Genomic DNA, 129,002 nt, shown 5'->3' on the forward strand with positions numbered 1-129,002 from the left:
CGCTTTCTTCGTCCAGAGGAAAAGAGGCCCCGCTAATTGCATCTGTCCTTAATTAAAGCTGGAAAAGGCAGGGAGAGAGTTGTGGTGGGAGAGGGAAATCGTGGCCTCACTTACCTCATCCCCTTCCAACGCGCAGAGCCCAGTTTCGCCGTCCATGCCAGGGAAACCCTCAGGCCGTAGTGCGCGCTCCGCTGGCGTGGTGCAGGGGTCCGGCTGTCCAGGACCTTGTGAAAATACAGGCGCTCAGGGACAGGACTGCTGCAGACGGGAGGGGGGCACGCGTGGGCTCTCAGGTTTCCCGTAGCTCTGCTCGTTCAGCAACCGGCAGCGGACACGCAGAGAAGTGCTCTGGGCGCTGGAGTTGGACGGAGTGCGTAAGCAACACACGGCCACATGCAGCTCCCGCCGTGTGCTGTCCAGAGGGGCGGCTTGGAGGATGACCCTCCGGAAGGCTGGGCGTTCTCACTCGGTCACTGGCCTCTCCCCACGCCTCCTCCGCCAGGTGTCTTGACAGGGACAGTGAAGACGCCCCCCGAGTCAGCAGGACGGCAGGAAGCCAGGGCCCACACCTCCCCGAAGCTGATGCCCGGTCTCCACGGCAGGATTGTGGATGTGACAGCACTGCACCCCCAGCTCAAACATCAGCCAGTCCTGGGCGCCGGGCCCTCCCACACCCCTGTCAGTCCCTTCACATAAAACAGAGCTGGGCAGGCGAGGGGACCTGCCTGGAATAGGGCGTTTCAAGCAGTGGGTCATGGCCAGCGACGGGCAGGTAAGAGCTCGACAGCTGCCGGGGAGCGGGGAGAGGGGTGCGGGCAGGGCTTGTCCATTTCCACGGCATCAACCCTCTGGCCGGGAAGAGACGAAAAGGGCCCATCATATGCGGTGTTTCTACCGTGTAACAGCCAGTGAGGACTTCAAGAGCAGGGGTTTGTACAGTTTTATAAACTTATAAAGCTTATATAACTTAATTTAAAATAATGGTCCTGTTTAACAACAAGCTGGCAGAACTCCCGAAAATGTAGCGGTTGATCTCGCGAGCTGCTCTCTCCAGGCCACCAGTGGCTCACTGGCTCATTGAGGTCCTGAAAGCAATTTCAAACTTATGTAAACCAGACGAGGTTAAGTGAAGCTGGAATAGAATATGAAATTTTAGAGCAGATTATATCTAGTCAGGATGTCAAGTACTTGTGTGAGTGTGTCAGGTTGTGACCTAAAGTGTATTTACTTTTGTGGGTCTTTTAACAAGAAGTGTGAGCAGTTCTGGAATCGGGACTCCAGCTGCCTTTCCGTCCAGCTTCAGAGTGACCGTCGGGAGGGCCGCGCCCATGACCTGCTGCCTGAGGGAGATGCCCCGAGAGCTTGAGGAGACAGACTCTGCGAAAGGAGACCCTGAGGGAAAAGAAGATGCAGAGCCGGGTTGGTCCTCGGGCGCCTGAGCCGCGGGCGCCAGTCGCCGTCCTAGGTGTGGACAGGGACCCACACGTCACCGTCTCGTGACACCAAGGGCAAGGTGAGCGGTCGTGAGGGGACCCCTCCCGGGGCGCCGGGTCTCAGGCTCCCCGCAGGAGGGGCCTGGGTCCTGCGGGGCTGCAGCAGGAGCACAGGAGGGACGGTGAGTGCTCACCTACCACCGTCTTGTCCTTTGCAGAAAAATTATTTGGGGCTTCCCTGGTGGCGCAGTGGTTGAGAGTCCGCCTGCCGATGCAGGGGATGCAGGTTCGTGCCCCGGTACGGGAGGATCCTGCGTGCCGCGGAGCGGCTGGGCCCGTGAGCCATGGCCGCTGAGCCTGCGCGTCCGGAGCCTATGCTCCGCAACGGGAGAGGCCGCGGCAGTGAGAGGCCCACGTACCGCAAAGAAAAAAATTTTTGTTATTTTGAGGTCATCGTAGGTTCTCGTGCGATTATAAGGCGTAGGACAGAGACCCCGCGTCGCCGTCCCCAAGGCCTCGTGTGGCGACGTCCTGCGTGACCATGGTGATTGCACAGATCTCAGCAGGAGCTGGGCGAGATACAGCCCGCTGCCCGCTCGGGGTGCACTGGGGCACATGTGTGTGTGTAGATCTGTGTCATTCTGTCACACGTGCACACGCATGTGGCCACCACCACTGTCAGCGCACAGAACGCATCCACCCCACGGGGTCCCTCCTGCTGCCTTGTTATGTCCGCAGCCGTCGCCTCCCCCTTCCCTGGGCCCTGACCCCCACTGTCCCTTCCCCGTCTCTGCAGTTTGTCATTCTAAGAAATTTGTGTAGGAAGTTCCTGGTGGCCTAGTGGTTAGGATTCCAGACTCTCACTGCCAGGGCCCAGGTTCAATCCCCGGTCGGGGAACTGAGATCCCTCAAGCCTCACGGCCAAAAAAAAGAAGAAAGAAAAGAAGTTGTGTAAGTGGCATCACGCATGAGCGCGGCAGGCTCTCCTCGGCCTCAAGGTCGCCGGGGTTACTGCGTCAGTCGTCCGTTCCTTTCTGTTGCAGAGCAGAGTCGGCTTCCGCTCCTACCTGCGGAAGGGTGGGTGGAGGTCGCCTCTGGTCTGCGGCGTCAGTGAGCAGCGTGGTTTTGTGAGTGTCCTGTCTTTCGAAGGAGACTTTCTTCCTCCAGGCGGAGGGTCTGGGGAGAGCGTAAGGCCTCCCTCTGCACTGGCTACAGGCTCACCGGGGGCGGGCGGGGGGGACTGACTCCTGGGAGGAGGTGGAGGTCTGGAGGGACCTGCGGGGACCGCATCCCAAGGTCCCAGGGCAGAGTCGCCGTCGCCCACCCCCCAGCGTCTCCCAGGCCCAGCACAGGTGCTGCAGGACAGCCAGTGTCTCCTGGGCACTGGCGGGGGGAAGCAGCCCGCCCTCACCCTGGGGCTGATGAAACCGCCAAGCCGGCCCGGGTGCTGAGCGCCGCACAGCAGCACACGGGCCCCACGGCAGCCGGGTGGGTGGGCACTGCTGCTGGCCCATTTCACAGGCCAAGACACTTAGAGACAATCGGGGGGAAGAGTTCTGTTCACCTCAAACCATGTGAAGGAAGAGAGGTAGTTTAAGTGGGGTGTCGTGGGCTACGTCTGTAGTAAAAGCAGTGTCAGCCCGTCACTTTCACACTCAAAGTTGATTGCCACGTGTTCACACCCCCAGGTGCTGTGCTTGTATAGTCTGCCAGCTGCCACCGCCCACTCCCTCCTGTGCCGCCCACGGCCCTGAAGCTGGGAGTGATGGCCACACAGCTCCCGTGAAGGGGTGAGGGGAAGTCCCGGCCAGGCCGTCCCGAGGCAGCTCCCCCATCCCCAGAGTCAGCACAACCTCAGAAATGGGCTTTCCCACCATTGCAAAGCAATTATACTCCAATAAAGACGTAACAACAAAAAAGAAAGAAATGGTCTTTCCATTCTTCCTCAGTGCTGCCACTGTGTTCATAGCTTCGAGACCACGTCGGCTTCTGGGGTTGTCTCCTCTGTTTGTTTCCCTGCACCATTCCAGGTGGAACTAACTGCAGGCCGCGGGGTAGACAGTGATTTCCTGCTCTTCCCACGGGGTCTCGCGGCTTCTGGACATGTGCCCCGTGCTCAGTAAACGAATTGCTAAACAAGAGTACACACTCATTCAAACACCTTGTCCGGCCACTGTGCAAGATTGTCTATAGATATTAATAAAACCCTGAAGGAAATACAATGTAATGGTGGGCGCACAGGTATCATTTTGCCCTTTTCCAGTTTCTTTACTATTACATTGCATCTCAACCTAATGTTTCACAAAAGCAGCAGCTCCTACTGGCCACTGATAGAATCTGCTGCGCGGTTGTAACAGCCTGCTGAGCAGTTTGCCACCATGGCTGCCTTTGTCGCTGGGTCTCTGGAGCCTGACTCCCTAGACAGGAAGTGTCTGCGGTCAGAGCTCCTGGGTTTTCTCCTTTGCAGCCTGTGCTGTGATTCTGTTGTGAGGACTGACTGACAGCAAATCCCCATCTCCCGTGGTGGGGATCAGTTACCTCCTCCGCTCCTTTTAGCTTCTGGGATCCTTCAATGGAGATTTTAGAAGAAAAAACACACACCATCCGTCCATAGCTAAGAAGGCAAGACTTGGAGGCTAGTTAATTGCTGATTTCAGGGGTGTCTCCAAGGAGCTACTTGATATTTGGCGAATTATGGTCAAAAATAACAAGTTAAACTTTACTATGATGAAAACGTAGATATTTTGAGCAAATGTTCTTGATAATAAGCGATCAAGGCATTATGCGAGTGTATTCAACAGGTGACGCCATTAGGTACCTGGGGTTATATTTCACTATTAACGCAACCTGACAGGTATACTGATATGGATCAATGGCGTCGCACATCAACGGTTAGGGCTCCTGTTAGTGAGGCCGGGCCAGGCGTGGGCTGGGCCCAGGATCCCTACATCTCGTTGGCTTTACACAACAGGGGCCATTTCTCACGTTTGTTCATCAAGACGGTTCCAGGGCAGCTGTCTCTCCACAGGGACTCAGGGGTCCACTTAGCTCTGAACTTTGAAGCGAGGCCTCCCAGTCGCCGTCGATGGAGAAGAGAGAGACGAAGCTACACGGTGGCTTTTCCTAGCTTCCAACCAGATGCACTCACTTCCTAGGCACCCGGTCCCTCGGCGAGCTGCCAGGAGGGAGGCGGCGTGGTCCCTGCTCCCCCCCGCCCCCCAGCCCATCCCAGGAGGAGCTCCTGGTGCTGGCAGTGGCTCTGGCGCTGTCTCCTTGTAGGTGGGCCGAGCCGGGCCTCCTTTCCACCAGCAGCACAGAACATCTGGGCTTCGAGCATCCAACGGGAACTTCAGTGCAGGCGTCTCCCCTCTATGGCTTTTCTCCCCAGTGTGGCCCAAACGACAAATATTGGAGAAAGATTATTTGAGGGTGTTATTACTCATCTCTCTGGATTCTCCAAATGCTTTCTCTCCTAGACTATCAGGTCACCAGAGCCACATTCCTTGACTCCTACGGGCCTGAGTAAACTATCAGAGAATTAGGACTGAACGTTACGTTCCCAACTTTTCCATGTGACAATAGGAGAAACCACTATGTTCATTCAGAGAATATTAGTTGGACTTTTACCATGTGCCAGGCAGTGTTGTGAGCAGAGCAGCACAGGTCAGTCATTTGAGACGGAAAAATCCTTCCCTGACTTGTTGAATATCCATATGAAAAATTTGTCTAAAAAATTCCTCCTGTTGCTTAGTTGGCCAAAATATTCTTTTCTGAAAAAGTGGATACACTTCCTTTTATGAAGTAATATATAACATATATGGAAATATGTTTCCATATTTCCCTTTTCACCTTGACTATCAGGAAACTCAGAGCTGAGCTCTACATCATTGCAGTAGCTGTTTTCACTGCAGATGTTTGATACAATAATTTCTTCCTTCAAAAATTTTTTGAGTTCATTGTATACTGGTCATTTATTTTATGTCACTTCAGATCCTTTGAAAGTAGACTGAACAGATATGAATAATAAACTATCTAATTATGCTGTTTTAGCCAATACATAAATATCCACTGGTTGATAGATTGACGCTTCTCAATAAATATTCTTTGGGGGGGTTGCAGAAGAGGATTCTATCAGAGAGAAAAAGACAACAGCGAGTTACAAACAAAGAGAGTATAGATCACCTTTTCCTTTAATCCCTCAGTATCTTCCTGTCTCTTATAATCACAACTCTAAGGGAACAGATTCTAATTTAGAAAAGAAGGATCAGTCCCTTTGGGCAGAACACAGATTTAAGAAGGCATGGTGCCCGCACAGGGCTACGGAGGTGAGTCTTCTTAGGGAAGGAACAGAGGAAGGACGCTGTGTGGGTCTCCGTGTTGCATGGGGGGAAAGCGAGGTGCTCACCCGCATCTGGCCCCACTGATGTGTGGCCCCGCATCCTCATAAACTTATTTCCTACCCTCTGAGGACACGCGTCTTATCAAACCCTGTGATGAGCTGCCAACCTCGTGCTCATTTGGTCCGATTAAAATGATGTCATCGATACGGCAAACCAGACTGCTGCTCTGCAGACTGTCCAGACTGTCCAGGTCTCTTTGGGCTGTATTATAACAGAGGGCAGGAAAGCCTAAGGGTGCAGTGAGATTCCAGGTGTGTGCTAGAGTCTATGCCATGTGGTGTAAACGGCTTCTGATTCTCCTCCTTATTCGGGACGGAGCAGAGGGCATTTCCCAGTTCCATGGCCGTATACCATGGATCAGAGGCCATGCTGATGTGGCCTGGAAGTGGCACCACCTCTGGCGTGGCAGCTGCAATGGGGGCTACCGTGTGGTTGAGTTTTTGGTGGTTCAGTGTCATCCCCCAGAACCTATCTGGCATCAGACATGGGACTGGCGAATTATATGAGGGAGGTCTTGATCTCCATGGTTCCTCCAGGATGTGTCATTGCTTGTGAGCCTTCCCTGCTGGTATGGCTGTTAACCCACATACCAAGGAACCAAGGTGGGTGTTTTGACAACTGTCACATGCATCCCTACCGGTCCCTCACCTGTGGTGCAAGGAGAAATGATCACTTGGGGGTTCCCTGTGAGCCGCTCCTAGCAGAGTTCCATGTGTTTCTTGGGCCTCACAAGTTTTGCTTTAACAGGGGCGTGACGAGCCCTCGACTCAGACCTCAGCCCAGCAGCCCTTCTAACATCTAGGTGTTTCCCTTTCCATGTGGAATTACATGAGTAAATGGCCACAGGCCCCTCTGGGGACATCCCAGGGGCATCCTCACTGTCAACACGTGCTGCCGGGTCCTCTCCTCCAGTCAGCAGGCTCCAGGGCTGAGAACTGGCTCCCGCCTGGAAACTGGGTAAAGGGTCGTGACGTTTTATTGAAGCAACTTTCTTCAGCACCCCCGACCCCATCTACGATTTCCTTTGGCAGCATAAACTGACTTATACAGCTGCCGGCCGGCTCTCTGTCCTGCCCTGACACTGTGCTCGACTGACCATCACTACAGCCTCTGCAGGTCAGGGCGCCGGGGCTGCCGCTGCAGCCTTGCTGCACAGTAACTGCCCCTGCCTGGCTTCTGATGTTAAGTGTCACCTCTGGCCTCTATCATGTCACCAGCCCATCATCCTCACGCTCTTAGGAGGCCCAGCGCTCCCTGTGACAGCGTCTCCGCCCTCGGCCCAGTCCTGCATGTCCAGCCGCGGTCGAGCTCTCTCCGGCACATTCCTCATCCCAGGCACTGACGAGGTCTCCTGGTCTCGTGGAGCGTATTTGCTCTCCGTGCCACCTCTAAGCACTGGGATGCCTTCCTCGCTGTCTGCCGTGACCACAGGGCATTCCCACTTCACTTAGTGTGGGATGATGCTTTTTACAAGCTTTCAAAGGCCATACTAGGGGCCTGGGGTCCTGGCCAGTGTGCCAAATCCTGCATCGTGGTTGAATGATGCCGTACCAGTGAACTCTAACCTGGTCCCCCTTGCGTGCTGCCTCTCCTGGGTCCAGCATTCTCTGGCTCTGCTTCTGCCTTTGCTCACCCACCCCCACTGGCATGCTTCCCGGGTCTGTTTGCAGAGTGGAGCTGGACACAGCGCTGGTACCGTCCCGCAATCATCTCCAAGCACAGGGTAAGGGGGACACCTCTTCCGGTCCAGAAGGTTTACGGAAAGCTGGGAGTCAAGGTTTTGAGTGCATTAATTCAGATGATGCACCCCCAAGCTGCAGGGTTACAGCAACCTTCCTTGGGTTGAGCCTGCAGGCAGCCCTGGAGCACCACTACCTTCATGATTAAGTTCTCGCTCTGATCTGCACCTGTTTTGGTTCTCTGGGGTAGGAGATGAGGCTGTCTTTATATGGTAGCAAGAAAACCTTTTTGTCACACTTTTCTTTAAATGGGTGATCTTTTCACTGCCTTGCCCTCAGCAAGAACCACCTGATTCCAAAGTCGAGGTGATTCCTGCTTCCCAGCCTCCCCATGCCTGAGACGCTGCACCCCACTGTGTGCCCCCACGCTCAGCACTGCTGCGTCCACCAGCAGGTGTCCTGCTGTCAAACAGAGGCTGCTCCTAGAACACTCCCGGCCCCAACCATCTTATGCCGGGTTCCTCTGGAGACAGACTCCGAAGAGACGTCCGTGTGCGGGCCTTTACTGGCAGTGTTCTCAGAAGGGAAGCCCTGTGAGGGTGTGAGGGAAGGTGGGCTGGACAGAGAAGCAGCTTGACAACAAGGCTGCTGCTACCGGGGCTCCGGCCGATCCTCTGAGAAGCTCGGGAGCTGGGGGTGCTTTTCAGTTACGTTGACGGAGGCAAAGCCTTGGTCATGCAGAGGGATGACGGCACTCGCTACAGAAGCCGCCTGAGGTCCAGGCTTGGAGATTGGAGACGGCAGCTCTAACTGGCTGCTTTCCTACCCTCCGTGTTAAACCTGAGTAAACACCTCCTATGAAGGTCTCGAGAAGATAGACTCAAGCAGAGGACTGAGGACCTGGAAGGAGGCGCGGGTAGTCTGGGTGAAGAAGGGTCATTACTCTTTTTTAACATGTACCTAAGCATTTTTTTTAGGAAGTGAGGTAAAGCAATGAGAAGAACAGGCCTTTCTCTTTATTAAGCTTGTAGTCTGGTCTACACATGGTGTGTGTGTGTGTGTGTGTGTGTGTGTGTGTGAGAGAGAGAGAGAGAGAGAGAGAGAGAGAGGGAGTGTGGTGTTGGGCGCTATGAAGCCAGAGGAGTAGGAAGTGGACAGGAAATCAGGAGACACAGAAAATGAGCTGAGGTTGGTGGCCTGCGGGTCAGCAAGGGCAGACAAGAGTGCCCTTGGCCTGTGTGAGAAGCTAGGAGCCAGGGTGGCCCGAGGGAGGCCCGGAGACAGCAGAGGGGCAGGAGGGACTGGACAGCTTTGGAGCCTGGTCAGGATCTCACCCGGACTGCGCACTCCCCCTGACCCCAGGTGGCCGGCAGCCCCTACTCTGAGGGGCCTGAGCTGGGCCAGGGAATTCTTTTCCTTTGATACCTGTAGGTCTGAGTTTCTTAAAACCCTGTGCATGTGCCCCCCTCCCAAGTCTCCCGGCCAGGTTCCACCGCCCCCGCCTGGTCCCCACCACCACCAACCCTAGCCCGGTCGCCCCCCCCAGCAAATCTCGCCCGGTCGCCCCCGCCGCCCGACTAGGTACACCGGCACTCCCGGCCGGATCCTCCCCGTGGGGCGAGACGCCCCCTCCGGGCCCCTTCGATGCCTCCTCGGAGGCCAACCCCGCCCCGCTGCGGGCCTTGGGATGTGGGCGGAGCCGTCTTGCTCCCGCCTCCTAGCCCTCAGCCAATGGGCAGTTGGGGACGCGCTGTTGGCGGAACCGTAACGCTCCCGCCCCTCTGCGGGCCTTGGACAATCGGGAACTGGGCAGGGCCGTGGGCGGAGCGTCCCCGCCCCCACCCGCGTCCTCGGCCAATGAGCGGGCGTGTGGGCGGAGCCGGAGGTGGAGGTGCAGCGGACGCGCGGGCACGGGGTAGGGCACAGAGCTCAGGGACTGCGCCGCCGCTCGGGCTCTGCTGCTCCGCGGGGCTCGGCGCGCGAATTCCGGGCAGACCCAGCATGGCGGTGGAGGAAGAGGGGCTCCGGGTTTTCCAGAGCGTGAAGATCAAGATCGGTGAGCTCCCGGGAGCTGGCGGGGGCGCTGGGGTCTTCGAGGGGGCTCGCGGCGGGCGCCCCCAGGCCCCCGACCCCTTTCCTGGGGACCAAGGCCCTGACGCCTCCTGGCCCTGTGTGCTCCCCGGTTGCGGCCCCTCCCCATCCCTTGGAGATCCCCAGCCGCGGCCCCTCCCCACCACCCCGGAGGCCGCGGGCCTCGGCCCCCTCCCCATCACAGGGAGATGATGGGCCGCGGCTCCCTCCCCATCTCCAGGAGATGCCCGGCCGCTGCCCTCTCCCCACCTACCCCAAGAACGGACTGGGCCGAGCCAGGGTGGCGGCTCCGGGGGACGCAGCTCCCTGCGCTGCCTCCACGCCACTAGCGGCCCCAGGTCCCCGGAGGTGGGGTCGCCTGCAGCAGAGGGAGGTGCGGTGCCGGTCTTGGGTCGGGTCCCCGCTGGGAGTGTGTATCTGCGTGTGCATGAGCGCGCGCGCGGGTGCTCTCCGGATGAGTGCACTTCAGGTGCCAAAAAGACCAACCCCGGGGTTCCGAGCCTCGCTGAGTGCGGTACCCAGACGCTTCCTTCGCTGGGGACGTGGAAGCTCTTTCACATTCCCCCAGGGGCGAGGGGCCGAGCGGGCGGCTGAATAGAGCCTGGGTGTGCACGCGACTGTGTAGGTGGATGTGTGGGCATGTGTGTGTTCCTGCGTGTTTGTGTGTGTGTGTGTCTGCCTGTGACTCTGTGGAACAATCTGGCCCAGGGCTCCCTCCGGGCAGGTCGCCACAAGAGCCACCCCTCCCCCTTCCATTGAGAACTGGCTGCGGGAGCTTTTGGCCACCAGGGCCTGCCATTCAGGTCGTGTCCCCAGAGCAGTCCGCCTTTCTCACTGGACCCAGGAGCTGGGGGAGGGAAGTGCAGACTCTGGAGTGGCTGGAAGGCTGTATCAGGACTTCCTGGGTTCGGTTTTAACTTGGGAGGGTGATGTGCAAGTTTCTTCCCCCCAAAACAAGATCGGTTCCTGGAGTGACTGTTGCACGTTAATGCCGTAAATGCGCCAGCTGAGGGGACAGCTCCCCTTGGAGAGGGCTGCTGAGACCCTGGTGTGTTGCCCGTCCTCGGGGCCCTTCTTGCCCACTGAATGCCTGGGTCCTCCACACTCCCATGTGAAAAAGGGGCTCCGGGAACCAAGCCAGGCGCCCAGTGACTGCTGGAGCGTCAGTTGCTGGTGACATTCGATGCTGCTTAGGAATTCCAGCTACCCCAAGTCAGCGTGTTGTTTCCCGTCTGCTTTATTTTGGTTTATGGATCATCGCTGAGACGCTGTTGATATCTGGCTCAGAAGCGCTGCAGATAGGATGTGGTCGCGCTTCACCTCGAGGAGCCTGCCCGGAGAGGGTCTCTCTTGTTCACTTGGTTGAAATCTGCTGCCACTTCTGCTGAGAGGTTCAACATGGCACTCCACCTGAAGGCACAGGGAAAGTGCCTCTCAGCGCCAGGCTCCAGTGAGCATGAGGGGGATGCCAACCCAGAGGCCTTGAGGTGCTTCCTTAATCGGGGTACAGGAAGGGGTGGGGCACGGCTGTGAGGCCTGGGCCAGGCTTCTGGGTGCAGCAGGCAGGAAGGGGTCTGGGGACTTCGGGGCTCAGGCCCCGCACGGCCAGCCTGGACTCGACTCAGGAGGGCTCTGGAACGGGGGTCTGTTAAGCAGAGCGGATTGACTTCTTTCGAGAATGGCACCGAGATCTGCTGGCCTGGCAGGGCGCCCTCACGGGAGGTTCTGGACCTCACACACAGGGGCCACGTGTGGAAGGAAGGGCTTTGAAGATGCTGCTCGGTTAGACTTTCCCTCTTTTGTGCTTCAGTTTAAACAAGTGAGAGAAATGCCCAGCTCAGCTGAGGATTAGTGCAGCGACTGAACATCTGCTGGTCTAACTCCATGTGGGCACGGGGTATTATTAGAACCTTTGGAGCCCCGCCCCCACGTCTGGGGGCTGTGGCAGAGCGGATGAGCAGAAACGTCTGTGCGCAGTGGTCCACCTCCCTGGACGCGGCTCCAGCTCTCAGAAGCCCCTGTCTTCTCCCCTCTCCAAGGGTCTTCACCTGCAGCTCGGGGCTGCAGGAGGGAGACATCTGTGTCCCACCCTGGCTGCTGGGGCTTGCAGGGAGCAAGGGCCTGCGCACAGCACAGGCATTGGAGCAAAGAGGTGTCCTGGGCTGTGCTGCCGACTTAGAGCCGGGGCCGGCCCCAGAGGTGAGCTGTGGGGACTGGCCTGGGGCTTCATCTTGTTCCGCTGTGAGTAGACAGGGCCTGGTGGGTGGTGCCCCGAGCTCTTCGTTTCTCTCCTTAGTCCTCTGCTGTGGCCAGTCTTGACTCTGACTTGCCTGAGTGCCCCAGCCGTGAAGGTACAATGACGAGGGAGGACACCAGAGATGACCTGGAGGAGGGGCGGCTGTGCAGGAATCACAGGCATGCTCGCCTCCTTGTTCCGGGAGACCCTGGCTGGCTGGCCATTCACGCTGAGCCCTGTCTCTGGGCGGCTGGCAGCGTGCCCGTGTCTGCTGGTGGCCTGCGGGCCTGCCGGCTGGAAGACCCAGGGCAGGCGCCCCCGCCCCCCGCCCCCCTTTCATGGCCTCGTTTTTCCATTTACGAAATGCCAGCAGTCATTGTCTGCAGCATCCGGTGGGAGCCCCTCATCCCAGAAAGAGACAGAGAGAAATTCTCCCTCCAGTTATACCCTCAGCAGCGTCACCATTCCTGTTGCTGAGGGGAAAGGCGGAACATTTTGGGGGGCTGAAGAGTTTTTAGTGGGGGGCCTTGGCCGTTAAGTCCTTAGAAAGTCTGGAACGTGTGGTGGCAGTACGTGGCCACTGAGAGGCTAACGCTGGGGAAAATGAGAAGAATCTCTTCCTTTTTTCCCTCTTCTCCTTCTTCCTTCCACCTTAAGTGCCAAATAAAAGGGGGGTATTTTTATTGTAACCATTTCAAGTCCTCGTCCTGAAGAGCTTGTGTCTTTCCCCACTTAAATCTCGCAGTTATTTTGGGCCGTTCTGCTGCACACTTGAAAATCTTACCCGCGGTCTATCTTTGGTAACAGCAGTATCTCATGTCACGTAAGACTGAACACACATCCTGTGAGGCTGCTTGAGGAAGTGTGCTCCTCTGGCTTTCCATGAGTCAGGGCTTCAGCCCTGGAAGGGAAGCAACGTGAAGATTTGTAGGCGGCGACGGGTGAAGACGCCCGGCGAGAGCACCTCTGCCCAGCAGGGTCGTTTTGGACTCAGCACTCCTGTAGGCCTTGCAACGTAGCTTTACTTTCTGGTGATATTTCCCTTTTCCATGATAGTTACTCCTTGTTTTTAAAAGTGTCATCTTGATAAATATGTCCAATTAAGAGCAATGTACAAAGGTATTTCTCTCAGGCTAAAAAAAGAGAAAATCCTGGCCTTGCCCTTGAGGGTGAGAAAAGCCCTCTTGGGCTGTGAGTGGGTCTCGTCGTTGTCAGGTTCGAGGGCAGCTTGGGGATGCGTGGCGAGGCCACAGGGCAGACCTTCCTTCTTGGACCCAGAGCAGCGGCCCCCCTGCTCTCCCCGGGCTCAGAGCACCCACTCCTGTCCCTTCTCATTCAGATTAGAACCCGTCACCAAGAAGGGCCAGGGCGGTCTGGGTGCAGCACGAGCACAGGGGAAGCGGCGCGCCCCCATTCAGCCAGACGTGGCCACGCAGCAGCTGGCTGTCGGCCCGTCTGCCCCCCAAACGTCCCCCCACGGAAGCAGGAGGCCCCTCAGGTTGGGGGAGCGGGGAGCAGGGAGGGCCCCTGGGCGGCCTGGAGAAGAAGCCCCAGACCACAGGGGCTGGGAGCTCAGGGTTCTAGGGCCACGCTGCCGAGAGTGTGATTTTTTTAACCCAATGTCCAATGTGGGAGGCAGTGGCGCACCAGTCCCGGGGTCTGTAAGGCTCAGGCGGGGCGGTCCAGCGTATAAGTGGCAGTGGTTGTCAGCAGCCGGGCGTCACAGGCTCCGTTAGAGGACACGCTCTGTGCACACGATGGCCGACGTCTGCGCAAGGCTGCGCGTGAGTCGGGGAGTGGGGAGCTGCGCCGGCCACGCACGGTTCTTGGTATCAGGGGCTGCGTGTTCTCCGGAGCTCTCTGATGCTAAAATTAGCCTGGATACTCTATTAACCTGGGAGCGCAGCTCGTGAGCTATTTTTGGCCCCTGAGGACCGGTGTGCAGACTGGCGCTGCCCACGGGGCCGCGAGGTCGGCCACCTGGCCGCAGCCCGCGGATCTGGGCTCCTCTGGGCAGCAGCGTGTGCTGACGTGTGAGGTGGGGAGGGTGCAGACTTAAGGGTCTGGCGTGCGCCTTCTCTCATTGCACCTAAGCTCTCACAAGCCCGCGTGGAGTCACCTGCCCAGGGTCTTGGCCTGCAGGGGGCGGGAGCTCGCCTCGCCTGCTGCCTCCTGCCCGGTAACGCGCATGGACAGGAGGGGCCACCGGTGCCCCTGAGGGGAGGGCCCGGGCCACTGGCGCCTGTGGGAGGACCGGGGCGTGCGCACACGGCCCGTAGTGCAGGTGCTGGCCGGAAGCTGGAGGGGACAGAACTCGTGAAGGTGCGATTGAACAGGGCACGAGATCCAGAGGCGACCCCTCGAGCGGGGCCACCTGCAGTCCACGGAGCCCCGGGCACGCAGGGAAAAGGGTCTGCAGGTGGTGGGGCCCCGTGGACGGGTCATGGGGCTGCAAAACACCATTTGGCAGAAAACGTCTGGGTTTGTTTCTCTGAAGCTAACGAGGCACTTGTGTGTGTCAACACTCACACCTTCTGGAGAGTATTTGGGAAATCAGGACATCGGAGCATCACGCTTTAGAAACAACCACAGTGGGAGCAGCTAAGCCCGAGAAGTGAGGTTTGCAAGTCACACTGGAAGGTGGAGGCTGCAGGTGCCCCAGCTGCTTCCGAGCGAGGAGGGTCCATGCTGGGCCCAGGCGGCTCAGGAGGGGAGGCTGGGACCTGAGACTGAGTCCCGGCCACCTTTCTCGCTAACTCTGCAACTTCAGGTTCATCTGAGCCCACTCTGCTTCAGTTTCTTCCTCTGCAATAGGGGAGAGTAAGGCCCTTTCTGTGCAGCTCAGCGAGCTTGTGTGGACACAGGCACTTGCATTGCTCCGGTCCTGATGGCAAGGTGTGACTGCTGGTACAGTTTGAAGCTTCTTGTTCTCTTAATCTTGTAACGGGTTAGAGATCAGCTCAGCAAGTCAGGAGGAGTTGGTGAGGCAGCAGTGGGGAGGGCTCGCCGGTTGTCTGTCCCCGGCACCCAGTGTCAGCATGGGGGTCTGTGTTCCAGCTGTGCCCAGTCGGTGGGACGTTCAGATAGCAAAATGGGGAGACAGAGTATTGATAAACGCCAGTGAAGGGGCAGTTACATTATGGAGCTTCCACAGCCTGGAATACTATGCAGCTTTCAGAGAAATAGGTTGGAGCCCGGCCCGGCCATGTGACAGGCAGGAAGTCCGTGGGGTGTGACTGGAAAGAAAGCAGCATGCGGAGCGTGTCTCCAAAGGTCCCGGAGAAGCGCAAGGCAACAGCTACGGGTGTGCAGGTGTGGGGACGAGACCCACACACGTCTGTCACTTGGACCCCGGGGCTGGGGAGAGTGGAAATGGTTTAGCAGGAAGAGGGAATAAAAGGTCTGTTTGAAAAAGGAAGAATATTACTAGGATGTATAAGATAGGTCAGTAAAGAGTTTAGAAACCACAACCACTTAAAAAATGGAATGAACACGTTCTGTAGGGGACACTGAGGCCCAGAAAGATAAAATAATCTCCTAGACACACACAAGGCTCACTCGGTGCAGGAGAAGTGCGGGGCTGCCGTCAGGTCAGGAGCGAGTGAGTAGCGGGCTGAGGGCTGGCCCGGGAGGGGACCTCGAACGGACCCAGACACGCGGGCGGCGCGGGCTGCAGCCCTGTGTTCAGGAAACGCTGACCCGGATGAGAGGGGATTTGAAGTCCCACCATCCACACAAATGACCCTGTGCTTCTCTTTAAGTGTGAGGCAACTTCCAAAATTAACAGTGAACACATTCGAGTTGCGGTGTAAATGCACGTTTCGTGACCCTCCTTAGAGAAAAGCGGACGAGTGTCCCCGACCGCGCGTCCCAGTTCTCGCCGTGGCCCGGGACCCACGTGTCGTTTCCACACGACGGCTCTTGGGTCAGACTCAGAGCTGCTCGTTATCGGAAGCTTCTTTGCCGGAAGTGAGGGATCAACGAGTGGACCGTGGGACCACAGGTCGTGACCCTAGTCCTCCGAGTGTCTGCAAACACGGGTTGTGTTTCTGCACGCAGGGCAGATCCCGGGCCAGCCCGGCCCGTCCTGAGGTTTGGCCTCGCTCGTTTGCATTTTCAAACAAGCCTGCAGCCCGTGGCAGGGCCAGTCAGCATCTGGGCAAGGGCCCTGCTGGTGAGGCCACGTGTCTACGCCTGAGACCTGCCGTGGAGGCCTGGGGGAGGCTGGACCGCCCCCGCTCAGGGTTTGAGGGAACGCTGTGCCCTTCACTCCTAAGTCACACCAGTGCCTGTTTCCCTCTTCGCATAGTTTCTCTTCCCGTTGTCTGAATCATTTCCCAAGTGTGACGGAGTGCTCTGTCTCGGCCCCCATTGCCAACGGGATGAAATCCAGAGGCCGGCAAAGTCGCCGCGTCTCTCTCGGACTCAGGGTGACTCAGAGCCTGGAGCCTCGGTCGGCGGCCGCTTCCCCAGCCAGGCCGCCCCGCGGGTGCTCTGGACACAGCCTCGCTCTGGGCTTGGCGGCCACCGGTGCCGTTGGGACCTGCGGCAGCGCCAGGACCAGGGCCTGGTCGCCGGCCTCTCCTGGGACCGGCTCCCCCTTCGCGCCCCCCAGGGCGTCGGGAGCCCAGGAGTGGGCCTGGGCTTCTGGGTTTTCGGGATGTTTAGCCGACTAGGGGGCTGGTAACTAGCCCGCCTTTCTCTGCAGCTTTGATTTGGACTCGACAGTGGGTCCCGTCGGGTGTGACCCGTGTGTGGAGTCAGGCCTGTCTCTCCTTCCTGTGACGCCCCTTGGCCCTCCCAGGAGCCCCCGTCGCCAGGCCCCCGTGGTTGAGGGCAGCTACGCATGCCCTGGATCTTCTCTGGGGCTTTGTCTTGTGTGGTTTTTCCTCTGAGGAAAAAGTTGTCGTTTTCCTTTTTTGCTCTGTGGGACTGGTCTGATTTTGTGCACTCTGTCCGTTTCCACGACACCGGATCCGTCGTTGCCCGCGGAGCCCTGGACACACCGGGGAGCAGCAGGTGCCCCTGCAGAACGTGGTCCTGTCAGAGTCTGGCAACGACTCTGTGCCTTGTGCAGGCACGTGTCTTAACTACCCCCCACCCCCCGAGGCCCAGAGAAGCCAGGTCACTTTCCCGAAGTCACACAGCAGGAGAGGTTGTGACTGTCTCAGTTGTCCTGTAATGAACTCGAAATTACCAAGGCCAGGCACTCCTCCTGTGGTCAGTGAGGAACGGCCTTCTTGGGTGTGTTATCAAGTCACTTCCTCAGTAGACAGCTCACTTCCCACCAAGGCCTCTCCTTCCCTGAGAATCTCTGAACGAGCATTTCTGGGAGATTCTCAGGAGAGTGACACCTGTGCCTGAACCTGTGGTCCTGAGAGGCCAGGACACCCGGGGCTCAGGGCCTGCTGACCACCTCCCAGCTGAGTGTCTTGAGCTGCTGGACACCTGAGCAATTTCACCTGAGACCATGCTTTACACGGGGGGCCAGCCTCCGAGTGGACAGACTGCAGGCTGCCCTGGGGGCGGGAGCAGCCCTGTTTCTTCCTGACGCTGCCGTCTGGCTTCTGACCATCTCTTCCTCCTGCTGGGGTGGGACCCAGGCCCAGAGGCTGCCTTACGCAGGAAAAGCCCCCGGGCCAGGCAGGCAACATCGGGGAGGGGTGAAGTGGGGCAGTTAAACTCCAGCCGGAGGTGGTTCAGCCCCAGGCCCGGAGCCTCTGGGCCTTTGCTTGTTTGGACCCAGCCGACTGGGGACTTCCCAGAGCCGGGCTCAGATGGTGGTACAGAGCTGCTTGCAGAGATCCTGGAACCCGAGCTGGTTCCAGAAATCCCATCGGTGTGCAGATCCCAGGGGGCCTGGCCGAGTGCCTTGTTGCAGAGTTCTGCAGTGGGCTGCTGTGCCGGGGCTGCTTTTCCCATGGCCTTTGGGGTGAGGGCGGGCTGGGGAATTCCAGATTGTTCTGGGCTGCGGCTTGGCGAGCTCACCCTTCTCAGGGGGCCCTGCTGGCCCGTCCTGGGGCTGACGGCCACAAGCAGTTTTTAGCTTAGGATCTGACGACTGGGTGTTTTATCTACTTTTTTTATCTACTAGGAGTGAGTTTCAAGGGCAGAAGACACTGTGTATGCGATGTTCCCATGGAGGGCACACCCCACCCGTGTGTGGTGTGTCCAGGACCTTCTGGAGGAGCGAGGTGTCCCCAGGCTCCCCTGAGAAAGGCCTGCACCCCACGAGGCAGAGCGTTCAGTTGAGGGAGGGGTGGTTCGCCCTGACCTTCTCACGGGGGCGCCTCACGTCCTAGTACGGGTGTGCGCACACACGCACACACACGCCCCCGGCCTGTCTCGGGGCAGAGGTGCGTGGTGTCGTGTCACCGCGCGGTGATGGCGGGGGAGGCCGGGAGGCCCACGGCGGCTCCTGCTGGCTCTTTCCCATTGCCGGGACCCGTGGTGCCAGGGAACCGGCCTCGTCTGCGCAGCAAGGTGCGCGGAGTTTAGAAGAGCTTCCTGTGTCTCAGGCATTCTTGCTGTCCTTTCTTCTGCCCGTCGTGGCAGAGGCTGCAGAGTCACGTGGCCCGCGTGGGCCCGACCCCGGGGGTCTGGGGGGTCTGGGGGTGTGCGTTGGGCGGCACCTGCTGTCTGAGAGCCCTGAGGGCGGCTTGGCCGGATCCCCGCCCCGCCCTGGGGCCTCGCTGCTGGGACGCCTGCCTTTGCGCTTTCTGTGACTCCAGCGTCTTTTCTGCACTTTTTGATTCTTTAATATTTTGTATGTGCGTCAGACACCTTTCACATTTTAGGCCCACAGCCGGGTTTTTCCTGTAGCTTCTTTTCCTGTGCGTTTCTGGCCCGTTCTCTCTCCTGGCTGCGCTCAGGTGGGAGCCCCCAGACTTTGAGAAGCTCCGAGGACCCCGGGCAGGGCGGGGCTGCCTGGGAGAGTATGCTGGGATCGAGCGAGAGGACGTGAAGGTGAACAGGGAAGTACTGCAAACGGGGGTGCATGAGCCATAGTGGGTGGGGGCTGCCGGGGGGCCTCCTCGCCCCCCGAGGTGTGAGGCTCTTGTTTCCTGCCCGGCTCTACGGGTGAGAGAGCCCAGCTCCCTGGAAGTGGGTGCCCTGCCTGGTGGGACCCGAGCCGCCCGAGCCAGGTGGGCTGCAGATGCCCCATGGCCCCCTGGCTCTCCTGGCCGTGCTCCCGGAGACCTTGTAGCTCCTGGGCGATGCTTCCTGGGGCGTTGGGAGGGGAAGGGCAGAGGACCCTGTGCTTCCTGAGCCCCAGCTGGCCCCGTCCATCTGGAGTCCGTGGCGTTCCTTTCTCTGTTCATCATTTCCTGCTCCACTCAGCTCCGCCTCCGTATTTGGAGAAAGGATTTCTCAGCGTTGGACCCGAGGATGTGTTTGTGCACATCCTGACCGGAAGGAAGGGTCTCGGGGACAGAAAACCCCTGGTCGCTACAGTGTTGCTCAGTCTCCTGACTTTCTGTTTATTGGTTTTGCGGAGGGTGCTCTGGCCTTCTCTTCGAGGGCCCTTCCCTCGCTGCCGGTGTCCTTCCCGGACAGGCAGGCTGTCCAGTCAGGAGGGCAGAGCCTGGGTCCTGAACAAGATGCTTCCACCTCTTTTTCGCCCACACAGGATTCACTATAGTTAGTAGCAATGTAGTTCTAATTGTTACTAGACCTCCTCCTGCCTCTCCCCAGCCCAGCCCGCTTCCCTATCAGTATCTGTGTGAGGACCCACCAGTTTGGTGAATAATATAAGAGTGTTGGGTTTTCTTTTTCTTTTTTTTTGCGGTACGCAGGCCTCTCCCCGCTGTGGCCTCTCCCGTTGTGGAACACAGGCTCCGGACGCACAGGCTCAGCGGCCATGGCTCATGGGCCCAGCCGCTCCACGGCATGTGGGATCCTCCCGGACCGGGGCACGAACCCGTGTCACCTGCATCGGCAGGCGGACTCTCAACCACTGCGCCACCAGGGAAGCCCCGAGTGTTGGGTTTTCTTAAGCAGGAATTTCTGTGGCCGGAAGGAGCTGGCTGGGGGGCAGTGGGTGTTGGCCCCCAGCACACAGATCTCTTCAGCCCTTCACGTGCAGGAGGCCAGTCCAGGTTTCCTGTCACCGGGGCCTGAAAGCGGTGGAGGCACCCTTTTCGGACAGAATATTTCCGAAGAGTGTGGGAGGGCTCTGTGCATCTGACCTGGGACGTGTTGGGGGCGTGTACACACGTGTTGATTTTCTGTATCAGGGCCCGTGGAGGCCAGTGTAAGGGCCACCCTGAGGCAGCGGCAGGAACTCTGAGCCTGACCTAACGTGTGAATCACAAAGACCGTTTGGGAAAAGCTAGTTTCCAAAAGCTCTCCTCCTTGCAAAAAGTGCTCCGGCGTCGTCTGGGGGGCGATTCTGCATCGCATGGGCTGACCTTTAGGTGAAGTCGGCCCGGGGGTGGGGTGGGGGGTGACCTTTGCCTCCCTGGTTGTCCCACGGCAGTTGGACGCCACCTGCAGATGCTGCACGTGGGCCCGTGGGGCCATAAATTGGGCATTTCACAGGATGCATGGGAAACGTTGGCCTTGCCTTCCAAGACTACAGATCAAAGGATAAATAAGACAAACCATCAGCATAGTCACGCTTTTATGGGAATAATAATGACTGAGATTTTCAGGTCTTGGGGAGGCGCTAAGGAAGACTGGAAGGGGTCCCCTGCTCTCTTCCTGTTCTCCCAGGAACGGGAACCTATGTGTGCACACGTGTGCACAAACATACATGCACACGCGTGCAGACGTGCGCACGCACACACTCTGCACACAATGTATTTTCCAAACCTGGAGAATTCTTAGAAGTAATAGAAACTGTATGTGCAGAATTAATTTCTGAATATGTAAAGTGACCCCCATTGAACAAGGGCAGCACTTACTCTTATCATTAAAACTAAACTAAACATTAACTTACCATTTTCTACTCAAAGGCTTAGTCTGTCCCAAGGTGTACCTGCACCCTGGTTAACAGCTCTGGGGAGGGGACGCCTCTACAGCGGCCCCTTGATGGTCACTGCTTCCCGCTCTTAGTAGCAGACGACAATAGTCTGTCTTGTTATGAAGGCGTCTTGGGGTCCTTGAAACGTGCCGTCTTCCTTGGAAAGCAGAGGCCGGGAGGGTGGCGGACAGGACACTGTACGTCTGTTTTAGTGTGTCTGAATTTCTGGGTCGCAAACCACCTTAGGTAAAGTAGGGCCCTGGGCAGGGCGGGCCTGCTCCGGGGACCTGGCCACCCCCTTGGGCCAGGCTCTTGGGCTGTGCCCCAGCTCGCGGTTTGGTCCTCTGTCTCTTCCTTTTCAGGGTTTTTGTAACCTGTGGGGTCCCTGTAGAGAAGGTGCAGAGCAGGGCACAGAGGAGAAGCACCATTGAGAACATGAGTTGCAGGTGAAGTGAGGGCACAGCAGGCCCCCTTCTGCAAGGTCCCCCTGGCCCTGGGGTCTCCTGGCTCCGAGGAGCTTGCTGGGCTCTGCCCCCGAGGAGCAGAGCGGAAAACAGCAGGACGGCCCGTGGGTTCTCTAAGATGCGCTTGTTCCTGGGTGACCAGTGAGCGTAGTTCCTGCCTTGAGAGCAGACGTCCTGCGGGGGGGACAGTCTCCCCATCGGGCTCCGAAAGACCCGTCCTGAGCTCCCTGCCGCGGCGGAAGGCGTCTCCACTTTCCTCCAGTGCCCCGGTTCTAGCCAGGGAACCGCCCCCCGGGGACAGGTGGCCCTGCTCTGGGACTTGTTGTTTGTCACGCTGGGGGTGGGGAGTGCGGACCTAGTGGGCGGACCCCCCCCCCCCCCCCCCCCGCCGCAGCTCAGTGCCTGACTGTGCACGGGGCGTGCCCGGGAGAGGGGGCTGTGGGGGCGGCATCGGACCCCGGTGAGACCCGCGCGTGTGTCCTCTGCTCTCTGCCTCTCCTCAGGAGCGTGCGGGCAGGGAGCAGCTAGATCCCATGCTCGCCTGGGGGAGAGACGCCTGCGGTGTGGACCCACCACACTGCCTGACGGTTTAGGGCGTGGACGGGCCGGCAGGACCCTGGGGCAGCGGCACGGTGGCCAGTCCGCTGGCGACCTCCCGCTCTGCAGCTAGCTTGTGGCAAGTCACTTAACCTCTCTGTGCCTTAGTTTTAGTGTCTGTAAAGTGAGGGTACCGATAGCTGCTTCGCAGGGCTGTTAGAGGGCTGAGTGCAACTGTCGCCGTCCTGCCAGCTCTCACTTCACGCTGGAGGCGAGTGAGCCTCAGAGGGTCTGGACCTGCTCGGGTCGCCAGGTTGGGTCCGTGAGCCGAAGCTGCTTTCACGAGCCGTGGGAAGCAGGACCGCGCCGCGGACTCCCGGGGAGGATGTGTCTGTGCGGAAGGGCTGGGCTGGGAGGGCGTGGGCTTGTGTGGCCGCCCCTGGGGTCTGGCGGCACCCTCCCTGGCCGTGCGGTCTGAGCTGCGCTACCCGACCCCACGAGGGGACCCCGGGATGGTACCAGCTCCGCCGCGGGCTGCTTCCGAGCCCGAGTTCTCTTCGGAGTGTCGGTGCTCCTCTGGGCAGCCGCCGATGACTTAAAGGTGAAGTGTTAACCAAGAAGCATAATCTCGCATTTGAGTGTGGCTTTGCGGGAGCAGGGACCTGTAGCAGCGTAATTAGGGGCTGTGTTCCCCGAGAGAGGCAGGGATGGGGGAGCGGCAGGTGCTTCTGGCTTCCGGGCTGGCACAGAGCACTTAGCCCGGCTAAAAAGCTCACACAGGGCGGCATGGGTCTGGGAAGAAATGGGAAGAGCAGTCCCCCTTTAGATACTGTGGACGTCAGGTGACAGTTGCTTATTTACCATGTTTTGAATTCTGTAACTTTTTTCTGGATCATTCTGTGGTTTTATCTCTATGGCACAATGCTTTTATGACAGGTGGTGCGTATTAATGAATCAGTTAACTATTTTGTAAATCGAGGGTGCTGTCTTATGATGTCTTTGTAGCCCCCAAACACAGGCGCCACGGGCAGGACTTGCACAGGTGGGTAGGGACAGCTGCCCTGACCCCCCTGTGCTAACCTCGCCCGGGAGATGCTTGGGGAAACTGCTCAGCCTGTCACAGTGGGACAAGGGTGTAAATATTTACCCACCTCTGTGGGCTGGGAATACTGCACTGTCGCCGTGCCCCCCTGCAGCGGTGACCTCTCCATGGCCGGGGGTGCTCTCAGCACGCAGACATTAGCCAGGGGGGTGGTGGGGGGAGAATCTAGCTCCCGTGTCCCCTGCTCGGGTGACGTGGATCATTTCACCAGTGATTTAGAGAGTCTGCTTCTCCCCACACATGGAAATGAGGCCGCTGAGAAACCAACACCAAACAAGTTTGGAGGATGTGTTTAACCCACTCTCAGGCTCGTCCAAAAAACTTGTCCCAATTTTATTAATGGATAAGAGTGAACAAAGGTTCGGGACTTCCCTGGTGGTCCAGTGGTAAAGAATCCGCCTTCCAATGCAGGGGACGCGGGTTCGATCTCTGGTCAGGGAACTAAGATCCCACATGTCGAGGGCAACTAAGCCCGCGAGCCACAACTACTGAGCTCCCGCGCCCGACTAGAGAGCCTTCGTGCCGCAAACTACAGAGCCCATGCGCTCCGGAGCCCGCGCCACAGCTGCAGGCCCACACGCTGCGGTGAAGAGCCCGTATGCCACAACGAAAGATCCCGCATGCCTCAACAAAGATCCTGCGTGCTGCAACTAAGACCCAACACAGCCAAAAAAAAAAAAAAAGGGTAAACAAGGTTCGTGAAGAAAAACACGTTGCTTTTATAAGTAAAATCATACACATAATAATGTTCCACTCATTTTGGCCCATGCACCGTAAAGACCAGCCGAGAATAAGGCATTTTTAAAGGCAGGATGAGGTGCTGGCCCTTTGGCAGCGTGAGCAGTGTTGTGGCTGGTCCCTGAGGGCCCCAGAGCAGGGATGCGCCCACTTCCACGCCCCTCCGCAGGTTAACTGTCCTCCTCACCCCCTTACAAGTGTGAGGCCGACATGACCCAGAGTCCTTTCTGAGATAGACTTGGACTCCAGTCTAATAAAGGAAACCCCAGGAAGTCCAGAATACACAGTAGCACGTGACAAGGGAAGTTCACTTTTAAGCTCTGCAGATAAATGCGGTTTGGCCTCCTCACATCACGGCAAAGGGCAGGGGCGCCGGGGCCCTCGGCATAAACTGGGGTAAATTAAGGAAGCGTGTGCGAGCTAACAGGTCTCAGCCCTGAGTTCGGGTAACGAAGGCTACCGGACTGGTTTCCTTACTCGCACGTTTCTCTCCTTCTTAGAAGTTTGCTGAAAGCAATGGTGGTTATTCCCCGTGGGGTGACGGGGATCCGCACAGCCTTTTCAGATGTTTCTTTGATGTTCCTTTTGTTTGTTCGGAGGTTGCAGGAACGCCCCGAGCCACAGCTGCTGGTTAGGGTGTGGTGTGCAGGGGGCGGGGCCTGTCCTGGGGGAGACTCTCGGGACCAGAGGCCTGACGATGAATAAGCTCGATGAAGAGGCTGCCAGGCCCACCTGGACGTGGGAGAGGACAGGACCCTCCCCCTCCTGAGTTTCTCCCCCTCGACCCGCTGAGGGCTCTCCCTGGGGGGTCCTCTGGGGCGGGGCCGGGTGGTCTTGCTTAAGTGTCCCACGCGAAGGGGGTCCGAGGGCCCAGGTCCAAGGTCTGCTCCCTTACAGCTGAGCTGGGCACCCGCGTGCTTCCTGCATTGTCATCCTGCACTGTCATCGGCAAGGCTGCGCTTGGCCCTGGGCCCGGCTTTCCCGGCGGGCGGGGAAATCCTCCCTGCCCTGCGGCCAGGTTCCGGCTCCCACGGGGGCCAGCGGCTTTGGCAGCTCCGGACGGACGCCCCCCACCCCCCCACCCCGCGTCTGCAGGAGAGGGTGGGACCCCACGGTCTGATCTGCTTTTGGCTTCTGCTGCTTCCACTAAAATCCACCCCCTCCCCTGTTCTTTGGAATTAGACGGAGGGTGGAACCTGTCAGCGGGGCAGGTTCAGGATGGTTGCGTTCTGTGCATGGTGACCCCGGCCACAGCTCGGGGGCGCACAGCCCCCAGAAGCGCCGGTTTCGCTCAGGTTGCACCAGGGAGGCCCCGATCGCCGGCCGTGCACGGAGACTCCACACGCTCTGCTCTTACTTCTGAGCTGCTCTGAGCAGCTCGTGTGGCTAGAGACTGTTCTGGAAGGCGATTGTCACGAATGTACTTGGAGCACCGAGGCTTTTCATGGTGCTGTTGAGAGGCTGGCCCTGCGTGCGAGCATGGGGTGTGGGACCTGGTGCTTCTTCCCTGGAGCCGCCAGCCCCCTGGAACTTTCTCTCTGCTCGTTGGTGGCATCAGCAGTGTTCCGTTCTGTAGTTCTACCTGGTTCACCTGGAGCAGCCCTGAGTGGCGGCGGTGCTGGTCCCACGTCCTCTGGGCTGCCACACCGGCAGCTTGCAGGCCCAGGTCAGGGTCTCAGCGCCGTCCCGCGTGCCGACCGGTCTCCACGGGCCCCAGACAGGCGTGAACCAGGGCTCAGCTTCTCAGTTTCCAGAGCAGCGTGTCCCTGTGCAGTGAGGTGCATGCGGGCTGATGACCGAGTAGGTGGAGGCATCCTCCAACCCATAGGAGACGCCCACGGGGCCGGGGCCTACCTCTGTGTCCCCCTGACGCCCACGGGCAGTCAGGCAGCTGTGCCCAGGCGGCCCTAGAGAGCTCTAGGACAACAGCAGTGCCGGGTCCCCCCCAGGACCTGCTTCCGGGGGCTGGGCCACGCGCCGTCCACTTCCAGAGCCCAGGGTTGGAGACAGAGAACAAGGGGAGTGCAGCGAGAGGCGGGGGCGAGGGGCGGGGGGGCTCCTGTGCTTCCGTCTGGGGGTCTCGGCTGCCCGCTCCCCAGGCTCGTCCCCTGAGGACTGAAGCAAGTGCCTTCTGGATGCCGTGTGTGTGTGTGTGTGTGTGTGTGTGTGTGTGTGTGTGTGTGTGTTCAGAAGTAAACATCTTCCCTGAAGAAGGTGTGGGGAACATAGAAACGCAAAGTGAGAACGTGAACAGCTGTAATTGCACGTCGGGTGCCTCGGGCCTGGGTCACCCCAGCCCGGCAGCCGGCAGCCGCGAAGCGGGGCACGTTTGTGCTCCACGTGCACACGTCCGTGTGGGTTCCGACCTGTCGGCCCGTTTCAAAGCTGGGAGGCCCCCGAATCAAAGGGCGGTCCCGCACCCGGGGCCGACTACAGCCTCTGCTCTGGGAGCCGGAGCGGAGAGGGGCCTGCGGGTGGCGGTCAGAGGCCGAGGGCCTTTGTCTCACCCGCGTGGGTGCGTGACCCTGGTGCCCGGTGAGTGGCGCAGGCTTAGAGGCGGCCTCGGCTTGGGAGAACGTGGCTCGGCCTCTCAGCCTGTGCCGCGCAGGGGCCGGCCCCGCGTCTGGAGCTGTCGGTGGTTGGGAGTCGTGACGAGACCCGGCTGTACCTGGGCCGAGCTCTGGAGGGACGTCGAGAGAGAGGCAGCCGGCAACGGGCCCCGAGGACCTGGCTGGGCTTCTGGGTTGGTGGGAAGAGCTCTGTGACAAAGCAGAGCCGTGAAGGGGACCAAGAGCACGGTGCCCAGCGCTGCAGAGTGCCTGCTGCCTGCCTAAAGCTTTTCTCTAGACGAGAGCTTTGGACTGAAATAGGCAGCCGAACGTCCTGCGGCCGTGGGGAGGCTCTCAGAGCCCAGGAGTCTGGCCGGCCCGCGTGGCCTGTGGTCAGACCCGAGGGCCTGACGGCTCCTCGGAAGAGTCTCCCTGGGAAACGCCTGGGATGCTGACCCCGTTGAAGGCTGTGGGCACCGCGTCCCTGCGTCTGGGTCTGGATCTGCGCTGACCGTCCACGCAGCCCGAGCCTCCTTCCTGCAGCTCTGAAGGGAGTGGCACCCGTCTGCTCGCTGCTGCCTCTGTCATTCTGGACGCCTCTCTGTGACGAACTGGACCTTCACGGTGATAACTGTGGAACCAGAGCTCCGTGGAAGAACTCTGACTTACACGGGACGTCTGGCTCGGCTCAGAAACACGCGAGCGGAAGCGCTGTCGGTGTGATTGGGGGCGTGACACCCTGCCGTGGACCCGGCCTCCAGTGTGAGGCTGTGGACCCGGTGGGTCCGGACACGCAGCAGGAGCCTCTCCCCGCTGGTCTGGCACCAAGAGAGCCAAGCAAGGTGGTGACAGCGACGGCCCCTGTGTTGTGGCGGGAGCGGGAAGACGAGGGCTCCGATGGTCCCGGGGGAGCGCCTGCCCTGGGAGAGTGCCAGGAGCCGGGCCTCTCGCAGGCGGTGTGTCCCCTTTTTACCGACGGGGACACAGGCAGCTGCTGATCTCAGGTGACAGCGGGGAGGCGGCTGGTTCGGAGCGTCGTGCTGGCTCTGTCCTGGAGAGCACAGCCGCGCCGTGAGCCCTGACCCCGGAGGCTTGGGGCGCCCTGGGAGGATGGGGGGACGCCCGCGTTGGGAGCGGGGCGTGAGGGGCAGGACCTCAGACCTTCGAAGGGCGGGTAATGGGGGTGGGAAGTGGCACCGCTGGGCCGCGCTTGAGGGAGGTGGGGACAAAACGTTACATCTGCCATCACCAGCCAGTGGAACAGAAAACGCGGGAAAGACACCCAGGGCGCTCGGGATGTGCGAGGGCCGTAGGCTTCTGCGTCTCCTCCCTCCTTTCTTCTGGGTTTCAGATGTCCTGGGCCGCTGTTCCACTGTTGTAACACACACACAGTGGTAGCTGCTTCCTGTGTTGCTAATTCAGGGAGCGTTCCCTCTGCCCTTGGGCCTCCACCTTCCCTGACGCCCCGCCCTGCCCTTTGGCCTTCGTCCCCAGCTCCCTGCCTGACCTCGGCCCTCTCCGGTCCTCTCGCCTCCGGTCCCCTGACCCGGCCATCGGGGCTGCTCCTCCGTCACTGCCCTGGGGAGGGGCCGCCAGACGGCCGCTGCAGCTGGAAGCACTTTTCATTTCTTAGACGTGGTGGTGGCGTTAGGACTGGGCTCTTCTATGAGGGCGGTTTATTTTAATTCATGGAAAATGGCTAATTGGCCCTTGGTTGATTAACAAACGGGCAGGCTAGGCCAGGCCAGGCCAGCCAAGGGCTCAGATTGTGGGAGCTGAAATAGAGGTGCTCTGGGGAGGGCGAGTGTCCCCAGGTGAGGTGCTGGGGCCCAGATGGCACACGGCCGGCAGGGCACGCGGCCGGAGGAGTTTCTGTAGTTTTGTGTTTTGCTCAGGCACTGTAGACTGTTAAGCGGGAAGAGGATGCTTAGATTCAGATTAGAATAAATTAAAGAGGAAGTGTGGAGCGTTCAGTGTTGGCTTATTAGCTGGTGTATAAGTTAGTGTGTGGAAATGTGATTATCACTTGGAGGGTGACAAGTGATGGGGTTGTCAGCTTGCATATATGTCAGTCACCTTTTAGTAGGCAGACACGGTCGACTCAAAAACGTTAGGTAGATATTCTTAGATTCCTAATAGACAGAAAATATCACAGAGGATACGGAAGCAGATCAAAACATATATGGGCACCTGATCCACAATGAAGATGCGTTTTAGTCCCTGGAGAATGTGGGAGCTGCCTTCTTTGGCATCCGGCTTGAAAAAAGTTACATCCTAACTCACACCATGTAAAACAAATGCCGAATGGATTAAAGGTTACAAAGTGAAAAACTAAAGCCAGATATCAGAAACATTTTGGAGAATATTGTGAATAACCTCTGGAATGTGGGAGAACTTCTAAGCAGTCAGTAAACTAAAAAGATAGACCGATCTGATTATATAAGAATAAACATTTCTGTCTAAGTGATGACCTCACAGTGGCCGAGCGCTCATGCCCGGGACAGGCTGGCTGGGAGGTGGGGGACAGGCGGGCGGGGCCCAGGCCACGTGCTCGCAGACACTTTCCCTGGTGGCTCGGCCTCGCCCTCAGCCCTGCCTGCACAAGGTAGTGGGGTGGACACTCCGTGTTGGTGCCACGTCCTGAGGGTGGCCGGGTCGTCCCTGGATCCATGGGTGGAAGCAGACATGTCTCGTGGTAAAGAGAAAATCGCTCTCGCCAAGCCGTGATCAGTGATCCTGTTTCAGTGACCAAGTTAAGGCTCTCCCCCCACCCCCGACATTTCCTCCCTGTGGGGCTGTGAGGGTGCAGCGCAGGGTCTGGAAGTGAACCAGCAGGGCTGCTGTAGCTCAGGGCTGTGGGGCGGGCAGAGGGAGGCTGGTGACGAACCTTATCTGTAGGTGCTTACGCAGCATTACCGGTTACAATGAATATGTATTTCTTTTGTAATAAAAAGTGTTCAAAAAGAGGACGAAAAAAGAGTTTCTCTATAAAACTCAGTTTCAAACATAGAGCTTCTAAAAGAGCCTGTGCCTGTCCTTCAGTGGCCATGGACTGTGTGCCCCCCATGTGCCCTGAGATGGGACAGGTGACTTCCTGGCATGTGTCACAGTTTGGACCCAGCTGGTTCGGGACTTAAGCAGAAAACACTTAATAAGATTAAGTGATTAATTTACCACCTGCCAGGGACTCAGCCTCTGGAGCTGGAAGCTCTCGGCCTCAGTGGGGTTTGAGAGTGAATTTCTAGTTTAGAGTTAATAAAGGGGGCATTTGTTCGCAAAGCCCTGAATTACACTCTGTCATTTTACATTTAAACTTACTTATCAGAAATGGCTGTTATCATGACACATAATAAATTGACTGTCAGTGTTTAATGTAGAAGGAAGGAATAGCTGGTGAGAGAGAGATTAGACCTAAAATTTATATTTAAGATAAATCTCAGATGCGGTTGAATTTCGAAGCATTTCTGTTCAAACATAGTGGAGGCTCTGTAGAAATCTTAGAAAACCTAGTTCTTAAGTTTTCAGGGTTGAGAGAAAGGTGACTCATTTCCCCGCTGAAAGCTGTGCCACTGTTAGCATGTTGGTTCTTCTGTTCAGTTATTTCCTCTCCATTTTTGTTTTTCATATGGAGATATATTGTGTGTGCACATATACTTACTAGATATTAAATACACACATATATACGTGTGTATTACGTATGCCCCTTAAATTTCCCCTTCAAACATTTCTGTGTGTTACTGGAAGTTCTTCGTAACCTCCACTCTGGTTGCTGTGTCGCAGCCCGCTTCCCTCCTGCAGCCCCCGGCCCTCGCTTCTCCTGCGCTCTGGACACCGGGGGTCCTGCCGTCGGCTCTGGAGGCCGGGCCCAGGCCATTGGAATCTCCTGTTTTTGGACATTTAACTGTTCCCTTTCTTTTGGCCAACATAAATATTGTTATAATAAACATCGATCCTTCATAAGTCTTTGTTTTATGGATTATTTTATTAGGACAGCAGTCCCCAACCTTTTTGGCACCAGGGACCGGTTCCTTGGAAGACAGGGGGTGAGGGTGGTGGTTCAGGCGGTAACGCGAGTGATGGGGGGTGGCAGATGCTCGCCCGCCGCTCACCTCCTGCTGTGCGGCCCGGTTCCTAACAGGCCACGGACCGGTACCGGTCTGTGGCCCGGGAGTTGGGGACCCCTGCCTCAGGAGACCTAGATGTAGATGTATTCATGGCCTTTAAAACATGGTTTTGAAAGTTTGAGAAGAAACGGCAGCTGTGGGCATGGTAGCCAGGCGTCAGGGGAGGCCGTGGGGCTGCGGGCACGTGTGCCCTGCTTCCTGGACACGGGGCCTCTGCAGTGAGGCGTCCCCACCTCAGGCCGGTGAAGAGGCGGAGGTGGATTTCTGCTTTGTCAGCCGTGGCCCTTGATGTGACAGTGGCTTTGGGGGAGGTGGGTGGCCAGTGGGGGGCAGGTCCCACGCAGGGGCCGCGGTGGCGGGGCTGCTCTGCCCTCGGCCGGGTGGCCCCAGAGTCCCCTTCCCCGCAGGCCCTCGCCCTGGGCGCCCTCCGCGGAGCCCGTGCTGCTGGCCAGACCCAGGGGTAAGGAGCTTCGGCGCAGGTGTCGTAGGGCCGGCACCTGCTCCCTGCGCCCCGAGCTTCTGCTGCTCTTGTGAACGGACCTGCCCCTCGTGGTTCACACAGCTTGGGGCGCAGGCCTGTCAGGCAGCGGGGGTCCCTCTGCCCCGCCCAGGACCACCCACTGCCTCCTCTCTGCGCACTGTGGGCGGGGCCTCCTGCCCCGGGGCGGCGGCAAGCCTTGGGTTGGGAGAAGGTGGGCCACCCGCGTGCACCCGGGTGGGCCGCAGGTTTGCCGCGGCTGTGATTCAGGAGCGAAGGGACAAACAGCACCGTGTCTCTGCCGTGGAACCTGATCTCGCTCCTGGCTGCTCTTTCCAGTAATGAATGAGGAAGGAAAAACCAAAGTCTTAATTTTGCCGTTTCCTTCCGTCCTAAAGTTGCCACGAAGACTCAGATCCAGAGGCCAGCGCGGCCTTTAGGCTGCGGTTCTCTGCAGGGACAGCGGGTTAGAGGCCGTCCTGGCAGCGGGTTCACGGAAGCGGGCTGATGCTCTCCGCGGTCACCCACGCCCGACGACCAGGCCTGAGGCGGCGCTCCTGGGGGGCTCACGGCCTATGCTCGCGGACCCCAGGGGCCGCGCTGTGGCTGGCTTGTGCGGGCCCTGGGCCCAGCTTCCAGTGTGGCTGCACCTGGCAGTTGGTCACCTCGTGGCAGGAGCCCCCCAGGCCCGGGTCCGTGTGCCGTGAGACGGGGCTCCCTTTGGGGCGCCGAAGTCTGGGGTGCTGGGCACAGACCCAGCGTGCCTGGGATCCTGAGATTCTGTGTTTGCTGGCGTCTCCGAGCCTCTCAGACCCTCGTGCTTTGATGGGGCCAGGATTGCCCTGAGGGGGTCCCGAGTGGCGGACCGCAGTACAGTCGGCGCCAGGCGACGGTGCGCGTGCCAAGATCTGAGACCTGGGGTCTTGCGCGTCTGAGCTGGTCAGCCTGCCTCTCCTCCTGCCGGACCCCACAGAGTGTGGGCACCGCCGAGCTGGCGAGCTCAGAGGGGCCCTGCCTCGGCTGCTCGCTGCTCTGGGCCGGGCCGTCTACCCTTCGAGACCCTGGAGCTGCGCACACCTTCTGGGGAAGCCAGTCCGCAGACTGACCCTCTGCTGTTTGCTTGTTCTACGTGACCTCTGGTCACTCACCGAGACTCTGCCCCCAGACCCGGAAGGGATGACGGCGGGGCTCCCTCGGGGGTGGGTCCCTGTCTCCGGCCTCCAGGGTGCGGCCTGTGCGCTGCATGGAGCCCTGCGGGTGAGGGGTGAGGCCGCGACCAGCGTGGGCATCTCTGGCACGCTTTGGTCCCCACTCAGGCCGGTGCCCGTCTGCTCCCTGCGACCTGACGAGTCTGCAGCGGGAATGGCTGGGCAGGAGCCCGACCCTGGAGGCCCACGTCCTGGCGTGGAGGTCCCCCCGCTGGCCGGTCGGGGTGGTGGCCGCGGGGAGAAGGGCCGCAGCGATGCCGCGCCCAGGCGGCCGCCGGGATCAGGGCCATTGTGGATCGCGCTTTCGCAGCATCTCGTGCCCGGGCGGGTCCTGGGCTCTTCCTCGGCGCGGTCCTCCAGCAGCCGGAGAGCAGGCCGTTGCCACGGATGGTGGAGTCGAGTCGCGAAGCCTGGGGCGCGGCAGCTGTTTCTGGGCGGACGCTGTGCACACAGCCCTCGGGCTCGGGCAGAGGCAGACTCGGCCTGTGTCCTCTGACCGAGCCGCGCCCGCAGTGTGGGAGCAGCCCAGGCGCCCCCTGGTTCGCATCTGCCGGGTGCCTCCGGGCCTCAGTTCCCCGTGGAGTGGGTGCTGGGGGCTGTGCCTGGCGAGGCCCAGCTGTCGAGCCCGTCGCTGCTGCAGGTCCTGGGGGCCCCTCCCTCCTCCTCCACACAACAGGAGGTGTGTCTAGCGGCCGAGGTGGTAAACTTGGTGGTGTTTCGTGGTGTTGAAAATGACTTTGGAGTTTTAAACAACTCTTGAGATGCAGAGCCCCGGGGGCTGCCGTGGGGCTGAGTCTGCAGCCGTATTCAGGCCCCGAGGGTGGGGAGTGCAGGCGGCCGAGGCCTGAGTCAGCCGGGGACACATGGTCCTGGCCTGCAGGGTGGGCCTGAGATCCTTCCCACCCAGAGACACTCGTGCATATGAATCACAGCTGAGCACAGCCCACAGCCCTTTAGAAATCGTTCTGAAGCTTTTATTACTTCACTCGCGGAACCCCTGGCAGGGTCCCGCCTCCCCCCACCCCACCCGCGTGCCTTCCAGCTGCCTCTCTCCTGGGCCCCAGGCTCAAGGAAGCCTGTGTTCCGGAATGTTCCTGGGGCGTCACGCCTTCTCTGACTCAAGCCAGCCTCCACTGTGCCTGCCCTTCCCGCATCCCCTTGTCACCCCCAGGGGCGGTCACCCCCAGCCTCCACCTTCCAGACTCCTGCCCACCTTTCTGCCTCCACGGGGCCTGCCCTTCCCGCGTCCCCTTGTCACCCCCTTCGCTCTTGTGGGCGCCCTCGCCTGGCCCTGGCTTCCTCTGCGTGGTGGTGCGTGTGGTCAGCCGCATGGCTGCTGCTCCGCTGAGAGAAGGCGGGTGACGAGCCAAGGTCATCCTCCCCTCTGGGCAGGTCCCCGTTAGCGCCAAGCGCGCTCCTTGTTCCCGCGTTTGCCGAGAACCGCCCAGCGACTTGAACGGGGAGGCCTGGCCCCTGCAGGTGCGACCCTCCTGTGGGACCGCGTGGGACGGAAAGGAAGCACCATGGCCTCCGCGGAAATGGCAGAGCGCTGGGGGCAGGGGGTGGGCCTCGGGGTGGGGAGGTGGGCGACGCAGGGGTCTGGACGCAGGGACACACTGGCAGCGGGAACCGTGGGGGCCTCAGGGGCCCAGCTGAGGGCTGTGCCTCGTTCAGGGGGAGTAGGCGGCTTTGGAGGGGTGGGGCGGGACGGTCGTCGGGGAGGTGACAGGCATGCCCACGTGAGCCACCAGGGAGGCCCCTGAGCATCCGTGACCGGGAGAAGCGTGCTTCCTGGGACAGCTAGAACGCTGTGGACTGTCCTGGAATGCAGCGCGAGGCATGGGCAGGGAGGCGCCGGCTTTGGGACCTTAAGCGGTTCTCAAACGTGGGCCGGCTCCTGAGGCTGCGGGACCGGTGGGCCTGGGAGTCTGCTTTTCCAACCAGGCGCCCAGTGATGCCACTGCTGCCGGTCTGGCCCCCGGCTCAGAGCTGCCGGGTGGACGGACACGGGGAGCCGCTCGTCCTGACAACCAGCCGACACACTGGCGGGTGTCCCAGTGAAGCCGTGCCCACACCCTAGAGATGCCGCCTGACACGGGCCACACGCGGGGGAGCCTGGAACACGAGGCCAGGGCCATGCTGCCGTCGCGCGAGACGTCCAGGGAAGGCAGGCCTGGTGGGCGTGTGGACGTGGGGCTGGGGCAGGAGTGCTCACGGGACTGTGCTTCTGCTTCAGGTGATGAAGGTCCTGGGCATTAGTGCTGATGGCCGTGCAACTCTGTACTAAAAAGCACTGAATCGTACGTTTCCAAAGGTTGCATTTTATGCTGTATAAATTGCATCTCAATAAAAAACAAAGGTTGCAAAAAAATTACAAAAAACCCAAATTATCCACCTTCTGAGGGCAACAGGGAGCTAATTCATTCTTTGAAAACTTGGTAAATAAAAGGCAGTTACCGAGTGTTTGCCCTTGGTGTGTGGACCTCAGCAGTGGGTCAGCAAACGGCAGAAGAGGGGCGCTCTCTCATAAAATTACTTCAGCTTATAAACCAGAATCAAAGACTATTACCATGTGCAACCCCGAGTGGGTTAGTGGATTTGGCTCCATTTTTATGAGGTACAGAGTGGGCAAAACCGATGATTCTGTGGAATTCCGAGAGGGCCAGGCTCTGGGTGGGGAGGGGCCTGAGGACGTGCTGAGCGCCGGAAACGTTCCCCATCGTACCCGGCCGTGCACGTAGGGAAACTCGTGGAGCTCTGTTTACCGACTGTGCGTTGTACCCCAACAAAAAAGTACAAGTGAAAAACAACCGAATCAAATGCATACTCCAAAAGAGGTATTTATTTATTCCCACCCTTTCTCTCTCCAGAAAAGGGTCTGGGGAGGTGCGTGGCCGTGAACGACACATGGTCACACTGAACAACCAGCGCTCTGTCCACGCCCGTAACCAGCTTTTCTTCGTTTCGCGTAAAATGCACATAACGTAGAATTCAGCAGCGCAGCCGCTCCTAAGCGCACAGTTCAGGGCATTTGGCACGTTTACATGGTGTGCCCCTACGTGGTCTAGTTCTAGAGCTTCTGAGTCGCCTATAAGGACGTGTCTCATCCCACCCCCCTGGCAACACGGAGGATACACCATGTGTTATCAGCATGAATAAATAAATTTATTTATTGATTTTTGGCTGCGTTGGGTCTTCGTTGCTGCGCACAGGCTTTCTCTAGTTGCGGCGAGCGGGGGCTACTCCTCGTTGCGGTGCGTGGGCTTCTCATTGCGGTGGCTTCTCTTGTTGCGGAGCACGGGCTCTAGGCACGCGGGCTTCAGTAGTTGTGGCTCGCGGGCTCAGTAGTTGTGGCTCACGGGCTCTAGAGCGCAGGCTCAGTAGCTGTGGCGCACGGGCTTAGTTGCTCCGCGGCATGTGGGATCTTCCCGGACCAGGGCTCGAACCCGTGTCCCCTGCGTTGGCAGGCGTATTCTTAACCACTGCGCCACGAGGGAAGTCCCCAAGTATTTGTCTGAGCACCTGTTTTCACTTCTTTCCAGCGGAATTGCTGGGCTGGTTGGTGACTCTGTGCTTAAGTTTTTCTTCCCACCCTGGCTGCACCGCTTTGTGTTTTCTTCCTCAAGTTCAAGACAGGACTCTTTCAGAGAAAGGTGTGGGAGAAAGAAAAGCAAAAATAGTCCCAAAATATACAGGGTGGGGTCACGTGTGGATTGCTTCTGGAAAATGAACCTGGGTCTTTCTGCCAGTGGAGTGGGGGTCTTTGGAGACCAGCGTCTTCCTTTGCGCATCGAGACCAGCGGGGCTCGTGGCTGCGCCGCACTTGGCGACTTTCCCCAGATTCATGTTTCCCAGATTGTCTTTCCTCCTTGAATTCAAAATAACACTAATGCAAGCTGTGAAGAATGTCTTGCTGTCAGAATCCAGAAACCCGGGCTGCAGCGGAGCCAGGCAGCCCTTAGCCCGAGGTGAGGGTCCTTGGCCTTCACCGGGGGACCTGCTGGAGGGCGGGCAGACGCCCTGCCGCGTCAGCCGTGCGGGGGTCCCAGCCCCTCCAGTTAGTGCACCACAGGATACTGTAGGGCTAGTCGGGAGGGTGGATCTAGACACAGCTGGAAAATCAGAATGTGACAGCAAAGGAGGTCTCGGCTCCCTAACCCTTGCTTTCACAGCCTCCGTCAGAGCTGGGTGTGCTAACCCTTGTCAGGACTGGTTTTGGGGCCCTTGTCCTCGGAGGACAGAGAAGAGGGACAGGAGAGGCTGGGAGCGGCTTCAACTCCCAGATAAATGGAATGGAATCAGGTCCTTCAAAAAGAGCCCTTCCTAGCAAACGGAGGGCAAAGCACACACAGCATTTTTACCTCTCAGACGCAGAGATGCATGATTTCGACGACTCAGTTGTAGCAAGGATCTGGGAAAGAGCGTGTTCAGACGCGGTGGTGGGCCTGCGAATCGGTGCTCCAGACGAGAGCTGTTTGCCAGCGCGGTACAGGTGTATGAAAGTTACAAGCTGCCCTTCTGCCAGAAAGTCTGAGTCCGGGCACTCGTTGTTGCTGCCTTCTCGGTCCCAGGAAGGGACCTGTCACTCAGTGGGAGGCAGAGCAGCCCCCCACCCCGGCAGAGGGGGTTCTGCCCGGTCCTCACGCGCGGCGCTCACGCGGCCTGGTGGTCGCTGCTGCCTGGGTGCTGCGCTAGCTCCTGTTCACCCTGGATCTCCAGCGGGAGCAGGACCCGGCACGTTGCAGCCCGTGAAGGAGGCCGAGGATGGGACTGAAATGTGGACCATTCAATGCGTGCGAGCTGCTCCCGCGGCTGGGATGGGGCCCTGCAGGCGTGAGGGGAAGCAGCTTGAACCCTGAATTGACACGCGGTCAAACCACGAGGCCCCTCGGGCGGAACGAAGTTGCCAGGGCCTGGGAGTGGGTGTGGGGTGTGAGGGGTGAGTTGCACAACGCTGTGAATGTGCTAAAAGCACTGAGTTGTGCACTTGAAATGGGTGAACTTCATGGTCCCCCGATCCTACTGCGATAAATCTGTTAAAAAACAGAGATCAAAACATGCACGTAGGGCTTCCCTGGGGGCGCAGCGGTTGAGAGTCCGCCTGCCGATGCAGGGGACATGGGTTCGTGCCCCGGTCCGGGAGGATCCCACATGCCGCGGAGCAGCTGGGCCCGTGAGCCATGGCCGCTGAGCCTGCGCGTCCGGAGCCTGTGCTCCGCAACGGGAGAGGCCACGACAGTGAGAGGCCCGCGTACCGCAAAAAAAAAAAAAAACCATGCACGTACACACCTGTCCATGCCAGGCACGTGCAGCATGGCTGTCTGGCCATATGCCCACTGCCAGGTGTCGGCCCGGGTGTCCCCACCTCTCCTGGCTCTCTTCTGGGTCCCTCCCTCACCCCTCACATCTGGGTCTCGTAGCGCGGAAACGTCCCAAGGGTTGTGTTCTGTTCTGTGTCGTCTGTGCTCACGGGCACCTCCGGATCGCTGCCCACATGTTCAGGGATGCTAGGGGTGGCCTCCCTGCCCTTGCGGAGCTCGTATCCAGGGGTCCTCACTCTTCCCGAAGTTTCCACAATATCCTCACCTTAGTTTGTTTCATTAAAAAGAAAAAATCTAGTCATATCCCTGCCACCTCTGTTTCCTTTTTCTCCTTCACCCTCTCAGCTACCTTGAAATTCTCACCCCACCCTTTTACTGATAACCTCCTAGAGATTCCTGTGCAGTTAGTAAAAGCAAAGCACAGAGGAGCAGAGGACGGGGTCGTGCAGCCGAGCGGGGAGTGGGGGGCCTTGCCGACAGTCTTCAGCTGCTGCTTTAGTCGTCACGATGCCGCACGTAATGATATTCTTGGTCCCTGTTTATTTCTTAGGTGTTTTCCCTACTTTGTTTTCCAGAAGCTTCTTCATTGATCTTAGTAACCAGCTAACCAACATCTTCTCATGTGAAAGTTAATCGGGAGATTTGCAGTTTACACATGTATTCGAATGTGTCAAACGGCGGTTCTCGGGAGGGCCCCGGCTTCCTCAGACTCTGCTCCTGTTCTCGAGGGGCTCGCAGTCAGGAGAGACGGGCGGGAACTTCCACCCAGACGAGGCGCGGGTGCCCAGAGCTTGGGTGGGGAGGGTCCCAAGGCTGGTCGCAGGCCGGGGGCGAGAGCAGAGGCACAGCTGCTCGGGGTACCCGGCGCACGGGGCAGTGGCGACCGGCACGTTGGTCAGATGCTGTGTCTCAGTCGTGGGGCCTTTGACCGTGCTGTTGATGGAGTGAGCGTGTATGTCACGTAGCACTCCTCCCTCCTGTCCTGCCCCAGAGGGAGCCCTGGAGGGGGGGCCGTGTGCCCCCGAGTGCCCGCTGGGGCGCCCGCTGCCCCGTTTCCAGTGTCCCCGAGGCCCCTCAGGTGTGTCCCCAGGGTTAGGGGGGCAGAGTAAGTGCCGCTTGTTCTTTTCTGGCCTTAGCAGCCCTTAGGAATGCAGCATTAGGGGAAGAAGGACGTCCTAAACAGAGGCACAAAGTTTCAGATTCCAAGGAATCGGAAGTACCCCTTCACCACAGCATTCGGAAACTAAAGGAAACAAGTTTCTTTTTCCCTGGGCTTAACTGTACAGCTTTTATTTCAGGATTGGGTTGTTGTCCAAGAGCACTATTTTCATTTCTAGCTTAATTGGAAAAGCACAAGAGAATAGCACTTGCTTTTTTTTCCCGATGGGAAGAGACCAGCCTCTAAGTAAAAGCAAAGTTAGCTAATATTTTGTGCGTTTTTAGGTGCTGAATAGGTTGAGTTCAGTTCAGATGGAAGATCTAAACGATCCTGGGGCTGCGCCGTCGTCCACAAAATCCGCCGGAACGTGGGGAAATGGACGACTTTCCACCTGCTGTTCTTCGTGCCATAGGCGTTCTTTCTTGCCCAGGAGCCTAAACTGCACTTTTCTTTAGATTCTAAGGCCTTCTCAGTTCAAGCAGAGAAGTGTGTAGGGTTCTCCACGCCCCCTTGCCTTAGGGGGTCTGCCGGGCTCTGCATGAAGGAGCTCTGAGGGCGGGGGGGACAGCCCAGGGTGGAGGAGGCGCCCACGCGCCCCCTGCAGCCCCGACATTTTCCACCAGCTCGGAAGCTGGGGGGTTCCCACGGGTGTCGGGGCACCGGGCCGAGCAGCCCGGCAGGTGTTGCCAGCCCTGCATTTTATGGTTGCAGGAGTGCCACAGATCTGTGCCCCAGAGGACCCCCGCAAGCCGTGCAGGGCCGTCCAGCCAGCCAGAAATTCCCGTCCCTCCAGGTGACCGGTGCTCGGGCCACGGGGAGAGACGGAAGCTTCCAGGGGCGGGTGGAGGCCTCAGGCGGGAGGAGGAGACCCTCATGTAGCTGGGGGTCCCGTCAGTACTTCTTTCCACAAGTCTTCTGGGCGGCGACAAGATAGAATCTGACAGTCACAGCACATGAGGAGGGCGGACAGGTGCCCCTGGGAGGGGCTGCCCCGACCCGGCCAGGGACTGTTAAGACGGGGCCGTGGCCCAGCTCCGCTGGATCTTCTGAGTTTTCTCAAGGAGCGGCAGTCCTGGCTTAGGAAAACGTTAAATCACCAGTTTTAAATGGCGTCAACTTATTCAGAATTGAAAAATCCCCGTGTAGGGAGAGCATTGCCTTCACCGCCAGCCCCCAGCTGAGACCTGAGGGGCAGCTCCCAGCCCGGAAGGCCCTCGGTCATCGCCGCACTCGCCCAGCTGTCGACGGTGCTGCTGGAGCCCGGGTGTCCCCCGGCTGCACGGCTGCCGCCCTTCATCATTATTCTCACTAGAGTTGGAGGTACTTTGAGTCAGAGTCAGAAGGCAGCAGGGGTGCAGGGCAGGGTCTCCTCACCTGGAGGGACTCTGGGTGTCTCCTGGGCTCTCCACTGCTGGGTTAGTCACACCTTTAAGTCCTCACCGTGTGCAGGGAGGGGACCGGTGAAGAGCTGCTTCGCCTAGAGCCCCGTGAGCGTCTGACAGCTGTGCTATCACATCTCACAACGTTGGGGCCAAGGGATTCGGGCTGGACGTGAGGCCTGGTTGGAGCCATGGGGGGCAGCTGGTGGGCGGGCTGCCCCGCAGGCACGAGACGCGTCCGTCACCAGTGTGGAGCGCTGGGAAGCTAGGCTGGCCCGGGTTGTCCAGGCAGCTGCACTGCCCCCCCAGCGGTGGCCTCCGGGGCCTGGCCTGTGGCTCAGGGACAGAGGGTGTCCAGTGGCCAGGGTGGAAGCACATGGCTCTGACATCTCCCAGGGAGCCGGCAGTCACTGCTGGTCAGTCAGGGCCCTGAGGCCAGCCCAGACCAAAGGGAGGGACACGGGAGTCCCCCTCGGAGGAGCAGAGTAGGAGCTGTGACTGCCCCCACGTCGTGTCTCTGGCGACTGTCTTCAGAAGCTGCCGTGCGTGGTCATTTCATCACAGACTTTCTCCTTTAATCCCTGGAACCAACATTTCAGGGACGCTCGTCATCTGCCCGGCGCTGCTGGGGTGCTGGACGCAGAGAGGAAACGAGACCAGGCGCGGCCGTGGGGTCCACAGAGAGGAGGGGGTGACCAGAGGCTCCTCCAGGGTCCCTCCGCCCCGCGGTCCCCGGGCCTGAGGGGCGACCCTGTCGTGTCTGCGTGCGGAATGGGGCCTCACCGGGCTCTTCCTGGGACTCCTGGCCGCCCAGCGTCCTCGGCCCCCGTCGGCGTGCCCCCCTGTGCCAAGCGATTCTCACAGGTTGTCACTCGAGTCCCCACCTGCTGAGGACAGAAAAGAGCCTTGAGCATGTTTCTGCATCTTTTGTCAGATTTTCTCGGAAGCCATGCCAGCCCCTCTTTTCATGGTGTTTCCTCCTGGAGAGCTGGTGTGTTTCATTTTTAGGTAAATCGTGAGAAGTGTGTGTTCCGCCACATTTCCATTTGTTCCTTAGCTACCGGGAAACTCGGGACCACTCATGGTGGGGTTGGATAGGTGTAACTTTCCTCCCTCTCACCATATGTTAAACGTTTAATTTCCATTTTAACAGCCTTATTTTAAACTTGTCTTTCATGGTGTCACCTATTCCTTCTGGAAATTGGAGGAAACCTGCGATGCATGTTAGTAAATCTTCCCGTGTCCTGGTCATGCCCCTCCCCGGGCGCAGACATCAGCCGAGCCCTGCGGGGTCTGGCAGCTCAGCCTGGAGGTCTCCTGACTTGTAACTCAGCGTGCAGTAGAGGAGGCTGTTGGTAACTTGACTATAAAGTCCAATCTCATCAGGTTTTACGGACTTTTGTTCTATTTAATATCTAGTGCTAGAGTCACCTAGCAAGGCCGTCAACAACATATTCTTGGAAATAGGATGTTTTAGTCATGAAAGTGATCTTCTGAGACCAATAGGCTTCTACGTAGGTATCATGAGCTGTGCTGGCTGCCAGAATTTGTAGACCCGTTAGGTGTTTAGAATGACCAGAAAGACGGGAGCACCGGGGGCTCTAATTCCTCCACGTGTCCTGCCTCTGTGCACAGAGGCCCTGGGCCAGGGAGGTTCGCTTTTACAGGACTAGTGCACTGGGCTCGAGTACCTGTTTAGGTGTTATTTGCAGAGGTTGGCCTGTAGTTGAGGTGAAAACCAACACACTGAGTAGGAAAGAGCAAAGTTCCGACACTCCGTGGATGTGGCAGACTCGAGGCCCCAGCTCACGGCTGGGAGTCTCTCTTGGGGTGGCTGAGGACACTCTTCTCGAGGGCAGCAGACAAGACAGAGCCCCTGGGAGGTGAGCTGGCTGACGTGCGGTGCCCAGGCCGGTTAGACCTCCAACACCCCTCTTGGGGTGCAGACAGCGTTGTTGCCCCACAAGGGCAATGGGCTTCCTCGTCAGGGCAGAGCCTAGCGGTGCCGCGAAGACCGCCCACAGCCCTGCGGGAGGCGTGGACAGCCACACGTGGCCCTTCCCTCCGCCGGGTCAGGTGCCTGTGGGTCTGGGGCTCTCTGGCCGTGATCACCCCGAGTGTGGCGCCTGTGATCAGGAATAGGTTTGCTGTTTCAGTGCTGTTTCATCACCGATTTTTAAGTGCTGCCTTTTGCTTCCGTGTAAATTCAGGGTTCAGAGGCGGCACCGGGCGCCAATGTACCGTCTTTATCAAATCCACCAGCAGACAGTTCTGGTGGGTGAACAGTGTACGTTTTGGAGACGTGGATAACGGGAGGGAGGCGTATGAAATGTGACTTGGCTCGTAGACTGAAACCAGAGTTTACTTTCCTTTTTCCTTGCAGGCGTTTATCCATCCAGTCATTCAACAAAGGTATACGAGGCATGGCTTTACCTTCTTAGGCAAATGCCTCCCACACTGGAGAAAGGGTCATGGAAAGGCCCCTAATCTGCCTCCAGGGAGGGGAGCGGCCTCCGGCCTTTGGCGAAAGTAACACGCTTGGAGGAGACGTCATCTGCTCTGAGTGTGGCTGGGACACGCCCCGCCCAGCCCCCTGGGCCACGGTGGGGTCCCCAGCTGGAGGACCCTGGGCAGACGACACGGCCAGGACCGGGTGCCGGCCCACTCCCAACCCTCCTGGCCTGAACCGCTCCTTAATGTTGGCTCCGCTCTGCCTGCCGGTGCTCTGGTGTCGCCACTGTCATAGCAACCGGGATGTTTCTGTAACCGGTGGGGTTGGGCAGGGCCAGGGCTGGGAGGCGGGGAGCCAGGCCACGTTCACAGCCACACAAGGTAGTTCGGTATCTCGCAGCTGTTAACCCGATTGTTCAGGGGAGGCGCGTCCGTCTCTTCTGTCCTTGAAGAGAAGTGTCAGCTGCCGCTGCTTGTGTTCTGAGGTTCTTCCGAGAATAAACAGAAAAAAAATCCCAGTTCTGTGTTTTCCACCAATGGCCATCTCCAATAAGACTTTCCAAAAAAAAGGATTTTTTTTCTACTTTTAAGAAACACAGGAATTTGCAGCTAAATATCTCATTTGTTGCCCAAAAAGTTCCAGCAGGAAATAGGGTCACATCCTAGAGGTGTCAGCTGGAAAGTCAGCAGAGCCGGGCTGTGTTAGGGGGAAGATTTGTGAACGTAAATCAGTTTGGAAAGTGGACGGGAAGCTGCTGGGCCCCTTCGGATGTGGGTCGTCACGCCCCTCGCACGCACCTGTGTGTGCCCACGTGACTGCTCACATCTGCCAGGAGCCGTCGGAAAGTCTGTCTTTGGACACTTAACAGCGGGCTCGAAGCCGGGCGGGATCACGCGCCTCTTCTCAGATGGTCCGTGGTTCTGTGCCTGACGCTTGTGGACGCGCTTCCCGGAGCCTTGCGGCGTGAGGTACCGTGAGGATAGCCGCACCCCTAGGAAAACATTCATTGGTTATTTCTTTTTCTTCACCATCTGAGAGTCACCGACGATTCCCAAAAGAAAACATCCTAGAACGTTTTGAGTTAGAGGAGGCTGGGAGATGTGTGCTGTCTTGCTTTTACGGTCGGGGAAGCTGAGGCCCGGAGGAGAGGCCTGGTGTCCCGGCCGCGTGTGCGGCAGACCCGCCTGTGCAGAGTACAGCTGGGGCTGCTAGGAAGCCTCAGAACACTCGATTTATTGGCCCAGTTACTGAGCCACTTCTGTTCATTGCTGCTCTCCTCCGTCCCGAGCAATAAGGCCAATCGGAAGTTTGAGAGAAAGACTTCGGCCCGTCAAGCTCACCTCCACCCTGGGCAGCAGGAAGTTGCCACCTGCGTGTTTCCCCGAGAGCGGCGTCAAGTGTGTTTGTGGGGTGCGGGCGCGGCTCCTCTGGGGGCTGAGCTCTGAGGTTTTGGTTTGCTTTCTGTTGTTGCTGCTTTTCCTTCGGTTTTAACCAGAAGCGGTAGCGCGGCCCTGGGTGGTACTAACAGGTGTCGGCCGCGAGGTAGCGCGGCCCTGGGTGGTACTAACAGGTGTCGGCCGGGACTGGGCTGCGTTGGTGGGTGCTGGGTGCTCAGCCCCGGCCCCCTTCCTGGCCCTGGGTCTGGTGCCTGAAAACGCCCAGCTGGGGGACAGGAGGCCCCTGGGAGGCGGGAGCTCGTCAGTGGGGGTTCCTTCCAGGGAGGGGGCTTCTCCTCCCTGGTTGCAAGCCCCTCTGCTCCCTATCAGTCCACAAGCAAAGGGGCTGCTCACATTTGCAGCCCAGGTGCACTCCCAGCTTCTGGCAGAGGGTCCAGCGGCTGCGGCTTCACTAATGGTCTTCGGTCAGACCCAAGATCAAAGGCGACATGGCGTCCAAGATTCCACGGGGCCGTTGGCAGCTCCTCCCTTTTCTCCAGCGTGTGTCGGGGAGGCATGGCCCGTGGCTGGTCTCCCCACCCCAGACTTCTCCTCACCGACTTCTAAACAGCTGGAGTTCGTAGCTTACTCATCAGTAAAAAAAGAGTCCTTCTCCTTAATATTGCCCCAACTTTGACCTAATACTATCAAATTAAATTCAAAATGAAAAGGGACCCGGGGGATGAATAGACAAGCAAAACATTAGCCTTGGAAAAGAAGCGAATCCTGTCTCGGGCCATGACGTGGATGAGCCTTGAGGACATTGTGCTCAGTGACATCAACCAGGCCCAGAAGGACAGGCAGTGTGTGGTTCCACTTCTGAGAGGTGCCTGGGCAGCAGGTGGGCGGCAGGGGCTGGGCGGTGGCGGGGACACGGGGCTTGTTGTTTAGTGGGGGCAGTTTCAGCTTCACGAGGTGAAGGAGTTCTGTAGGTTGATTGTGCAGCAGTGTGAATAGAGTTAACTGCAGTGCCGCTGAGCTGTATGTGTGAAGGTGGGTGAGAGGATACATTTTAATTTCTGTGTATCTTACCATAATTTAAACATTAAAAATATTAAAGGGACCAATGTGGGTAAAAGGAAACAATCCTTAATTCCTAGGCCAATGGATTACTACTGTTATAGGAATCCATTGCTTTAGAGGTTAATGTATATGTTACCTTACACTGTAACAGTACAGATGGTTTTGTCATCAACACTTTGGTGGCAAGAAAACCGAGACCTCGTGAAGAGCTAATGAACGTACAGAAGTGAGCGGGTGCCTTGCTGTGAGAGAAATCCATCATTGGGAAGGTGTCTGTGGTTATCAAGGAGACTGAATAATTCCATGCTAAACTGATGATAGATTTACGTTTGCTTTTTAGGTGAAGCCAAAAATCTTCCCACTTACCCGGGGCCAAACAAGATGCGAGACTGTTATTGCACCGTGAACCTAGACCAGGAGGAGGTTTTCAGGACCCAGATCGTGGAGAAATCACTCTGGTAACGTCTGCTGCCGCTTTATTTGCTGCTGACAGTTGCTTCTGTGCGGAGGGTGTCCTCACTCCATCCTTATCCTCTCTCTCTGCCTGAGAGAGGAACGGGCTCCCGGGGCGGTGACGGGCTCATGGCCCCTAAATGCCCGAATGGCCGGGGCAGAGCGGGAAGGACAGAGCGCGTAGACTTATTAGTCGGCTGAGAGGTGGGTGAGGACTTTCTGAGTCGAGATGAGCTGGGCAGTATATATAGTGCAACGAAAGAGTACAAAGCAAGGATTTCAGAGCATAAATACTTGGGGAGCTTTTTTTAACCATCTTCCTTTTTCTGAAGAGGCTCAAGACGGGGGTGGAGGTAACTGTTCACAGAGATCAGAGACCTAGAAAGCATTGTTGCTAGACTTGAGGAACAGAGGGGTCAGGTGAGCGAGGCTAGCATTGAAGCCTTAAGGCTGAGAGGTTTTCAACCTAAGAAACACGTCCGTGCCCCTCACCCCCGGCTTGTGTAGGAACCGTTCGGAGAGCCTGTTAAGGCCCGGGTGCCGCCCCAGGCGGGTAGGGTAGGGCGATGATTTGCCTTTCCCGCCAGCTCCAGGCCTGCTGGCCCCGGACCCCGCCCTGGGGTAGGAAGTGGTGGCACCTGTGGTCACAGTATGTCTCCGGGAGAGGGAGTGGGTAGGTGAGGGGGGCCTCTGCCGCCCTGGCAGGCGGGCGGGGACGGTGGTGTGAGCCTGGGGGAAGCACAGCAAAGCCGGTGGAGTCCCAACCAGAGTAAGTGGTTCTGGAGCCCGTGCTGACAGTGGGCCACCCTCGGGCTTAGAACGGTGGGCTGTATGGGTCCATCCAAAGAGCTGTCTTGGGCTTGAGAACATTGTTAGCAGATGAATTATATCCTTGCACATTGCTGCTTCTAAGTGGGAACAAACAGCACGTTCTGGTGACTTAATGAATTTAACTTTTAGAAACTGTTAAGATCTCCTGCCCCCGAAACATGCAGACACTTCCCTTCTCCGTCTGCCCCGTTGTCGCCCAGACCGGCAGGGCTGCTCCTGAGGCCCTGTGTTATTTGAATGCGCCCTCCGGATTCTCTGAAGTAATTTGTTGAAGGAGAACGAGAAGACTGAGGAGTTTGTCAGGAGTCGCGTGTGGCTTTGGCGCTGATGTTGAAGGTGCTACCGTCGCCCTCAGGGCCATTTCCGTGAGCTCCCCAGGAGAAGAGTCCACGTTAGAGGGTCTCTGCAGAGCTGGGCTCCCCGCAGACCTGCCGGGTGAGGGTCTCTGGGAAGGGAATTTGGGAACCTGTGCTTTAGTTGAGGCCGAGAAATAGGGACCATTCCTGAAAATATTTCTTACACGTTTAGAGGTAGAAATCATAGTTTCTGGTTTTGATGGCATAAGAAAATGAGCTTTTGGAGCAGAAAAGGGAGGCTGAGAGCGAAATAAAAAGAGTGGTGTAGTAATATTGTCTCTTCTGGGAAGTCGGCTACCTGTGATACAGCCAGAATCGGGCAGCCCCCAAACACTGTCACCAGGAGCCAGTTAACTCTAGTGAGTATGCCGAGGTGATTCTCCCAACTCGTCAGAGCGTCTAACCCTTCACAGACCATTCCTGCTTTCCTCAGACAGTTTTAATAAGCTTAGTTTTTGAAAGGTTAATTTATTCATTAGCTCAATTAATATTTATTGAGTGCTTATCTAATATGCCAGATAAGTCAGGGAGCGCTGTAAGCAGAAAGTTAAAGCTGACAGCAAATAAAGAGACAAACCTACATGAAATAATTCCAAGAGGTTAAAAAAATATGAGACAAGAAACAAATGGGACCTAATTAAACCTAAAAGCTTTGCACAGCAAAGGAAACCGTAAACAAAGTGAAAAGACAACCTACGGAATGGGGGAAAGTATTTATAAATGATACTACTGATAAGGGATTAATTTCCAAAATATACAAACAGCTCATACAGCTTAATAACAAAAACTCAAACAACCCAATAAAAAAATGGGCAGAAAACCTAAATAGACATTTCTCCAAAGAAGACGTACAAATGGCCAACAAACACATGAAAAGATGTTCAACATCGCTAATTATTAGAGAAATGCAAATCCAAACCTCACTGTAATGAGGTACCACCTCACACAGGTCAGAATGGCCATCATTAAAAAGTCTACAAATAATAAATGCTGGAGCGGGTGTGGAGAAAATGGAACCCTCCTCCGTGGTTGGTGGGAATGTAAACTGGTGCAGCCACTATGGAGAACAGTATGGAGCTTCCTTAAAAAACTAAAAACAGAGCTACCATATGATCCACTAGTCCCATTCCTGGGTGTATATCCAGAGAAAACCATAATTTGTAAAGATGCATGCACGCCAGTGCTCACAGCAGCACTATTGACAATAGCCAAGACATGGAAGCAACCTAGATGTCCATCACCAGGTGAATGGATAAAGAAGATGTGGTACATATAAATATAATGGAATATTACTCAGCCATAAAAAAGATGAAATAGTGCCATTTGCAGCAACACAGATGGACCTAGAGATTATCATACTAAATGAAGTAAGTCAGACAGAGAAGGACAAATATACGATATCGCTTATATGTGGAATCTAAAAAAATGATATGAATGAACTTATTTACAAAACAGAAACAGACTCAGACATAGAAAACAAACACAGTTACCAAAGGGCATAGCAGGGGAGGGGAGAGGGATAAATTAGGAGTTTGGGATTAACCATACACAATACTATATATAAAATAGATAAACAGCAAAGCCCTACTGTATAGCACAGGGAACTATATTCAATATCTTGCAAGAACCTATAATGGAAAAAAAGAACATATATATATATTCTGAATATATATTCCTGGATCACTTTGCTGTACACCTGAAACTAATACACATTGTAAATTAACTATACTTTAATTTTAAAAATGATTTAAAAATATGGGTGTATGTGACCATTTAGTATTGAGGCAAAACCCCTATTTATACTGGTGAGGGGCCAGCTGGTCACCCCAGACCTTGACTCTGCAGTGTAAGGGCAAAAGCAAATAACCTGCTGCATAAAAGAAGTGAGCGAGGAAATTGTGCGTCCACTTGGTGCTGAGTACTTGAAATCACAGGCGGGCTCTTGGAGTGTGTAGCCTGAGTCCGCACCACATCCGTGGTGCAGAAACCACAATCCATACACACACGTTAATGCAGTCTTGGGTTGGTAGTTTGTACCTCCTGCTGAGGCAGTGACAGGGCAGTCGAAAGCAAATCCACTCCTCTCCTTCAATCTACGTCTCAGGATTCTCCAGTATAACGTTTCAGGGAGCTTGAGCTCAGAGGAGAAAATGCACAGAGAACACAGAAGTAAAGCGTCGTGTGCATTTTCCAAGAGAAACAACAGACAGCAGAATCAGGCCTGCAGTGTTTGCAGAATGTCAGCTAACAAAGTTTAGTGAACTTAAAAGTAGTGAGACAAGATTGGAAACGTGAGCAGGATAAGGAACGATGAAGAATGCCTGCACCAATTTGAAAAAGAATCTAACAGAATTCTAAAAGTGCAGATCACAAGAATTTAGATGAAAAACTCAGTGAATGAACTAAACAGTTGATTAGACATAGCTGAAAGGAAAATTGGTAAAGTGGAAGGCACCTTTGAAATATACCCCAGAGGGACTTCCCTGGTGGTCCAGTGGTTAAGACTTCGCCTTCCAATGCAGGAGGTGCAGGTTCAATCCCTGGTCAGGGAGTTAAGATCCCACATGCCTCGCGGCCAAGAAACCAAAACATAAAACAGAAGCAATATTGTAACAAATTCAATAAAGATTTTAAAAACGGTCCACATCAAAAAAAATCTTAAAAAAACCCGAAATCTACCCCAGAGACACAAAGGAATGGAAAGTGTGAGAGAGGTTTAGAGACACAGAAGGTAGAGGGATGTCTGAACACGTCCTGTGGGAATTCCTAAGGCCAGAGACCACGGGTGGAGGTCACAGGAGGTGGTGTCTTAAATGCAGCTCAGTTCTTGAGGGGCCGAACCTGGGGGGCAGAGCCCAGTGGCACAAGACCCAGACCCAGATGGCAGCTGCGAGGGTGGAGGGAAGGGGGCATGCCTGGGTGACAAGGAGGGCACTGCGCCCTGGACAGGCCACCGGCACCGGCAGCCGTCAGGGTTCAGTGTTGCCCGCACAGAGCAGCTGCACGCCTTGCTGTGTTATGGCCCTAACTCCCGCATCGTCCTCCAGGCTCAGCATCGCCTGTGAGGGTTGACCATCTGTTTGGCAACGTTGCTGTAGGAAACAAAGAGCCTACGTCTGATCTCTGGACCTGAGGGAGCCGGCAGGACCTGGTGCCCTGTCTGGGGCTCGTAGCCAGAGGGGCCTCGGTGGCCACAGAGGGTCAGTGCCACCCAGCGTGGTCTGTCCTCCCTCAGGCTGGAGTGCAGATGGAGCATGAGGGTGAGAGGGAGGACACACACCCCCTTCCCTCCTTTCTCCAGGGGAAGGGGGTCCAGGAATCGGGCTGCGGCCTGGCTCTGTGGGTGTCCCCACGCCCTGGGTCTGCAGAACGCCGCTCACCCGTGAGCAGGTGTCACCGTCCCTGCCTTCCTTTCCTGCATGTCTGGTGTGGGACAGTGGGCACTGAGAGGGGACTGCTGTTGCAAATTTACTGGGGGAACCCCCCTGGTCAGACCCTTCGGGGAGAAGGAGGCTTTTCCGGGCCGTCTCTCCTCCAGGACGGTGATTCGGGGAAAGTTCTGTCCTCCTGAGAACGGTATCTTCCTGATGGTGCAAGTGGACGGTGTTCACATTTAACTTTTTACAGCTATAATTTTTAATCATTTAAATGGCAAGTCATCATTTCTTTACCATTTATTTAAACAGAAAGGCTCTATGAAACTGTGTTGTCTGGGTCCGGGCGGGTTAGCTGCCTGCCTGGGGCCACAGTGCATCTGCGGAGGGCATCCTGGGGTCCCCGGGAGGGCAAAGCGGAGCTGAAGGCTGCCTGTGGAGAAAACCACCGTCCTATCCAGTAAAGGGAGCACGTTCGTGCTACAGTTAAAAAAAGGAACTCTTAGGAGCTGGGTTGGCCCAATCGTTTGCAGGCGTATCCCATGAAGTGCTAGTTTTTCATTTCCTTTTGTCCATGTAAGTGATTATTTTGAGGATGACATTGCCCGCCTCTCCCCTCGACAGACAGGAAGCGGCTCCTACTCTGACCCTCACTTTCCCCCAGGGCAGCTCTGTTGAGGCTGTGCTGAGCCTCCTGCCTGGACGCCCGCCCCCCTATATCCAGCCCAGAAGCCCCTCCCTCCCGCCCCCGTGGGCCTCTGGACCAGACGGCCCTGACCCCGCGACTGTGCCTCCTTGCCTCCCGCAGAGTTTGGTTGTGTCTGTCAAGCGATAAAGGCAAGTTAGAAAGTTGTGTTCACAGTAAGATTCCTTTTTGTTTAAAAAACTGGCATAGCTCTAAAAATGGTCTGGCACGTGAGGACTTAAACGCCAATGTGGTTATTTTTTCTGGGTAGTGGGATTATGGGCAGTATTTTTGTTCTTTTGTTGGTAGGTTTTTTGTTTGTTTGTTTTTGTATTTTACGTAACATTACAAGTTAGTAAAATAACCGCTTTCTAGAGCACAGTGAGGAAGGAGCTAGCTCATCACCACGCTTATCGATTTGGGTGTCATTACAGAGTCTCTAATCCCGTCATTCTCGCCAAGAATTCTCCCGAATGAAAGGCTGTTCCCCTGCGGGTGGGCGCGAGCTTCCGGTTTGGAATCAGAAGGAGCCTGTGGGTCAGTGACTTGAGAGGGTCTCTCTGTTCCTCCGAGAGATGCAAATTGCTCAGAAAATAGAGCTTTGTGTGGTGGCCTCCGCGGTCTTCGTCTCCGGGAGGGAGAAGTTGTTTGGGGTTAGGGTGTGACAGCACAAGAGGGAGTCTGTGGTTTGGGAAGAAAGACGTCATTTTCTCAGATGTTCTTAATGAAAACCAAGTTGTTGACTAGAAAACACCAACTTTGAGATTATAAGACAGTACAGATAGCATCATCTCTCCTTATGTTTCTTTTCTCTCTAATTTCTCAAGTTAAAGCTTAAAAAGGAAGTCTTTTTGACATAAATGCAGGTCTCAGGCCCAGACGTTCCACACCACCCTTCGCCCCAACGGTCCTGGGGAGCTCCAGGTGGGGACCCTTCCACCCCCCTGGTCCTGGGGAGCTCCAGGCGGGGACCCTTCCCCCCCGGTCCTGGGGAGCTCCAGGCGGGGACCCTTCCCCCCAGTTCTGGGGAGCTCCAGGCGGGACCCTTCCACCCCCCCAGTCCTGGGGAGCTCCAGGTGGGGACCCTTCCCCCACCCCGGTCCTGGGGAGCTCCAGGCGGGGACCCTTCCCCTCGGTCCTGGGGAAGTCCAGGCGTGGACCCTTCCCCCCCGGTCCTGGGGAGCTCCAGGCGGGGACCCTTCCCCCCGGTTCTGGGGAGCTCCAGGCAGGGACCCTTCCCCTCGGTTCTGGGGAGCTCCAGGTGGGGACCCTTCCCCCCCCCCCGGTCCTGGGGAGCTCCAGGCGGGGACCCTTCCCCCCGGTCCTGGGGAGCTCCAGGCGGGGACCCTTCCCCCCGGTCCTGGGGAGCTCCAGGTGGGGACCCTTCCCCTCGGTCCTGGGGAGCTCCAGGTGGGGACCCTTCCCCTCGGTCCTGGGGAGCTCCAGGCGGGGACCCTTCCCCCCGGTCCTGGGGAGCTCTCTGGTCCAGGGTGGGCCTTCAGCTCAGAGCATCCCCCCGACGTCGGGCTCCAGTCCTCACTGAGCCCCTGAATCTCAGGATGTGGGGCTTCTCACAGGGCTTCCCAGATGCCCAACTGACCGCCGTGCCCAGGCCCAGGTAAGGCTGGGACCCTGCAGGGAGAGACCACCCTGCAGGGAGAGACCCTGGGCCCACCCTGTCCACTCTCCCTGAGTAGACAGTCAGTCCCCGTGGAGCTGTGGGCTGGGCAGTTTGGGTGTCAGAATGCTGTGGTTAATGGGTTCCTCTGGGGTCCCCAAAAGCTCCCCAGGCTGCCGGCCCCCTCACGCCTCCAGGCTTCTCCCTGACACCCTCCTTCCCTTGGGGCCTTTCTGAAGGTTCTGGAGTCCGGGGGCTTCAGTTACCTTAAGAAGCGTGGCCAGGCCTTAAAAGGACAGTCTGGGTGTGAGTTTTTGGTGAGGACACGTGATTTCTCTGGGGAGGGTGCAGGGAGGGGAGGGGCTGCATGTGGGAGTCCCGTGTGGGGTGCACCCCATGTGAGCAGATGGGGAAACTGAGTCTGGAAGAAGTGAGGAACCCGCCAAGGCCACGTGGCCGTCCGCCTTGGGCTGCTTAGGCCAGGACAACGGGCTGCAGGTCACCCATGAGGCCGGGCTCCGGCACAGACACCCGGCTGTGCTTCTGGAAGAGCGTGTGGCTGGCCCTGTAGGCGGGCGCCCTGGGTGCCCTCGTGTCCTGTGATCCAGCCTTGTCCTGCGGGCCAAGACTGGCCCAGGTGGGGTCCAGGTGGGGTGCTTCTTCCCCAGCAGTTGGAGGAAACTGTGATCTGACCTCCAAGGCTCCTTCCCCGGGAGGGTCAGCTGCATCCCTCTGTCCACATTTGCATGAAGCTGGGGGCAGGCCCTCGTTTCTCCATCCGTCCTTCACGTGGACGGAACGCCTTTCTCTCCTGGGAGCCGCCCCTCCCCGTGTTCAGGCCGTGACCCACGACTTGGGGGGAGGCTTCAGCTGAGCACCTGGCCTCCCAGTGAGCTGCAGTAGCTTATCGGAGCCTCAGAGACAGGCTCTCGGGTGCCGAGGGCCGCGCTGCTTTAAAATCGTCATTTAGAGGAAGTGAGGGAGACACCAGACAGGGTTCCTCCTGCTTCTGGGCGCCATGGGCGGTTCGCGCCTGGGGTGCGGGCCCTCCCGGTGCCGGGGTCCCGCGAGCACCAGCCCGTGCGGGGTGCAGGCTGCACAAGTCCCCTCCCTTCCCGACTCTTCTGTGGACGTCTGAATACAGTATTTGGTCTCATGAATTTTAATCCAGGTTTTAGTGAATGGTTTAACCACCTGCACGTTTATTAGCCGAACGCAGAGCTGTTCAGAGCCGGCCGGCACCCTTTTCGGAGAACGGGCCCTGCCTGCCTGGCTTCCAGCTCTCTCTGGGCCTCGGCGTGAGCCCCGGGTCCCTGCTTCTGGGCACCTGGGCTCCGCCAGGGCTGCCCTGTGGCGCATCCGGGGCTTGCGGGGAGGCTCCCCTCTGTCCCCGTGGCTCCCGCGCTCCCCTCCCCCAGATGCTGGGAAACGGATGCTGGTGTTTGCAACATAGGACACAGCACACAGCGCGAAACCGGGGAGAACCTCGCGTCTGGCCGCGGCGGGGGCAGGGCAGTGCCAGCCGGGCTCTGGGGGGCCGGGGAAGGACTCTGCGGTCCTGCGGGGGGCGCCCTGCCGGGACCTCTCCGCTGCACATCTGGGCTCGCGGAGCCAGAGGCCAACAGCTTCCTGTCGGAGGCTTTTTCTCTTTTCCCAATTCTGTGAAACTGCATTTAAACTTCTCCCTGTAATTAGCGAGGAAAGCGCTCTGGCCGGCCTCAGACGCCAGAGGCCGCGTTATAATTCCCTTGTCAGATAGTGGTAGTTAAGGCCGTCCAGTCCTTTGGGTGGCATTTTCCCTTTCCCTGGACAAGCCTGCAACCGTGCAGGGCATGAGTCCTGCCTCTGCTGCTGCTGAGCTGTGTGCAGAGATGCCCAGGCAGAGGCGCCAGCTGGGGGAGCTGGGGTTGTGCAGCCCCTCTCAGTGCCCCAGAAAGGAGAGTCTGTGTTGCAGGCACGTGGGGGGACCTCACCCCACTCCCCACCACCCACAGCTTCCTTTTCTTTTGGAAATATGCTTCCAACTCTGCCCCCTTGAAGAAACACTGCAGGCTTTCCCATCGACCAAGAAGGGGGTGGCCTGGCCGCATGCGGGCACCAGGGGGCACGCCTGTCCCACCCCCAGGATGTCTGCCCTGCTCCCTCACGCCCCTGTGGGCCCTGCTGATGCCAGCCCCGACCTGAGAGATGCCACGATTGGGCTGAGGAGGCCTTTGTGCAGGGACCCCCTGGGCTTCTGGTGGGGACAGCCGGGTCGCCTGCCTGTCCCTGTTCGTGGACGACAAACATATTCCTTGTATGTTGGGCGTCAGGTACTTGTCTTTTACTTTGCGACATAAATTTAGAAGTTCTCAGTGGATTAGTATCCTGAACTTGAAAAGCGTGTGAAAAGATGGTCATTTGACAGAAAATGAGCCAGATTTTCAGCACAAAACGAAACAAAAAGTGCGCACACACACGACAGACATGCAGCCTCACCAATGACGCGGACTGTTCAAATGAAAGCAGTAGTGTTGGTCACCAGCTTAGCAGAGTTTGTAAACATTGATGGAGACCTTCCTGGGAGGTCCGTGGTCCCAGAGCCCAGGATGGAGGACGCCCTCCCACCAAGCAGGCCACCTCGGGGACTGTCCTGAGGACACCAGGGCTAGGGACGCTCCCGGTGGTGGACGTGGGGGAGGACTTGCTGTCCGCGTGTTGGAAGGTGTGAGGCCTGCGGTTGTGGTCACTCAGACCTCAGGTGCCGTTTGGCCTTTACTTACTTGGGAAGTGGTCCATGGCCTCATGTTAAAGGAAGAAGCCGACTGTGTACCAGGTTGAAGAATGTAGCCCCACTTTTATTTAAAAACATGTGTCTTTATTTTTATTCTTTAGAGAAAAAAACCTTAAGCATGATATACCCTAGGATGTTAATTCTGTTACTCACGTGCTGACATCTTTATGTATTTTTAAAATTTTTGGTTTTTGAAAAATAGCTTCGCTGAGATATAATTCACATAGCATATAATTTACCCATTTAAGATGTGCAGTTCTGTGGTTTTTATTATATTCAGAGTTGTGTGGCCATCACCACAGTCAATGTGAGAACATTTTCATCTCCCTAAAGAGAAAGCCATTCCCTTCCCCTGCTCCCCAGCCCCTGGCCGCCAGGAATCCACTTTGTCTCCACAGATGAGCCAGTTCTGGTCATTTCACGTACAGGGAACGGCACCCTGTGTGGCCACTTGCGATGGCTTCTCTCGTTGAGCCTCAGCGTCAGAGCTGAAGGCGCCAGTGGGTCAGGGGCTCCGTTCGGTGTGTCCGCCCTCTGTTGATGGACGCTTGGGTTGTTTCTGCTGTAACCTTGCACGTACCGGTTTTTGTGTGGATGTGTTTTCATTGCTCCCGGACATACCCCTGGGGGTGGGCTGTTGGGCTATAATGGTTACTCCGGGTTTACCGTTTTGGAAGAGAGATGGCCCCGTTTTACATTCCTACGAGCAGCTCAGTTTCTGCACGTCCTCACCTGGGAAAGTGCATTCTGGGTGCACTTGTCCCGGGCCCTGTCCCGGGGCTCCTGTGCCTCCAGGGGCCGGGGGTGAGATTTGTGTCCCCCATGTGTAACCGGCTGGTGTCACGGCTCTGTGTCAGGAGGTGGCAGGTGTGGGACTGAAGGTGCTACCCTGTGAGCCACCCATGAAGAGGGTCCTCTGAGTGGGGCCTGGGCAGTGTGTTTTCTAGAAACCTCTCCAGGTGATCCTGATTTGCAGCCGAGAGTGGGGACAGTCCCCCGAGATAAAGCCGGGATGGGGGCCAGGCCGTGGGCAGGGACACTGGAGTCAGGACTCGCGTGTGTGGCCGTCTCGGGGGCAGCCCTGGAAACACCTGCCGTACACGTGCGCCTTCTCGCGAGGCCTCGGCCGCAGCTCTGACTCCTGGGGGACGTGCCTTCTGGGCTCTGGCCCCCAGGACATGGCGGGGGGAGAGCAGCTGCCTTCTCTGCACGCCTGGACCTCAGGCCAGCGCGGTCCCTCTTCCTGCTCTGGATCTGAGCTGGTCAGTAAAACAAGCGATACCTGTTGGGTGCTTCTGACGGCAGCACCACAGGTGGGCTCGTCCCCCTCCCGAGGGGAGGCTCTGCCATCGCCTCCCTCCGCCCCCCCCCCCCCGCCTCCCTCGGCCCGCCGGGACCACCAGCTCCCAATTTCGTGTCCCCCACGTGAGGTCACAGGTGCATGCCTGAGGCAGGCGCTTGGAAGCCGGCCCCCCCCAGGACTGACCTCCCCTCAGGACTGATGACCCCCCAGGACTGACCCCCCAGGACTGACCCCCCCTAAAGAATGATCCCCACAGGACTGATTCCCCACAGGACGGATCGCCCCCAGGACTGACCCCCCCTCAGGACTGATGACCCCCCAGGACTGACCCCCCCTCAGGACTGATCACCCCCCCAGGACTGACCCCCCCCTCAGGACTGATAACCCCCCAGGACTGATCCCCCCCCAGGACTGACCACCCCACAGGACTGATCCCCACCCCAGGACTGAGTCCCCCCTCAGGACTGATTCCCCCCAGGACTGACCCCCCAGGACTGAACCACCCTCAGGACTGATCACCCCCCAGGACTGACCCCCGCCTCAGGTCTGATTCCCCACAGGACTGATCCCCGCCCCAGGACGGATCCCCCCAGGACCGATCCCCCCAGGACCGATCCCCCCAGGACCGATCCCCCCAGGACGGATCCCCCTAGGACGGATCCCCCCAGGACTGATTGCCCCCAGGGCAGGGGACGCCGCCTCGTAGAATCTAACGGTGCCCCTTCTGTCTGTGTCCAGCCCCTTCTACGGAGAGGACTTCTACTGCGAGATTCCGCGGAGTTTCCGTCACCTGTCCTTTTACATTTTCGATAGAGACGTTTTCCGGAGGGATTCAATCATAGGTAGGTACCGACCGACCAGGGTTTTCTTCATTTTCTCCGCCGCTTCTGAGCGGGGCTCATTCTGGCAGAACTCCCGGGCACGCCGTCTGAGCCGGTGAGCCACACCAGCATCTCGCCTGCCCTTGCTGGCCGTCCCGGAGCTGCCCTGTCACTGTGTTCTGGGGCGACACACCACGAGCTCACACGGGGACACGGGGACACGTGGCAAAGGCAAACCATCCTTCAAGGCGAGAGTGGCGTCCCCCCAAACGACTCCCGAAGCCTTCTCCAACCATCCCACCACCCCAGACCTTGCCCATCCCTGAACCCAGCACCCATGTATGGGGGACTGGGATGGTATTGGGGTGCACTCATAAGTATTAGGGGCTCTCAGAGGCACTGGGATGCTGTCAGAGGTACTGGGGGTCTCAGGTATTGAGGGTCCCAGAGGCACCAGCGTCCTGGAGAGAGTGAAACCCACCTTGAACGTGGAGCCCAGAGCCGCCCGTTTGGTGGGCGCCTCTGTCCCGGGAAACCTGTCAGCTCCCCGTGGCACCAGAATTAGACCCGAGCTGCCCAACGTGGGCTCAGCTGTGGCCATGGGACCCCAGCTGATCGTCGCTGGCCCGGCTGCTCCTGGCAGGAGGCGGCTCGGTGCTTCGCTCCTGGACAGAGCAGTTGAACCTGGCAGGCCCGTGACACTGCAGTCTCCCGCCCGCTCCTGGGGCGTCTGACCAGCTCCACGCACTGCCCATACGTGACTGGTCAGGGGTGTTTGCGCCCAGGCCAGCAGCCCTCAAAAAAAAACAAAGTCTGGGGCTTCCCTGGTGGCGCAATGGTTGAGAGTCCGCCTGCCGATGCAGGGGACGCAAGTTCGTGCCCCGGTCCAGGAGGATCCCACATGCCGCGGAGCGGCTGGGCCCGTGAGCCACGGCCGCTGAGCCTGCGCGTCCGGAGCCTATGCTCCACAATGGGAGAGGCCACAGCAGAGAGGCCCGCGTACCGCCAGAAAAAAAAGAAAGAAAAAAAAAGTCTGAAGGCAGCTCTGGAGCTGAGGTCCTTTGAAGAAGCATCTGGCAGTGTTTCCAGCACATGGATCAGAGCTTCCCACACTGTCAAAATGCAGATGCTGGGTATTGGGTCTGGGGCAGGGCCCAGGGTCTGCATTTCCAACAAATAGCGTTCTTGGAGACTGCTGTGTTTTACGTAGAAATCACCAGTTTGTTCAGGAAGTACACGGCCTAGATGACACAGCAACTCAGATAATTCACACTTGATTTCATTTAAGATGGAGCCGTGATGGGGCCCCTCAGCAGCCCTTTACCTCTGAAGCGAGGATGTTCACGTTTGCGGGGCCACTTCTGTGCTGGGCCTGCGGGCCTGCCCGCTTTGCCCTCAGGATGGCGCCCGAACCTTAGCTTGGCGTCACGCTCCGGGGATTCCTCCTCCAGCCCAGACATAGGCTCTGGCCCCCCCGGCCCCTCTCCCGGTGCCTCGCAGCCTGACGCCCACCTCAGGCCCTTCTCCGATGCCCGCGTGGCTGCCGCTGTCGGCCCGAGACCCCGGTCAGCTGGAGGCTGCCCCTCGGTGTGTGTTATTCTCACCGTGGCCTGTGGGAGCATTTCTTTTGTGTCCACTGGCCCGTACTTCCTGTGGCCTGGGGCTGTCGGAGCAGGGCCCGGGGGTGTCTCCGTCTAGCGCCTGCTGGGTGCACCAAGGTTTGTTCGAGGAGGAAAGGAGAGGGGCAGAGTGGTGGGTCGGAAGTTTACACGTTACTTGATGGAGCTCACCTGGGCGACAGGTGCGACCCACAGGGAGATGCAGTACCACCAGGGCAGTTGGCTCAGATTATACCAGAATGAAGAGGAGTTTGACTAATCCCTGGAGCTACACGGGAGCTTCTTTGAGTGGTAATCCTAAGGAAAAAGAAATTTTAAAATATCTGCCCATTTGAATCAGAGAACCTGATCTAGCTGGTTTGGGGTTATTTCCGCTCATAAAGACCAAATAAGATGTTTATCAATCATTCTGTTTAAGGCGCCTGCTGTTTTTAAAGAGAACCAGCGGAACCAGCAGAACCATGGTTTAGCAATTCCTGGTGGCTTTAAAATGGGGATGTGGCAGGGTGCAGCCAGATTTAGATGTTTCCAACATTGTTCTCACAGCCGTAAAAATAAGAGGCTGTCTGGATCTCCAAGGATAATTTGAAGTTATGACTAGCAATTATGTTGTTACCAGGATGAGAAACCAAGTTCTAGGGTATAAATTTATGTCGCGGAAACGAGCGTAGTGTCACCGGCTTCTCACGTCTGCCGTGTGATCTGACGGCGCCGCACCAGGTTCTCTGGGTGCAGCAGCGCGTGGGCCCCCCCGCGGGCCGAGTCCAGGGGTGGCGTTTGTCCCAGGGAGGGTGTGGCGGTGCAGTGCGGGTGTGGTCGAGGCAGTGCTGGCTCAGGGCCACCGGCTCCACTTCCAGTGCGGGGTGTGGGCTGCTGGGGCTCTGGGGGCCCAGCCAGGCCTCCCCCTCTGCCCCACTCCGGCTGTGGGCCTGTCATCCCAGCATCTCCCCGCTTGGTCCGTCCAGCCCTGCTGGCAGGGGCTTCCTGCAGGTTCTCTATTGAAGGGTGGGGGTGTGAAGTGAGACCGTGGTCCTTTTGTTGATAAGCCAGGGTCATCGAGGTGTAATTTGCACGGTGCGCCCACTGCCCACTGCGGGCGCGCTCGTCATTCGACGGAGGCGGGGTTGTGTCCTGCTTTTAGTGATCGTGAGCAAAGCTGCCGTAAGCATTCTTGCCTAGGTCTCTGTGTTGGCAGATGTGTTTATTTCTCTTAGAAAATACCTAAGAATGAGATTGCTGGGGTGTACTGTAGGTTTTAAAGGACGGCAGAATTTGCCATCCCAAATAGGCCACCGTGGCATAACGATTTGTTTGAGCTGCAGGCAGCTGGGAAGAAGCAGACACAAGGAAATCTCTCTACCCTAGAAGCAGAACATAAATTCGTCCAAATCCGAGATGACCCTAGACCCTTGGCGGCCCAGAGGCTACACCGAGGAAGCCACACAACGAGCCTTCCGGGCCATTGGTTCCCACCTACATTTACCTTCCTTGAAACTCAGAGTCCTTTCCTTGGTCTTGTCACTTCTCTGAAAATTGGTGGTGGTGGTTTTAGGTTAAGATGCTACGAGGTCCAGCCACCGCCTTGCGATACTCATCACCGAGTTTCCCCCACGTATATCTGAGATACACATGTTGATAAACTTCTGTTTGTTTTTCTCTTGTTAATCTTTCTTTTGTTACAGTTCTCTTTGTCCAGAGAACCTAAAAGAGTAGAAGGAAAAAGTTTTCCTCCCCTGCAGTGTGTTTACCTTTATTAGAAACTGACAAGCTGCTTTCCTGAGTGCAGCATTTTGAATTCTCTCCGGCACTTGTATCATCAACTTTTATTTTTGATTCATTTTTGCCCTTCTAATATGTGTGCAGTGTTTTATTGTAGCTTTACTGCTTTTTCATGATGAAGAACGATGTTGGGCACCTTTTCATGTGTTTGTTTACCATCTGTATCTCTTCTTTGGTAAATCATTCAAATCTTCTGCCCTTTTAATTGGATTTTCTTATTGAGTTTTTGAAGTTTTTAAAATATATTCTGGATACAAGTCCTTTATCAGATGTATGTTTTGCAAATATTTTCTTCTAGCTTGTGGCTCGTCTTTTCATTTTCTTATGAGTGTCTTTTGAAGAGCAGAAGTTTTTAATTTTGATGAAGTCCAATTCATCAAACTTTTTTTTTTTTTTTTTTTTTTTTGCGGTACGCAGGCCTCTCACTGCTGTGGCCTCTCCCGTTGCGGAGCACAGGCTCCGGACGCGCAGGCTCAGCGGCCATGGCTCACAGGCCCAGCCGCTCCACGGCATGTGGGATCTTCCCAGACCGGGGCACGAACCCGTGTCCCCTGCATCGGCAGGCAGACTCTCAACCACTGTGCCACTAGGGAAGCCCCCCATTTTTTCCTTTTATAGTTTGTATTTTTGATGTCATGTCTAAGAAATCTTTGCCTACCACAGGGTTGCGAAGATTTTCTTCTATCTTTTCTTCTAGAAAGCTTTTGGTTTTAGCTCTCATGTTGCCATCCATTTCAAGTGAATTTTACATATGACAGGCTTCGTTTTTCTCCTTACAGGTGTCCAGTTGAATTACCTTAGCACCTTTTGAAAGTCAACTGACTTCATATGCATGGGTCTATCTATGGCTTCTGTGTTCTGTTCCACTGACCTGTATTCCTCTCCTCACACCGACACCAAACTGTCTTAATTCCTGTATCTTCACAGCAAGTCTTAAGTCAGTCGTGTGAGCTCACCAACTTTATTCTTTTCCAAACTTGTTTTGCCATTCTAGGTCCTTTGAATTGTCATTTACATCTTCAGTCATCTTCTCAGTTTCCAAAATGACTGAGATTACACTGATCTATAGATTAGTTTGGGGAGAATTAGCATCTTAACGAAACTGAGTCTTCAGACCCTCCAGCGTGGCTTGTCTCTCCACGTACTTGGGTCTTTAATTTCTCTCATCAGGGTTTTGTGACGTGTTTTCAGCACACACACACGTGTGTGTGTGTGTGTGTGTGTGTGTGTGTGTGTACATACAATTTGTCCCTGTATTTTATGATTTTGGTAGAGTAGACAAAGACTTCTGGGCTAGTACACCACAAGCTGAAGGCGTAAAAGCATGATTTTGTGGATGTGCTGTTGGTATCTTTTCAGTTTCAGCTTCCATCGTCATTGCTCGTGTGTACAAATACAATTGATTTTATGTATTGACCTTTATTCTAGACACACCTACTCTGCCAGCTTTTCTTGTAGCTTTTCCTATAGATTCTGTGAATAAAGACTTATTTCTTCACTTAAAGTCTACAGGCCCTTGTTTCTCTCTCTTGCCTCTGTGCACTTGCTGGGCACCAGGGTGAACAGGCGCGATGAGGAAGACATCTCTGCCCCCTGCCAGGCCCGGGCAGCGGAGGGCATCCGGCTGTCCCTCCTTAGTCGCCACCCTGCAGGGGTCACCCCTGGCTGCCCACCTTCCCGCACCCTCTGACCTACCGTACCTGGCTCCCCACGTCACATGCTGCCTCTTGAACTACCTGACGTGCTTCTCTCTTCTGAACAGACCCTGGCAGGTACAGCACCCACCAGAGGAAGTAATACCTGGGGCTTTTAGTGGCGGAGAGGCTGCCACACCACCTCTGTCCTCATCAGAGGGTGAGGCCCAGGGGCATAGTGACCTGATGTCACTCAGATCGATGGGGACAGCTGTGGATTATGACACATCAGGCACGTTTCAGTGGGAATTGTGGTCTGCAGGTCAGGTGCTCCCCAGGACAGCCTGTGCAAACACCTACCTCTCACGTGTGAAGAGTGCATGTTCATGTGTTCTTGATGTGGTCGGTCTCTAGGAGGACAGACTGGCAGCTGGTGACAGAGGTGACCCTGAGGTGGGACCCTTGTAGCAGGGGAGAGAGAAGGTTATTCTTGGCTGTATTTTATATCCTTTCTAATGTTTCAGACTTTGTTCTATGTTCTGGTATTACCCGTTTAAAATTAAGTACTTCCAAAAATAAAGAATAATGATGATGTGTAAGTTGTAGGGGTCACATGAGCATTAAACACGTGTCTCCTCCTATTCCAATCAAAGCTCATAAAAACATTGTAGTTACTTAAAATTTCCAACTTCAAATGTAACCCTCCTATCCAGCTGAACTAATCGTGGAGTCTGCAAGTTTCTTTATCCCTTTTTAGTGGAATATTATTGCCCAATTTAGTTCCAAGAAATGTTTTTTTCTTGTGGCTTTATTCCTGCAAGACTCAAAATTATATTCCCATCAGGGAAGGGGGTGGAGTTTTGCAGGAGCCAAGCAGAGAGAAAGCCAGGGGCTCTGCCTGGTGACAGGTGGTTGGAGGTGGCGGCACCCACGTGGGGATGTCAGCGGGATGCCCCCAAGGCCAGGAGCGGTGGGAGGGGCTGGGCCGGGCCGGGCCGGGGTTAGTCCTTGTGACTTGATGCTGGCTGGAGAGAGGCCTGTGTGGCCGGTAGCTCCAGTTCTCTGAATCGCTGTGGAGCCCCTTTTTCTGCAGCCTGTGCGCTCTGTCTTCTGTCCTCTGCCCCTGCCCAGCACCTACGGGCTCTGCGTGCCGTGGCCTCGGTGCCTCGTGAGGCCTGTGGCTGGGCAGGACTTGGCTGCAGACGGGTCTGCGTGGCCAGAGCTGAGCCAGCGAGGTCGATGTGGGCAGCGTGTTGACCCTTGCAGCCAGCTGTGCTGCGCCCACCTTGCAAGTGGACAGGAGGGCTGGCCTTTCCCGAGGCTGTGTGACGGTGGGAGGTGAGCGTGCTGAGGTGCTGCGGGGACAGTGGGCAGGGAGACGGGGCTGCCGCGGGTGATGGTGGGGAGTAAACAGACCCGACTCCGCCGCGCTCAGCCCATGGCACTCGGGCCGGCGTGTCCCTGCTTCATTTCCAGCTTCCCGTCTGTGCCCGGCGGGTGTGCCTGTTGGGTCTGGAGGCCAGGCGTGAAGACTGCAGGGCGAGACCCTTCGCTCGCCCACCTGGGTTCCCCGGCTGGACCCCTACGAAACTAGATGGGAGATGGGCTAACGAGAGAAGCAGGCATTTCTAACGCCTTTCAAACGCACGTCTCGGGAGGAGCCTCAGCGTCGAGTAGCTGGGCGCTGGCGACACGTGGGCCCGCAGTGCATCTTAGCAAAGGGCCAGCACATTCAGAGGAGGCGAGGGGTGCAGGCTCCTGGGGCACCGCGCGCTGGAAGGGACCGTGGAGGCTGCCTGGCGGGGTGCGTGCACGGGTCTCTGGGCCGACGCCCCCTCCTCACGTCTGAGCCGCCCTCACCTCTCGCTCACCTCGAGACGCGCCGCGTGTATGTTGGGTGATGGTCTGAGCTCCCCCAGGAGCCAACTGCAGAGTGTCCTTTCCCTTAAGCCTACCAACCAGCAGGTGGCTGGGCCCCAGCGAGGCCTCGTGTGGGCCCCTGGGAGCAGAGTGGAGGCTGCCCTGCGGGCCCCAGGGGAGGCCGGAGAGGAGGTGACGTCACAGGAGGGCCTCGTGGGACTGGGGCGTTTGGGGAGAAGAAGTGGTAGGAGAAGCACAGAGGGCAGAGCTGCAGCGACGAGGCCCGAAGCCCATGGGCGGGACGCCTGCCACGTCTGTGACCAGCACCCGCCGCCTCGTGCCGGGGTTGCTACAGGGTGACGTGAGGGGAGGGTGCAAGGGGCTGGCGGGCAGCATGTGTGGGCAACCCCAGGATCCCGCTGTGAGGCCGCCGGGTGCTTCTCCTCAGAAGCACAAGTCTTTGAAGAAACAGGCAACGGAAAGCAGTCCCTTTGCGGAGAGGACTCTGCGTCCTGGGTGAGGGCAGGGTGGGCCAGCCAGCTCGGGGCTCTGCAGGGTGGCCGCAGGGGGCTGGGGAGCGTCCCAAGCAGCAGATGACGCAGGGTGAGACGGTGCCAGGGGCCCAAAACGTCTCCTTTGGTAACTGGACTGCGATCCCGAGTTAGGCAGTGTGTCCTGGGCTGTACGCCAGGAACACCTGAACTTCAAAAATGTTTCCTTTTATGTTGTCCTTTATCGTTCCTATTTCCGTGTGTGATGTACAGTGTACGTAAGACATTATGTGTGTGTACGCGTGTATTGCACGCATATACACGTGTGCGCAGGGATGCTCACGTGGGCAAGCACCCGACCTCCCTATCCTGGTGGACAGCGTGGTCCCCGTGCCCGAGGCCACGGGGTGTGGGGACAGGAGGACAGCCAGTGCCCGGCGCCCTCTGCCCTCCTGAGCGGTGGGGTGGGTGCTTGCTGGCCGCCACGTACGTCTTTGGAATAAACAAGGTGAATGAACGATGCATGACGGTGGTAGATGGATATTCAAATACTATAAATCTATGTCAGTGATGTACATCACACACGTATGTTTACATGTGTATTTTCGTTGAAATTCTAGCTCCTAAGTACCAAGCCCATGTCAGGAATGTAAAACTATTGAGAGCAGACGTCCTTAAACTTTGGGACCCACAGAAGTTCCCTGGGGACCTCGTGAAAACGAAGATTCCAGGGCGCCACCCCAGAGATTGTTTTCTCACGCAGGATGGGGCCGGGGAACTTGCATTCAGGAAACTCTCCAGCTGTTTTGATGCAGGTGGCCTGTGATTACACTTTGAGAGACACTGATTCATAGACCCAAGCAGGCGATAACCCGGCTCATTCCACGGGCCCGACAGGAACACGTGTGCACGCATGCTACATAAGCTAGATGTGCACGCACATGCATGTGCACACTCTGTGTGAGCCGGCTGTGCGCGTTGCCTGTGAGCTAGACATGCGCACACGTGAATTCTAAGCCACAGCTCATACGGGCACACGCGCACTTCCAGGGACTCTGCAGCAAAGCCCTCCTGGCAGACGCCGCCCTGCCTCGCTCTGCAGCTCGGGCATCGGGGCAGGGGATGGCCGGGACGTGGCTGCCCGGGGTGCCTGCTGCCTCAGCCCATCCCACACGCCGCCCTCCGGGCCCTGAGCAGTGCACCTGGCGTAGCCGCTCCCTGATCTGTAGGGTCTGCGCCAGGTGCCCTCATCTCCCGCAGCCTGGGTAGCGGGGAGAGGCTCCCATCCACGCCCAGGCTGTGGACACTGTGGCAGTGACCTCGGGACGGGCTCTGCTCAGGGTGGACGTGGCACCTCCGAGATGCAAAGTGGCATCTGTTGCTCTTACTGCGTCGTCTCTTTCCCGATGATCTGTTCTGGATTTCCCATCTGGAGTGACTGGCAGAGGTAGTGGAGACTGCTCCCAGCCCTGCTGGGTGGGTGGGTTGGTGCCCTCGTGACTGGTCTCCTCTGCATTGATCTTCCAGGGAAGGTGGCCATCCGGAAGGAAGACCTGCAGAAGTACCACAACCGGGACACGTGGTTCCAGCTGCAGCACGTGGACGCCGACTCCGAGGTGCAGGTGAGGCCTCGCGGAGCCCGTGGGACATGGGGGCCTTGGCGGAGGAGGCCTGATTGTGGCTAGAGACATAGACGCTGGACTCTGGTCTTCAGAGGGAGTGAGGCGTAGCAAGCTGTCCCCTGCGTGTGTCCTCCTGGGCTCATGCATTAGGTTGGTTCAATCGGTTACTGTCGGACTTAGTCGTGCAGCTTAAAAAATGTAACACGCGAAAGAATGCAACGCGTAACTGAAGGTAAAGAGAGAATAGGTGAGAAGACGTAAGGCTGTGGGCCTTGCCCACTGGAGGTGCCCATGTGTGTTCCGGGCTCCCTGCCCTCAGCAAGGCAGGGCTGGAGCTGAAGGGAGTGACCGGAGTGATGACGTCCCCTGGCCTGAGCGTCCCTGGGGCTCACCCAGTGCCCTGGCGATGTGTTAACTGGAAGTGACCCCTTGACCGGTGCAAGGTGCCCCCACCCCGGGACTGGGGGTTTCTCCCCCAGCTGGGCCGCTCCCCATGCCCAGGGTCCAGGAGACGCCCGTCGGGGGGGCCGCCTGCATCTTCTCTTCTCTGGTGACCCTGGCATGAGTTTCCGGTCAAGCCCGTCCCCGAGCCCGGGCCATGCCTGGAATTCCGGGGCCTGCGCCGAGCCAGGCCTGCTCTGAGCTCAGCAGAGTGTGTGGTTCTGGTGCTCTCTGAGCCTCGGTTTCCTCCCCTGTAAAGCGGGGTTTTGTGAACAGCAGGGTCAAACAGCAGGTGTCGCAGACAAAATCCCCAAGTGGGCACCTCGCGAGGCCTTCCCCGGGCTCCCGGCCCAGCGTCAGCACGCCTCCTCATGGACCTGGGGCCTTGGCCGGGCTTGGAACTGCACACCGGCGGCTCAGGGTGTCCACTGCCGAGGCCCCTGGTGGCCGCCGGGGCCGATGCTCAAACTGCGACAAAGAGGCAGCCAGAGGGACGCCTTGAGAGGCCCAGGCTGAGGGGCATCGTAAGGGTGCTTCACGCTCAGTTAATTCCGACCGAGGGGCCCACACGTGCTGTGGAAATTGGGGGGCTGCTCAGAACTAGTCACGGAGCCCCAGATCCAGGAGGACAGCGGCCACTGCTGCTCAGGTGACCAGGAAATCGCCTCCTTAGGAAGAAGTTTCCGGACCCCTGTGCCGTGTGTGCTTTACGCCTGGGTCCCGCCTGCCTCCATCGCCGTCGTTCTTGAGAGATTCTGCCTGTGGCCGCGATGGGCCCAGATTTAAGTTCTGTTTTGTTGGCAAGTGTAGCTTTTCCTTTTTCTTGCCTTTAAAAAAAAAAAACCAACTTTTAATTTTGAAATGGTTACAGGGTCATAGGAAGCCACAGGAAACACTGCACAGGGAGTGATGGTTAGCAAGCCGTGTGTTCTGTTTACACTCAAAGACTAAACATAGGAGCAGGGCCATGTCCCTTCCCGGGTCCCGCACAGTGACATCCGCGTAACTGGTACCGGGTCCCCGACTCCATTCAGGTCGCACCAGCCCTGCGTGTGCCTGCATGTCCCCGTGGGTGCGTTTCACACGTGTGGTTGTGTAACCACCACTGTCCAGATCCAGAGCCGCTGGGTCACCGCAGCCTTGGGAACGTGACACGTGTGTCCACCTGCAGCCTGAGGACGTCCGGGCCATTCCCTGATGGTCCCCGTGACATGGGTCCCGACCCATTGGTGATTCCACGGAAGCGGGACTGGGCGGTGGCGGCCGCTGAGTTCCAGGCACCGAGCAAGTGCTCTCCAGAGGGGACCTGTCAGGTGCCAGGGCAGCAGCCTTTAAAGGGGCAGTTACACACCTGCAGCCACGAAGGTCAGGGGACACATACGGTTTCTCCAGCTATCTGCTCAGCGATTCACAAAGACAGCAGAAAGGGAATGTCACAAAGCCGGGGCCCACGAGAGGCCAGCAAGTCATGGCACTGGGGGAAGAGAGGAGTGAAGGGACGTCTGGCTTCCCTCTGGAGCCGATGCTTGTTAAGGCCTCTGCTCAATCACTTCATTAAAAAGGACCCGTCGCTCTGCTCCTTCCCTGTCCCCGGCCGGGCACCTTCTGGATGAGGCGGTCGGCAGGGACGGCCCTACCCGTCGTCCGCGCCAGGCAGGGTGGCCAGATGCACGCTCACGTCCGCGAGGGCCCCTGCCGATCCTCCAAGGACGCCAGCAGCCGCGAGCTCTGCATTGAGCGGCTTCTGTGAAACTTGTTCTTGGAGCACATGTTCCGAAAAGGCAGAGGCAGGGGGGCTGCCCCAGCAGAGCCGCAGCCCCCCAGCCCGTGGCCTCCTCTTGCACCTTTAGCGACAGGGCAGTAACTCTGGCCTCATAGTGGACGCCCTGGGAACGTCCTCTGTGTGTCTGCCGTCCTGTCTGAGGATCTCCCCAACAGTCAGCGCCTGCAGCCATACACCTGCGAGGACCCGAGTCTTTCTAAGGTTCGGGGGTGTCAGAAGGAGAGGATGGGGTGGCCCGCGCCTCCCCTCGAGGACGTGGCTGCTTCCCTTGGTCGCCCTCGCGTCCCTGCCCCTTCCCGATGCTCTCAGCTCCAGCGGGGCTGCAGGTCCAGCACTCAGTCGCCTGCGCCTGCGTTTGCTCTGCGCGGACCTCCGCCCGGCCTCGCAGGCCCTGTGCAGAATGAGGACGGGGCAGTGATGGCTTGTGTGCTGCTGGGCCCCTGCCTGCAGCCACGGGCCCTGCAGACCAGGGACCGACGCCTTCCTGAGAAAATTGCACAGGAAACACCAGTGCTTTTCTCTCGTAATTAATAAACTTTATTTTTCGAGCAGTTTTATCTCTGCAGAACAGTTGAGGGGAGTGTATGAAGAACCCCGTGTACTCCTCCCCCAACCATTGCTAGCGTCCTGGGTGCATTTGCTATGGCTGACACCTTATATTCGCTGAAGCCCCCGGCTTACAGTGGGGTCCACCCTGGGCTCTGGGCCCCCCTGGCCGACAGGTGGGTGACGTTTCGGATCCCCTGTCGGAACCACTGCTGGTTTTCTGCAGCCAGGAGTGACGGCCCTGCTTTCATTTCTGTTTTTTCTTAGCTAGAACTTTACCAATTTTATTGATCTTTTCAAAAAAGCAGATTTGGTTTGTTTATTTTCTGTATTGATTTCCAGTTTCCATTTTCATTGATTTCTGCTCTAGCTTTTATTATTTCTTTCCTGCTCACTTTGGATTTAATTTGCTCTTGTTTTTCTAGCTTCCTAAGGTTAGAAACTTACATTATTGATTTTTGCCTTTCGTCTTTCCCAATATATGCATTCACTGCTTTAAATTTCCCTCTAAGCATTGCTTTTGCTGCATGTCACAAATTTTGATGTTTTATTTCATTTTCACTTATGAAAAGAAATGAATTCAAAGTATTTTTCAGTTTCTCCTGAAACTTCTTCTGTGGCCTGCTTGTTATTTGGAAGTGTGTTCTTTAACCTCCACACATTTGGGGATTTTCTAGCTATCTCTCTGTCACTGAGTTCTAGTTTAATTTCCACTGCGGTCTGAGAGCAGCTGTGATGTAATTTTTATTTTCCTAGACTTGCTGACGTGTTTAAGGCCAGGTCGGTCGATCCCAGTGGATGTTCCGTGAGGGTGGGTGATGCTGTTCAGTCCCAGCTGTTTTTTTAAACAACTTCTTATCCTTATTCTCCTTAAATGAGACTGGGAACGACTATGAAGTCAGCATTCTCAGTGCTCTGTCCTAAGGTTTCTCTTCTCGTCTCATACACCAACGTTAATGCGGGAACTCCGGCCAAGTCTCAGCACGTCCTGCCTGGGCTAATTGTTAACGAGCACGATTCAGCTGGACCCCCCTCCGGGGTTCCAGCCCCTATGGGAGGCATGGCCACCTCTGCCCTCAGCCTGCCAGGTGGGCCTGTGACCGCCTCCCTGGGGAGAGGGCTCCCGCTGGGGTCAGAACAAGCGGAGGGGAAGTTGTGTGTGTAGCTGTGCGTCCATGGAAGGTTGCGTGCCCTGCAGAGGCCGAGCCTGGGAAACCACACTTCCTGCCTGCCCTGTGCAGGGTGTGGCCCGCACCACCCCGGGCGTTGGTGTTTGCGGTGGGATTGTTTGTGCAGTGAGGATGGGTGTGAACTTCCGAGCTGCAGATCCTGGGTGGTTCTGCAGGGGTTTCTCTCCGAGATGTGTGTGTTTGTGTTTTATTTACCTCATACCCCCCTCCCCCAAAGCCCCCGAACTGTAACAGCACGAGTCGGCTGACAGCACTGCCCCTCCTGGAGGACGCGCTGCCCCAGGAGAGGAGCGCCAACGGTCACAGCCCGCGCCCGTCCCCCACTGGGGGTGCGTCGGTCTGAGGGGCCGTGGCCCACCGTCGGCCTCAGAGCGGGCGCCCGTGCACCTGGGGTGCGACGAAGGACAGCAGGCTGACCGGGCCACCAGTGACAGCTGAGCTTCCTGCTGGGCTGGTCTCCAGGCCGTCAGTCTGTGCGTTCTTGTTCGATTGTAAGGACGGCGGTGCCTGCGCCGGGGACAGTGCTGAGGGTGGGGTCGCTCAGGATGCGCCACTGGCCTTTGGGGACTTTGTTTCTTCCACCCGCACAGGGAGGCCACCCACCCCCCGCCACTGCCACCCCAGTTACCGGCCTCAAGGATTCGCTGTCGGACCAGCCTGCCGCGTGCGAGGGTTGCGGTGCGCCGTGGACCCTGTGTCCGCGCCTGGCGGGTGAAGGGCGCTCGGGCGGACGCCCCGAGCCGCTGTGGGAAGAGCTGCTGCTCTAGGCGAGTGCGTCCCCGCGAGGGGCGGGACCTGTCGGAGCCTCCGCAGATACAGACGTGACTCCGGGTCGGGATGCTGGTGTCACCCGGGCCGCGCGGCTGTGACGCCTGCGGGCTCGTCCCACCTCGCGGGACTTGTCGTGGGTTGCCTGCCCGCAGGTGAGGGCAAGGCCGGGAAGGCGGCACCTAGCCCTGCCCGCGGCCGGGGGGCCTGGACGCGTGTGCGGCCGTGAGCGCCGCCCACGGCCTGGGCTCCCACAGGGCAGCGTCCGTGTCGTCGGGAGCCCGTGTCCGTGTCGTGGGCGAGGTGTCTGGTGCGTGAGGCCGGCCACCCCCCCCACCACCACGCTGCTGCGGCCCGGGGCACCTGCTCGCTTCCAAGCTCGCGATCCCGGAGCCGGTTTGCTCTGAGTGGGAGACGCCATCATGGGGAGCTCGTGTCGCCTGCCAGTGCGGGGCCCGAGAGGTGTGTAGGAGACAAGGGGGCCTGGGGTGGCGGAGGTGTCGCCCTCGGCCCTTCTCATGGCCAGGCCCTGGTTTCTTGTTTATTTTCTCTTGTCTGGTGGCGGGGCTCTCGCTGGGCGTGCTCCCCGCGCCCCCACCCTCAGGCTGCGTGTCCGGGCCCAGCCGCTCCCCGCGCCCCCACCCTCAGGCTGCGTGTCCGGGCCCAGCCGCTCCCCGCGCCCCCACCCTCAGGCTGCGTGTCCGGGCCCAGCCCCTCCCCGCGCCCCCACCCTCAGGCTGCGCGTCCGGGCCCAGCCGCTCCCCGCGCCCCCACCCTCAGGCTGCGTGTCCGGGCCCAGCCGCTCCCCGCGCCCCCACCCTCAGGCTGCGCGTCCGGGCCCAGCCGCTCCCCGCGCCCCCACCCTCAGGCTGCGCGTCCGGGCCCAGCCGCTCCCCGCGCCCCCACCCTCAGGCTGCGTGTCCGGGCCCAGCCGCTCCCCGCGCCCCCATCCTCAGGCTGCGCGTCCGGGCCCAGCCCCTCCCCGCGCCCCCACCCTCAGGCTGCGTGTCCGGGCCCAGCCCCTCCCCGCGCCCCCACCCTCAGGCTGCGTGTCCGGGCCCAGCCGCTCCCCGCGCCCCCACCCTCAGGCTGCGTGTCCGGGCCCAGCCGCTCCCCGCGCCCCCACCCTCAGGCTGCGTGTCCGGGCCCAGCCCCCCCCTTTCTCACAGTCGGTGCTGCCGGCATTTTGTCGGAGCACTTCTCTGGTGGCTCCGGTCAAGCTTAGAAGCAGCAGGTGGGAAGGTCTGGCCGCGGTTGGAGCGGGCTTCCCTGGGGCGGAAGGAGCAGCAAGGATCCCGGGCCCAGGAGCTGCCGGCCAGGTCTGCACACGCCCCGTGCCGACGGCCCGGAGCGCCGAATGCTCCCGCGTGGGCTCGGGGTCCCGCGCTGCAGTGGGCGACTGTCGGGGCTGAGCGCCCCACACCGACCCCCCAGCTGGTGAGCCTCCCCACCGCGTCCTGGGCTCTCCTGAGACGCGGCGGCCCTCACAGGCTCTTCCCAGGCTGCAGGGTCCGGGGGTTTCAGCTGGAAAGGACCTTAGAGACAACGGATCCAGTTCACCTCCGTGTCTAAGGAAAGTCAGTTTAGTTTAACCGAACGCTCGCTCACGGAAACACGCGCATCATGCATCTTCCTGGTGGACTTTTCGGGAGCTCGTCTCCCCGCTGCTCCTCGTGGCCCTCATGATGCCCTGGCCATGTCCGCCCCGCCCACTCGCCGTCCTCAGCCGGCGCCCTTTGCACAGCCAGACGGGTGGAAGCACAGCCGCAGCTGCTCCATTACCCCAGCTGCTCTGCCCCTCCTCCCAGAGCGCGCGTGAGCGTCCGCTTCCTTCCTAAAGAGCAGGGCTGAGGTTCCTGGCCTCCGACCCTGCCTGGCGCAGACGCAAAAGCACCGAGACGCCTGGGCAGAGCTGCCCACGCCTGCCCGGGGCCTGCGGCACATGAGCGAACACAGCCCAGAGCAGACAGTCAGGCCCATTTGGGACGCTGCTCCCTCCAGTACCTTTTCCTTTGCTTTCTTCTGAAACAGTGCCTGCTGTCAGCGTCGTGCCCGATGGGCTGGAAGCTTCTTTAACTCTCTGGGCTCTGAGCCGGGCGGCTGGACACGTGTGGATGCCACGCAGGGTCACGTGTCACCAGCCTGTGATCGGAGCCCAAGAGCTCCCGCCGCTTGTGGCCCCCCGTGACCCCCTGTCATTGTCACTTTCAGGGCAAGGTCCACCTGGCGCTGAGGCTGAGTGAGGTCATCACCGACTCGGGTGTCGTCTGCCACAAGCTAGCCACGCGGTAAGACGCGGGACGGCCGCCACGGCCTGTCTAACCCCAGGGCGCGGGGCGGCCCATGCTTTATAAACAAATGACTCAGGAGTCCCAGACTTGGGCATTCCCCAGACGACTTTCTTAACATCCTTGCTCACCCTGGAGGTGACGCGTTTGGCTTTTGCAAATAACCAGTTACTCAGGGCGACGTTTAGGCAAAGAGGCTGGGGTTGTGGAAACGGTGAGATGGGGGCAGAACTGGGGCCTGACCTCAGACCTCGACCCCGAAATCGGAGCTCCTTCTACCCTGTATGCTTGCTGAGTGTGCACATGTGAGTGTGTGCAGGTGTGAGTGTGAGTGTGCACGTGTGTGCACGGGAGCGGCTTAGACAAATGCCTGGGTGTGAATATACCTTTTCCAGTGAAATAGGCTCTGCTCGGATGTGATGCAAGCAGCCGTGACCCCCAGACTGTACAGCTGAGCCGTGACCCCCAGGTTGTGCAGCTGGTGAAGTGACGTCTGAGGGAGGAGGGTGCGATGTGCCCATGACACCTGTTTTCCTGTTGTGCGTTTTGCATCCAGGTGTCAGCGTGTCAGTTTTTCTTTTTCTCCGGGATGTGTAACTGCAGTTGGGGCCAGTCAGCACGTTGGTTAGCGCCTTCCTCACGGTGGTCTGTGAGGAGTGGCAGTGACGTTGACGGGCGGCTGCTGCCCTTCATCTGGCAGCGCTTCCCCAAGACGCCAGCTGCGGGAAGAACTGCTCCCCCTGTCTGAGCTGCTGCCGGGAAGACCGTTATCTCTGCGGATCCAACATGCACCACTGTCCCCACCTTCCTGACCAACAGCTGAATGTGATAAAAATGCATTTGCCTTGAACTCTGGGCTTTGGTGCAGGGAGGGGACGAGTGAGCCCCTTCTCATGCTTCCAGCCCCAGAGGCAGCAGCCCCCCAACTGAGGGCGGGTCGGTCTTGTCCTGAGACCTCCTCCCACCTGCCCACCCGACGGGTCGCCCTGTGTGTTCCTCCCATGCGTGACCCACCCGCTGTCCCTCTGGCTGCCAGGACCCCGAGCCCCCGGGGGCTTCTCAGGGTGTCAGCCCCTTGTACAAGCTCTCGGCTGGCTCAGGGTTCTGTGCCTGTCCCTGGAAATGTGCCCGAAGATACTTGTTTAGTGACGAGTTAGTTCACAGAGGGAGGAAGATGACCCAAGACCAGGTTATAGCAGGGAGAGAAGTGCAGAAACTCCAGAAAGAAGAGTGAAAGGAGAAAGAGTTGAAAAGATTCACTAAAGTCCCTGAGGGCCAGCCTGTGTAGCGGGGCGGAACACAGTGGTGGAGAAATGGAGAGAGAAGGGGCCACACACTCCAGGGAGCAGGAACGGAGGAGACGGGCCCTCAGCCCGAGAGAAGAGGCCCCGTAACGCGTCAGGACCACCAGGCTCCCAAGGGGCGGCAGCCGCCCGGGCCAGCTGGCGTGCAGGAGTGAGCGAGGAGGCAGGGCACGCAGATCCTCGCATCCGAGTGTGGGTTAGGGCTCTGCTTCCGGCCAGGACGGGACAGGGGGCCTCACCCCTCTCCCGCCACAAAGGACTAAGGAGCCGACACCGTGTGAGCCAGCCGTGCGGGCGGAGGGCGATTGGCCCCCAAGTGGGGAAACAAACAAGGTCGCCGCAGGCCAGCTTTCGTCCTGGAGGTGCATGGGCGACATGGCCAGCAGGGCGTCCCCAGCAGGGCCCAAGGCGGGTTAGGCAATGGGAGCTGGGGCGTCAAGGCCACCGTGGGCACGTTCTGCAGGGGAGGGGACCTCGTGGCACTCCCCAGACCTGCGCCAACGAGCAAGGTGGAGTCCCTCAGGGCCGGGCAGGCGAGGGGGCAAAGGGACGACGGGGCCATAGAGCTGGGGGTCATTCGAGTTTCCACCAGCCCAGTGGAGTGCCTGCACTCACTCCGACCCTCAGCACGGACTCCAGGGGCCACACCGGGCGGTCGGGCCGCGCTGTCCCCGAACAAGGCTGCTGACGCCTCCCGGACAGAGCCGCAGACGAGAATTGCTCTCCAGACAAGAGACCCCGACCACTGACGGCACGGATGAGCCCAGAATCCGGGCACCAGCGACGTGAAGTTCACAGCGCCCAGTGTCCAGCCAGAAGCAGGAGCAGGAGCTGTCCAGCGACAGCCCAGGGTGACAGGCGCAGGAGTGACGAGGGCGGTCCAAGAGCTGGAGTAACTGCGGTCCAGAACCCAAAGGGGGCCAGGCGCCGGGGCGGTCGGCAGAGTGAAGCCTGAGACGGGGTCTCCCGGCCCGAGAGGTGCGTTGCAGGCAACGCCCGGCCTAGGGCTCTAAGCCCCTGGGGTGCCAGGCCCTCAGGTCCCCACCGATAACACAGACTTCACCACAGTTCCTACCTGGCAGGCCGGGCGGGGCCGACCTCTCTCGAGCTCCCAGGAAGGGAGGGCAGGGGCTTCGCTCAGGAAATCTCCACTGTGGACGAAGAATGTCAGCTGCCGGATCAGGAGACGAAGAGTGTTGCGGCCCCCAAGCCTGCAGCCACTGCAGCTGCCCCCACGGCGCCCCTGAGGGGACTCCGTCTGGGAAGGCACAGGACGCCGGCCCCAGAGAGCTGAGGTGCACGTCAAAGGAACGATTCCGGTGAGCCCAGACTCCCGTACCTCACCGCACAGAGAGAAGCGCTACATTCCTTAACTGGAGATGTCGGGTTTTCTTTCATTAACAGTAATCTTTTGATGTTCCGACTACCTGGTCTTTGTTGCAGAAGCTCCTGTATACCCTGGCTCCCCCCGACCTCTTCAGGGGAGTCCCTCCGAGCCTTCTGAGAGGCTGCGTCCCGGGCTTAAGTCCTCAGAAAGTCCACCAAATAAAACAAGTCTCAACATTATTTGTCGTGCGTTTTTCTGCAGTCGACACCAGCAACGTGTCCTCCGCAGCCGGGCTGCTTTTCCCTTTTCCCTGGTTGCACGCACACCTTCTCCTGCCTCCAGATGTCTCATGACTGCTGACCAGCGCGTCCATCTCTGTTTATTAGACGGGAGCCCCTGGGAAGCACTTTGCAGGGACTCGGAGCTCTTGGCCTGAGAGCTGTTGAGACAGCTGCCCTCCCGGACCCCAGGGTGGCCTCGAGAGATGGCCCGCTGGCCTTGGGTCCCCTCCTGACCTCCCACTTCTTTCCTCAGCATCCTCGAGTGCCAGGGCCTCCCCATCGTGAATGGGCAGTGTGACCCCTACGCCACGGTGACGCTGGCGGGACCGTGCAGGCAAGTACAGCCTCGGCTGGGGGAGGGGGGGAGGGCGAGGTCGGATCCCCCCCCCCCGCCCCGTGGGGTATCTTTGGCTCAGTAAAGGGCCCTGATTTGCATACCATCTGGGGTTAGAGACAAACAGACACGCCCGCAGGCCACGTGACGTGCGTGCTGGGTGGCCCAGCCTCAGACTGAGAGATTCGGCGTCAACAGTGTTTGTTTTCCACCCCGATCTTCCCCCCTCGATTACAGGTCGGAAGCAAAGAAGACAAAAGTGAAAAAGAAGACAAACAACCCCCAGTTTGACGAAGTGTTTTACTTTGAGGTTGGTGTTTCAGTGGCACAAATGCAGTTGAAGCGCACACCCCAGGGTCTTTTGCAGAAAGACCAGTCGCTTCTGAGAGTTCTGGGGTGCTGTCCCCCTACGTGAAGACCCCCTCCTGCCCTGCAGCTCGAATTCCTAGGAACTGTCCTTCCTTCCCTGGGCAGAAAGGCTGTTTGTTGCTTCCAGCATGACGCGGTTTTGAGTTGAATGCTGACAAATTAATACTTGCCAGATTATCAAGACGTTGATTTTTTGTTTGGTTGGTTTGGTTTGGGGTTTCTTGCGTTTTGCCCGCCCCACCCAGTCTTCCCTGAGCAGTGGAGGGAGGCTTGTTTCACCGGAAGTAGTGAGGGTCTTAAGGCAGAAGGGGAAGTGCATGCAGATGAGAGCCCCCGGCTGCCCCTCAGAACGCGAACCACCAGCAGGACGGCGGCGTGGGGGCCGCGGCCCCGGTGACGCGCAGGTGGCCGTTCTCGCCCCGCAAGGGCCGGCACAGATGAGCGCGAGGGGGCCTGGCTCCCAGCGCAGGGAGAACGGGCAGCCAGGGGCAGCAGAGGCCTGACGCTCTCCCTCCGGCCCCCAGGTGAGCAGGCCCTGCAGCTACAACCGCAAGTCCCACTTCGACTTCGAGGACGAGGACGTGGACAAGCTGGAAATCCGGTGAGCGCAGGAGGCGCTCGGGGTCGAGGTTCCGGCTCGGCGGGGCGGCCTGACTTCCTCTAACACTGGGGAGTGGATGGAAAGGAACTTGGGTTTTCTGGATTATTTTAACGCGAGGATGTTGGGTGGTGGCGAAAGGGCAAAGGTGGCGTGTGTTCGCTTTGCAGTGTCTTCCGCCGGCTTGAAGGGCGAAGGCTCCGAGCCCCTCTGCGTGTGCAAGGCCCGGCCTGGCTCGCGGTCCCGCTGCTGCGGGGGCCTCGCTGTGCCAGGTCGCAGCGTCCGCTGGGGGACTCACCAGCCCTCTTGCCGCGCTGGCCGCAGCACCGCCCCCATGTCAGGGGACAGGTCATGAGCCTGAGGCTGGGGTGACCGCATTAGGTCCGATGGGCCCTGCTCACAAGAACCCTAGGGATTCTCCGGATTTGACATCACTTAAAATCCGCTTTCCTGTGGGTCAGGGTTTCCCGAGGCGCCTGAGGTTCGGAAGCTCAGAGGGGGCAGAATCGGATCCCTCCCGCAAGCCCGGCCTCGAGCAGTGACAGGCATGGGGGTGGGGCTCCGGGCAGGCGGGCTTGTCCCTCCAAGGGCCTGCACTGCCCGACCTCACGCTCCAGCCGTGCTCAGTGTGGCCTTCATGCCCCGTCCCGTCCTGCCCCGGGTTCTCTGGGGAGAGCTCGGGGGCGCAGGGACCCCGCCCCTCCTCGCCGCCCGGTAAGAGACCCCGCACAACTGCTGTTTTCTAGGGTGGACCTCTGGAACGCCAGCAACCTGAAGTTTGGGGACGAGTTTCTGGGGGAGCTGAGGGTCCCGCTAAAGGTGCTGCGGCAGTCCAGCCCCCACGAGGCCTGGTGAGAGCACCCGGGGCCCCGCAGCGGCCTCCGCACGGAAGGGGGCCGTGCCAGCCGTGCCCGCCGCACTCAAAGCCCTCGCGTGTCCCGGAGACCACCGTCCTGCGCCCCGTCTCCCTCCCTGGTCTCCAGGGCGCCCGGTTCCCTTTCACCAGGGCTTCCAGGTCACATCGCGTGACAGGGAGCAGGTGCCAGTCTCGGCCGCTCCGGCCCCAGGCTGGCTTCACTCCCCACGGCCCCGCAGCAGACGCTTGGGCGGGGCAGGTGCCCGCACCCCACGCCACACAGCAGAGCCCTGCATGCCTGCAGACCCGGGTGGGTAAAATTTGGGTTGTGCCCTGGGGAAACTGGAATTCTCGATTCAGTGCCCCAGGCGACCCTGCTCAGCCAGCAGCCTGGCCTCGTGACGGGGCTGTGCCGGGCGGCCCCAGTGGCCAGTGCCTCAGCCCGCAGTGCGCCGCCCGGCACGTGCGCTCAGAGCAGCCGGCTGCGCCTGCGTCAGGAGGACCGCTGGGTGCCTGTGTGCCCGGGGCCGCCCGCCCTGCAGCACAAGCCCAGCCCCCGGCGTGCACTTAGGGTGATTCCACCCGGGCTCTGCTCAGGGCTGGCCGCTGTCGGGTGTCAGTCTTCAGGGGTAAATTATTTCACCGCAGTTTCCTAAACTGCTCGTGACCCCCTCCCCTGTCCTACCTGTTCCCCCCACCCTCCCGCTCCCCACCCCAGCGTCTGAGTCTGTGGCTCAGTGTGACCAGCGCGAAGTACACAATGTGGGGGACCCCCAGGTGCAGGGACCCTGCGGGGGTGTCAGATGGGGGACCCCCCAGGTGCAGGGACCCTGCGGGGGTATCAGATGGGGGACCCCCCAGGTGCAGGGACCCTGCGGGGGTATCAGATGGGGGACCCCCCAGGTGCAGGGACCCTGCGGGGGTATCAGATGGGGGATGCCCATGCAGACGCTGCGGGGGTGTCAGATGGGGGATGCCCCAGGTGCGGGGACCCTGCGGGGGTGTCAGACGGGGGACACCCCAGGTGCAGGGACCCTGCGGGGGTGTCAGATGGTGGACCCCCCAGGTGCAGGGACCCTGCGGGGGTGTCAGGTTGGGGCCACTGAGGCAGAGGGACTTAAGCAGGGTGTCCTGCAGAATCTCCCGAGTCCCCTTGCCTCAGACCCCGACACAGCCTGCGACGGGAGGACCACCCAAGCGGGGTCCCTGGGGGAGCTGCTGCCTCAAACTGCCTCGTTTGTCTGTGTCCTGCACCAGGTACTTCCTTCAGCCCCGGGACAACGGCAGTAAGAGCCTGAAGCCGGAAGACCTGGGGTCGCTGCGCTTGAACGTGGTTTACACGGAAGACCACGTCTTCTCCTCCGACTACTACAGCCCCCTGCGGGACCTGCTTCTGCGGTCGGCGGACGTGGAGGTACCTGCGTGGCTCGCGCACCGTAGCCCCCACCTTGGGCCTGCCGTGTGTTCGGGATCATCTGGGTCTCCCTCTGCTGGGGAAGGGAGCCCTCACGTCCCCCGCAGTGAGAGCCACAGGACCCGGCATGGCCCACGCCTGGCGCTCTGTCTGACAGTGACCCCAGGGTCATGGCCCTCTGCTCACTGGCCCCGGTGCTGTGTGGGGGTGCGGGGGGGAGGCGCAGACCCGCCGGGCGCACGCAAAGTGGGGGGCTGGGCCTGGGGCTCGCCTCCTTCATGCCCTGTCTCCCCAGCCCGTCTCAGCGTCTGCGGCCCACATCCTGGGCGAGGTCTGCAGGGAGAAGCAGGAGGCGGCCATCCCGCTGGTGCGGCTCTTCCTGCACTACGGCCGGGTGGTGCCCTTCATCAGTGCCATCGCCAGTGCCGAGGTCCGGAGGACCCAGTGAGTGCCAAGCGCGCCCCGAGACCCTCCGGGGGTCCGGCCTGTTCAGGGGCTGGACGGGGGTCCGGGCAGCCAGAGGAAGCCACACGGTCAGGGTTCCTTCAGAGACACACTTGCGCTTCTAAAAATGCGCCTTTTCTCCTGGGAACTGGGAGGCACGTGGCACGGAGCGGTGAGCGGGGCACCGGGTGCCTCGGGGGCGGCTCCGTTCCTGAGGCTGGGCCCGCGGGCCTTCCGGGGAGGTGGGTTCTGCTGGGAGTGGCTCCCTGGGACCGTTGGCTCGGAAGGATCCAGAGCGTGCCCTGCTGGAGGTGTCGTTGGGCCTCGCCTCCCGTGCTGACCGCAGGCCCTGAGGAGCGGAGGAGGCCCTCAAAGCGCAGGGTGGGGGGCGCACGGCTGCTGCGCCCTGGGGACCCGGCAGTGGCCGCGGTGGGTTTGTTACACGGCAGGCAGGCCCAGGGCTCAGGCCCCACTGCGAGGCTTCGGTCAGGTGGCCTCCCTGCCCCCTGGATGCCTCCCTATCCGACACTGTTTTCCAGGGATCCCAATACCATCTTCCGAGGAAACTCGCTAACGTCCAAGTGCATCGACGAGACGATGAAGCTGGCGGGGATGCACTACCTGCACGTCACCCTGAAGCCCACCATAGAGGAGGTGAGGGGGGCGCTGCTGGCGGGCCAGAGAGTCCCGAGGGAAGGGCGGTGACACAGAGCCCGCAGCCCTGGGCCCCGCCTAAGCCCAGAACTGTGGCTTCCATGTCAGCTTCTCTCCGGCTTCCCAAGGGGACCTTCTGAGCATCCCAGAAGCTTCCTTGTTTTCTCAAATTAGAAAAATACTTAAGCAAGTCCATCATTCCGCTAAGACAGAATGACACGCAAGAGAAAAACTGGTTCTTCCGAGGACGCCTCCTCCCCCGAATCCACGAGGCCAGAGAGACAGCCCTGCTGCTGTCCCCCCCACCCCAAACCCCTGCCCCGGTCAGACACCCTGGGAGGAGTGACCCTCCATCTCTTACTGACACCTTCCTGGGAGGGGGTGTTTCCCCCAGAACAGTTTCACCAAAAAGCAGGTCCTTTGCGGTCCTTGCGGTCCTTTGAGGGAATTGAGAGTAGATTCTGGTTTGATCTGTGAGCCAAACCCTGAGAGCACTTTGAGGTAAAACGTTAATAAGCTGGTGAAGCCTCATCCCGTGTCAGCCGCCGCGCTGCAGTCTCGAGAAGGACCGCCCCTCCTAGGCCAGGCCTCAAGCTGCCCCTCCTGGACCAGGCCCGCCTCGCCCGCCGTGACCCCGCCCACCTGGGCTCCAGGCTCGGCTCACGCACTGCGTGTCTCCAACGCTCTCCGCAGATCTGCCAGAGTCACAAGTCCTGTGAGATCGACCCCGTGAGGCTGAAGGACGGTGAGAGCCTGGAGAGCAACACGGTGAGGCCCGGCTCGCCCTCCAGCGCCTTGGACGCTGCGACCCCCGGATGGTGGGCGGTGGCAGGCGCCTGAGCTGCAGCGGCCTTGGGGGACCACCCCCCCGCCCCTGGCGCCAGCCACCACCTCCCCTGCTCTGTGCCCGGCCTGCGCCTCCCGCCACCCATACCCGGGAGCCTCCATGGTTGGGGGCGTCTCCCTCAGCTCAGCAAACGCGGCTCCCCAGCCTGGGTCACCTGTGGCTGCTCCTGGAGCTCTGCCCCAGTTTTTAAAACAGCCAAGTCCCTGTTTCCATCTTTCCGCCAAGTCTTTGCCTCTAAAGAGCAGAGCCCGGTCCTGGCGCTCGGGAGGCCACGTCGCCGCGGGCACGGCCTCTAGGCTGCCGGTCGATGTGGGGACACAGCGTGCTCCCTCCACCCGCGCCCCTGGCTGGTTGCGTGGGTCACTGTGATTGCAGCGTGCTGCTCCTGGCCCACGACGGGAAGTCTGTCTTTGCTGCTCTGGGACCCCAGCCTCGCCCTCGCCCCTCCTGGCGGCCGCGGGGCACGGCAGCCCAGGGGAGTCTGGAGCAGACGGCTGAGCCCCCCCCTTGCAGGAGAACCTACGGCAGTACGTGGACCGCGTCTTCAGCGTCATCACCACGTCGGGGCTGAGCTGCCCCACCGTCATGTGTGACATCTTCTTCTCCCTGCGAGAAGCGGCCGCCAAGCGCTTCCAAGGCGAGTGCTCGTGGCGCCCACACCGTGGGGACACCCGCACCCCTCACCAGACGGAGGCCTCCAGGCAGAGACGGACGTTCAGGGCCCCGTAACGAGGGTTCTGACCCCCACACCGTGGGGACACCCGCACCCCTCACTGGACGGAGGCCTCCAGGCAGAGACGGACGCTCAGGGCCCCGTAACGAGGGTTCTGACCCCCACACCGTGGGGACACCTGCACCCCTCACTGGACAGAGGCCTCCAGGCAGAGACGGACGTTCAGGGCCCCGTAACGAGGGTTCTGACCCCGTAGCCAGTGGGCAGCGTCAGGCACCAGCATGGGGGCTGCATGGCGGGCAGGGCCCCTGGCTCCTGTCTGCACTCGCCCCTGTGTGAGTTGGGCCCCAGCCCCACCCGGAGGCCACAGCCAAGCTCTGTCCCAGTGGTTCCCAGTTTCTTCCTGCCCCCGGTTATTCCCTGCGGCTCCAGCAGCCCCGGTGAGTCCTGTCTCTGTGTCCTGGCCACAGATGACCTGGACGTGAGGTACACGGCCGTCAGCAGCTTCATCTTCCTGAGGTTCTTTGCTCCAGCCATCCTGTCCCCCAACCTCTTCCAGCTCACACCCCACCACACGGTAAGTGAGCCCCTGTCCCGGAAACTAGTCAGCCGGACCTCCTGACCGTCCGGCCCCCTGGACCAGCAGGTGGCCGGGGCAGCTCCCGTGAGCCGAGCCGGGGAAGTGCAGAGGTAGCCCCAGGTGGTGGCTGGGTTGTGAACGTGCCACATGCCCTTACGTCTTTGTCTCAGGAAGGTTTCAAGACGTTTTAATCAAAGTTGTGTTGTTAAAACCGCTGGATGGTGTGACCAGGGCTTCCTCTGGGCTTTTGTTATGACGTTACCCACTGCCCACACACAGGAGGACGGAGCGTGGATATCAGTCATCATTCAGGCCATGTGGTCCGCAGATGATTTCTGAGCTCCCACCGTGAAAAGGCCCGAGGCCCGAGCCCTTGCAGAGAGAGTGCCAGGGGGCCACAGTGCCAGGCGGAAAGCCCAGGGTGATGGGCCCATTCCTGGTTTTGCTGGTTTTAAATTAAGCCTGCGAACCGTGTGGAGGGTGAGAGGCCCCCAGGCTGGGTTCCCGGGAGACTCAGGCTCAGGGTCGCCAGGGGGATCCGCTCCTTTGCTGGAAACGTGGGGTCTGGGGTCAGGGGTGGCCCGAGAGCCCGCATGTCAGCAGCTCGCAGCCACCTGGGTTGGAGGGCCCACAGGGACCTCCGACTCCAGCGCCAGCTGTTCACCTGCTCACTCACGGACGACGCTCGCTCCGTGCAGCTGTTAGGGGTGTCGTTCGTTCTGTCGGCGGCGGTTCTGGGCTCATTCACGACTCAACTGTGAGACCGTCCCCTTCCCGTCTCCGGCAGGACCCGCAGACATCGAGGACGCTGACGCTCGTCTCAAAGACCATTCAGACTCTCGGCAGCCTGTCCAAGTCCAAGTCCGTGAGTCACTGACTTGAGTTCTCTTTTCAACACGAAGGAGGAGGAAGGAGTAGTAGGACGAGGAGCAGGCATTGCCTAGAGTCCCCGCGGGCCGTGGGGGGGGCCTCACCGCGTGGAGGCGTCCCCTGTGGGCGGTGACCGTCCCCTGTGCGTCCCCCGTGGGCAGCTAACACTCCCGCTGCCATGTCTGGATCCACAAGCCACGTCCCCTTGGCTCTAGGGACTGCGTAGCCCTGCCACACAGCCGGGCGTCCTCGGCCTGAGCACCTTAAGGAAGTCGGGGTGCTGCCTGGTGACCGAGGGCTCGTCTACGTGGGGCCAGCGAGAGCCCCTCCTTCCCTGGGTCTGAGCTCATTTTACCCCATTTGGTGACAAATCTGCGTCTCCCCTTCACGGGGGCGCCCTGGAGACTGACGACGTGCCAGGGCCCCGGGGGTCCACCCCGTGACAGCAGCAGCAGTGTGGGCTCTGGGTTCCCCGCACACAGGTGGTGACGTGGCCTGTTCCTCAGGGACGGGCCTGTCAGGCTCTGTCTGGAAAGGGTTGAGCCATGACCTACAGGATCACCCCAGCTCTCCCCATTCTGTTCTTTGTGGGGCGGAGTGACCCAGGCTCTCAGCACTGCAGACAAGCAGCCCCCTGCAGGGCAAACGCTCGGCTTTCTCTGAATCCGAGGGACACAAAGCCGTGGGCCAACGCTCTCCTCCATCCGTCAGCCCCAGCGTTTGTCGGCTGGAAGCCCAGATAAACAGGCACCTGCTGGGCTGAGGTCTGCACAGACTCGCTCGTTTTCACACCCAGGGTAGCAAAGTGCCGTCATGCGGACACAGGTCCCCCCGGGTCCCTCTTGCCGCTGCCCCAGCTCCTGGAGGTGAGGACCCCTCCCGTCCCAGCAACCGCGTCTGGGAGCCACGCACCCGCAAAAGGTGTTGAGTCGTGCATGACGAAGATCTCACCAAGGACCCCGTGTGGTTCGCTTTTTGAACACGGCTTGAGTGGAATCCACCCTGCGGCGTGTGGCCCCTCCCTGCGACTGGGGCCGGGTACTCGGCACCCGGGACAGCATCCACCCCTGCGTGTTTTGCTGTTCAGCGCCCGTGGCCGCACTCCAGATCTTTCAGGTTCGGGCCGGGAGACCTTAGGCCTCCATTAAGTGACCTGTTTCATTTTAGGCCAGCTTTAAGGAATCCTACATGGCTGCATTCTATGAATTTTTCAACGAGCAGAAGTACGCTGATGCAGTGAAAAACGTAAGCATCGGCGTCGATGAACGCAGACTCGCGGCAGCAGAGGCGGCTGACTCGGTGGGAGGGATCCGGACGGTCGTGGGTGGTTGAACTGAGCGGGGAGGCCCCGTGGGGGCAAAACCCGGGGCGGGGGCCAGGGAGGGGAGCCGCGATGGCTTCCAGCTCCACGAGGGGAGCAGGTGGACCTCCAGGTGTCACCTGAGGCCTGGCGGCCTCTCAGGAGCAGTAACAGCTGTGGGTGCGGCCAGCCCTTCCCGGGAGGGGCCGGGGTTCAGCTAGGGCTGGAAGCGGCTCAGTCTCAACAGAGTCAAGACCCCGTGGTCCTCTCAGAGGGACCCCCGCCCGACCACTTGCTTCTCAGAGTCTCCTCTCTCCTCTGGTTCCAGAAGGAGATGCAGGGCACCCAGGCACTGTTCCTACGAAGGTTCGCCTTTTAACCATCCGGTTTCTTTCCACTTCAGTTCTTAGATTTGATCTCGTCCTCCGGGAGAAGAGACCCCAAGAGTGTGCAGCAGCCCATCCTGCTTAAGGAAGGGTAGGGCTGGCGGGAGAGAGGCAGGGCGGGGCTCCCAGGCTGGCTCAGCGCCAAGCAGGCATCCCTGCCTGCGGGGCCAGAGGGCATCCAGACCCGTCTGGGGCCTTGGTCCGTCTGAGAGAGATGCCCCAGGGCTGCGCCATGGCGTGTCTTCAGTCCTGTGCCTGTTCTCTGCTGAGGCTGCGAGTGGAGGAATGCCCATCTGGGAGCGGAGTTTGAAGGCGGGGGAGACTGAACAGCCCCCAGATAATCAGAGGCTTCTGCCCGGGTGGCCCCCTCACCCGAGTCCAAGGCCCCCCTGCCCTCCATCAGCCCCTCGCTCAGAAGTGCCCCCCGCCAGGGGCTCAGAATACAGGACGCAGCAGAGAGCCGCTACCTCTCGCCTCCTGTCTTTGCTCCCAGAGCACACCTGCGGGCTGGGAGCCTGCCGCCGGCACTGTGGGAGCATCTCGTGTCCATGTTTTCAGGGTGGGGGTGAGGGGGTGCCCTTTGTTGGAGCTCAGATAGACCCGTGGTCATCACCAGCTTGTAACTTGAAGTTGACACCAGCACAGGAGCTAAACTTTTCCAAAGTAGAGACCTTTGCCTTTTGATTTTTAAATCCTGTCCCTTGGAAATAAAATTATAAGATACTGAAATCCCACAGTCTGCTTCGAGTATCACAGGTACGGCAGTGGCGACCTGTTGTGATTCTGCAGGCTTTGACTTTGTGACTTTGGGCTGCTGGAGCTGGCGGGCAGGGGGGACATGCACCCCGCCCTAAGCCGCTCACCCACCAGCCTGTGCGTTCACGACAGGTTCATGATTAAGAGAGCACAAGGGCGAAAACGCTTTGGGATGAAGAATTTTAAGAAGAGATGGTTTCGCCTGACAAACCATGAATTTACCTACCAGAAAAGCAAAGGTACCAAGAACAGTGCGCTTTTTATTTGTTCTCACATATTGTATTCCGAGGGACCAGAGCCTTGCCTCAGCCCCCGTGGCGGTACCGGTCGCTTTTCTGGGGTGGGCGGGTCCTTACCCGGGAGGCGGGCACCGAGAGGGCGGCCTGGGCATCGTGGAGAGCAGGGTCTCGGGGTGGACGCTCTTGTCCTGCGTGGGTGGCTCTGATCTAGATCACAGGATGTCCCCATGGAAACGTGGGGTTGGCTTCTCAGGGACCCGGGTCCTGTGGGGGGTGAGCGCGTGAGGCCGGCGTCACCTGCCTTCGAGGGGAGACCGGCCCCTCCTGGCGGCTCACGGGCACACTCTGCCACAGGGGACCCGCCTCTCTACAGCATCCCCATCGAGAATATCCTGGCGGTGGAGCCTCTGGAAGAGGAGTCCTTCAAGATGAAGAACGTGAGTGCCACCCCATCCCCTCGACCTCGCCGCCGCCCGCGTCCCGCACCTGCTCCCAGACCCTTGTGAGCTGGCAGCCGCAAGGCGCTGCCGCGGGGCAGAGAGCCCGACCCTGCCCGCTGGGTTGGCAGGACCCGCGGGGTTTCTCTAAGACTTTCGGTTTAGATTGAGTCTTGCGTCTACAAGCTCCAAACATAGAGCGAGGGCTGCAGCCCCTCACCGCGAGCCCCTCACTGCAAGCAGTTGCTCGTCTGCACTTGTCCTGTCGGCTGGCTGAGCCCCCGACCTCCTCCCGTCTCTCTCCGTGTACATGTGCGTATGGCTTCTGAAGCATGTGTATCTTCAGTGTGTTTCTTAAAAACAAGGACATCCTTTATGTAACTCTGCAGCCAGCATCAGGACGCCCGACCCGCGCGCAGCGTCACTGCTAAACCGCTGCCCAGTGACATTCTCTAAGCCGTTGTGTGTCCCAGGCCAACACCTGTACTTGGTTCTCTGCTGTCTCCTTAATCCGGGACATTCCTCAGCCTTTCTCTGTGTTCTGTGGCCTCGGCATTTCTGAAGCAGAAAGGCCAGTGTTTGGAGACGGCCCTTGGTTTGGGTGTGTCGGGGGTCAGTGTGGCAGCTTCAGGTGATGCGTTTTGTAGGGACTCCCTCGGATGTGGCACAAGTGCTGGTGACTTGTATCAGGGACCCATGGCCCGGGGTCTGTTGGGGACTCGTGGCCCGGGGTCGGCCGGTGGCCCGTGGCCGGGGTCGGTCGGGGACACGTGGCCCCACTGGACGCATCAGCTCTGCCCCGTCTTGCTCGGCCTCGCGCTTTTTGCTTCTCTTGTCCCTTCGCTGCATCCTGTCGCTTCCTTCTGCCGAGGGCCTTTCTCTCTCCCTGGTGTGTTTTGGGCTGTGTGGCCCCGCAGGGCCCCGTTTCATTCAGGCTGGAGCCCCTCATTGGTGAGACCACGTGGGTGCTCACGTGGCCTGGATCTGGCCGTGGGAATGGCACGGTTTTTGCTGCCCCTGTAGCTCCCCCCTCCAGGTACATGCCGTCCATGCCGTCGGGCCCCATGGAGGTGTCCGCGTCTGCAGGAGCCCATGCATGGCCTGACCGGCAGGAGTGAGCAGCTGCCACTGGTCATTTCAAAGGCAGACTTTGGGCGGAGGCTCTGGGGGACCCTCCCATGAGGTCCGCCTCTGCTGACCATCCAGGTGCTTGCAGACAGCTTGGGGAATCCCCGCTTTGCGTTCACTTCCCGACACTGTGGGCACCATGGTGGAGGGGGGCTGGGGGGACGGTGCCTGAGTTCTCGTCGCCGAGCACGTCCGAATGCTGGGGAGGAGAAAACACTCCTGCCCAGCCCCCGCCATCACCGCCGTGTCCCCTCCTGTCCCCTCCGAGGGGGAGCACGGGGTTCCCACCGGGTGCCAGGACGACTCTGCTCTCCAAGGGGTGGTCTCGTGGGGAAGTCCCCTGCAGCCTCGCGCGGCCACTGGGGGGCGATGGCCTTGCATCCCACCTCCCCAGGCCACCAGCCCGTAGCCCGATCTGAGGGCTTTTCTGGGTTGTCTGTTTTCATTAGAAAATCTGCGCGCTTAGGTCCTGTTTCTCCCAAGTCTGTTCCCATTTCTCTTTCTCTGCTCCTAATTTTCTAAATATTTTTTATATTTTTCAGTTTCGTTAGATATATTTTGTATGAGTCACACGCGGTCTTTTTTGAAGGAAGGTGGGGCTGTAAATAATAACTAAGAGTTAAAACTTCAAATCCTCCAAATTCTTCCCTAGTCTTCCAGCTTTAAAGAGACCCCAGCCTGTGGCCAGGGCCAAGGGTGACTGGCGGCATGGGCGCCACGCCCAGGGGCCGTGGGCGGAGCCTTCCTCAGGAGTGCGGTCAGCTCCCCAGCGTCCCAGACTGGGCACCTCTTCTCTTTGGCTCTCCATCCTGTCCTGAGGCTGCAGTGGTTGGAGGGATGGCCCCACCGGCCGGGGTCTCCCTGAGGGTGATGGTGGCGGGGACGTCCCTTCCACAGATAGGCAGAGCAGGTGGGACCCTCGCGGCTGGGCGGTCAGCCCTTCAAGCCCTCCGCTGCAGACGACGGCAGTCCCCGGGGTGGTTGCCGGGCGAGGCAAACGGCAGATGAGGCTCCACGCGGTTCATTCCCCTTGTGGTGCGTTGACTTGGAATGTTTTATTCAGGGGAAGGTCCAGTCGGGCAGAACCCTGCAGAAGCCTAACCGAGGGTAATAATTTGGAATCCTTTGCCCAAAGGGACACCTTGCTTTAAGGAGGAGGGAGGTGTTCTCGGGAGATCAACCCTGTTTAAGGCTCTTCACTTCAACGTTCAGACAAATTACTGCCCTTACTCTTCAGAGCTGCGGCTGGGGGCCTTAGCGGGGTCCAGGCCCTGGGCGTCCACGCTCTCCCGAGGTCACTGAGAGCCGTCTCCCCCCATGGCCGTCCTGAGGAGGGGTCACGATGCTGACCCAGAGCTCACACCCGTGCGTGGGGGCAGAGCCCGGCCCAGACCGTGCGGCCCCAGAGCCTGGACGTGCTCCACGCAGCCACAGACCCGGCCTCCCCTCCTGTGTTTCACGTCGCCACCCCGCCCTGCTGCCCTCGAGCCCCCTCCGGGCCCCGGGAGCCCCGGTGTCTCTGTGGGTCACGCGCTCCCGGCTCACGGACCCCCGAAGAGCCGGGCTTGCCCCCGGGACCCGACTGGCCGCCAGCCTCCTTCCCCGTCCTCGCGTCCATCTGCCTTGCGCTTCCAGTTTCAGTAGGTGCCCACGGCCGCACTGGGTCTGTCTGTCCAGCCTCCGTCTGGTCTGAGGCCGGCCCCACGGCCTCAGAGGGTTAGGCTGCTCGCTGGACGGGTGGTCGGAGACGGCAGCTGCGCTCGCCCTGCGCTGGCTCCCGACCTTGGCGCCTGGTCCTGCCCCAGGACAACTTGAGGCCATGTTTTGGGCCGCAGATGGCCCCGTGGCAGGTGCGGGCGGGTTTCTGGGCCTGAGGGAGGTTAGCACCCTCGACCTGCCCCCTTGGTGGGCAGCGTCCTGCCGTGTGTGTCTGCACGGCACCTCCCACCCCTCCCCTGGATGGGGCTGGGGACGCTGTGCTCTCAGCCGGTGGCCTTCCCGACGACCACAGAGGGACAGAGTGTGGAAAATACCCTGGAAGCAGCCGTGAGCTGCTTCGTTCCGTCAGGGCTACAATTTCAGGATCCTTTTCTCATCGGCCTGTGCTTTCCTGCTGCCTTCCCCAGAGGCGGCTTCCACGCGCTAACTACCAGGCCAACGTCCTCTTCCATTTGTGAGACGTCTTTGAAGGCCTGTGGTGTGCCGGGCCCTGGCGGAGGGGCCCGCCTGTGAGGACGATCGGAGCAGAGCGCTCCCTCCAGGGCCTTCCCTCCGTCGGGGATCGCAGCCACGTACAGAGCATGCAGTCTGAGGCCTGTGCGACGGTGCACATGTGGGTGGGGTGGGGCTGGGGGGAGCCGTGGCTGTTCACTCCGGAACTTGGGCCCAGGCCCCTCCCAGAATCCTTCGAATCCTGTTCGTCCTCCGGGCACACCGCCCCACCTTGCAGAAGGCCTCCGTGGACTTTGACGTCCCGACTCCTGGCCTCCCACATGCCCTCTGCCAAGTCCAGCCTGACAGCCTCCCAGGGCTCAGGGCTGCCGACCTCCCTGCCCTTCTGTGTGCAGCCGGGCCTGCGTCTGCTGGGAGCACCTGCCCCTCGCTGCCCCCAGGGCCTTTGCACCTCCCGTCCCCTGCTGCCTGCTTTCCCCACTGAGCTTAATTAACTCTGCGTCGCCCGTCTGATCGCAGCTGGGGGATCGTCTGTCTCGAGGGCTCCCTCCTGACCCTCCTTTTGGCCTCCTCCTCCCCCCTCACAGCCCCCGTGCTTTGTGTTCACTCTTGTCTTTCTTGCTGGCTGGGAGCTCACGAGAGCAGAAACTATGTTTGGGCCACTGTGTCCCCAGGACCTAGGACAGTGCCTGGTACTCAGGAATGTTTGTTGAGTGAATAATAAATAGGAAAGGCAGTGGAGGCTCCGAGAAGCCTCACGGGGGAAGTAACTTCTGCCTGGAAGAAGGAGGGGTCCCTGGAGTGGTCAGTCTTCCAGCGGGAGTACATTTCAGATGGACAGCAGCACATGCAAAGGCCCCGAGGCAAGTCTGGGGAAGCGGACGGGGGAGAGGGCAGGGTGTGCTGTGGCGTCTTGTGCGAAGCCCATCCCGCCCAAAGACGGAGGAGGCCGAGGAGCCAGCGCGTCTGTGTGACGGCCACGTCCCAGTTCACGTGTCCTGGTGCAAGTGGTGCAGGCCTTTGCTTTTCCAGGGGGACCCCAAGGCCCCCGAAAGGCAGCGCCCTGGCCCGGGTGACCAGGGCTGACCCCGCCGAGCCGCGCAGCCTCCTGTGTCCCCGCTCTGCCCCCACTCGGCCCCAGGCTGGTTGGCGTGGACAAGAGTGGCCCTCGCGGTTCAGGCAGGAGGCCCTGCCGTGGAGCCCCCTGAGCCCGCCCTTGCCCCTCAGATGTTCCAGGTCATCCAGCCCGAGCGGGCACTGTACATCCAGGCCAACAACTGCGTGGAGGCCAAGGCCTGGATCGACATCCTCACCAAGGTGAGCCAGTGCAACCAGAAGCGCCTGGCCGTCTACCACCCGTCCGCCTACCTGAACGGCCACTGGCTGTGCTGCAGGGCCTCCTCGGACACGGCCGCCGGCTGCTCCCCCTGCACCAGGTAGGTTGTGCCTGGTACCCCAGCCCGGGGCAGGGATAAGTGCGGGGTGGGGCCCCCGTGTTTAGTGACCTTCAAATAACCACCGCCACAACTGACCCCTCCTCCTCTCCGCCCGCGCGCGCGGTGTCTGGGCAGCGGCCTCCCAGCAAACATCCAGCTGGACATCGACGGGGACCGAGAGACTGAGCGCATCTACTCTCTCTTCAGCTCGTACATGAGCAAACTCGAGAAGATGCAAGGTGAGGCGGGGCGGATGGGGGTGAGCCCTGGGGGCCGCCAGGGGCTGCGCGCGGTGTCATCGTTTATGGCGCCGACGGGGAAAACGTTCTGCAGGTTGAGTGGCTACTGGGGGGCAGTTACTTGGATAACAGGTTCTATGGATAATTTTAAGATGGAATTTAGCTTGCAACCTCTGAACTGCCAGATTCTTGAGAAGATCCTGTGTCTTAATAACCTCCCATGCCTCCAAACAAGGAGTTTCATCCTTGTGTGTTTTCCAGAGGGACGTGTGCACGTGTGTGTGTGTGCACGTGTGTGTGTGTGGACCCGTGTGTGAGTGTGCGTGTGCTCGTGCCCCTGCCGGCAGCTCCAGGTGTTTTCCTGCATTCCGTTGCTCTCCGTGCCCTGCAGAATGAAGCAGTGTAGGTGGGGCAAGTCGGGAGACCAGGGGGGCGCTTGGGCTGTAGCAGGAGAGGCAGATGCAAGGCGAGCTGGGGGCGGTGAGCTGTGTGACCCTGCACTGGGGCTGGCACTCCTCAGAGCTGCTGTTAGAGATTCTGTGGTGGGCCCTGCAGCCCCCTCAGAAGGTGCCCGGACACAAGCCTGTTGGACTCTTTTCCTGTTCGTCTCCTGGTCAGTTGTGGGCCGCAGCCTGGAGGGTACTTTAGCCATGCCTTGGTGAGCACGCAGCTGCCCGCCCATGTTCTCCAGACCCCCGCCTCCCTCTCTGCCCCAGCACCACGCGGCAGACCCCTGTGCCTTTGCCCCCGATGCGCCCCTCATCTGGCTGACGCCGTGTGTCCTGGGGGGGCCCCTCCCGAGCTTATCCTGCCCCCCTGCGGACAGCCTGTGCTGATCTCTGCCATTACGATGATGCCCTCTCAGATCTGTTCACCAGCGACACACATGACCTTGCGAGGAGAGGCAGGTGTCATTCATCCCAGTGCCTAGCACACAGGAGGGACTCAGTACCTGTTTGCTGGATGCGTGGATGGATGGGTGGGTGGGTGGGTGGGTGCATGGGTAGATGGATGGACAGTCAAATGGAAAGGGGTCTTGAACACCCAGCCTCCCTCCCAGGATAGCAGTGATCTTGACAACAAGGGTTCACAGAAGGTCAGCCGGATTGGAGGCCTTACTGCTCACTTCACGGAGGCACCAAAGCACTGAGTCACTTTCCACAGTCTTCAGGCCTCTGCCTGGAACCTCAGCGCTTTCTTGAGGCCGATACTCTGCTGTCAGGGGCTCTCATCTCCTTGAGACCCTCGTTTACGTCGGTCAAACTGCCCTGAGCGCTCAGCCTGTGGGCTGACGACATACCAAGGCCTCTCCTCCGGGCACAGCAGCCTTTCCGTGCTGGGAGGCGGCTGTGTCCCGGTCGCCTGTGAGTCTGTCCCCCAACCTCCCTCACGGCGGTGTCCCCCTGGAGTTTGGTGCCCAGTGCTGCAGGTGGCGCAGGGCCAGTGCAGGGCTGGGTGGGATCGTGTGCGGAAGGGCTGCCGGACCGAGGTCACGCGGCCAAGGTCTCGGTGATGGTGGCCGGCCACCCCGTCTGCGCCCTGGAAGGCAGCCTGCACGCACACCTTCCCGCAGGCATGGCGAGGGGGCCTGGGAAGGTCTCGGGGTGACTTCCACAGACACGGAGCCATGCTGCACGCGTGCCCGTTAAATCAGCATGAAGGCTTTTCGCCCTCCCCCCCCCCCCCCCGCAGCTCAGCCAGCACCTCGGTGCAGCCCATCAGCTACGGGCCACCGTCTGCCCTTAGAAGGGACCAGGACGCACTTTTAGTCTCGCCCTTCCCACCTCGGGGCACGGACATTGGGCTCACTGTCAGGGCCTCTGTGTCCTGTGTCACCTGGCTGTTGGGTGTCCTCCCGACGTAGATATCTGCCCCCCAGTGTCACCGGCAGGGGCCGTGCTCGCTGTCCTCCCGTCCTTGTCGGTCAGCAAGTCTACCTTTGCACTGTCCTGCGTCTGCCCTGTGCTCTTCCTCGTTCCTAGGGCCGTTTTAGAAACGTGTACCCGCCGCCAGCCGGCCCCAGCACGCGCTCCAGCGTTGCCCAGGCTTGGTTTGGGGAGCCCCGTCAAAGAGGAGCGGAGGGCGAGCTTGCCGCCCGGCCCCGTGGATGCTCCGGGTCTGTTTTGGGTCCAGTCACAAATCTCGCGTCTGACGTTGGGCCCCGAATTAAGAGCTGCTCCCCAGCCCGGTCCCGGGACCTCCTCCCGGGTCTGTCCCAGCTCCCGCCACTGCAGCCACACTCGTTGGCGCCCTAGCAGGAGATTCCCCGCGACGCACAGGCCTCAGTGCAGAGCTGCCTTGGCATCCGCTGCGAGACCAGCTGGGCACACGGCCCCCTCCTCTGGGAAATGGCAGCGACGGGCCCCACCCGCCAGGCTGGCCCAGGGGCCGTGTGGAACAACCCCTGTGAAGCGGTTCACGCAGCCCCCGAGCTGAGGCGGCTGGGCGTCCCTGCCTGTGTCCCGACCCTGCCACCGCCCGGCCCCCCGCGTGGGATCGTGGTCCTTCGGTGATTCCCATCCTACTCCTAAGCTGCCCTGTTTCCCAGAAGGCTTCACTGAGGCTCGGGAGCCTGAGGGACTCGCTCGAGGCCAAGCAGGCACAGCCAGAGGGGACTCGGGGGGGACGTGCAGGCAGCCGGGCTCCAGGGACTCATCGGTGCGGCTCACCGCGCCCTGGGCGCTCCCGCCCGCGTCTCTGCCCCTTTATCCCTCGCGTGCGCAGCCCTTATGTCTTTCTCACGTCATGTTCCCATTTCCTTTGAAATTTTGAATCTTCCCAGGTTCCCTTTGCACAGACTTGTGGTTTTTTTAGTAAGAATTAAGAGGTTTCCCTTGAGTTGGGAGTGAAGGCAGTAAATCTTTCCGTGACGGTGAGCCGGCAGCACATCACAGGCCGTGCCGAAGGGGCCTGCTGCCAGCTCACCTGGGCCAGGCACCCGTCTCTCTGTGGCCCTGGAGTGCAGGACGCAGCTCGGGTGTTTGTGGGCAGGTGGGGGGCCCAGAGGCCACAGCGTGGTCTTCAGCAGGAGTGCGGTGGTCGGATGAGAAAGGTACCTGTTGAGCAGGTGGGGCGATGGAGGCTCTAAGAAGCTGCTAGCACAGACTGGCCAACAGGTGATGGCCGAGAGGATGGCTTCTCATCCGCCCTGCACCCTGCAGGTCCCTGCCGTGGCACGTCCCAGGAGCAGCCGTCTGGGAGCCCGGGCCAGGCTGCACAGAGCCCGGTCACCCTGGAGAGGGGTTGGGCCCTCGTGCTCGGCGTTGGACCCTCGGGTCTGTGGTTCCGGCGCCGCAGGCTTCTTCGGGGTTCAGGGTTGGCCCCACTCTTAGCGGCTTCTGGTTCATGTGCGTTTGCGTGAGCGGTCGGCCCTTCCCGTGCGCTCGGGGGGCAGCCTGTCCGCTCGCCCCAAGCTGACCTCAGCCCCTGCCCCCGATGCTGCAGAGGCCTGCGGGAGCAGGTCTGTGTACGATGGTCCAGAGCGCGAGGAGTACTCCACGTTCGTCATCGACGACCCCCAGGAGACCTACAAGACGCTGAAGCAGGTCATCACCGGGGTCGGGGCCCTGGAGCTGGAGCACGCCCAGCACAGAAGGGACAAGTTCAAGAGGACCAAGTACGGGAGCCAGTGAGTCCGGGGTCTTGGAGGCGTGGGGAGCCGGGGAGGGGCCGCCTCGGGCTGCCTGCCTGTGGGGCGCGGCGGGCCCCCATCTGGCTTCACCCCCAGCGCCCTCTGCACCGGGTCCCCAGAGGCGCCTCCTGCTCCCGCCTCGCGACCCATGTGCTTCTGAAATTAGGCTTCCATCGTGGGCCAGCGGCCCTGCCCCTGGGAAGCACGTTTTGCCTCTCCAGGCTGGCTCTGGACCCCCCCCCCCCGCCCCCCGCCCCCCGCATCCTGGGAGGGAGGGGTCGGCCGCAGAGGGGCAGGCGCAGCCGGGCCACCCGCGCTCTGCGCCAGGGGCTGCAGCTCCGGCTCCGGGCAGGCAACCAGGCGGCGCCCTCCTCCTGCACGAAGGGTGTGGGTGACGAGAGCCTATGAGTACTTGGAGCCCACGGACCCACGGCAGAGCCCGCCCCGACACCTGAGGCGGGAGCCCTGCGTGGGCCCAGCCCCCTCCCTGCTGGCTGCTTCCTTCCAGGGAAGACGTGGCTTGGGTCTGGGAAGGGAAGGGGGGCTCTGGGAGAGACCCCGACTCTGGCCAGGCTGCAAGGGTGCCCAGCACCCCTGGGGATGCCGACCGTGCCTGCTGCCGGCTCCACAGACGTTCACATCACATTCTAGACCCTTTAACACCCTCTGTCAGAACCCACGCCGACCGTCTAAAAACGCCTTTTCTTAGACACGGCAGAGCCCGTGACTCACGGCTGTGCCAGCGTCTATCAGCTAACAGGGCGCAGCGCCATGGTGCTCACTCCAGGAGGCCACGGTCTCCCCACGCATGAGCACACGCGCCCCGCACGTTGAGGCCGGGGTCACGGGCTGTGCTTCCACAGGCAGTTTTGGGCTAACTTCTTCCTTTGCTGGTCCATACTTCTCATACGTATTACGATGAACACGCATCACAAGCAAAGGTAGGGAAAGGTGATGAGAACAACACACACAGGAAAGGGTGCTCAGCGTCACTAATTATTAGAGAGAAATGCAGATCTCACCACTACGGTGAGGTACCACCTCACAGCAGTCAGAACGGCCACCGTCAGAAAATCTACAAACAATAAATGCTGGAGAGGGTGTGGCGAAAAGGGAACCCTCCTGCACTGTTGGTGGGAATGTAAATCGATACAGCCACTATGGAGAACAGTATGGAGGTTCCTTAAAAAACTACAAATAGAACTACCATACGACCCAGCAATCCCACTACTGGGCATATACCCAGAGAAAACCATAATTCAAAAAGAGTCATGTACCAAAATGTTCACTGCAGCTCTATTTACAATAGCCAGGACATGGAAGCAACCTAAGTGTCCATTGACAGATGAATGGGTAAAGAAGGTGTGTCACATATATATAGTGGAATATTACTCAGCCATAAAAAAGAACGAAATTGAGTTATTTGTAGTGAGGTGGATGCACCTGGAGTCTGTCATACAGAGTGAAGTAAGTCAGAAAGAGAAAAACAATACCATGTGCTAACACACATATATGGTATCTTAAAAAAAAAAAATGGTTCTGAAGAACCTAGGGGCAGGACAGGAAGAATAAACACGCAGATGTAGAGAATGGACTTGAGGCCACAGGGAGGGGGAAGGGTAAGCTGGGACAAAGTGAGAGAGTGGCATGGACATATATCCACTCCCAAACGTAAAATAGACAGCTAGTGGGAACCAGGCACATAGCACAGGGAGATCAGCTCGGTGCTCTGTGACCACCTAGAGGGGTAGGATAGGGAGAGTGGGAGGGAGATGCAAGAGGGAGGGACTATGGGGATATATGTATACGTATAGCTGATTCACTTTGTTATACGGCAGCAACTAACACACCATTTTAAAGCAATTCTACCCCAATAAAAATTAAAAACAAAAAACAGGCGATGGCAGTTCAGAGGCGCACCAGCCACAGGGCGGCCCACGCTCACGCTGCTCCCCCTACACCCCCGCAGGGAGCACCCCATCGGAGACAAGAGCTTCCAAAGCTACATCAGGCAGCAGTCTGAGACCCCCGCCCATTCCATGTGAAGCCCGCGGGACCCCCTGTCCCAGGATGGTGCCCTGAGCTGCGCCGGGTGAGCCCGTGTCCAGGAAGGAGAGAACACCAGACCAGAGGGCAGCTCCTCAGCTTGCAAGCCGACAGGGGTCGAGCTTGTGAACTCCTGAGGCTCCCGGGCCATTTCCGGGTGGCTGTGCACTTGATCACGCCAGTGGCAGGCAACCTGAGCTGGCCTTTCGGGAACAGGGTGCTGGCGACACCGCGGCCTGCGGAGCGTGTGCCCTGTGCCGCGTGCACGTTTGTCTCTGCTGGTCTGTGACGCCCGCACCGTGGAGCCTCCGGCACTAACGTTCTGCTTCGACTCAGCGGGGGTGTTGCGAGCGTTATTCTTCTCCTATGAGCCAGACGTCCAGGCGGCCACCAGCACGAAGCCTCCTGGTTTCAGCTTTTGACGTTTGTATCGGTCCTGGCCAGAGGGTCGGAACCGCACGGAGATCCCAGTTTGAGGATGCCCTCGCTCTTTGGGGACACGGGGTCCTTTTGCAGAGAGATTTCCTAGGGGTCCCAGCCTTCGTTCCCGGGGTGGGAGCCCCCCTGCCTGCTGCTGCTACGCGTCCACGCAGCCGCCGCGTCAAGCGAAGTTGTGCTGTTTGCTGTCAGTGGGGCTAAAAGTAGAATCCACATTTGCCACCCTGGTGGGAGTCGGGGGAAGGTTGTAAAAGCAGAAATGTGCATTATTTTCAAGCTGTTTTCTTAATGTGTTTAGAGGACTGTTTTTAATTAGCTCTTTGATATCAAGTAACTCAGAACATCCAGGCCTCTGTGTGCCTCCAGACGACAGAAAAGGGAGTGGTTGTGTCTCATGGCAGCCAAGTAAAGGTCCCCGAGGGAGAACGGGGAGGGAGGCAGGGGGAAACCTGGGCCCGCGCTGGAGGCTTGGGAGCGGACGCCGGGCCAGCGGCAGAGCTCGCCGTCTCTGAGGCCCTGGGGGCTGCCAGGGCTGCCGTGCGTCTGGGGCTGGGGGTCCTGACGAGCTTCTGCTGACTCCCCCGAAGGCCTCGGCTGTGTTCAGACTCGAGATCTAGACGGCAGATGGTAACATTGCCTGTTGTCGCAAAAATGGCGGAGGAAAGTGTTGCAAAAAAAAAGCTCCGTATCCGCAGCTCTGAGGCTGCTCCAAACCGCAGCTCTCAGCGTGGATTCGTAGCAGTGTCTCTGTTTGTACGACACTAATGATCGGATGCATTTTACTGGCCAATTAAAACAGCCCTTTTATTCTTTCTGAGACTGGCGTGGTTTCACAGGAGCGCCCGCTGATAAGGCACACGTGGAGATGGGGGGTGTGGTGGAGTGGGGCAGGAGGGAGCTGGACGACATGCCTGTGATGACAGGTGAGGTACCTTGACCACAAATGTGGTCCCTCTGATGATAGAGGGTGTCCCCCTGATGATAGGACAGGTCCCCCTTACGACAAGTGTGATCCCCCTGATGACAGGTGAGGTCCCCCTAGCAACAGGTGAGGTCCCCCTAGCGACAGGGTCCCTTTGATGACATGTGGGATCCACCTGACAACAGGTTTGGTCCCCTGACAACAGGTAAGGTTCCCCTGACGACAGGTGGGGTCCCCCTAACGACAGGTGAGGTCCCTCTGATGACAGATGTGATCCCCCTGATGACAGGTGTAGACCCCCTGATGACAGGTGTGGCCCCTCTGACGACAGGTGAGGTCCCTCTGATGACAGGTGTGATCCCCCTGATGACAGCTGTGGTCCCCCTGACGACAGGTGAGTTCCCTCTGACAACAGGTGTGGTACCCCTGATGACAGATGTCCATTTGACGACAGGTGGGATCCCCTGATGACAGATGAGGTCCCCCTTAATGACAGGTGGGGTCCCCGTGATGACAGGTGAGGTGCTTCTGATGACAGGTGAGGTCCCTATGATGATAGGTGAGGCCCTCAGGACGACAGGTGAGGCTCCTTGGATGACAGGTGAGATCCCTCTAGTGACAGGTGAGGTCTAGTTGTGGGGCTTTGGGTTGTGCTGGAAACCACAATGCTTCTGGGATGGAAAGGTGTGGAGTGGGGCCCTGTGAGGGCCATGGGGACCTCAGGGCGGACAGAGACGGCGTCAAGCTCAAGGAGGGTGGGAAAGGCAGGGCCCCTCGTGTCTCCGAGGACTCAGCAGCGGGGTGTGTGCTCGAGGGCCAGACACAGGTCAGTGTCCCGAGGGAGGGGGGACAGGAGGCCGGTGGCCCGAGGGGAGACAGAGGCAGCTCAGTGCCGTTGAGCAGATATGGCTACTCCCCTTCGAAAGGGGGGAAGGAGCTGGGTGCACAACATGGGGACCCGCCCCGCCCCCTGGGGAAAAATGCCTCTTCTCCTTTCTCCTGTCTTTTCTCCATTTGGTTTCCACTCAGTTGTCTTTTTACTTCCAGCCCCGGTCGGCCGCCTGGTATGAGAGAGTCGTGGGGGGAGGGGGTGGGGTCTGGCTCTGGGGAAGCCGGGTCAGGCCTTCAGGGGTGCCGCGGCCCTGAACCGAGGACAGTGGCGATGAGCGTCCTTCCCAGGTGCACGTGGACTGGGGAGGAAAGCGCTGTTCTGCTGCTCTCCGGCTCCCCCTGTCTGCTCTGGGTGGGGGCCAAGGGGTTCAGACGCCCCGAACACGAGCGTCCACGGCAGGGCCGCAGGGCGGCTCCCAGGGGCCTGTGCAACGCAGATTCACACGCAGGACCAGGCCCAGCGGAGAGAGTTGGGGCTGGCGGGGGCAGGGAACGAGCTCTGCCCATGTCGGGGTATGTGGGAGGACTGAAAAGAGAACACCTGGGAGAATGAGGACCCAAAGCCCCGCTCCGAGGACCCCAATCTTTTGCGACCCCAGTCTGTGCCCACTGACTTTCTCCAGCCCACCTGTTACCCCAAGAGGGAGCTGGTTCAGCTGCCCGCCTCCATCCGTGTCCCCCCGAGGCACAGAGCCTCTGAGCAGCCTCCAGGGCGGCCCCTGCACCGGCCCCCGGCTGGCGGACCCGAGGCCTCCCGGGAGCTAAGATGCGTGAGCTTGTTTAGGGAATGGAAGTGCACGTGGAAAAAGGGAGCTCGTCACTTGTACTTCATTCGGAACATTACGACACACTTAGTGCTGTCGGCTGGGTCCTCAGGAAACACCTGCTCTGACTTTCCCCCGTGGTCCCAGGTGAGAAGAAAAAATTGTGTTGAATAGATTATCAGAAACTTTCTGTTAGGCTGTGTTATAGGCTGAACTGTGTCACCCCAAAATTCATGTGTGAAGTCCTGGTCCCCAGGACCTCAGAAAGTGACTGCCTTTGGAGATGGGCCTTTAAAGAGGTGATTAAGGTTACATGAGGTCACTAGGGTGGCCCTGATCCAGTCTGACTGCTGTCCTTTTAAGAAGAGGAGGTCAGGACACAGACACGCACAGAGGACGACCCCGTGAGGACACAGGGAGGAGACGGGCATCTACGCACCGAGGAGAGAAGCCTCAGGAGGCCAGCCCTGCCCACGCCTGGACCTCAGACCTCCAGGCTCCTGACCCAGAAAGCGAATGTCTACTGTGGAAGCCGCCCGAGTGAGCCTTTGGTCACGGCAGTGTCAGCAAACAGCTCAACTGAAAACGCAGAGAAGAGTTTCCTCGGCACAGGCAGAGGTGCCTGTCCGCAGACGGCTGCCTTCCGAAGCTGCGTTTGCGTGACTCTCCCTCGTCTGGAGGGGAGGACGCAGGACGCCACCCAGGGCCCAGGCCGCCAAGTGGACTCCCCGCCGCAACCGCCGAGTCCTTCGTCCCTGCTAGGAATCGAGAGATTCGCCTGAAGGCTCAGCAGACCCAACACCAGAAGCGTCTGCAGAGCCGCATGAAGGCCCCCGGCCGCCTGGCCCTTTGCCGTCTCTGCTGAGAGGCAGGAGGCCCTGGGAGGAGGCCACTCTGACCTAGGGCCGCGGGAAGGGCCAGCGGGCTGGCCTCTGCCTCTGCAGTGATGTCACAGGGGCCACCTAGCAACGGGGCCCAGGAACACAAGGGCAGCTCCCCGTGGAGGGGGTGGAAGCCATGCGCTCCGTCTGAGGGCTGCGTGAGAGCCAGCGTCCTTCTTCTTTCCCGTGGCCCGAAGGCAGGGAGGTTGGAGAAGGACACCACGGCTGCACACAGGAGGCACCAGCTGGGCCCCGGGGCCCCTCCCTCGGCCGTGAGCCCCGGACACCTCAAGGCGGCCAGCGGGATGGCTGAGCTCCAGAGGAGCCGATGTGTGGGCGGCCTGCACCAGAAAGGGGACCCCCCGAGCTGCATCAAGACGCTGTGCAAGGAGCTAGGTAGGGCCGGGGTTAGGGCGGGGCAGACCGCTCTCCCCGGGCCAGCGAGGGCCACACACCCACCCCCCACCCCGGACCCACTGCCCCTGCCTAAGATCCTGAAGGCCAGGGTGGGGCGTGTCGGGCACTGAGGTCTGAGGGGGCAGAGCCAGCCTGGGACTGTGTGGGGACACGCCGGGGTCCAGCACGGGAAGGGTCTCAGGTTGATGAGGAGGCCCTGGGGTGAGCCCCAGTCCCGCTGCCAGAGCCAGGGCCCTCGCGGCCAGGGGCAGCAGTGAACCCACGGGGCTGGGGCCGCCCGTCTGCTCATCACTAACGTGGCCTTTACGTTGTAAAGTGTGCAAACTTACACCTGTGTCAGCCACGTGTCCCACGTTTCTAACCCTGCGAGCGGGCCATGGTGTGGCCGAAATGGGGATGGGTGCCCGAAACGCCCTGGTCCTTACGTGGACCTGCCCCTGGAAGGTCAGCTACCCCAGGGCAGCGGGCCCGAGTTGGCGGAGAGACGGGGTGACTGCCAGTCGTCGGCAGGACCCCAGCAGTTGTGGTTCACACCAGCAAGTACCCTTTGCTATGACCGTCGTGTAGGAAACCTAAGTGACGCTCTTAGGAGGCGAAACACAGTAGGCGGGAAATGCGGTTTGCTTGTTCAAGCCCTAGGAGCGATTTTAAGAGGTCATTGTATAAAAATATTTGTTCTTCTCTCAGCTTAAAAATCCAAAGCTGTGTTATCTCTGGAGGAGGAGGTGAAGGGGGAGCCGGCGGTCACAGCACAGGGGCCGCTGCATTTCCACTACCTCCGACCGATAAAAGTCCGAGCACAGGGCTTCCCTGCTGGCGCAGTGAGAGTCCGCCTGCCGATGCAGGGGACACGGGTTCGTGCCCCGGTCCGGGAGGATCCCACATGCCGCGGAGCGGCTGGGCCCGTGAGCCATGGCCGCTGAGCCTGCGCGTCCGGAGCCTGTGCTCCGCAACGGGAGGGGCCACAGCAGTGAGAGGCCCGCATACCGAAAAAAAAAAAAAAAAAGTCCGATTACAGCCACTCCTTCTCAGGCTCTCAGGAGGGCCGAGCTCCCCAGAGAGGAAACCAACCTATAACCTGCTCAGGAAATATTGCAAGTAGCCACAGTGTGTCCCCAGTAGTGCCGGCCACGGACCTTCCCACCCAGCACCGATGGGTTTGCCGAGGCAGGATGGAGGGCAGGGACGCACCGAGCGCTGCACTGCCAGCCGCCGTGCACACACCCGCCCCAGGCGCCAGGCCCGGTGGGGCTCCCGGACAGCATGGAGGGGATGCGCCGCCCGGAGCCGGAGCCACGCGGAACACAGCTCGCTGTCTACAGGTTAAAATGAGACGAGGTGCGGCCTCCCGAGTGAGGGCGGGGCACCCGCCAGGCCTGGGCGCCCACACTTGGAAGCAAGAGCCAGGAGGCTGGTGCCGCCGGGCCCGCAAGCGCCAAGGTGACGTGGACGCAGGAGGCGGGGCCGAGCGCCTGTGGGACGCGCCCCCCAGCCGGGCGGGAGAGGAGTCCGCGCACGGAGGGCCCGCGCGAACCCGCGGATCCACGGCTGAGCTCGCGCCCGGGCCCTGAGCCTTTGCCTGGGACGCCAGACCGCAGCCGCCGGCCTCGCTGCCGCAGAGCCTCCGGGCCAGGCGCCCCAACGACGCCCCCACTGCAGGGGTGCGTCCAGGGCAAGGAGGGGGCTGTTCCCCGGAGGGGCTCCAGGCATCGGCGAACTGGGCCTACTGAAATCCGCAAGGCGGAGGAGGGGGCGAGGGGCGCCCTGGCCGCGAGGTGGCGTCAGGCCGGTCGTGCAGCGGGTTCCCGCCCGTGTCGGCCCCGCCCCGGCCCGCGCCTGTCCCGCCCTCCGCTCCCACCGGCGCGAACCCCGACTTCCGGGGGCGGCTCGCGGTCCAGACAGTGACCTGTGAGTGTTTGGCGATCACTTAGAGGCCAGCTGAAGAAAGGCAGCAAAGGAAATAGTCTCTTCGCGTGCGGGGGCAGCTTCTGCCCGGCCTGCTACTCCTCCCGGAGCCACGCACGAGCCCAGCCTGGAGCCTTACGGGCTGATCCCTGCAGGTGCGCCCAGAACCCCGAAGAAAGCAGGGCCTTTCTTAGAAAGCGGACAAAGGGGGAACCCGCGAACACACTGATATTTTTACTTTATGATAACGAGGCACGGGGGGCAGGTGTGTGTTTCTCATTCCACAGCTGCTTTGGAGCAAAGAAAAACCAGGCTCTCTTTTTACTGATTCTTTCCTTCCTGCCAAATACACGTTACAGGAAGGAGCAGGTTTGAAGATCTATCTGGAGCGGCCCTGTGTCTTCTAAAAACGGACACACTTGCACACATGCACAGACATGCACAAGCACACACGTGTGCACACACGTAGGGGCTGCTGAAGATTTTCCGGAAGAAGCCCACCGTAGATCCCTGCCAGAAAACCACTGAGCCGAACCATCCGGGCCCTTCCATCTGAGGTCGACGCAGCGCCCTTCCCTCTGAGAGCTGCCAAGTTCTGAAGTAGTCTCTGAAGACCCAGGGTCGCCTCAGCCTTGGCCTTCAGGGCTTTGTCTCTAGGTGGCCAGGGCCAGCCTGGGGGTGGCGGCACAGCCGCAGGTCAGCAGACGTCCCGGAGCCCGTGTGCGAAGAGGATGCACAGCACCTAATTCTCACCCACAGGGAACTCAGACCAGAGACAAGGGAAGTGTGCGGACGACCCGGCCCAGGGCGGGGGCCGAGTGCCGGGGAGAATGGGCGTGACGGAAAGCTCCCTCCAAGGAAGGTTGCTTAACACTGGGCAGGGGGCCCAGGTCCCCATGAAGGATGGCGCTGGAGGACGGCAGGGGTTGGGGGACACGGTCCAGGGGAGGGACAGCGTGCAAGACAGCGAGGACCAGCGAAAAAGCAGGAACAGAAAGCAGGGCACCTGCCGGAGCCGGGCCCTCGCCCCCTCTGTCCGGCAGGTATCCCCGGCCCCGAGGCCTGTGAGCTTAAAGGATCCCGAGTAGCTGATCTGGCCGCCAAATTCTGTAGGAAGTCCTCTGGGATGGCGGCTTGCAGAGGCATCCTGCTGGGTCTCCTGTCAAAAACTTTATTTAAAGCTCAGAGCTCACAGCTCCCGAGGCTCACGCTATCTCGCCGAGGTCACCAAAATGCAGCTTCCCGTAATTGTTCACTGACAACCGCTCCATGCATGAGCCCGGGGCTGGATCCTGTGCCCCTTTCTCCTCACCAGACAAAGACCTTTCCCAGCCAGAGGACTCCCACCGCTGGCAACGCCCCTCAGAGGAGCCAGGAGGAGCGTCCTGGAGGGTGTGGTGTGGTTCAGATCTCACCTCCGGGGCTGGGTCGCCGCCCCCCTCCCCCAACGGCCCTCAGTTCCTGCTGCTTCCAACCCCACCTGCTGCCACCAGGAGGACGCAAGGGGTCCCTGCGCCTGGCACAGTGACAGTAGAGGCAACGCCAAGGCCTCCCGCCACGTGCCACGGAGCGGGCAGAGGCCCTGCGGGGAACCTGTGGGGGGCAGGGGGCCTTCGACACCCTGCACCGGCCTGCAGAGGGCTGATGTGAAGAGTCGGGGCGGGAGGCCTCCTGGGCCGGGGATGCGTGAGAACGCTGGTCAGAACTGGGGCGGCAGCGCCCACACCCCGCAGGTGGCCCGTCAGCATCCTCGCAGGCTGACGACAGACCCGCTGCTTCCTCCTCAGAGCCTGAAGGTCATGGGAAGGACCTCAGAAGCGACACGGAAGATGCCCGCTGGTGAGTGGCCTTGTCCAGCGGAGGCAGCTGTGCAGAGACGTGCGGAGAACACGGCAGGCTGGGGTGGGAGTGGGCGCCAGGGTAAAGACCTGGCGGGGGAGGGGGGTGCTGAGGAAGGCCAGGGCGTCCGGAGAAGACCTCGAGGCTCAGACGGGAGGGTCGGGGGCCGGTGACCCAGGGGGCTCGCAGGGCCTCAAGCAGCCCCCCACCGGCAACCCCCCGGCCCAGCATCCTGGGGCCGGCGCCTATCGCTGCAGACCTTCCCCCTCGGATCCCCGGGCATCTCGCCCGAGAGCCTGCCAGGGCTGCCGGCGTCCCTTGTGTTGGGGCAGGTTGGGGTGACGGCTCCTCAGGGAGGTCAGCTCAGCAGGACTGCCGCGTCCTTCTCTGCTCTGCCCACCCCTCTACCCGGGTCTGCCTCGCCCACCGCCCGCCAGCCCCGCCCTGCTGACCCAGGGGCGCCGGTGCCCAGGAGGGAGGAAGGTGTTGTCTCAAAGCCCCGCTTGCTCCCGCTGCAGCCAGGCAAGCCCGGAGGAGCAGCGCCAGGACGCCGCTGGGCAGGTGCGGGGGCGTTGGAAGGAGGCGGAGCCCGAGGCCAGCGGCCAGGAGGAGCCGGAAGGCAGGGAGGGCGCAGACAAGCGCGCCCTGGAGGCCAAGGTCAGGCCGTGGTCCTTTCATGTGCACGCGCTGCCGGCCCTGCGCCTTGGAGTCCTGCCTCTGTTTATCCGTTCGGTGTCTTCTTACAGGAAGGGGAGCCAGAGTCCGTACAGCTGGGTGACCTCCTGGAAAAAGAGGCAAGAGCTTTTCACTTTAGTAACAGAAGTCAGAGGGGAGGCCTGTCAGGCACAGTCCTGCCGAGGACACGCGGGCTGGGCCAGGCCCCACCTGAGCTGCCTCAGCGCCCAGTCTGTGCTCCTGGCTGGCGCCGGGGCACCTTAACCCCGGCTTGCCAAACAGCACAGCTGCTGAGGGAGCGGGGGTCCCGACAGGAGGTGACCCTCAGCTTGCCCTTGTCAGGGAGCCCCAGCCCCGGCCCGCCGCAGCCCAGGGGCAGTGGTGCTCACAGGACCCTGTCCAAGAGAGGCTTTCCTTCCCCTTCCCCATCCACGTGCAGGGGTGGAGGGGAGCTGGGCTTGGCCTGCATCCAGGGCCCCTGGGGTCCCCTCCACTCCCCAAAACACTTCTCCCATTGTTGACTAAACTGCTACCACTGGGCCAAGCCAAGGTGCCTGGTCAGAGACCTGGGGGCCGCTGCACCTGAGCCCCCCAGGCCTTCCCAGCTCACTGTGTGTCTCTGCAGCTCGGGCAGCGGGGCAGGGGGTCTGCAGAGGCAGAGCTCAGGCGCTGCCCAGATGAGCAGGCCTGCAGTGGGCCTGGAGGGTCCACCCAGCTCTGGGCATCACCGGCCCTGATTCTCAGGGGGCAAAGCCGGGGGAGACCCTCTGAGTTCTCAGGGACCTGATGGGAGGTGAGCAGGGAGGGTTGGGAGGCCACATCCCTCCTCTCCCTGTGCCCGAGGGCACCTTAGCAACCACAGTGTCAGCAGGTCCCACCACACACTGCCGGTGTCTGGTGGGCTCAGTGTAACGCCCAGACCCTGGCCACCACTGGCCCAGAGCCCACGCTCCCTCCCAGGAATCTGTGTGCCTTCCTGGCTCCCCCAAGCCCACCAGCCACGCCTCTTTGGTTTCCATCCACAGAAGCCATCTGTGTTTGTGGAGGTTGATCTGGGAGACGGATCAGAGGAGGTAAAAAAAACCCAAAGTTCACAAAGCCAAACCAGCCACCGGGAAACGCCTTGCTTGGAGCCATGCGGCGTTCCCAGGAGCTTGCCCCGTCACCATCACCACAAGCACGGGTGTGCTGGAGGCTGAGGCAGAGATGGGGCCCAGGGTTTGGAGACTGGCCAGGGGACCAGAGAGCACCTCGCTTCTTTCTCATTTTCCCTCACGCCAACCCACACACATTCCTGCACCTCCATAGATTCCAGGGCCTGGGTCAACCCTCGAGGTACCCAGGGGCCCTGAGAACCTCTTGTGAGATTGTGCTGGGGTGGTGAAAGGGCACAAGCTGAGGAGCTGGGAGACCCAGCCTCCACAGCTCTCCAGTGAATGCTCAAACAAGTCACCATACCTCTCCATGCCTCAGTTTTCTCATCTGCAAAATGGGGATCTTAGTAGCACCCACAGTCCAGCGTTGTTTTGTGACACCCTCAGAACACTGCCTGGTACCCAGGAAGTCCCAGCATTAGATATTATCTTCACCACCTACACCACCACCACCATCATCACTATCTTCATCACCATCAGCGTCATCAAAACTACCACCCCAATCATCATCTTCATCGCCATCAGCATCACTATCCCCATAATCTTCATCACTATCTCCATCGCCTATACCACCACGGTCATCATCACCATCATCACCGCCATCATCACATCTTCACCATCATCACATCACCACCATCATCATCACTATCATCACCATCACCACCATCATCATCACCATCACCATCATCACCACCATCATCACATCTTCACCATTATCGTCACCACCATTATCACCATCACCATCATTGTCACCACCATCATCACATCTTCACCATCATCACCATCATCACCACCATCATCACCATCATCATCACCATCATCATCATCACGTCTTCACCATCATCACCACCACTGTCACCACCTACACCACCATCACCATCATCACCACCATCATCACATCTTCACCATCATCGTCACCACCATCATCACATCTTCACCATCATCTTCACCATCATCGTCACCATCATCACCACCATCATCACATCATCATCACATTATCACATCACCACCATCATCATCACCATCATCACCATCACCACCATCATCATCACCATCACCATCATCACCACCATCATCACCACCATCATCACCATCACCATCATCACCACCATCATAACATCTTCACCATCGTCACCATCATCACATCTTCACCATCATCGTCACCATCATCGTCACCATCACCACCATCATCACGTCTTCACCATCATCACCACCACTGTCACCACCTACACCACCATCACCATCATCACCACCATCATCACCATCACCATCATCACCACCATCATCACATCACCACCATCATCATCACCATCATCACCATCATCACCACCATCATCATCACCACCATCATCACATCTTCACCATCATCGTCACCATCATCACATCTTCACCATCATCACCATCATCACCACCACTGTCACCACCTACACCACCATCACCATCATCATCACCATTATCACCATCACCATTGTCACATCATCATCACCATTATCACCATTTTCTGTAAAAGGAAGTGGGTAACCCCATGGCCTGATTGGGCCTTTCCAACACAAATATTCTCCATTTCTCTGCTATAGTGAGCAGCCATCTCTTTGGAAGTTTTTTGAAATTCTCTCCTGGCAAATGTAAGCCCCTACCCGGGGGTTGCTTTTTTCCAGATCGCACCTTCTATATCTGCCCTCAGAACATGCTGTACGATGAAGAGAGCTGGTTATTGACCGCCTCCACACACAAGGCTACTGCGGGGCACCACAGGCTTCAAGGACTCATGAAGAATCAGTCAGGGGCAGAGCTGGGACTTAGGGTCCAGGTCTTCTGACCTACAGTCCAGGGGTCATGGTAGCTCACATCCAGGCACAGTTCCTTGGTCAGGGTCCCCTAGTTAGAAATTCCCACTTGACGGTGCCCCGTCTCGTGGGAGGATGCTCAGTGCAGTCTCCACGCCCCACCTCGTCCTTGGGCAGGTTCAGCAGGTCCGGCCCTGGTCCCTGTCATGACCCCCTCGCCTGTCCCCTCAACTACTCCCACCACATCCCACAGGTGATCACATGTGCCATGAAAGAAGAGAAGCAGTCCCAGATGGACATGGGGGATTTGTCAGAGGACGAGTGAGTGAGGGGTTCACACTGGGGAAGGTGGGAGGCTTTTCCTCCATCAGGGTTTCTGGTGGGCAGAGCGAGCCCCGGGCTTTCGATTCCTCCTGGGCACACGCAGAGACCCAGGCGTTTACTGCAGCTGGGGGGGTGAGGCAGGATCCCCGTGAGTCCCACCTCACCCCTAGCTAGACCCCTCTCCCCACCCTGTCAGCCAACAAAAGGGCCAGAGTAGGAGGGAGGGAAAGGTGGGAAGAAGAAGAGGGGGTGAGAGTGGGAGGGTCTCCTCTCTGTGCAGCTCCAAGGTTGCAGCCCTTGGTCCTGCAGGCAGTGGGGGGACCCGTCACACGTGGCTGCTGGCTCAGCAGGGCAGAGGGACCTGGGGGCGGGGGCGGGAGACGTTTGTCCTGACCGCCTCCACCCTGTGGGTAGAGATTGTGAGGCTGCGAGCGCCTGGGAGCAGGTGAGACGCTCGCCCAGGGCCGTGGCTCTGTGGTATTTTAAACAATACAGAGAAACACAAAGGAGAAAACAGCAATTTGTCCCCTTTCCAGCAGAGTCGGAATTAACAACCACGTCAGTGTCTTGGCTAATTTTCTTGCACGGTTTTTAAAAGAAAAATTTCTCTATTTACTTTGTAAAACCGATACGCGGTCATTTAAAATAAATGAAAATGTGAGATAGCCCAACACAGAGGAAAACTTTTAAATCTGCGAGTGCCACCTCGGAAACAGTGGGGACTTCATGGGAGCACGTGGCCCCAAAGGAAGATCCGGACCGCGGGAGAACAGGGCCTTCGGGCCATTGTGGGTTGCCAGCTGTGAACGTGTATAGCATCACAGCCCTTTGCTCACTTGGCAGTCGCTGTTACTGCCTTTCCCCAGGTTGTATGTTTTGGGGGAGAGCGTTCCTGTTAGGAAGTGTCACCCCACGTCTCTCCTGATCTCTGCTCACACAGCCGGCCGTGTGGCTTTCACCAAGATGTCATGACTGGCTGGCACGCCCCCAAGTCTATGCTTGGGGAATTCCCTGGTGGTCCAGCGGTTAGGTATCCGCGCTTTCACTGCCAAGGGCTCAGGTTCAATATCTGGTTGGGGAACTAAGATCCTGCGAGGTGCGTGGCATGGCCCAAAATCAAAATTTTTTTTAATTTAAAATTAAGAAAAAAATTAAACCAAATCTATGCTTGACATGGGAAGGTCTTTCCTAAGCAGACGTCTGTTTTTCTCATCAATTCTGGATAGATGTGGTGATGGATTCGGACACACCGGACACAGCCTGGCAGCTCCTTTTCTGCCCCAGGCCAGGCGGGCCCAGGCCCACCCTCTCGGCCTCTTGGTCCGGCTCCCCACCCCCCGTGCTCAGTTGCCCCAGAGAACCTGCAGACGGGCCGTGCCCAGGAGCCAAGCCTCAGCTGCTGGAGGCTGCTTGGCCAGCAGGACAGGGTCTGCTCCACAGGGGCCTGGCCTGGACATTTGCCGGGCAGGGCCACCTGTCTGCCCTGCTCACCTGCAGCCTCAGTTTCCCTCAGAGCTAAGCCGCCTCTATCCAGCCAGCCCCCTAGGGCACCCAGGCACTAGCAGCCCGTTAGCCGCCCGCTGGGGGGCTTTGGCACTGAGCCGTGGAGGTCCCTGCGAAGGGAAGGGGGCCACCTCGTCCCAGAGCCTCGGTTGCAAGCAGAACCCCCAGAGCCCACGCACAGGGACAGGCACGGGCTGCGACGCTCGGGAAACGCTGGGCTGGGCATCGTCCACCTGCAACGCCTCTTCGGAGCCGGGCAGGGGAGGGAGGGCAGCTCGGCTCTGCTGACCTTCAAGGTCTGCTGTGCTCAAGGGGTCCCTCCTGGGCTGGAGACACAGGGGTGGCGGTGGGAGGGCAAAGCCCGGCTCTGCACCGGCCGGGAGCCCCGCTGGCCGTGGGAGGATGGGACGGGGGCAGTTCTCTCACCCGCCCACCCCGCCCCACTCTGTCTCCAGGATCGAGACCAGCTGGGTGTGCTGCATCCCATACTCCACCAGGAAGAAGGTGGAGGAGAGCTCATAGCAGCCGGAGAAGGTAGTTCACACTCAGAGATGGGCCGGGGCCGAAGTGGGTGCCTGGAGGGGCAGGAAGTAGAAAGGGGGCGGGGACCAGGCCGCCTCCTGGGTCCCACCCTAGCCCTGCCCCCTCTGGTCAGGGGTCTAACGGAGGTCTCCACTTGTCTCCTAGGGTTGGCCAGGCCGGGAGGGGCGAGGGACGAAGCCAGCGGCCCTGAGAGACGCCACGCAGACCTGGTGCCGTTACCACCCCACGTGTGACGTCCCTACCACCGCGAAGTGATGACGCCACCTTTAAAAAGGGCTCAGTAAAGCGCGAACGGAAGACGTTGTCCCTCTCCAGGGGCCCTGTCCCTTCTTTCCACACGCCCTGTCCTGTGAAATGTAAGTTAGGGGGGAGATGCAGCTCAGGGATGGATGGCACGGGTGGCCGCACCTCCCAGGTCAGTGGTCGCGCAGCCCCGCACTCAGCCCCAACGAGGGCTGCCACCAGGGCACGGTGGGACCCCAGGCATTGGTCCCCAAGCACCGGGGGCAGGCGTCCTTGCAGCTGGAACTGGGAGCCTCGAGGGCCACGTGGAGGAGATGAAGCCGCAGGGAGGTGCTGCTTGTGGGAGCGGGGAGGGGCGTCAGGGGTCGGGGAGCCGCACCAGGGAGACCCGACGGGCTTTGAGGCTCCTCTGTTCAACCAGCTGAGGCTCTGCAGCCTGTCCCAGGCCATTCCTGTGGTTCAGCCCAAGACTAAGGACGCGGTGGCCCCCAGGCCCCCAGCAGCAGGCACAGCCTCCTGAGCAAGTGCTCCCTGTCCCTGCCCGCTGGGTGGCAGCTCCTGGCTCCGGCGCCAGCCCCCGAGTAAGGCAGAGAGGAGCTTCCGGAGAGTCCGCGGAGGAGGCTGTCTGGGCTGCAGTCATCTTACCGGTCCCTCTGCTCCCGGGGCTCAGCCACAGCGGGCCAGGAGGGGGGCCGGCCCCCGGCCAGCCCTCGCCCTGGTCTGTCCGTGTCCATCTCTGGCCGCCGCGGACAGCTGGCCTCGTTCAGAGCCACGTGCCGCCTGTCCGGCCATGGAGGGGCCCCGGGGGGCAGGGCGGCCTCACACGTGTGCACAACCCGGCTGGCTTGGCGGTGACCTTTCACCTCCCGTGTCGGCTGGGGTGCCTGCGGGGAGCCGGTCCGGCCAGCGCCATGGGAACCTGCAGGGCCGGCCGCAGGCATGGAGGTGGCGGCTCCTGTCTCCTGCCCGCGGGCCAGGCTCCAGCCCGGTGGGTGGACGCGGCCCCGGGGGCCTCCTTCTGGCGCCCCCAGGCCCGCCGAGGCCCATAGAGCAGGCGCTACCCATGGAGCCCGACCACAGCCCTGCGTCGCCCACCTCTGCATCCTGCCAGGGAGCACGCCAGTCCCAGGGGTGACGAGGGCGTGACACGGGCCTTGCGTATTTAGAAAGAGCCGACGACCTGGAGGGAAGCTGTAGGATCTAGGGCAGTAGGAACCATTAGCTCGCCGTTGGCGACTCCATGTGCTCATGTCAGACCAGGAGGGAAGCCGGAGCCTCCAGCCTGAGCCGCCCTGGTGGCCGTCGGAGCTGTTTCTGCCCATCGCGCTGCTTGGAGCTCGGCAGGGGGCCAGCCTGGCCTTTGTGGTGTTTACATTTAGGGAGGGTTGCCCCCAGCCTCCCCCTGCTCGGAGGCCCCGGTCCTCAGGGTCCCCCGACTCAGCCTGCAGGGGCGCCTATGCAAGCTCCCCAGAGGCTGGGCCCCCTGTCGCCTGACCCGGCTTCCTCCTCCGTCCCCGCTGGCCCCCCAGCTACTCAGACACCAGTGAATGAGAGGCTGCAGGGCCCCCCCCAACCCGGGGCAGGGACAGCCCCGACACCTCTGGTGGACGCCAGCCGCACGCTGGCGCCCGTCCTGCCTGGGCCCCGGAGCACCACGCCAGTGCCTCCTGCTTGCCTCTCCCATTAGTATTCTCCCCTGAATCACATATGCGTTTTCACTGTGGGAAACGTGGGAACCAGCAAAAAGCATCTAGCCTGTCATCTCGTCAGATTACCTCCAGATTATCGCTGTTAGAATTTCCATCTATCTCTCGAGTGTTTCCTCTCTCTTGATGTATGTAGAGCGAGCTATATGTGGAGATGGGTAAATAAAGCTTTTTACAAAATTGGCGTCACACTGCACCAGTTGTTTTTTTTTTACAGGTTTTCCTTATGTCATAAGCCCTTTCCCCAATATCACCGTAAATGTTTGCTGAAAGCCTACCACGTGCCAGGCACCGTTCCAAGTACCAGGGACATGGCGACGGTTGAACGAATCCTGGCCTCGCGGAGCCTCCATTCCCAGGGGGAAACGAGAGTGGGCGTCCGGTGCGTCTTGCTTTATCTGCACGCAGCCCCACAAAAATGCGCTCCATCGGGCTTCCCTGGTGGCGCAGTGGTTGGGAGTCCACCTGCCGATGAAGGGGACAAGGGTTCGTGCCCCGGTCTCAGAGGATCCCACATGCCGCGGAGGCTGGGCCCGTGAGCCATGGCCGCTGCGCCTGCGTGTCCGGAGCCTGTGCTCCGCAACAGGAGAGGCCACAACGGTGAGAGGCCCGCGTACCGCAAAAAAAAAAAAAAAAAAAAATTAGCTCCATCATCTGAAAAGTGATGCTCCAGGGCCACACCTCCCAGGGCACGGTGCACACCTGCTAAAGAGCACGCAGAGTAATGTGAAACGTGGATGGCGGGCTGGACCAGGAAGGGGCTCGGGGAGCGTGCGGCGAGCAGCGGTGACCACGTGACACCTCGAGACGTTTGGCGAGTCTCACTTCACTGATTCTACAAGGTGAGGCCCTATTATGGTCCCGATTTGGCAGCAGGAAGGCCGAGTGTTGCGTGTGGAGAAGGGTCAATAGCATGGCGCCGCCCACCGGATGCTACCCTCAGAGGCCGCCGTGCCCACGTGCCAACCAGCGTGTGCTGTTGCTGCTGCTGCCGTCGATTCCTGGTCTTTTCCTGCTGCTCCAAGGACTTGGACGTGAAAGAGAGGCGTCCCCGCCCTCCCTGATCCCGCCTAGAACGGCAGCCGCGCTTGCCTCGCACGCCCCCTGGTGGCGGGATGGCGCCCTCACAGCCTCTCTCTGTTTTTCAGTAGGGAAGTCATCCTCCCAGACCTTTCACCAGGAGGCGGCCCATCTGAAGCAGCAGCCAGAATGTGAACGCGGTGGTGGCCGTCTGCTGTCGGGCAGAGTGAGGCCTGACCCAGGCCCCGTGTGCATGGCCACCGCGCCCTCCAGTCCAAGGCGTGTAGCTTACACGCAGCCCGGCGGTCAAGTGTCCTGGCCACTGACCCTCCCTGCACCGTGACCTCGCGACCCATGACCCCACGAGCTCTGTAGGACAAACAGACCTGCACCTCTGTCTAGAGTCCTGGGCGCCTCCAAGGGTGGACGACACTTGGCTCATGTGGAAACCCACCCCCCAAATAGATGCTTCCCGTGATGCCCTGACGTACTTCACCCAGCAAAACACAAAGGTCACTCACACGGCAGCATCCTGAGGCCCCTGTGCCCAGTATCCCTCCAGTGTCCCCATGTCCCCAGGTGCCCCCGTGTCCCCAGGTCCCCATGTCCCCAGGTGCCCTGAGTGTCTCTGGACTCCCTGGTGTCCCTGGTGACATCCGGCATGGAGGGCCCACTTGTAGGAGGATGAACTGAGTAAGGACGGCCTGGCCGCCGGGGGGAGGGGGGCACTTGCTAAGGCCTTTGGAGGTGAGAGGCTCACCAGAGCAACACGCAGAGCTTGTCAGGACCAGCCCGGGCCGTGCAGTGGGAAAGCATCCCCTCCTGTCCCATGAGTTGTCCCTTCCCAGAGTGCAACCTGCCTGAGGACTCTATCAGCTGCCTGGGAGAGGGGCGGGCAGGGGGCAGCCCTGAGGGCAGGAGAGGAGGGGAGCCCTGTCCTGGGCAGGATTTGGGGGTGGGGGGACTTCAGCATTTACATCAAAGAGACAGTTACGTGCACTGGGCTGCAGGAAGCCCAGCGAGGTCTGGCTAGACTCCCCCTCGGTCCCCCTCCATCTGCATGGACTTGGGATGCGTCTTCAGAGGAGTGTGCTGCTCACCACGCAGGACGTTTCCTCCGTGGACCCGGCGCGCTGTGACAGTCTGTGGGCAAAGGGCTTTCCGGTCCTGTAAGCATGACTGTGGAGCAGGGTCTTCTGTGTGGAGCAGGTGCTCGGGAGCAGGTGCTCGGGAGCAGGTCCTCGGGAGCGGGTGTTCGGGAGCGGGTGCTCGGGAGCAGGTGCTCGGGAGCGGGTGCTCGGGAGCAGGTGCTCGGGAGCGGGTGCTCGGGAGCGGGTGCTCGGGAGCAGGTGTTCGGGAGCGGGTGCTCGGGAGCGGGTGCTCGGGAGCGGGTGTTCGGGAGCGGGTGCTCGGGAGCGGGTGTTCGGGAGCGGGTGTTCGGGAGCGGGTGCTCGGGAGCGGGTGCTCGGGAGCCGGGTGTTCGGGAGCCGGGTGCTCGGGAGCCGGGTGTTCGGGAGCAGGTGCTCGGGGGCAGGTGCTCGGGAGCAGGTGTTCGGGAGCCCGGTGTTCGGGAGCAGGTGCTCGGGAGCAGGTGCTCGGGAGCAGGTGTTCGGGAGCCGGGTGCTCGGGAGCAGGTGCTCGGGAGCGGGTGCTCGGGAGCAGGTGCTCGGGAGCGGGTGTTCGGGAGCGGGTGCTCGGGAGCAGGTGCTCGGGAGCAGGTGTTCGGGAGCCGGGTGTTCGGGAGCCGGGTGTTCGGGAGCCGGGTGCTCGGGAGCAGGGGCTCGGGAGCAGGTGCTCGGGAGCAGGTGTTCGGGAGCCGGGTGCTCGGGAGCAGGTGTTCGGGAGCCGGGTGCTCGGGAGCCGGGTGCTCGGGAGCCGGGGAGCGCGCCCTCGGGGCGACAACTGCAGCGCTTAGCTGGATGCCACTCTGATGGCGCCTGAGACCAGCCAGGGAGTGGAATGATCCCACTCTACAGACAGGAGAACTGAGGCTCACAGAGGCAGGGACGGAGGTTCCCAGGGTGCCGGGCAGTCATCCTGCCCCACAGGCGGGAGCCCTGGCCGGTGTCAGGGCACATCCCACCCAGGGGGCCCAGACAGCCCTGCCACCTACAAGTTTCGTCTGCTCTTGGGGTCGGTGTGAGGGGCTGCCTGGTATTCCAGCTATGACTGTACCTGGACAGGTTTTTGAGAACTTCACGCCAGTTCTCGGGAGTAAGTGGTACCCCCAGACCCCACAGCGGAGCAGCCTGAGCCCGCGCTGGGGCTGGGGCTGCTCTCTGGGGCGTCCAGCGTCCCAAGACCTGACGTTGGTTCCTGGGAAGGGCAGGAAGAGCTGTCAGTGCTGACAGCCCAGACTTATGGAGCAGGGAGCGAGCCAGGAAAGCACAAATCACCCCCCGCCCGGGGCTCTGTGCTGTCCCTCCCCAGGCACGGAGCCAGCAGGGGCAGCGCTGCCCCCGAGGGGCTGTGGCGGCGGGGAAGGACCCGGGACCCCCAGGGTAGCAGAGCCGCGGAGGACGCCCCACCCCCACCCCCACCTCCACCCCCCACTCATCTGCTTGACTCTGTGTTCGGGGCCTGCTCTTGTCAGCCACAGACACCCTCCGCGGGGCCGTGATGTAGAAGCTGGAGACTCAGATGTGGACGCCAGGGTGCAGCCAGCGGGAGACCCGGGACGTCCTTGAGCCCACGTGTGCGCGGGTGCTTGGGCCGGGGAGCGCCTGGCCTCCAGCAGGTCCTTCAGGAGCCCAACCCCTGCACGCTCCTTCGAGCCCTGCCCGGGCTACCGGCAGCTACCCTCACATCTGTCCAAGCCCTCACTCGTCCTGGACTGCATCAGTTTCGGTGAAGGAACAGACCATCAGACCTGGGCGCCCTACTTCTCGAAGAGCCACCTGCCTGGTGCCTGGTGACCACACGGGGCAGGAAAAAGACCTCCTGCTTCTCGAGACGGCCGGTGGCACCCGCCCCCCTGGCCCCGTCTGGCTGCGGGCTCTGGGTTTGTCGGGAGCCCTGGAGGCTGCACCACTGACCGCCCCCCCCGACCAGGCAGGAGCCCGTAAGCAAGCCTGCCTCTCGCTTGTCCAGAGCGGAGACGCCCTCGGTGTTAGGGTTCACACAGACCCTCCTCCAAGCAAGGAGCTCTGACTTCGCTTCCCGCGACTTCCGCCTGGGTGTATACACTACATGTATACAGTGCACTCGTGTACAGCCCTGGGCTGCGTCCACCTGCCGCAGGACCTCCAGCCTGTCCTACCTCCTCCCATCACCTCTGCCTCCCCACAAACCAGGGGCTGACCTGGCCTGGCGCGCCAACCCTGGCTTCTCTGTTTTCACCACAATAGTTCAGGGTGTTACAGAGGCAGCCCTGGTGTTACTGAGGTCACCAAGCAGCCAGGCGGTGAGGGGCACTCGGTGTCTCCTCTGACTAGTCCCAGGATGGCCTGCACAGCCCCAGCTGCTGACACACGCTACCCTTCCCAGTGGCCCTCCTGCTAAAGCAGTAGCTCTACTCCTGCCTCCGGCTTAAACCTCTGCCCTGACAGGACTGGACAGAGAGAACAGCTCAGATACCGGCTGTCCCTGCAGGGGTGCTCAGTTAGCACGGAGCTGGCCGCCTAACCCGGTTTACTACACAACCAGATGACTACCTAACCCCTTCACTGCTTAACCCACCTTACTATTAGCCCAACTAACTGTCTAACCCAGCTGACCACACTTGTTAGCTACTACTTAACCCAGCTAACTACTTAACCCAGTTGACTACGGATCCAGCTCACTATCTGCCCAGCTAACTACCTATCCATCTGACCACTTACCCAGTTGACTACTTAGCCCAGATGACTACCCACCCATCTGACTTCCCACCCAGCTCACTACCTTTCCAGCTGACCACGTGCCCAGCTGATACCTACCCATCTGTCTACCTACCCTGCTAACTACCTAACCATCTGACTACCCACCCATCTGACTACCTGCCCATCTGGCTACCTACCCATCTGACTACCTACCCACCTGACTACCTACCCATCTGACTACCTGCCCATCTAACTACCCGCCCATCTGGCTACCCACCCAGCTGACTACCTGCCTACCTGACTACCCACCCATCTGGCTACCTGCCCATCTGACCACCTGCCCATCTGACCACCTGCCCATCTGACCACCTGCCCAGCTCCTCTAAACCAACAGCTCCCCCGGTGAGGGTTCTGCTTGCCACAGGGGTGCTGTCTGTCCAGCACCGCCCCGTGCTCGGACACCCACCTTAGAGAACCACCCGGCTGCACGGTGGACTCGAGGACTAGCCGTGGGAGCCACGCCGATCCCATAAGCGATTCCAAAGGGGCGTCCGTCCTCATGCCCCTGAGATCTCTCTTCGGCTGGTGTGAGTTCGCCCAGCTAATTTTCTGTGTCCCTCCCTCTTTCCCCGTTACTTATTGATGGAAGCTCTCCCGAAAGGAGGGCCGCCCTTGTCCCGCCTTATGCAGGCGGCCATTTCCATCGGCGCGGCTCTCACACATGTTACTCTGTGGGTTAGGACCCATCGCCACGTACTCGCTGCTCACAGGGCCCCACCTGTGGCCACCGGCGGCGCCTCCAGGGCTGGGACGCGCTCTTACTTCTCTAATTAACTAAAGTCGGGAGCATTTCCTGGCTTTCTGGCCCCGCTAGGTGTTCCGGGCTCATCTCACTGTTTGCCCTGCCCCTGCGGACCTCCCAGGACCTGGACCCCACTCAAAGGGGAGATTAAAGGCGTAATTGGAAACGCTGAAAGACGTTCTAATAGGAAAATTGACACGCTGGTCGAGCCCAAGGGCAACCTCTCCACCCGGGTTGCCGCCGGGGGGTCCTTCAGGCCAGCCGGCCGGGCAGAGGCTGGTCCAGGTTGGGGACCATGCATGCGCCCCCTGCCACCTCTGCGGGGGCTCCACCGCGGCCTGAGGGGAGGGTGTGGCCCTGCAGAAGGAAGGGGCAGGCAGCCCGCAGGCTCCAGCAGGCCCCGCGGGCCCACGGCCATCCCCACGTCCGAGGGGGCAGAGCGGGGCCTGCTCCCAGAGTCTGGGGCACCCTCGGCTCACGGGTGCCCCGGGTGAGTCCAGAACACACAGCCACGTGCCTGAAAGGAGACCCTGACGCTGAGGGCGTGGAAACGTTCCTCTGAGGAATGCCCGGCGGACCTCCCCTGCCCGACACCAGCTCCTTGAGGGCCCGGCTCCTTCCCCGACAAGGAGGGACACTTATGAGCACCTCAGACGGGCGATCCATCTGGTCCTCAGGTAAAGCGTCTGCAGCAGGGACTGCCGTTAGCGCTGCTTGCAGATGACAGCGGGGTCACAGAGAGGTCAGCACGCTGGCCCGGGCCACACAGCACATACAAGGCAACCTGGACTCCAGACTGAGGGGTCGGTCAGGGCCTGACCACTGCCTTCCTGTAGGGGCCAGGACTGGTGCTTGTTCCCGATTCACAGCTGGGGAAACTGAGGCAGCCTCAAGGCTTCTCACCGAGGCCCTGGGCCAGCATGCCCACAGGTGTGTCCCCACCCCCGTTCTGGGGGCTGCTCCCCCCGAGTTCAGGAAGGCCCCGCTCTAAGCTGAGTCTTCAGAAGGGAAGGGGGCAGCAGGTGAGGGCCGTTTGGAAGGGTTGCTGAGTAGTGGGGACGGCTGAGCTAAGATGTGGAGACGGGAGAGGAGAGCACCTTTCCCGGAACATAAAGCTCAGGGTGGGCCACGTAGATACCCTGTCTGGCAGAGACCCCCTGCCCCGAGCCCCGGGACCGGTGGGTACGTCACCTCACTGGTGAAAAGGACTCGGCAGGTGAGTTTAAGGTGGGGTTCCTGCAACGGGAGACTGTCCCAGGGTATCCAGGTGGGCCCCGTCTACACACTGGGTCCTGGTCAGAGGGAGGCTGGGGGCCAGAGCCAGGCGAGGCTGGGAGATGCTGCACTGCTGGATTTGGACTCGGAGGCCTGGCCTCCAGTGCTGACAGGGGAGGCTGGCCTTCACGGAGCCTCTGGTGGACACAGCCTTGCAGCCCGCGGGGCCCGGTGAGGCCACGGCTGACCCCCAGCTCCAGGTGGGAAGGCGCTGAGTCGGCAGAATCCTGAACTGCGCAGCCTGTGGTCATTTATGGAGCAGCCGGAGGCCCCTCGCCAGGGGCTGCCGCGGTCACCTTGGGACCTGGTCGTCTAAGAGGAGTCTGCGCGGAGGCCGGGGCCGCAGTCCGAGCCAGGACCCTGCAGCCTGCCCGGCGGCTCGGGGCTGTGACACGCAGACATCTGGCCTCCGCCTGGACGTGCACGGGCTCAGCGGGCAGCGGGGCCGGAGCCCAGGACCGGGGTCCGCATCACCCCCCGCCCCCGCTGCTCGGGATCCGCAATCGCCCCCACCGGTCCCTGACGGGCCTGCACTTCCGGCACCTAAGTCTCGTCTGTCTTTTCTGACGCTGGGCTCTTGAAAAACCCTTCGAACTTGGTGAAAACCTATCGTGCGTGGACGTCTTTTCTGCCAGTGCCGAGGAACTTCACGCTGGCCAGAGCCCTGCCTTTCAGCAGCTCAGTCCTACACAGCCCTGCTGGATTTTAAGGCGCTATTCATTTGTGCAGACTTCCTGCAGCCCAGGAGTTTTCAGCTGTGATCACAGTTTGCGCAGTTGCTGGGTTTTAGCCGACATTTGGCGCTGGGCCTGGCATGGGGGAGGCACACGGCTGCTTCCCCTCTTACAAAGCATCGGTGCAGCCCCCTCTGTTCCCGGCATTTCTCCAGGGCCCGGGGGGGATGGGGGGGGTTGGGAAAACACACACCCCGGCCTCCAGCAGCTCACGGCCCAACCAGGAGCCCCGGAGCCTACGACGCAGTTTACACCAAACAGTTGTTGCCACAGCAACAGCACAGGATGCCCAGTGGCCGACAGCCCCCAGTTTGGCTGCTGAGAGACAGCTGTCAGGGGGACCAGGCTACCAATCCTTTTCCCCACTAAAGAGGAAGAAGCTGGATTTTCTGAGAGATTTAAGAGGACAATCCAACCAAAGCAAGGGCTGGGGAGTCAGGCGGCAGCTGGGCCGAAGGCCAGCCACCCAAGGCTGTGTTTGTTCTGACCTCAGCCAGGGCCCCACTTCGCAGCAGGGGGACAGCGGCCAAACTTTTATTGATTAAATAGCACATGGGGGCCAAGTCTGCTAGGAGAAAAAACAATGGCCTGGGGCCAAAGGAGGCTTTGGGGAGCTGTTTTCCACTTTTCCTCCAAGCAGCTGTAGGTCCCGGGGCGAAGGCATTACGGGGCATCACGCCTGCGGGACCAGGTCCTGATCCGGGAGTCGAGACCCCAGGGAGGCAAGGAGGACAGGCCCCCTGCCCTCGCGCCCAGGATCTCTGGCGAGACTGAGAGGGGGTTTGAGGTCAAAAGGAGAGGGAAGAACCGCTGGCTCCTTTGAGCGGGGGAGAGGAGAACGGGCGAGCTGGGCTCCAGGCCTGCCCCCAGGACGCTTCCCCACAGCCTGGGCCGCTGTCCTGCGCCGCACCACCCCTCACTCTGCCTAGGGCCGGGTGACCCGCGTCCCACGGTAGGATGTGGGTCCCCTTCTCGTACATTCCCTCCTGGTGGCTGCAGGAGACCTTCAACCATGTCACCAACTGGTCAACACTTCCCGAGCGACCCGTCAGGAGCCGTGAGCTAGACTGCGCCATCCGAGGCAGGGGCGCTATGCAGAGCGGGCAGGCCCAGGTGCTGTGACAGGAGGTCAGATCCAGACCCGGGCACTGCAGCCAGAGACGGGCCAGGCCAGCGAGGCCGCAGGAGGTGGTGCTGGACACGCTCGGGGCTGCCCGGGGAGCGGGCAGAGATTTGGCTGGAACGCCAGGCCGGCCCCGGCTTCCAGACAAGCAGGCGGGAACCTCCGCAAGCTGTGGGGAGCGCTGGACGGGCTGGTGGCTGAAAACATCTGAAGGCAGAGCCCGTCGCATGTCCCGGGCACCCAGCCTACGGCTCCAGGGGGCACACTGGCCTTCCCGGGCAGGCCCCAGAACCAGACGGGCAGGAGGGTCTGACCCTGGGCCATCTGGTCACATTGTTTTGTTTTTCGGTTTCTTTTAGTTTTTTAGGTTTGGTTTGGTTTGGTTTTGGCTGTGCCGCAAAGCATATGGGATCTTAGTTCCCCAACAAGGTACTGAACCTGCGGCCCCTGTAGTGGAAGCACAGAGGCCTAACCACTGGACCGCCAGGGAATTCCCCTAATTATGTTTTATAAAGTATTTCTTCCTTGGGTATAACTCTATTGAATTAAAATTAAAGTGCAATAAACTGTATGTACCTGAAGTGTGTAATTTGATAGGTTTGGGCATATGTTTGGGCCCAGAAACCGTCACGGTTTCCATCACCCCGAAGGGTGGCAGCTCAGCCCCTCCAGCCCATCCCCAGAAGCCAGCCAGCCACCTCTGGGCAAAACAGACTAGTTTTCAGGTTATGAATTTTATATGATCGGAACCACACACGTGGGCTTCTTTCACTCAGCGTCATGATTTTGAGACACATCCGTCATCACACATGTTTTCTTCCTTTTATTGCTAAATAGCCCTGAGTTGTACGGCAGCACGATCTGTGTGTGTCCACCAGGCGACAGGCATGCGGTGTGTCCATGGTTTTGGTGATTCCAAAGGAAGCTTCGTGTTCACACCTTGGTGTGGACATGTTTTTTTTTTCCTGGGTAAACATCTCGGGGTGGGATCGTTGTAGAGTTGTGTATGTTTCTGTGATTTTTCTTTTTCTTAATGGTGTCTTTTTAAGAGCAGGAGTTTTTAATTTCAATGAAGTCCAACTGATCCATTTTTAAAATTGTTTCGTGCTTTTTGTGTTCTAAGAAATCTTTGCCTACCCCAAGCAAAAGATCTTTCTCCTGTGTTTCCTTGCAGAAGTTTTATAGTTTTAGAATTTACATTTACCAATAAATTTTGAATCAAAATTTTAAATTTTGAATTATTTGTGTGCATGTGTGTTGTATGAGATAAGGGTCAATGTTTTTCTCCCCATAAGGATATTCAGCGGATCCAACACTATTTGTTAGAAAAACTTTCTTTTCCCATTGAGTCGTCTTGGCACCTTTGTTGAAAATTGATTTACCATATATGGTAGGTCTATTTCTTTTTAAAAGCAGATTTTTGGAAGGAAAATTCGAGACTCTTCTTCTAAATTTGGTCCCTGTCCTACCACTCCCCACATTTGACTCACCTCCATCCATTCTTTGCCTCGAAGTTTCCTAAAAAGTTAAACATAGATGTGCCTCATGACTCAGCAATTGCACTCCTGGGTTATCCTGGAGAAATAAAAATTTACATTCACACAAAACCTGTACAGAAATGTTCACAGCAGCTTTCCTGTGTTAGCTAAAGCCTGGAAACACCCAAGCGTCCTTTCAGGTTAAAAGAACCTTGGCCCATCCTGGAAGGAAGCGTATTCCAATTACACAATGCTCCTGAAATGACAGATTATCGCGATGGAGAAGAAACCAGGGGTTGGGGGAGAACAGCACAAAGGAGTCCTCTGTGGGGACCAAGGAGTTCTGTGTCCTGAACGTGGTTGTGGAACCTACATGTCACAGAACCCCTGCACGAGGACACACCCGAAGGAAAATGTGAACCTGCGCAAGTCAGCCCAGCCGAGGGAGCTCCACAGTCCAGTTAACTGTGCTGTGCCAACAGCCAGCTCCTGGTGTTGACGATTTAGGATCGTTGTGTAAGTTTCCACCACTTGGAGACTCTGAGGGGTGGGTACGTGGGACCTCTCCGTACTGTTCTGCAACTTCTTGTGAAGCTGTAATTCATTCAAAAGACAAAGTTAGAAATACAAATACTTAGAAATAAATTTGACAAAAGATACACACGTGACCCATACACTGAGAATGCAAAAGCATTGCTGAGAGAAATGAAAGAAGACCTAAGTAAATAAAGAAACGCTGAGTTCAGGGAGTGGAAGATCCAATACTATTAGAATCATCAAGATGACAGTCTCCCCAAATTAATGTAGAACCAATACAATCCCAGTCAAAATCCTAGCAGGTTTTTCGGTAGAAATTCAAATTCAAGCTAATTCTAAAATTTGTATAGAAACGCACAGACTTAAAGGAACCAGAGCAAGCACGAAAAAGAACAAGGCTGGAGAATTTATATTACGTGATCCCAAGATTATTTTAAGCAACAGTCATCAAGACTGACTTGTCATGGTTATAACAGACCAGCTCAGGACAAAACAGATTCCAGAAACAAACCTGCTCAGATGCCGTCAGTTGACTTTGACAGGGTGCTGGGGCAATTCACGGGAAAAGAAGACTCCTTCCAGAAATGACCCTGGATCATGTGGACGTTCATGTGCACCAGAACAAAGCAGAGAAAAGCCCTCAAAACCCTTGGCTCACTCCAAAAAAATGATACAAAATTCACCCGAAAGTAACAAATTTCAAAAATTAACATAAAAGAGATCTTAGACCTAAATGTATGAGCTAAAACAATGAAACATCTAGAAGAAATATATGACAAAATCATAGTGCCCTCTCCTTTGGGAAAGATTTCTTAAATACGACACAAAAGTTTAAACTATGTGGAAATTACAATAAATTAAATTTCATCAATCTTGAATTTTTCCCTTCAAAAGACACCAAAGAAGATGAAAAGGCAAGCAATAGAGTGGGAGAAAATATTTGCAAAACATACATCCAACAAAAGGCTTTTATCTAGAACATATAAAGCAGTCTTACAACTCAAGAAGACCAACAATCCAATTTATAAATGGGCAAAAGATGTGAACAAACACTTCACCAAAGAAGATATACGGAAGGCAAAGAAGCACAAAAAAGACACCGAACGTCTTTAGAGAAATGCAAATTCAAACCATAACTAAACACCACTACAAACCCACTAGGATCGTGAAAATTAAAAGCCAAGCAGAAGTGAGGGCGGGGGACGCCTGGGCTCCGTAGACAGCAGGCAGGGCTGTGAGAGCGGAAGTGAGGGTGGGGGACGCCTGGGCTCCGTAGACAGAAGGCAGGGGTGTGAGACAGGAAAACCCTCTTGGAAAATAGTTTAGCAGTTTCTTAAAAAAATTAAACCCAGACATTCCATTTCTAGGTTTGTCCACACAAAGACTGGTGCATGAATGTCCATTATAGCTTTTAATAGCCCAAATCTGGAAGCCACCCAGTCACCCACTAAGGGGCGAGTGGATAGATTAAGACATGCACACAGCGGAAAGCTACCCAGCACTGCTCAGCGTGCACAAGGTCAGGCCATAACTACATATACACGGGTAATTCCATTCACAGAAAAATCCAAAACACGCACATTAACCTATAGTGACGGAAAGGTTAGTGATCCCCCAGCAAGAGAAGCAGGAAGGGCGGGGGGACTCCGGGGTGGCAGATGCGCTCGTGATTGTCTTGATTACGGTGACGATTTTACGGGTGTGTCTGGATGTCAAAACTGACCAGGGTGTGCATCTTACATGTGTGCATTTTATGTCAAATACAGCTCAAAAAGCTGAGAAGTGAACAGAAGCCCACAACGAATGGCGTCCAGTTGTGATGGGAGGGATTTAGGTTGGTAGAAGGGAGAATCCTTCAGTAGAGGCCGTGGGTCTCTGGGGACGTGGCACAACCGCACTCCGTGAGTCCTGCTTGGGTGCCATTGGAGGACAGGCGCGGATGCCGGTCACACCGGTGACCCATGGGCTACTCCTGGGAAATGACATAGAAATAACAGAGCAGCTGCGATTTCTCGTCTTGGAGCGCTCTGCAGTTTACAAAGAACATTCCTCTCCTGACCTAAGGGGTTCCTGGCATCTCCCTCCTGAGCGGCTTCTCCTCCCATCCACTGCCCCTCCCAGAACAGAGGCCTCACCCCGCCTCACCTGGACAGCTTCAGGCCACGAACTGCGTTCCACCTGCACAATGGGGTCTGTCCGACACAGGAGCCACTGATGGAATAAAATTATTGTTAAGGCAGGACAAGTAAATTTAGCATAAGAGTCTCCCTGCCCTTGAGCCACTGGCCCGCCCCTCAGTGTACATTGCACACTTGCTAGAGCCCCTTAGAAGACGCAGGGTTGCCCGCTCTCCAAACAAAACAGAGCAAGCTCCTCCTGGCCGGCAGGTGCCTCCTCAGGAGATAGCATCCTTTCTCAGCCCTGCAAGGCCACGGTGGCCACCGGTCACCCTGGTAGACGAAGTACACTGTCAGTATGTGACTCTGACGTAAGACCCTTTGTCTCAAAAACTTATCTAACTGTGCTTTGACCTCGGCCAGGCAGAACCGTCCTCAGAGCTTCTGAAAGACTGTCTCCTGGGTTATAATCCTCAGGTTGCTCGGATAAATCTTTCCATTTCTTTTTTAGATTGGCTACCGATTAATTCTTCTCGTCGACGTTACAAACTGAGTCTCACAGACATAATGTTCAAGGGAAAAGCCAGACTTTTCCCTTGAACATTACTTTTCCCTTGAATGTTCTTCAAAGAATGCAGTTTGGTTCCATCCTTGTGAAGGCTCAGGACGGCCAAGGATTCCTTTTCGGCCTGACAGTCGGCCCTGTAAATCCATTTGGCTAACGCGACGCCCTAGCCTGGCAGGAGCGGCCCACCTCCGCCCGCCGGGCTGTGCTGCTCCCAGACAGGCCTCTGGCGGGACCTCAGGCAGACCCCTCCCAGGGTCACAGCCTGGGGCACAGGGGCAGCCGGAGCTGTGAGCTGCCCTCTACTGGGGGTGGTGCTGGCCCCAGACGAGGGAGTAGGGACGGCCGGGGTGGGGGGCGGTGGGGGGTGGGGGGAGGAGGGATCCCTTCCCGAGGACACGGCTCCCGCGGCAGGGAGGGGCAGCTGCGGGGACAGAAGGGGCAGGTAGCCAGGGGAGGGCGGGGAGTGGAGCCCGAGGGCCTGGAGGCCCCAGCAGCTCTGTGGTGCGGCCGGGGTGGGACTTGAACCCTCTGGCTTGGCGGAGCCGGAGGCTCCGTCTGGTGGTTGGAGCTCCTCCATCCTGCTAGTACGGCCAGGGCTTAGATTCCTCTGACCTTGGCCTAAATCCCAGCCTCCCAAAGGTAGGGCCCCGGACTCCTCCATAACCAAACACTGCCTTCTCCTTGGCATGCGGACTTTTCCTGTCCTGGAGCAAAGAGGGGCGGGGTGGTGGGGACGGTGACCTGGGGAGTGTGACATTCCGTGTCAGCATCAGAGGTCACGGAGTGAAGTGGACCAGGACCCCTCATGGGCTCCTGAGGGAAGAGTGTTCCTGGCACACGGCTGACGGGAGCTCACAAGTGCTTCTTGGGATGGCGACACCGCCGGGATGGGGCAGCCCTCTCGTCCCCCTTCCCAGGTGAGGAGGCCCAGAGCCCGCTGCAGTCTCCCTGGTCCCCACCCCCCAGCGCCACGGGTCTCTGTTCCAGGTACCACCCTCAGCTCCAGCCTCTCTTCTCACCCAGGCCACTCCCCTTCTTCTCCACAGATGGCCCCCCCCCCCCGGCTGCTCCCCCTGCACAAACCTCCTTCCCTGGCTCAGTCCCCTGAAGGAGCCCTTGGAAACAACCCCCCGTCCCCCACAGTGAGGGGTACGATCACCCTCCCTGTGGTCTGGCCAGGACCCCTGCTCCAAGCATCCTTCTGGCTGGGAAGACGTGATACACAGTCAGCACTTAAAAGGATAAACAGAAATTCCAATTCCCTTTTCACTGCTCGGGGCCACGTCTGGAGTGAAGGTTTCACAACATCTGGAGGAACACGGTGCTTCCTGTTCCAGGAACCTCCAGAGTTTTGTGGGTTTTACCGCAGAGTTGAGCAGCCTTTTACCAGGAAAACAGGTCTGTGTGAACGCGACGGCGGGGGAGTCCCCCAGGCCAGGACGCAGGCTCTGGGACACTCACAGGGACTCAGCCCAGGAAGCTGACAAAGCTGGACATGAAAGTGGTCCGAGCACCGAGGCCATGGGACACCACTCGCCACGCAGCGAGGGCCGAGGCCCGGTGCCCACGGGCTGCTGGCCGGAGTCCGCGTGCGGTGCTGAGCTTGGCCTCAGAGACTGGATGCAGATGCAGACGTGACCAAATCTTCTGAGTCATCGCGGTCATTACTGCGTGTGTCCCTGGAGCGGAATGGCCGCTGGGTACGTGTGCTCTCCCGAAAGCTGGGCGACCATCCTGCCTCAGGAGGGCCACCTGGGGGTGAGGGACGGGCGGAGAGCTTCTCCCAGGCAGGCCTCCCCGGGGTGGGGAGAAGGCCCAGTACTTGTCCTGGAGTCTAAGGCCCAGACTTAAGAAATCTGGACCCAGGAAGGGAAGGAGGGTGCAGGAGGGTGGAGTGTGGAGGCAGGCCTGGGGGAAGCACGGTCGGGGGCGGCTGTGGTCTCCTGCCCTCCAGGCCTCGGGGTCGGCCCAGCCGGGGGGCGGCGCTCCGTCCCGTGGGCCTGGCCGCGGGGTTGTCAGCCGGAGCCCCCCTTCCGTCTCTCAGCTTTGACAGCGGGCAGCCAGCAGCTGCCTCTGTGGCCCGGTCAAGGGCTCAACGGCCTCCTTGTGGCGTGAGGCCCCCGGGGGCACTTTACCCCACAGGTGACTGGGGTGGTGTTTTGTCGAGTGTGACACAAGAGGCAAGCTCTGCCCCTGCCCCAAGGTCGAAGGCCGTCGGGTAGAGAC

General features: G+C 59.4%; 2 protein-coding genes and 2 long non-coding RNA genes across 6 annotated transcripts in view; 3 read left to right on the forward strand and 1 right to left on the reverse strand.

The window, feature by feature from the left end:
• Window positions 1-9,412: 9,412 nt before the first annotated feature.
• Window positions 9,413-98,580, forward strand: RASA3 (RAS p21 protein activator 3). 3 transcript variants are annotated; one of them, XM_067713014.1, is made up of 24 exons: window positions 9,413-9,568; window positions 45,115-45,232; window positions 56,906-57,009; window positions 65,899-65,993; window positions 72,933-73,009; window positions 76,175-76,255; window positions 76,493-76,565; window positions 77,149-77,225; window positions 77,969-78,073; window positions 79,336-79,492; window positions 79,788-79,936; window positions 80,476-80,590; window positions 81,284-81,358; window positions 81,951-82,074; window positions 82,581-82,687; window positions 83,478-83,555; window positions 84,728-84,805; window positions 85,264-85,337; window positions 86,135-86,241; window positions 86,596-86,678; window positions 91,206-91,414; window positions 91,550-91,653; window positions 95,098-95,281; window positions 97,254-98,580. In XM_067713014.1, exons 1-24 carry the CDS (start codon window positions 9,514-9,516, stop codon window positions 97,327-97,329), a joined length of 2,505 nt encoding a protein of 834 aa, XP_067569115.1. In that variant the 5' UTR covers window positions 9,413-9,513; the 3' UTR covers window positions 97,330-98,580. The 3 variants fall into 3 exon arrangements, with proteins under 3 accessions (XP_067569115.1, XP_067569116.1, XP_067569117.1); XM_067713015.1 differs by lacking the exon at window positions 9,413-9,568 and adding an exon at window positions 15,064-15,239; XM_067713016.1 differs by lacking the exons at window positions 9,413-9,568; window positions 56,906-57,009 and having other exon boundaries at window positions 45,214-45,232.
• A 2,711-nt stretch (window positions 98,581-101,291) lies between these two features.
• C18H13orf46 (chromosome 18 C13orf46 homolog) lies at window positions 101,292-113,793 on the forward strand. The gene is made up of 8 exons (XM_067713917.1): window positions 101,292-101,622; window positions 105,336-105,387; window positions 105,906-106,044; window positions 106,134-106,181; window positions 107,088-107,135; window positions 109,257-109,324; window positions 111,286-111,364; window positions 111,518-113,793. Exons 1-7 carry the CDS (start codon window positions 101,292-101,294, stop codon window positions 111,350-111,352), a joined length of 753 nt encoding a protein of 250 aa, XP_067570018.1. The 3' UTR covers window positions 111,353-111,364; window positions 111,518-113,793.
• Window positions 113,794-124,225: 10,432 nt separating this feature from the next.
• LOC137210947 (uncharacterized) lies at window positions 124,226-128,045 on the reverse strand. The gene is made up of 3 exons (XR_010936815.1): window positions 127,860-128,045; window positions 126,237-126,302; window positions 124,226-126,063 (listed from the first exon to the last, which is right to left on the reverse strand). It is a non-coding gene; the product is annotated as an uncharacterized lncRNA (long non-coding RNA).
• LOC137210946 (uncharacterized) overlaps window positions 127,917-129,002 on the forward strand; it is an 8,408-nt gene continuing 7,322 nt past the window's right edge. The window contains exon 1 of the long non-coding RNA XR_010936814.1: window positions 127,917-128,476. This is a non-coding gene — a long non-coding RNA (uncharacterized lncRNA). The remainder of the gene's footprint in view (window positions 128,477-129,002) is intronic.

The sequence above is a fragment of the Pseudorca crassidens genome, chromosome 18 (genome assembly GCF_039906515.1).
Source record: "Pseudorca crassidens isolate mPseCra1 chromosome 18, mPseCra1.hap1, whole genome shotgun sequence".
Lineage (NCBI taxonomy): Eukaryota > Metazoa > Chordata > Mammalia > Artiodactyla > Delphinidae > Pseudorca > Pseudorca crassidens.

Excerpts from the sequence above, each read along its gene's own strand:
- RASA3 (XM_067713014.1), top strand. The coding sequence starts at position 9,514 with ATGGCGGTGGAGGAAGAGGGGCTCCGGGTTTTCCAGAGCGTGAAGATC. Across the intron at positions 76,566-77,148 it reads ACGAAGTGTTTTACTTTGAG|GTGAGCAGGCCCTGCAGCTA; the intron begins GTTGGTGTTTCA and ends TCCGGCCCCCAG. Across the intron at positions 77,226-77,968 it reads GTGGACAAGCTGGAAATCCG|GGTGGACCTCTGGAACGCCA; the intron begins GTGAGCGCAGGA and ends GCTGTTTTCTAG.
- C18H13orf46 (XM_067713917.1), top strand. The coding sequence starts at position 101,292 with ATGTCACAGGGGCCACCTAGCAACGGGGCCCAGGAACACAAGGGCAGC. Across the intron at positions 101,623-105,335 it reads GACGCTGTGCAAGGAGCTAG|AGCCTGAAGGTCATGGGAAG; the intron begins GTAGGGCCGGGG and ends CTTCCTCCTCAG. Across the intron at positions 106,045-106,133 it reads AGCGCGCCCTGGAGGCCAAG|GAAGGGGAGCCAGAGTCCGT; the intron begins GTCAGGCCGTGG and ends GTCTTCTTACAG.